At 44.1% G+C, this 144179-nt stretch overlaps 1 protein-coding gene across 1 annotated transcript; it reads left to right on the top strand.

Annotated features, from left to right (window-relative positions):
• The first annotated feature begins 44127 nt into the window (after nt 1-44127).
• On the top strand, nt 44128-109917 carry LOC144769530 (olfactory receptor 6N2-like). Its single transcript, XM_078653673.1, has 4 exons — nt 44128-45036; nt 47932-47953; nt 58249-58663; nt 109809-109917. Exons 1-4 carry the CDS (start codon nt 44128-44130, stop codon nt 109915-109917), a joined length of 1455 nt encoding a protein of 484 aa, XP_078509799.1.
• The last annotated feature ends 34262 nt before the right edge of the window (nt 109918-144179 follow it).

Below are 144179 nucleotides of genomic sequence, written 5' to 3'. Positions count from 1 at the left end.
ACGATAAAAGTTTCCCAGCTGAGTTGAAGTCAAATAGAGAGGGGCATTGCTTACCCGAGAACTACCGCCGCTAATGCTATTACTAAGTCAAGGTTGACTGTCTACTCCCTGATTGGCAAACATTTATTTCTAAATTAGTAACTGTTCTTAACAGTACAGTGTACTTGTAGTAGTGTACTGTCTACTGTACAGTACATCATACACTCCTTTGCGAGCCTACTCTAAAATGTCACTAAGTAAGGAGTATAATAACTTACCACCGTCTGCCATCCCCCTCAGCTCCTCCTGGTGGCACTTGTGGCGCCGCCACATCCGCCCCTGGAGAGGACCCCTCCGCGCTGCTGGCCCCGGCACTGGTGGTGGGTAGTGCCGCATCCGATGTTGTGACGCCTAGAAAAAACATGTCATATTTTTAGATGCCATACATCACCCCCCTATTTCGTCTCGTAATGGAAGAGACAATGTTAATAGTACATATACAATTTTTAATTATTGGGACTGAAGAAAAGTCACGGTTTTGGAGAAGGTGGTAACTTATATGCTTAGCCATAAAATGCAACACTTTTTGGCACAACTGAAGAATGCTTGCTTTTTAACATGCAACATTTTTCTAATTACAGACAGAACTAACTACTCCTCATCACCACCAGGAGGACTTGATGTTCCAACAAGGTGAGGGCTCCTCGCAGTTACTTCTGACTGAGGTATGTGGAAAGTCGAACTGCACCTATCATCAACAATGTCCTATTTCTCTTGTCCATACTTCTGTATGTGCAGAATAGTCCCTGAAACACTAGCGGTATGGTATGTGCTACTATCAAATCTAAAAGCCAACTAGTAGCTTATTCTTGGTTGACATTGACATTTTGTTGTTGGAAATTGTCAAAGCACTAACATTAAGAAGACTGGAATACACAACAAGGGCAACCCAGAGGACTGCACTCTACTTGGAAAGTTATGTAAATCACTAACTAAACCAACAACAAAAAGATTCTACTATTGACTGCCAGCACTCAGCAGCACGCGACGTGACAGACACAGTCCGTCATCATAATTGCAGACCACTAAAAATGTCCTACTACTAATAACAAGTCATAATATACTCAACCTATCAATCCAACACTATCTCTTCTTCTTAGTGGCAGCAGGCCCGGAAACGGAAATACGCAACGCGGACAAGATGGCAGTGCCCATGTACGACCGCATGGGTAACTTCACAGTCGATATGCTGCAAGCGGCCCGCGAACACGCAAAAAGCCCCGCAAACACGCAAAAAAAATCCCTAAATTCGCACGAATTCGCAGAGTATGCGGAACGCGAATTCGCAAATTTCGCCCGAATTCGCAAATTTCGCCCATACTTAAAGATTTGTCAATGGGTATGGATCCATTGTCACACCCCTGAATGACTTAACTTCTAAGAAAATGCTAAAGAAAGTTCAGTGGACAGTCAGCTGTCAAAAGGCATTTGATTATCTGAAGCAGGCCATGTGCACTGCACCAATTCTGCAAAGTCCTAACTACTCCAAAGAATTAATTGTCCAAACAGATGCATCTGAGTTGGGGGTAGGGTCTGTACTATCACAATTGAATGATGAATGTCAGGACCAGCCAGTAGCTTTTATTAGCAGAAGGCTGACCCCTAGAGAGAAACGATGGGCAGCTATTGAGAGGGAGGCCTTAGCTGTGGTTTGGGTAAGAGTGGTCTGCTTAATTCAGACACTCTGTTCATCACCCCCCCCCCCTTTTCTGAATCGTTAGCTGTGGTTTGGGCTCTGAAGAAGCTGAGGCCATATTTGTTTGGCACTCAATTCACTGTTCAGACTGACCATAAGCCCCTTTTATGGCTAAAACAGATGAAAGGAGAAAACCACAAACTTGTGAGGTGGTCCATTTCCCTACAGGGGATGGAGTATACAGTGGAACATAGACCTGGGAGTAACCATGCAAATGCAGATGAACTCTCCAGATATTTCCACTTAGAACATGAAGACTACACTGCTCAAGGTTAGTTTAATGTCCCTGCGTCGGGGGTGGGGGGTTGTGCAGGAGAGTAGGATCTGCTTACTATGGTTGCCCCCACTTTTTGCTGGTGTTTCACTGTTTCTCGACTTTAGTTTGGCTGGGGCCCTGCTATTCAGAACCCCAGCCTAGCTGCTTCCTCTCTAAAAGGATTGCATGTACTTTAGGTTACTGGGTTACCCTTGTGAGTCCCTAGTATATGGTACCTTAAGTACTAAGGGCATAGGTACCCCAGAGCCCTACCAGGAGCTGCAGCATGTATTATGCCACACATGGGAAGCCTTCCAAAATGGCACCACAGGTCTGCTACTGCAGCCTGGGTAAGGTGATGCATGCACCCCTTACTAAGATATAGGTTACCTATATCTACCTTTAATCACTGACATATATAAACCGATCAGTCACTCCTATGGCAGGCCTTATCAATCCTGAAGGCAGAGTGCTTGGTTTTGTGTGAGAGGTTGTCCATGCATGAGCTGGGCCCTTCTGCAGCTTTCAGAGCCTATTCTCTAAGGCTATTCTGTGATGCAGCCAGACCATATATTCTTAAGTGCATTATAACGTTGCGGTAAATGCTAACTTTGGAATGGGTTCATGGAAACATGGTGATGGAGGCGGGGGTAGAATTCCACCCGTCTAGAGGGAAAGACATATACACACTGACCTAACCGGTAATAGTTTAAAAGAACCCTAGTATCCCAAAATGGATGCTGCAGCCACAGACATGAGTCTGACCTCCTACTGCTGGATGAAACTCTGGCAGGGGAGGCTTGGACAATAGGTTTCCTGTCACAGGGAGGTGTAACCACCTCCCAGACAGGCTTTAGTGTATTGGGGCTGGGTGGGGGCACTCAGAGTGTGCTTTTCAGATAGTGCTGGGGACACACCTGGTGTCCCTGTGCATACCCCAGTTCAAATTGGTTGCAGCGGCGCTCAGCCCCTGCTGTGACCGAAACTGGTTAAGTAGGGGATCCCTGGCAACAGGACTTTAGATTATACCTGGACGAAACTCTGAAGCTGAATCCTGGAACTTCGACACACTACTAAAGACTAGAGGACTGAAGAATCTCTCTTGGGGTCAAGGAGTGACTTCCCCGTTCAAACAGGCTCCAAAGAAGCATCTTGCTGGTCTGCATTTCTGAAGCTCCCTCCGGACTCCGAAGTATTTGCTACTCAGGACATGGACTTCCAGACTTCTTAGAGGCCGAAACGAGAACCCAGCAAAGTTGAGACCTGCAGCCCTCACGAGTGACATAGAACCGGAACTCCTGGACACCATGCACATTTGCTAGTACATCGAGTTCCCGAGCTTTCTCGAAGTTGTGCATTGGGCTACTTGTAGGCCAAGCCCCGAGCACCATCTGCACCGAAGATTGTGGGCCTACACTCCATGAGTGTTCGATGAGCCCGCTTCTAGCATTTCTACTTGATGCACCTTTGCGATCCCAGGTCCATCGAATGCTGGGTCCCCACAAAGGTTACTCTTCTTTTCCTTGGGCTTCCCTGGTTGCTCCAGAGGTGCCCTGACTCCCCACTATGTTGTGAGTCCCTCAGACCTTGCTGGTTTGCACCAAAGCCAATCTCTGCTTTCTACGTGGGTTGCTATTGCCAAGGCTTTTTTGGTCCAATCCAGAAACCGACACCGCATCACTTGACATCCTTTGTGGGACAGCTCGAATCCAGCACATGTTGGTCATCAACGCCTCCTGGTCCTTGTGGCTGAGTCAAGCTTCACCTTCTTCACCTGAAATCAACTGACATCGGTGGGCATCGGCCTATCGTCTTCCTGGTCACTGGCAAGTGACCCAGACTCTGTCCCCTCTGCTTTCAGGTTCTTCTCATCCTTGATCCCATCTTAGATCCCTCCGGACACTTTCCACTTGGACGCCAGCAGCACTTTGCAGCAGATCGCCATTGAAAACGGCGACAAAACCCGACACGAAGAGACAACTATACACCTGGCTTCCATGGATGAGGTAACTCGAGTACTCCGGTGCTTCCATGGGTATTGACTCTAGAACTGCCTAGTTCTAAAGCGGTTTGCTCCAAGTCCTCTTCTAAGTGTCCTTTATCTTTAAAATTCCAACCACGACTTTCCCCATAGAAGTTAAGGGTGATTCGCAGCTGTGTTTAGACACTTCACGCATCCCCTGTGGGTCCCCTTTGTCACTACTTTGGGTGGTTCCTGGTGGCCCTAGTGGTTCTAAAGGCTCTAGACCATGTCTCTATTTCAGTCGCGGTTCTTATACCACTTTCTTAATATATGGTTTGGTACGCCCCTAGGGCTCACCGTATATTGTGCTAATTTACGGTGTGCTCATTGAGTTTACTGAATGTACTTTTGCCTCTAGCCTCATAAAGAGACTAGAGGGATGTGTTTAGAATAATTACAAATATTTTATATATATATACCTTTTGTGGTACTCCTTTTATTTGTTCATTCACAAGATTATAGACTGGTGAAACAAGCTGCTTTACATTCCTTCAAGACTTACCCTGAAGGCTGCTCTCCACAGCTACCACTAGGATAGCTTTCTATTGCGGTTGTCTTTAACCTACCATCAATAAGGGTTGTTTGGACTGGTGCAAGGTACCCACTAGAATAATGTACAACATATGCCAGGCCAGCTTCTCACAGGACCTAGTCCACAGGGCTTTGAAAAACAAAGCGCAGAAACCCTGTCTTGTTTTTTATTTTATTTTCATGGCAGGAGTCGGGCACCCAGCACAACTTCGTATTAAAAATAAAAAAGAAAAGAAAAATTATGGGAGGCCCTGGGGGTCCTTGTGGGGCCCCCTGAGCGGGCCTAGGGGGTCACGGTGTTAATGGTTTTGTTAGAGTGAAATCTGAGCCTAACTATAACATCCCTGTAACCTTAGTTTTTTTAGTGAATGTATATGTATATAGGCTCAGATCTCACTGAACCAGTGAAATTCACCTGTTATAGTTAACTGAGCTAACTATAACATTTTCCCCCAATGTCACTGATAACATAACTAATGACATCTCAAATGACATCACTGATGAAATTGATGGAGCACAGTTTCACACGTACAGAAACTTGCTTGAATTCAGCACTCTCGAAATAACATGTAATATATTAATCAACATGTTTGCATTTCACAACATTTTTAGTATCTAGGGGAAGCTTAACTATGTGATTTTACTGACAGTAAATCGAGTGTCTCGATATGGCCGCCGAAAACGCGGGAACTTTACTGCGCATGCGTCCGCCACATCTACGTGGTGTGACGTACCTCTGCTTTTGGTGGGAAATCTTTGCTTCTGTGCACTAGTGCCAGAAATGGCTGCTGCAAACCTCACATGCTAATGCTTATGCTGCTGCTTGTACTAAACTTGTTCGTTCTGCTTAACTATTAATGCAAAAGTTAAAATAAGTAATGGGGTTAGAGTAGAGATAAGTGATATAAAGTGCATTCATTTATTTTTGTCTTCTAATATGTTTCTCTTTCACTTTGCTGCTAGCTCGTACTTAGGCCTGAATACAGATACAAACTCCGTTTTGAAAAAAGCTGCACGTGCGCACTCTAGCTCCGAGGTTGCTGGAGCATTGGCATTGAATCTCAGCCAAGAATCATCCTACCCACGATGTCTATGAGAAAATGCCCTTCTGACCTCAGGAGGAACTGAAGCCATATAAATTGAATCAAATTTGCTGAACTGTATTGCTGGTTGGAATAAAAGTGCATAGGAAAATAAATTATGGGCGGAACCGGAATCAATTGAAACCTATAATGAAATTACCTCATCTTAGTATGGTGTGATGACCTCTCCTCGTCTTTCCAACCAATCACATAAGTGGAACACATAGATTTGCAACATTTAGGGGTGGTACATTGCCCTCGAAATAGTATAACAAAGGTAGGTTTAAATAGAGAAATTGTCCAACTTGTCCGAGTAGCTGACCGGTCACTGACCCAACGCATGCTATAGGAGATCAAGAGCAGAGGTGCTGGCGGAGCACTCTGTCAGAAGAATCGAGGTGTTGTGAGAAATTACAGTCGGGGTATTAATTGGCTTATAGAGAGAGGGTGTGACGCTGGCGTTGCACTTAGCGAAGGTCACCTGTCCTGATCTGCACCTGTCGTGTCGCGTGGGCACCTGATTAGTCGGGAGCCTGGTCATTATTTGCCCAAGCCCTTGGCCAGGATTGGCCATTGCACCATTCTAGGTAAATATATTCAATGTGGTATGTCCTTGTGCTATTTCCCTTTCTCACCCTTCCCAAGGTACTGATGTTTAAAGGTGTTACTGTGATTTCTTACAAACTTTATGTCCTATTGATTATATTCTTGCTTGTAAATTTTATGGTCAAGGTATTGTGGCCTTTTTGACTCAGAAAACCTTGCATAAATAAAGCTTTTAAAACGTTCCCCAAGCCTGTGGTTATTACTGGAAAGGGTAAAATTGTTTAAATATTGCCTGTTTATTCTAACTCCTTTTTCGATCCCTAGGACTTATAGCAAAGGTGACAAGGACTGGTAAGTCCTGGTGTACAGGTATAAGTCCTAAAAGGACTCCAAGTACTGATAGGCGATTAATTAGTAATTAAAAGGCAGGACTGCTAGTTCAAGGTGTGAATGTTTTTTGGGCCCAGGTGAGTATGGTAAAATTGAGCTAGTGGTCTCGCGCGCTCTATCAACATTATTCACAAAACCACTCACACACCCACTCACACTCCTGTACAACCTCTCATACACAGGTTCATAATTTACATTCAGGCGCAAGTTATAGTTACCTTTAGGCATGAGTTATAGTTACTTGATTTAAATCTAATTGTAACAGCGAAATTTCTGTGGTTTTGTGTGTAAATACTGAATCTAACTATAACTTCCCTGCAACCTTTGTTTTTCTATTGAATGTCTAAGGTTTTTAAAATTCTTTTACAGAACTATAACGTCCCTGTAACGTTTGGTTTATCAGTACATTTCTATGTTTTCTTTAACTTGGTTGGGGTTTGGTGATCAGGCCCTTCAGCAAAGCCCCTCATTCAGGTAACTCACTGTGTACATGACCCACACCGGCACCCAACCAGACGCCACACACAGCCTTTGGCTGTGCTCGGTAGGGGCTTAGGAAGGCTGTGTACAACCCCCACACCCAGAACATCCTGCTTAAGAGAGTACCACCCTGCCCCACAGCTCTTTTGTTCCCATGTCTGGCAGGAATACACAAAACACTAGAGAACTATTCACAGTTCAGTCATGCGACCCTGGACACTGGCCAAAAGTCACATTTGGTTTGGTTTATGCAGAAAAATTACAACTTTCTAAAAGAGGCATTTTCAGAATAGTAGCTTCAAATTTGACTTTAACCATAAAAAGGATCTTGAAACAAAATTCATTTAAGTATGAACAGCATTTCTTTATCTGGGCCCGATCTGATATTATCACCAATTAAGGGGCCGATTACAATGTCATTTGGAAAGGCTCCGAACAGGATTCACTTTTGCAGAATGCGATTCGGAACTCTTGTTTCCAAACAAATCGGAAACATTTCCAGATTACGATGCCTGTAAACTGGTCAAGCAGTCCTAATCGGTTCTGAAAGGCATTTGGAAAGCCCAAGTCTTTCAGAGCCAATTCGTACAGCTCTTTGGACATGGTTTCCTGATAATCGATTATGATGACCGATTCGGGCAGCCGTTCTAATTCGGTCTGCCTGACACGAAACAGCTGTTGGAATCTGTCTTTGGGGGCTCATGGGGGTACCCAAGGGGTCCCTCTTCCCAACCACGCACAATGTGGCAGGCACCATGGGGTGCCCTCCATAGGGTGCAAGGTGTTCCCCAAACACCCCTCTTTCAATGGGAGCCTCAAGTCACAGGCTCCCATTGAAGTCAATGCGAGTCTGACCGAACGATGTTGGGAAGCATCATAATCAGTCATCTGGACTTGCAGGACCCAATTTATTCAGAAATGAGTCTCAGACCGATTCGTTCGGAACAGTTTCCCAACGCCATTCAAATCGGCCCCTAAGTGTAATAAGGTAATCCAGTATTAGTCTATGGGAGAGATAGACTTCTAGCCATGAAAAACAACTTTAGGAGTTTTTCTCTGCTAGAACATGTAAAACTTAATTTCACATATCCTATTTTTTAAATGCCATGCATCCTGTCCTATGAGCCTTTAGGTCCTACGGTAAGGGCGACTCGTCTCTAATAAAAATAAAGGTTTATTCCTGGCAAAAGGTTTCTTTGCCAGATATAAATGACAGTTTATAACTGCACTAAAGGCAGTAGTGGGAGGATACTTTAGTGGGTGGCACAGTAAGTGCTGCAGCCCACTGGTAGCATTTAATTTACAGTCCCTGGATACGTGTAGTAGCATATACTAGAGACTTACAAGTAAAGCAAATGTACCAAGAAGCAGTAGGGCAATTTCATCATGTTTTAGGGAGAGAGCCAAAGCACTTTACTACTGCATAGTAGGGAAAAATGCACAGAGGCCTAAAAGCCAATAACCCGATTCAGCACAAAAAGGGAAGAATCTGAGATGACCCTGCAAAGACGGCCAGGTCCAACAGAGGACATCCCTGGATGCTGGGTACCTTACTTCCTATCTCCCTTCTGCTATCTCAGGTATGGTATTCTGAGGCTGGTCTCTTAACACAGGGTCTGTACACTGAAGCTTAACAGGTGCCAGGCAAGTCAGAAGTTCCAGACAGGAAACACCCCTTCTCATGGATGACTCTGTGTCTTTCAGGGGTCTGCCTGGTGCATGTCTCCTGTTATCTGTCTCTATAACAGCACAGGTAGCACCTCTAGGTCAGATGCAGCGTCACCAAGGTCATTTTTGGGTTGCCCTTCTCTCAGGGCGGGTAACGCCTGATCCACTGGTCTTCCCACTTTTAAATTCCTCCTTCTTCTACCCCTTTCTCTCCATCTTGATCTCTGCACTCTCAATTTGCAACCGTGCCCCAAAAACCTGAGCATTTGGGTGTCTTGGGTAGCTGCCTCACTCAGCTCTTCTGTCACTGGTGGTAGTTAATTTTCCCGGATATTGTCAATTGGCATCTGGGGATTGACGGTGACCCCCCTATGGGCCACCCCCTTACTGCCTCCCCCATTCCAAGGAGATCAGAGCCATCAGGGCAGAAAAAGTCCTTCCCTTATGCCTGTTTAGACTGCATACCTTTTCTGATCGATAATGCCATGAAAAATCAGTCTTTTCACCACCATGGTGTGGTTGGCACAGGCAGTGGCATGGAGCCTATTCACTGTGATCCGATGTGAGTGACGACTTCCACCCTAAGGGATTAAAAGCTCAGTCACTGGGTGCACTTTCCAAATAAGGGATATTAATGCATGCTCTATCCTCTACTCCTAAGGATGTCTTCCACTCTAAGCCTGAGGAGTGCCACATGTAGGTGTCTTCCTGGAACAGACAGAGCCCCCATGCCCTTGTCCTAACTGGAGACAGTCAAAGCACTTGAGTTGGAGAAAGGGTGCCTTGGGCTCTCTTCCATCATTACCTTTCCCTTATTCTCAGAACTGTCATGCACTTCTTCCCCCACGCCCACATTGTTTTGGGACTCTTTTGGGGGTTTGCCTGTTATACCCTGTACCTCACCCTTACTTTGCTGTGGGGGACCTCAACCACACTTCTTGGGGTCCGTCCTGAGCACCTTTTGGGCTCTCTGGTACTGATTGAGTCAGCTTAATTTACAAGCTCTCTGTGCTCCGCGATCTTGAAGTCAATAAGGTGTTGGTGAAACTCAAACTCTGTAACGCTGTTTCTGAGAAAGTTCTCTCTCATAAATAGATTGCAGAGTCCCTCATAGTGAATCAATTTGCTGCCCTTCACCGAACCATATAATACCGGAGAGATCCACAAAGTCAACCTAGGACTGGGGAGGCAACATATGGCTATCCCTGAACTTCAAGGGGTATTACTTTGGGTTAAGACCAAACTTGACAACAAGGATGTCTTTAATGGGTGAGTGCACATCCTGTCTGCTATATCCATGGTCAAATGGGTGTCACTCCTGGTGTCTGGCATATGTTTTTAAGAGACTGCACCCCAAATCTTCCTCTGAGATCCTGTGCATGCATAAGGCCACCTCATAGGCCTCAAACTACATGTCAATGTCATAACCTAGCTCTAAGCTAGATCTTTAGGAAAGTGGATGTTTTATATCTCTTCTAGGTACATCTGTGTCACTGCCACCGCCTATGTCCCTTTTAACTTTTATGTCAGTTCCTTGTGACTCACTTCATGAGCCAATTACATTTTCTTCTCCTCTAGACCCAATATTGTTTCTGCTAGGGCTCTTGTTGCTGCAGCCTTAGCTTTCCTCCCCTCCATCACCAGCTTTTTCTCCTCTATGGCCAGCTTTTTTTCTCCACACCCAGTATGGCTAGTTACAGTTGCAGCTTCAGGGCCCTCTTGGCTTGTCTGTCCTCCCGCTGTGACTGGGAGCTAGTGGAGGCCAGGCTACCTGCTCTGGGAAAGACAGGTGATCTGGCAGCTGTAGGTTCATCCTTTATTTGCACTGGAGCCCATGCAGTGCCATCCATTTTCTGCCTCTATTCCGTCTTCCTCCATCCTTTATTCCTTCTCTGAGCCATCCTCCTCTTGCTCCAGAAAGCAAACAGACCAAATTCCAGGCTCTGAGTGCTATTTGGTATTCCACTTTCTTAGCTCTTATTTGGATAGTTTTAGTCCCCACTGCTTGCGGAGTTCCTTCAGTTCTGCTATGTTGAAACTCTCAATGTTGCTCATGTTCACCTCAGTTCCCAATAACCACAGGTGCAGAAAACAATTAGAGGGTAGTAATGCACCAAAAACTGGCCAATTTAAAAAATGGTAGGTCAATTTAAAAAAATCTATTTTGATGTCAGATTATACAAAGGTATTTTTGGTTTTACACTAATCACGGAATCCCACTGCTGCCACCATTTTAAAAAATTGGTGTATTAGTTGGGGGTGAGGAGTGAGAACCCAACTCAAAAAATAATCTAAATCATTGTCAGGGTGTACCACTACTGTAACTAAATAAACCTACGCTCAACCCTCTGATAGCTTCGAACAGAACAGTCAGACTTAACTTGACAGCAATGTGTATGATATTAATGTAGCACTCAAGCAGTAATAAAGTGAAAAAATAAGAAAAATTCCAAACCAGTTTAAAAAATAGAGACTATTTTAATAAATATAATGATATCAAAACAACAAAAGTCCAATAAGTAGAACCGAAGCTATACATTTTTAGAATTTGAATTAAAAATAGCTCCAAAAAGCACAACACACCTAACCCAGGTATCTAGTCATGCTAGACTGAATCAAAGTCAAAAGTTACACCCAGCTGCAATGGATCGCTGGCCAGATATAGGGACCAGGTCCGTCCCAGTAGAAAGTTTTCCTTTTGACTTACAAAGTTTTATGGAGAAAAAGTGGTCCCTGATGAGTTCCTGGTGGAGCAAGCTACAAGCTGGATCCAAAGCAGGTCTCGACAACAGTGAGCTGCTGCAGAGTAAGGTCATTGTGTGGTTATTGACAAAAATAGAAAAGTTCTGAGCGGATGAAGTCTGTGTCCAGGAAAACCTAGACATTTTTTGACTGCTGCTCAGCATTGCTCCTGGTGAAACCCTCTACCTTTGGAAGTTAGATCTTCTTCAGCAGAGCAAATCGTCAAGGTGAGGTAGACTGGCAATTCGACATTTGACATTCTAACACCAGCCAAGGGTCCAGGAGCTGGGTGGGCGGGGGCACCACTTGGAGGTTATGACTCATTCCAACAGAGGCCAGCAGCAGGGTCCAGCACAGGCCCTGTTGGAACTGGTGAGTTGGACAGTTGCAGGGAGAGTCTAATCTTGTTTTTCTCTCTCTCTCAAACAGGAGGTCAACCAACTAACCACTGGAGTCACTTCTAGGGTCCTCTGTTTAAGACAGGCATGTCCAGTCTTTCCTCTGGTTCTTCAGGCAGCAGGGCAGCCCGTCTCTGATTCGTCACAGGTTCAGGACTGCTCTGGTGAGGTGTCTGTTGGGTACACTTTTTTGGGCTGTGCAAGCCTGTGGGTAGAGGTCAATCCTTTGTCCATCCCCATAAGTAGTTCTGACCATGTTCTCCCCTTCGACTGGGATTTGTGCCAGTCTGACTAGAGAGACATAAGGGCGGGGAGGGCAGGCCTAGGTATAAGCTTTATCTGCCAGTTACAAGTTTGGCCTTTGTGAAACTCAGGAAGTATCTAGACACAGCCCAAGGCCATCCTTTCAAGGGAGGAGACCCTCTACCCACCTCCAGTGCCCTTTGCTCACTGTATGGGAGCAATACATATTTCATCTCTGCGGAGCTAATAAGGGTTATGTGACAGCAGGTCACTGGCAGGAAAGCCTTTTGGTTTTAGGCAGGAAAATGTCACCTCTTTAAAAGTGTTATTCCCCAAATAGTAATATAAAATCTGACTGGACCACTTAATTGGATTTTTAAAAATTACCATTGAGACGAGTCCTTAAAATATTTTTGAGCTATTTCCAATCTGTTTTACCACTTAACTGTACAATTTCAAAACAACCCTACCTTTCATACACAATTCCACAGCCCAACTCCTCAATTTCAAACAGACTTATTAGCACCCACACAATCAGACCCAAAAACATATATTCCATGCCTTTTGAGGGAGGACAACGATTAACAAAAAACACACTTTCTCTGTCATCCAGCAGTCAATACCACCAACAATAGCACAGAAATCACATCTTCAAAGGACAATACTCACTCTCCTGCAGTACAAACTAACACCACCTCCAAAAATGGTTCTTTAGACTGCCCACCTGAAAAATGGTTTTCCATTAACAAAATAAGTACCAGATTTTGGACCTAGTGTTAGACACAGAACCTGACTTACTTTTCATAACTGATTCATGGCCAGGGTAAGATATGGCACTGTACTGCATGAAGCTGTTCCACCAGGATATCAAACTGTAACACAAAATCATACGGGCAAATAAGGAGTCAGCATAGCTGTCATATTTAAAAGAAACAACGAATCTCACCAAAGCTGAAGATGTTTCTTTACAGGGTTGTGAGGCCCTGCATGTCAGATTCAACCCTACTCCAACCTTTTCATGTTACTTCCCCTTCTCTACAGACCAAAACCTAGCAATGTAACCTTCCCAGACACAATTTCTAACCTTTTTTCACATATACTCAAAACTATGCCTCCTTGGTGACCTTAACATATTGTTCGACAAACCTAATATGCCACATCCCGAAACCATTGTCACCTCTCCTAGACACACACAGACTACAACAGCTCATTTCCAATTCCACACACATTGCTGGAAACACATTAGATATCATCTTCGCCAACACAGACTTAGTTATATTCCAAAGGATTACTCCAGTCAGCTGTTCAGACCACAACCATGCTGCTGTTATGAACCCCAATGTACCCCAATATTGGCCTAGGTAGTTACACAAACTTTTACCTACATCTGTCCTACATAACGGGTCTGACGCTGACCTTTTACCTAGTTAGGTGCTGCATGACTGTTGTGTGGGTTTCTACAAAAACTAGCCTCATGTATTATGTATTATGCATGAGGATTCACAGTATAGCAGCAGGATTACCATCTTCTGCATAATAACTCTATATAATGGTCACCTCTAGCATCATCTTTGCCAGACATGCCTAATAATACACTTCTAGGTAGAACCCCTGAGGTACTGTTCAAGTATATAAGTACTGCATCTTTGCTGGGCAAGCGAGAGGAGAAAACATTTTTCATGCTGACACACTGATGCGAGACGCTGAGATTCCTGCATGCGGAACTCCAGCATGCAGTGGTCTGACATCCATCGCGGGGTGTCCTTCTTGTGACAAACATGGAATTCTTCGCTCTACCACATCAGGTAATGGGGTTGGCTCTATCCTAAGGGAATTCTTGGCTATACACCTACATTCATGCTAGGTACACTTAGGTACATCTAGCTAGCGTTTGCATCGTGGGAGTCCACATTGTTACTGTCATGTTTCTATATGCTTGCATATATCCATAGTTTTAGCACTACTGTAGAATTCAACTTTTTCTTTACTCAACTGGTGCTCATAATAGTATATATCTGTTTCTGTCTAATGGATGTTGCAGCACACTTATTTTACACTAGAATGACACTGGTTTAATGAATGCTTATTGAAAATGTCACAATCGTTTAATCTGTGTATATCTCTGAGACAAAGTGAGCAAAAGTGACTGAGCGAAAAGTACTATACTGTTTTCACGATCACTGAGGGGTCAGTGTTGTCATGTTTCATAGTTGTTAGAAACTATTCGCTCCTTGGTAAGAGGGACTCAGTGGCACTGTGAGCTAGCTGGTCTACAGACTAAAATTTCCTTTGGGGGTGTCTGGAATCAGTCTGGACACCAAACCCTTAGTTTATGTTGTCTAAATGTGCATATCCTATATAGATTTATAGGAGCTATATGACATGGTGCTGCTCCAGTTGGTTTGGTTCTTATTTAACAGTAAAATCCGAGTAGTTCAGTCATGCTTTCTCTAAATGAAAAATTCACCACAGCTGAGTATGTATATCCTATGTATTGGCTGTAAGTTTGTTCAAGCTTGTGGGATTATAGTTCTACATTATGCATAAAACCTTATCCTATTGTCCTTGAAACTATTTCCAACAATGTCTGTCAAATATAATGCAGTGACAGTATTACATGCAAATGTAGAGGCAGAGCAGGAAGGTGCAATAAACTTTCAGAAAATGTCCGAAATGCACTTGCTGCAAAATTAGACAATTTTGGTCTCTCAGCACTAGGAGGGACCGTAACATTAATGATTGAGGCACAATAGTAATTCAGGACAGAGGTATTCTATTCATGGGTTGAATTCCCACCTGCAAATGCACGCAAAAATAAATGTCATTCTTATACTCCGGATGAAATACCAGAAGAATACTGTCCATACGAGGACATAGAAGTTCAGCTCATGTACCAAGAGCATATAAATTGGTTTAAAGGCGCCCTCCCATACACCACAGAAAAAGTGAGACTTGGTCCGCTCAGCAGAGAGGGAGAGACATGGCTGGTTCTGCCTGCTTACACACCACATCCAGAAGTTGACACATTGCCTATAGCAGACTTATATCCACTACACAAAGAAATAATAAAACTTTACAGAAATCTGAAACACTTCAGCCCACAAGGCTGACCCTCAGTCAACTACAAGGGACCGCAACTAAAATTACCCCATAAACACTGAAAGCAGTCATGAGAAGAATGCCCACTAAATGTGATAAAATGCCATTCTGGATAGAACAGAAAATAGCACTATTAGACACAGTGTTTCCACACATAGGCCCACAAGAAAAACACAGATTATTGACAATCGTCTCGCCAATGGGGATAGCTCCCCCAATAGAGGTTTGTAGCCATTGAGGTACAGACTTCTCTGCCATCTATACCAGGACTCATGGCACCCCTTCAATAGCAGTGATACCAGAAATTTTAAGGCAAATACAGAATGAGTATGGAGCAGTTCCTGCTCTAAACTTAGGGATGGAATTAATAGGCAATCTTCCCAGGTATGTACAATTATGTTAGCTAACATAAAAGGGGAGGTAGTAGCAGTGGCTATACTCCAATGCCTGAGGGAATGCACTCTTACATACGCTGAATTAGCTAGATCTATTAAACCGCAAGTAATGGGAAATCCTTAAAAGGATAACACTAAGCAAACACCAGATCCTTCTAAAAAGAAATGGGATAATAAACAACAGAAAAATAGGCAAAATGCATCACAATCACAGGGTGGATCTCCTCAACAGGAGCCCTCCGAAAGGAGGTATAACCTTAGAAACCATGATAACATTTAAAAAACTTGACAGATATCAGGATACTGATGCACGATCCTCTCGTTCCTTTCAGGGTTCACCAAGAAACTCCCAGAGGGAAGGGCAGTCAAAACACAGATCAGAAGAGTACACCAAGAAGAGAGACACACATTGCACTTCAGATTATAATATAAAAAAAAAGATAAACCAAAATCAAAATCTCAATTTAAAAAGAAGAAAGCAGCAGGCCTTAAAATAAGAAATGCCCAGGCTGCTTAGGACTCAACTTCTAAATGGGGAATGGGGTCTGACGCTGCTAGACAGCGCAGCAGAAGTAACAACAGCTCGGCAGAACCTGATGGAATTTCTGGTGACAGCAGTGTTGAATGAATCCATCACGACGGAGACACCTGATACTAGGTCAAGTGTCCCACATCGGTTATAAGAAATAACACTCCAAATAGAGGGGGATATACCCAGGAAAGGTAAAGATCTCTTTTGGGAGAACTTATCCTTTGGATACAACATTCTTTTAGCAGAAAAAATTGTCCGCCTGAGTTTGTTATAGACTGCTCAAAGGGAGAAACAGTAATTTTACCACCCTTGTCCGACCTCGTTCCAGAATCACTAAAACATTCATAAGCGCAGGAGTGGGCAGTAGCATTAGCTCCTCCGTTATACTGCAATAATGTAGGGTGGGATGTTGAGTCACCTCACCATGAAATCCCAGTAAAAACTACTCCTACTCCACAGAGACAGTACCCAATAAAACATGAAGTGAAAAAAACAAGTCAGGAAGATCTTAAATCAACTTGAATACCAAGGTGTAATAGAAAATTGCACTTCTCCATGACCAATCCTTTGTTTTCTCGTAGCGAAATCCAACAATTCATACCGTCTAGTTTAGATTACAGACATTTGAACATATGCACAAAAACATTTCCAGTACAAAATGCACAACATTATACAAAAAAATATGAAAACACAAGATATCTCAAATGGATTCTTTTGCCAAAATATAGCACCTGAGAGCAGATATGTGACAGCATTCTCAGCCCTAGGCACTTAGTTCAATTTTGTAGACTTCCCCAAGGGTATATGAATAGCCCAGGGTTGTTTTCAGCAAGAGTATCAGAGTTACTTCAAAATTTGGATGAGGAAGCATTGTCCTATGTAGATGATATTTATCCGACTGACGATTAACTACTGGATCATTTGGCGAGGTTGTAAAACAAAATTTGGGGGTTCGCCTCTGAGGGCTATAAATGTAACTTTAAAAAATCTAAATTTGCCCATCTCAATGTCCTATATTTGGGATATGAGCTTTCAAGTGAAGGAAAAAGCCTTACAGCAAACCATTTAGAAAAGTGTGCGCTGCTCCAACCTCCAAAGAGTCTGAAACACTTACAATCCATTTTAGGATTCCTAAATTTTGGCAGAACATACATTTTGGATTAAACAAAAAGAGTGAAGCCTTTCTATGACTTAATTAGACCTGATTATTTAGTTCAACATTGGACACAGGAACACACAGAGATACTTATTTCCCTACAAGCTGACATGACAAAAAAACTGTACTTCCTGATTGGTTTAAATGTGTATTAGGGCTACTGTTTGGCATAATACTTAATTGTTTTACCGTCGCCAGATCCTTTCTAGCACGTAGGCTTTTCTGACTTCCGCCCCCGGCTGTCGTTTTGCTGGTGAGTTGTCATTTGTTTGATCAGCTGCTGCACAGCAGCGCTGCTGGGAGGGCGGAGGGGGAGCATTTAAACAGGCTGGAGAGGACGTACAGCCAGTGAAGGAACGGTAACCATACCTGGGTTACGAGTGCCCGTGTATACTGATGCTTTTTTAAAAGAAAATGTACTGCCTGATTGGTTTTAATGTGTATTGGGGCTACTGTTCGGCATAATACATAATTGATTTACCACCACCAGTTCCTTTCTGGCACTGAGGCTTTTTATGACTTCCGCCCCCGGCTGTGGTTTTGCCAGTGAGCGGTCTAGTTTGTTTGATCAGCTGCTGCACAGCAGGGCTGCTTGGAGGGCGGAGGGGCAGCATTTGAACAGACTAGAGAGGACGTGCAGCCAGTGAAGGAATGGTAACCATACCTGGGTTACGAGTGCCTGTGTATTCTGATGCTTTTTTACATAAAACTGTACAGCCTGATTGGTTTTAATGTGTATTGGGCTACTGTTCGGCATAATACCAAATTGTTTTACCGCTGCCAGATCCTTTCTGGCACTTAGGCTTTTTCTGATTTCCGCCCCCGGCTGTGGCTTTGTTGGTGAGCAGTCTAGTTTGTTTGATCAGCTGGCAAGCCCGTCTGCGCCTGCGCCCGTCCTCGTCCGACCGGGGCCAGGGACCAGGACCCCTGACCAAAGACTGATCTACTCCATGGAGGAACTCCGAGATTTTAATGGTCCACTCAGCACACCTGCCCTTCCTGTAAGACTACAAGAGAAGCTTCTTACAGATAAGTTGCTAGTCGAGAGGGGTTGTACTCAATTTCAAAGAGCGAAAGGTACGGGGTCGGATGATCCCTCTAGGCTAAGGGCCGAACTGTTGAACACTCGGTCCCTCCAGAAGCACAATCTGGAGATTTTTACGCTGCTCCAGGAGAAAGAGCTAGATATCCTTGCACTAACGTAAATGTGGTTAGAGGATGCCTCAGGTCCCGCTATAGCGGCCTCCCTTCCTCCAGACTATGATGTACTGACATACAATCGACAGTGCAGGAAAAGAGGGGCGAGTAGCGATATTTTGCCGCAGGTCCCTGCCCACAGAGAGGAAAGTAGCTGAGAGCTTAGATGGAGCGGACGTCCTAAGGATAAAAATAGGGCTAAAACCTTCTTGCCTGATAGTAGTGGGAGTGTACCGTCCACCTCATTCAACCCCTCTGATCAATGTTCTGTTCACCGAAGTGGTCAGCGATCTATGCTCTAGATATCAACAGATTCTAGTGATGGGAGACTTTAACTATCACTGGGACCAGTCACCCAGAGAGCCCGTGACCAGCAGGTTCCGAGAGGTAATGACCATGCTGGGGCTGAAACAAATTGTGGAGATCCCCACCCATGAGAAGTGCCATACCCTAGACCTTATCTGGACTACACTGCCCGCTGCACAACTAACAGAGTGTAGACCATGCGGCTGGTCATATCACCATCTGGTCAGTTTTGTGATCCGTGTGCCCAGCCCACCAAAGTCCCAACCCCCATGATGGCAGACGGTAAGGAGCTGGCATAAAATAGAGGAAGCCAGTCTGAAGGAGGCGCTGTTTGCGGCAACACACCCTGGGAGACTGATGGGGGACCTGGATCTGGATTATGAGAGGCTTACAAGCCGGCTGAGGAAAGCCATTGACAAGGTGGCCCCTGCACAGAGGGAAAAGGTAATGAACAGAGTGAAGGGCAGCCCATGGTATACGGAGCAATTAAGAGGGAAAAAACAGGCCCTACGACAGTGTGAAAGGTAATGGCGGAAAGCATACAATCCTCTATAAAACATCTATCATAGCAGAAAAATCTGAATACTATGAGGTGAAGATTAAGGAGGCCAAGGACACTCAGAAGGAGACCTTTAACATGCTGAGGGAGTTGAGTAAAAAAAATTAACAGAGGACTGTTGCCAATCTGGCCGACTACAATAAGATTCAGGACTTCTTCCTAGCAAAAGTCAAGGATATTGTAACAGAAATAGGCAATACCGGCATAAGCTCCTGCCCTCTCTCAGTGGTGGATCCACCAGACTTCCAGGATGGAAATCTTCAGTCTTTCCAACACTAGATCTAGACTGCCTAGCACACATCATGGCCAAAGTGAAATCAGGGTCACCAGAGGACCCCTGTCCTCCCAGGGTGTTCAAAATGATCCTCCCCCTCAGGGGGCCAGAGATGTTGTCCTTGTTAAACCTGTCCCTGGTAACTGGAAGGTTCCTCACAACTTTAAGGAAGCTATGGTGACTCTGCTGCTGAAGAAAGCGGGGACGGATGTAAATAATCTGAAGAATTACTGACCCATATCCAGACTTCCCTTTCTGGCTAAGGTAGTAGAGCAGCATGTGCTAAGAACACTTTAGTTTTTTTGGGAGGCACACCAGCGGCTCGATAACAATACAGAGCTGGTGATGCTCTCAGTGCTGGACGAGCTGAGGCTCGCAGCAGACAAGAATAAATTGTTGGCACTGATCCTTTTTTATCTCTTAGCTGCGTTTGACACGGTGAACCATGCTCAGCTGCTGTCCCATTTTCGGGGGGCTGGAAATCACTGGCGCTATATACCAATGGCTTGCCTCCTTTTTGAAGGATCAGTCACAAAAAGTCCAACTACGGGAATGTGTGTTCAGGAAAGGCGCTTTGTCGTGTGGGGTCCCGCAGGGTTTGGTGTTGTCGCCCCTGCGTTTTAACATCGATTTGCAGCCACTCATGGACGCACTGGCAAAACTAGACTGTCTGCTGTTCAGTTATGCTGACGATAGACAACTAATCTTGCAGATCGATAATTCAACACAGGCACCGTCTAACGTACAGAATATTCTTTGGTTCATGGTGAACTGGATGACCACCAACTCACTGAAAGTAAATCCCAACTAGACGAAGGTACTAGCTATTACCACGGGTGGCAACCCCTGATCCAATTCCTTCTGGCCACAAGAGCTACGCACTACTCCAACACTGATGCCAGTTATGAAGAGCCTGGGTCGTAGGTTAGACAACAAGCTAATGCTGAATAACCAGGTTACTACTGTGGTGGGGAACTGTGTGGGCCTTATGAGGCAACTCCAGAACCGTGTACCCCTCCTGTCATTCTCCACCATGCATACTGTAGTGTCAGCACTAATTGTGTCACAACTGGACTATGGTAACGTGTTATACATCGGTCTACCTGCTAAATTATGAGGGAAGCTCCAGGTGGCTATGAATGATGCAGCAAGACTTATTTTCAAACTTCCTAGAAGAGTACATGCCACGCCATTGCTGCAACAACTGCACTGCTCCCAATAAAGATGAGAGATAGGTTTAAGGGTTTGTGTATTGCACACAAAGCCTACACGGAGCGGCACCTGATTACATCAAGGAACGTTTGAAGCATTATGTTCCAGGACGATACCTCCAATCATCTGATGCAAGCTTGTTGGCCTGTCCACGGTTTGACAAATCCATTAAGGGGGGCCGAGCTTTTTCAGGTGTGATTCCTCAGCTCTGGAACAAGATACCGGAGAGCTTGCGTATTGAAGGCACCCTACTCCCCTTTAGGAAGAAACTAAAGACACTCTTGTTTATACAGGCCTTTGGACAAGCTACACCAAGATTGACCGAGCTTCGGGATGTGTAGCCCTGGTATACATTTATGGTCCTCACAAGTGCTTAGAGCCCATTGGTGATTTTGGCGCTATAGAAATGGCAATTAACACAACATAACATAACATAACATGATAGCTTCCATGCACTCACACACACGTGTAAACACTACGAATTTGATGATCCGTGTAATCACCTCACCTTCAATGAAGGCAAAACTGTATCCATTGCATTTAAATCACATTTGTACACAGACGCTGAATTGTGTTTTCCATCAACTGAAAAAATACTGACATCAGTACGGAGTAGCCGTCGCTCTCTTCACGCTACCATACGGGAAGTTCAGACAGAAAGACTAATACGGTTTGAAGATTCTACTCTATGAATTAACAAAGTTGCCAATAAGGGAATGGAACTTGTGCCTATTGAAATCGAACAACAAAGCACAAATGAAAGACAGATTTCAATTTGGCCTAATACCGACATCTATGTGAATATGTCTCACAATGAGTCATCTGCCAGTTCAACATAACCTGCTGAGCTACCAAAGATAGACCCAACAGCATCTCGCTACTTCATCAATTTTGATACCTTCTGTCTGGTTTCGAGTGAACCTGAGTCACCGCCAGCTTCTGTTTCCCATAAAGAAAAAGTATATAACCTCTACCTTTGGCTGAAAAAGACTTATATATTTACTCCCTGGCTACAGCTCTGGATTGCAATTGGTCTACTCTTCCTAGTTCTTTGCCAGTGTTTTTTAACTGCTCCTGAATAGACATTATCTCCCAGATCGCTCTGCAGTACAACATGTGAACTTGGTCTTGAAACCTCATACATCATCTCATCGTGAAACAACAGAGACCTGTCCTTTGTGAACATTATAGCAGTTCCGATTACTTAAGAAATACTTTGGGACAGTGTTTTCTATGAGGTATTTGGGCCCACTGAACTTTTGAAAATACCACATGTATTGAACATTTCTTTGAATGATATCATCGCCTCCAGTACATTCTCTGATGATTGAGGCTATGAAACGGTGAATGGCATGCTATCTGATTTAGAACAATGTGCTGCTTTTTCAAAAAATGAATTGTATGATAAAACATCATAATATATTGATATCAACACTATGGTATCATTTCCTGCACAAGACAAGTACCCACGTAATGTTTTTATGATGGGAACATTGCCCAACACCACCAAAAAGTAGCGTATTTTTCAATCAATAAATCAAGCTCAACTACTCACCCGTAAGGGTCTCAAGGTGTCCATCAAGGAGGGGGTCTGTCGAAAAGCCAGGTTTTGAGGTTTCTTGCAAAGATGTGGAGCAATGTTATCTGTCTTAGCTGGAGCTGAAGGTTGTTCCAGGCTCTGGCCGCGTGGAAGGAGAACGAGAAGCCTCTCAATCTGGTCTTTCTGATGCGGGGGAACACGGCATAGGAGAGCTGGGCTGATCGTAGGGTACTTGGTGCATGGAATTTGAGTCAGCTGTTCAGGTATGCTGGTCTGGTGTTGTGGGGGGCCTTGTGAGCGTGGGTTAGCATCTGGAAGGTGACTCTAGCTTTGATGGGGAGCTAGTGGAGCGTGCCCAGGTGCTGGGAGATGTGGGAGTGTGTTAGCAGGTTAAGGGCCCGTTTGTGGCGGCGTTTTGGAGGTTCTGTAGCTTGCGGGTGAGGTTTTTGTTTATTTCGGTATAGAGGGTGTTGCTGAGTTTAACACTTCAGACCCGACCTGATATTATACGGTTGCACCTACACCTGCAAAGAAAAATATGCTCACCAACATTAAAAAGATATACTCTTCTTTCTTTATTTCCCAGCTGTCTTGACACGTTTTCGACTTTTGGAGGGACACTATAGACACAAATCTGTTTAGAGGACTAAAGATTGGCAGGTTCATGGAACTGAGGCGTTATTTAGAGCATTCCTCGTGCCACAGCAAATTATCTTCCTGAGCAATACACTGCAACAAACTTTCTGTCTTGGACTACCCAAAATTAAGGACTTGAACACACCTCGGATAACCTTGCATTCACACTTTGAGGTATATCAAAATTATACATCACATAGTGAGAATACACTTGATGATTTTATACATGGGGGATCATACAGTTCTTCAGACCCCAATTGGAAGGGATGGTTACTTTGGCCTATCAACACAAATGGTTGTAAATCAAGATTCAAGGTACTGCCAAAGGGTTTAGTATCCCTAGGCCTGACCAATGCTATGTACAACGGAAACATCCGGGGGTGGTGACATCCCATAGTGTGGAGAAGTTATGCCTAGATTGGCTGAAAACCTCAACACTGTCCCAGGTGAAACAACACTTGTGCTTACTTTCAGATGACATGGATCTGAGGGATTTTTTTCTATGTCCCCAGAAACCACGCCGTAAACACTTCTTACAAGCCATTGATGACGAAGGTTGGAAAATCTCTCAACAGAAAGCTGCGAAGAGGTTGTATGAAATTGATTGAGGGTTAACCTAGAAAAGTCTTTGGCAGTGGTCGACAATGGCATGGCCACACTAACATCCAGGATTTATTCACTGGCCAACACTGTGTCTTCTGCTGTAGATATAATGGAACATGATCTGTTCTTCCTACAACGTGGGCAATCACAGTTATGATCCATTCTAATATTAAGCTGGACGCTACAATCATTGTACTCTGGTTACATGCACTGGCAATATATTAACAGACTGTCTCTATTTTCTGCTTATAATTTAACAACAAGGCAGACAACAATGGCACAGAGAGATGCAAAGTATACAAAGCTGCACTTTAAAACATTGGACCAGTTACCTTTCACCGTGGCTGAGTCATCGTCCACAGAATGGTTAATCCATGGCCATATAACATTACCTGTAACAACACTCCAATTTCAATCCTGCCTAGAGTACCATCAAGTAGGCAGGTATGAAGCACTAAGGAAGGAATACATCTATGAATCCTGGGAGTTGCCTTACAAATTTAGATACAATAATGGGGACGCTGAAGTTTTTGTCAGCAGTTCAGACTGTGAGAATTCTTTAAGCGGGTCTCTATTTTGTGAGGAGATTATGCGTCATGGACTTTGCAATGCTTCGGTTGCAGACCTATCTTGCCACTTAACAGGTTCTCCGGCTGCTGTTGTTTGTCCACTGTTTAAACTGCTCTCGAATGGGAGTTACTTAATGCTGAATGATTAAGGTTGTTGTGAGATGCTGCGGAGCATCGCATATCTGGTCACAGTAAGTTTCAGGGTTACTTCCAATGCAAGACACCACAATTCGCCCCAACTGAAATCATCTTACCTTTATCTGCATATAAACCTTGGAACAAGCTGAATTTGGAGTAACTAGAAAACGTGGTTACCTCCAACACAGATCTGGTCACTATCAATTCTGTACAAACACCTTATGGATGACTTAGAAAGCTTTTGATGTCCCGGAGGATGCGGGAAAACCGCTGGGGAGGCACAAAAGACCCACCGCCAAATTTGGATGGCGGTGGTCCCCAAAATCGGTCCGCAACTTTTCCGCCGCGGTCGCCTTCCGACCGCGGCTGAAAAGCTCTGACATAGCTGGCGGTGTCTATTAGACACCGCCAGCCATATTAGGATGGCAGAAAACAGATGCCTTTCCGCGGCAGATTCTCCGCCATGGAAAGGCATACGGTGAATTCTTTGCGGGCCCCCAGGGTGAGTGGGGGTGTGGGGGGTGCACATGGGGGGTACCTATGGTACCCCCTGCATTTGCATGCACGAAGCGGCAGGCACCGCGCGGTGCCTGCCGCTTTGTGCATGCAAATACTAAGCATGCATATTTAACCTTGCGGCGGGTGCTGCTTTAAGCAGCACCCGCCGCAATGTTAAATATTGAGGATGTGACCGCCAGGCTGGCGGTCACATCCTAATTGCACTGGAGGGACCGCCGCTGCCCCTGCGGACGGTCCCTCCTCCTCTAGGGTGGCGGACGGACGCAGGTCCGTCCGCCATCCTATTGAGCCCCTTAGTTTCCACAAAACTGGCTCAAAACAAGATAGGCCTACACAGAAACAGCAGAATCTACAAATTAACATCAAGAAGGGAAAATAAATATATCATTCAAGCCAAATCCAAAATGCAAAGTGTGCTAAAAAAGAATTTGATAACATACTCACAGAATTCAGAAGCCAAGCTGCACAGAAGTTATCAACCCTATTTTTCAAGACTCTGTTAGGCATCCAGGTTGTGGGGCATAGTGAGTACTAGTAATTTTTACTAATTTTGTTGTGTTCTATCTTATAATGCTAATTTATTTTTTAAAATAGCATGCTTCTCACACTCAAAGGTATGTGAAGTTAACATAACTTAACATTATGAAAATGATGTGATCCAATTTGAGCGAACCAGCGGTTCAGTGCTACCTAGTTCTGCTTGTTGCTGTAGGCGCTGTCTTGGACTGATTATTCAAGAAATTATTCTGACTCCTCTGTTGTCCTGTCAGTAATATAGTGGTACTGTGGTAGTAGTAGTAATATATTTTCAGTGAGTTAGAGTTTTCTGTGTCTTTCTTTTTATGCAGCTTGTACAGCCCAAAACAATCTTCAGGTGATGTAGTATGCAAAATATGCATCTATGCATTGAAAAGGGAAACTGACTGAGTTGGACCATTAAAAGAGGTACGATTTATGAAGCAAAGATCATTCGTTGCAATACTTTAATCTTTCCAAAATATAGTTTAGGCATTTCGGAGTAGGGCTTAGGTAAGGTTTTGGAAATTAGGAATAGGTCAGCCTGATAATATAGGAAATCTGATTCAGAAAAGTATCAATATGTTACTGCATTTGCCATTTGTTATCTTAGTTATTTCTTATATCAATCAATCAATCAATCAATCATGCCATTTGTATAGCGCACTACTCACCCGGGAGGGTCTCAAGGCGCTTGGGGGGAGGGGTATGCTACTGCTCGAACAGCCAGGTCTTGAGTTGTTTCCTGAAGGCGAGATGGTCCTGGGTCAGCCGAAGGTGGATGGGGAGGGAGTTCCAAGTCTTGGCAGCCAGGTAAGAGAAGGATCTTCCTCCGGCGGTGGCTCTTCAGATGCGTGGTACGGCTGCGAGGGCGAGGCTGGTGGACCGTAGCTGGCGGGTGGGCGTGTAGAAGGTCAGGCGGTCGTTGAGGTACTTGGGGCCCAGGTCGTGGAGAGACTTGTGTGCGTGGGTGAGGTTCCGGAACGTGATCCTCTTGTCAACGGGGAGCCAGTGCAGGTTCCTCAGGTGGCTGGAGATGTGGCTGCGTCGGGGGACATCCAGGATGCGTCGGGCGGAGGCGTTCTGGATGCGCTGGAGTCTTTTCTGTAGCTTGGCTGTGGTTCCGGCGTAGAGGGCGTTTCCGTAGTCCAGTCGGCTGGTGACGAGTGCCTGGGTGACAGTCTTCCTGGTCTCGGTCGGGATCCAGCGGAAGATCTTGCGAAGCATACGCAGGGTGTTGAAGCACGATGAGGAGACGGCGTTGACTTGTCTGGTCATCGAGAGAGAGGGATCCAGGATGAAGCCCAGGTTGCGTGCGTGGTCGGTTGGCTTGGGTGCGGTGCCCAGGGCTGGGGGCCACCTGGAGTCGTCCCAGGCAGAGGGCGAAGATCCCAGGATGAGGACTTCCGTCTTGTCCGAGTTCAGTTTCAGGCGGCTGTCCTTCATCCACTAGGCGACGTCTTTCATCCCTTTGTGTAGGCAGGTTCTGGCGGTGTCGGGGTCTCTGGTGAGGGAGAGGATCAGCTGGGTGTCGTCGGTGTAAGAGATGATGTTGAGGTTGTGCTGGCGTGCGATGGCTGCGAGAGGTTTCATGTAGATGTTGAAGAGGGTGGGGCTGAGTGAAGATCCTTGCGGGACGCCGCAGATGACTTCGGTGGCCTCGGAGCGAAACGGGGGGAGGTGGACTCTTTGTGTTCTTCCGGCGAGGAACGAGATGATCCACTCCAGTGCCTTCTCTTGGATACCGATGTTGCTGAGGCGCTGGACTAGGGTGCGGTGGCAGACCGTGTCGAACGCAGCGGAGAGGTCCAGGAGGATGAGGGCCACTGTTTCCCCCTTGTCGAGCAGGGTCCGGATGTCGTCGGTGGCTGTGATGAGGGCGGTCTCGGTGCTGTGGTTGGCTCTGAAGCCGGACTGCGAGGGGTCGAGGGAACCGTTCGTCTCGAGGAAGGCGGTCAGCTGTCTGTTGACGATCTTCCCAATGACTTTAGCAGGAAAAGGGAGGAGCGAGATGTGGCGGAAGTTTTTGAGATCGGTGGGGTCCGCTGTATGTTTCTTGAGGAGGGCGCTGATCTCGGCGTGCTTCCAGCTCTCCGGGAAAGTGGCGGTGTTGAAGGAGGCGTTGATGATGTTCCGGAGTTGGGGTGCGATGGTGGAGTCAGCCTTGTTGAAGACGTGGTGTGGGCAGGGGTCGGTCGGTGATCCGGAGTGGATGGTGTTCATCGTGCAGGCTGTGTCTTCGGTGGTCACCGTGGTCCAGGTGCGAAGGGTGGCGGTGGGGGTCATTGGTTCGACGGTTGGGTGCGTGGGTGGGGCGCCAAAGCTGTTGTGGATGTCGGCGATCTTGCGGTGGAAGAACGAGGCGAGGGAGTCGCAGAGGTCTTGTGACGGAGTGATGTCGTTGGTGCCGGTGCTGGGGTTGGAGAACTCCTTGACGATAGTGAAGAGCTCTTTGCTGTCGTGGGCGTTGTTGTCCAGTCGTTCCTTCAGGGATTTCTTCTTGGTGGTGCGGATGAGCTGGTGGTGCTTGCGGGTAGCGTGTTTGAGGGCGGTCATGTTGTCGGTGGTCCGGTCGTGGAGCCAGGCTTCCTCGAGGGTGCGGCAGGTCTTCTTTGAGTCCTTGAGGTCGTCGGTGAACCAGGATGCCTTCTTGCTTCTGGGTCTGCTGGGAGGGTTCTTTAGTGGCGCGAGGTCATCGGCGCAGGCGGTCAGCCACTGTGTGAAGTTGCGGGCTGCTTCGTTGGGGTCCGTTGTGTTGGCGGGTGGGCTCTGGCTGAGGGAGGTGGTGAGCTGGTCTGCGGTGATCTTGCTCCAATTCCTGTGAGGTACCTGTTGCGGGTGGTGGTGGGTCGTGGATCTTTTGAAGCTGAAGTGGACGCAGCTGTGGTCGGTCCAGTGGAGTCCGGTGGCGTGGCTGAAGGTGATGTACTTGCTGGAAGAGAAGACGGGATCAAGCGTGTGGCCGGCGTAGTGGGTGGGGGTGTTGACCAGTTGCTTGAGTACGAGGTTGGCGAGGTTTTCCAGCAGGGCGGTGGTGTTGCGGTCCTTGTTGTTCTCCAGGTGGAAGTTGAGGTCCCCGAGGAGGATGTAGTCAGTGGAGGGGAGGGTGTGCAGGCTGATGAAGTCTGTGATGTCTTCGCTGAATTGTGTGCGTGGTCCCGGGGGTCTGTAGATGAGGGTGCCCCTGAGGGTCGTCTTAGGGTCGGTGTGAATCTGGAAGTGGAGATGTTCGGCTGCGGCGAAGGATTCGTTGGCATCAGTCGTGATGCGGATGGTGTTCCTGTGGATGATGGCGATGCCACCTCCGGTCTGGTTGATGCGGTCCCTCCTGATGATCTTGTACCCGTCCGGGATGGCGATGGCGATGTCGGGTGCAGAGGAGGCATTTATCTAGGTTTCCGTGAGGAAGGCGACGTCCGGTGATGTAGCGTCGAGGAGGTTCCAGAGTTCCACGGAGTGTCTGTGGACGGAGCGGGTGTTGATCAGGATGCACTTGAGGTGGTTGCTGCTGGTGTTTGTCTTGGCGGGTGTGGGGCAGGTTCGGAGGCAGGTGAACTTGCAGGTGCAGCAGGTGAAGGGTCCGTGGGTGCGTCTCGGGTTGGCTCGGCAGCAGGCGTGGGTCCGGCCGGCATTGAGTGCGTTGAGAGTGGCGGCGTCGTAGGTCAATCGGGTCGTCTTGCCTCGGCGGGGAGGGCCAGGGGTCCTGGCGCTGGGCGCGGGCCAGGCGCGGACGGGCGCAGACGGGCTTACCTTTGGCGCACCTTCGGCGCTCAATCGGCGCTCCCGCTGCACGCGTCCGCTGCGCAGTCGCTCTGGGGGTGTCATAAGTAAGGAGCCGGGAGGGAGGAGCAGCTGGGTGGCGGGAGCGGGGTGGCGAATGGAATCACAGGGGGGCGGGGCCGCAGGGAGGCAGCGGCGGGAAATTCCAAGAAGCAGCGGGCAGCGGGAAATTCCCAGGAGCAGCGGGAAATTCCCAGGAGCAGCGGGCAGCGAGCGAAGGAATCTGCAGGCAGGAGGCGGCAAAGGCAGGCAGGAGCGGCAGCAGTGAGTGGGGCGACCAAGCCCTGTGGAGGGCTGAGCGGTCACACTCTGTGGTCCCCTACTGTCCCCTTAAGTAAGGAGCCGGGAGGGAGGAGCAGCTGGGTGGCGGGAGCGGGGCGACAAATGGGGAGCGGGGCGATGAAATATATCAGCATCCAGGGGCAAAATTAGGGTATTAGAGAGTCGGGCAGAGGAGGGTTCCACCTCTCCTGGCCCCAGTAAATTCTTGTTAATATTATTACACTTTGCCAATAATTCTGCAGGCACACCACCTTCCTGACCCCTAAGGATCACAGGGGACTCCCATACCCAAATGTCATAGTACCAGGAGACGCAGTGGCTGACACTTGCCCGAGAGGGTGGGCCTTCCATCCACCACTCTAAAGGCACTCTGAATTCCCAAAGCGCTGGACATCTTGCCTGCAATTTGTCTGTATGCCATCTTCCTGACACCTGAGGATCACAGGGGACTCACTCCGCCAAAGGTCACCCTGCCAGGAGTTGCAGGTACTGACACTTACCTGAGTGGGTGGGTCCTCCATTGACAATGCAAAAGGCGCTCTGTATTCCTGCAGCGCCCGGGCCAAGGGTGGAACCTTCCAAACCCATCAGATCCCAGCAGATACTGGACTGGGCTGAGCCATCCCTCGCAATAGGGTTCTGTAGTGTGCCAATTTGTCTTCTTGCTGAATGCTAAATAAGTTTTCAGGTTGGCTGACAGAAATAGTGCATTCTTGATTCCCCATATACAAGCAGATTAATTTCTGCATCCATCAAAATGAGGCTACACTGTTACTCAGGGCACACATTCTCTTGACTATGGGGAAAAGAAAGGCTGTGGAGGGAGGGAGAGGGGCAGCAAAAACAAAGAAATCTAAGAAAATTAAAAAATCTGCTGGGGACTACTGTGCATTAGATAGAATAGATAATCTTCTCTCAGAGTGTGAAAACATTTTTGAATTTACAGACCATATTAGCCCCCCAGCCCCTTCGTACGAATATTGTACAGAACCAGAGGACGGTCTCCTTAATGTTTACAAAATCCAGATTTTTACTGATGTGCAAACAAGTTATTAAGAAATAAAACCCTAAGCACATCCAGAGATGAGATTCATTTGGACCACTGAAGAATTACTTGCTGGTCTTCCGGCCTCCAGGAGCCGTATGGCCCTAATGCTGAAAGCCCACCAGCAATTTCCTATTGGTGGTGTTTAGGTTGCTCACCTGTCTGTCCTGATGAAGGCACCGTCTTAAGGAAAGATTGGTCTGCCCACCATTTTGAGGTCACAACGTCGACATCTATAACCATATCCACCTGTACTGGAGATACTATCCATGTTTTAACTAATTAAAAAAATATAGGGTGTATCACAATTTTGTGAATGTTAGTCTTACGAAAAAGTTCCAGCCAGGCATTCTCTTATTCATTTGTATCTATTTTCTGTGTATATTGTATTTTGGCACTCAACTCTTGCCCCTTCTTGATCGTTTCACAAGCACTCTCCTAATCACCTTCCTTTTTCTCAATCATCATTTTGGAACATTTCTCATGGTATTGCATTGAAATTATGTGTATATGGGATACAGATATACATCCAACATTATGTTCACGTTCCTTCTCATAGTATTAACAAGGCAGATTAATGAGTACTAATATCATTTTGTGTGCTTCTCTTTCCCAAAAATCATACATTCGCTAAGGAACCCTTGACCCATTCTTTTCATATGCTAGTATCTGACTCAGATTCCTCCACCTGGGGGGGTTCACATATATTCCCCTATAACCGTTCCTGCCTCCCCAAACCTTCGCCCACTTTTTTGGACATCCTCGATAAATATTCACTGATTTTTCCGCCACCATTGCCGTGTCCATATCTTTACACCATAGGCTGAGAGTAGGGACAGCCCTAGAGCCCCAGCGTTGCGCGATGTTATGTTTTGCTATCGTCATGCCTAGTGTTACCCAATCTTGGGCAATCGAAGTGAGATCTGTAGGCTCCCAGATGTTGAGTAAGCAGCATCTCAGGTCTGGCAATATTGTAACATGTGTGACCTGTGAAAGTGTTCACATCACCGCCGCCCAGTAAGAAACAACCCTGGGGCACTGTCAAATAGTATGGAAGAATGTACCTGCTTCTCCGCATTGTCTGAGGCAGAGTGGTGTGTCTGTAGAGTGTATCTTGTGGAGTTGTGTCCCAGTGTAATACGTGCGGTGTAAAATTTTAAGCTGTACTAGTCTTAGCCGCGATGGGATTGCAGACTCTCTCTGGGACGCAAGCGCTTCCCGACAATCAGCATCCTCAATGTCCCTAGATCGCTTTCCCATGTAGCCTTCAGTGTTGCTGTGGGATCTGAGTAATTGTTAATTATCTTACGGTAGGTCAGTGAGATCTCTTTTGTGTGTAGATGATCCGTTAAGAGTATATTGCATAGTGCCCCCATGAACCCTGATGGGGCTAGTAGGTGTCTGTCTAACCTAAACGCTGGATCCTCTTGGAGGATGTGAAGCCAATGATTAATAGCCACTAGCTGGGATGCCCAATAGTATACTTTGATGTCTGGAAGAGCTATTCCTCCATCATACCAACTTCTGGTTAGTTTGTGCAGGGGTATGCGGGGCGCTTTCCCATCCCATAGTAAGGTCATCACTTCCGCATTAATCGTGGTGAAGTAGGCAGCGGGGACAGGGAACGTGTATTCAGTAGCGCATACAAGAACTGTGGGAGTGCCATCATCTTAAAAAGTTCGGCTCTCCCCAGTAGCGTCGGAGGTAGTGTGCGCCAATGCTTGACATCGTTTTTGAATCGCGATAAGGCTTGTGTCAAGTTCCGTTCCATAAACTGTGTGCGGTCATGTGTGATAAATATCCCAAGGTACTTAAACCCATCCGTGACTATCTGGAGCGTACATCCACGCAGGAGTCGTGGAGGAGTGCCATGCAAGATTTAGAGAAGCGACTTCTCCCAGTTGATGGTATATCCCGATACACATAGGCCGCACAGATGTCTAAGAGGCAGTTGATGGATCGTGCCGGGGACATTTAGTATAGTAGTATATCATCCACGTAAAGCAAGATGCGGTCCTCCCATCCATCAGTCCATTTCAGCCCTCGTATAGTCAGGTCTTGCCTGATCCATGCCTCCAGTGGTTCAGTACTATCGCAAATAAAAGTGGGGATAAAGGACAGCCTTGCCGTGTCCCGCTACCTAGTTGGAATTCCGTTGATAAATGGCTGTTCACCACTACCTGTGCCACTGGCTTCATGTACAGTAGTTGGACCCATGCACAGAATGTAGGTCCAAATCCCATACGCCTAAGCACCGCGAAAAGGAAAGGCCATTCCACTAAGTCAAATGCCATCCACGTTTCCACGGTGAGTATAGCTGCATCTTCCGCAATGGTTGATTTACATTCCATCCCGCCATGAAGCCTTCTGAGATTTAGTGCTGTGTTGCGGTGGGGTATAAAGCCGGACTGGTCCAGATGAATCACTGCTGATAAGTGTGGTTGAAGCCTGGTTGCAAGCGTCTTGGCTAGTATTTTGGCCTCCGCATTCAGGAGGGAGATCGGTCTACAGGATGTAGACTCATGTGGCAGCTTACCGGGCTTATATATCGCGACTATGGTGGCGAGTCTTTAGGCAAAATCCCTTTGTCTAGACTCTCCCTGTACATGCCTAGTAGGTGTGGTACAAGCTGTGGGACAGCCCGCTTATAAAACTCAATTGGCATCCCGCTGGGCCCCAACGCCTTCCCAGTGTGTAACGCCCTAATGGATTGTGTAAGTTCCTCCGGAGTAATATTTTCATCTAGGGCAGCGATGGCCTCTGCGCCTAGTGCAGGCATGCGTATATCCTGTATAAATGCCATGGTCGCGTCGTCCGTTGCAGTGGCAAGGGGTGTATAGATTTTCTTGTAGTGTCATGCGAGCACTTCAGTGATTTGGTGTGGTGTAGTTACTAGGTCCCCATCAGTGGATCTTATCTGAGCTATCCAATTGTGTCCCCTTTCTTTCCCAACCAGGCCAGTAACCGGCCTGCTTTATCCCCCTGCTCATAAATTGTGTGTTGTGTCTTAGTCAGTCTAGTGGCTGCCTCTTCATGTACAAATGTCTGATATTCCTGCTGTGTCAAGTGTAGTCTATGTGCGGTCTCCTGAGTAGTGCTTGCTGCCAGGGACGCTTCTGCCTGTGCAACCTCTAATTCCAGCCCGTCAATGTGTTTCTGGCTCTCTCGCTTATGACCCGTAATTAGGGAGATAGCATGCCCTCTGAGCACTGTCTTGTATGCCTCCCATAGGGTAGTAGGAGAGGAGACCGAGTGCTGATTTTCTTCAAAATTACATTTAGTCGCCTTAATGAGGTCTTTACTTATCTTACGATCCTTGAGATACCCTGGGCAGATCGGGAACAACCTCTGGTTTTGTGGGGCATATGGTGCATATGTTATTAGGATTGGGGAGTGATCCGATATGCCTCTGGGCAAGTGTCTGACCTCCGCTAAACCGAGTACCCCTGTGGCCAGAGTAAAGATGTAGTCGAGTCTGGATAGGCTATTTTGCACTCTTGAATGGAATGTGAACTGCCTGTCTTCTGGGTGTCTAGTTCTTCATAGATCCAGCAGCCCAAGCGCGTGTACAAACTCCCGCAGTCTGTGAGTGGAGCTACTTGTGGTTCTTGGGGGCTGTCGGTCAATGTCTGCATTCATGGTGGCATCGAAATCTCCCCCCATAATCAGTTCACCTGGGGAAGTTTAAGCAGGAACCTCCCGAGATCTGGGAAGACGATCTGCTGTAACATAGGCGGTATATATACTGACACAACAATGTACAGCCTACCATCCCACTGGCAGAGGTGAAGTCTGAGTGCACTACCGTCCGAAAAGCCCCAGCGATCTAGAGCTTTGACTGTCCTTTCTTGTAGGTGGGTCTCTTGGAGGAACACCACTGCTGGAGTCTTCCATTTAGGATATTGTAACACCAACCCACGCTTAATTTTGTCCCCCAACCCATTTACGTTCCATGAAATCACAGTCAGTGGGAGGCCCTGTCGCTGGGCGGTTTGCGTTCGTAGTGCTCTGTCCCTGTCACCTTGGTGTGTGTCTGCCGTAGTCATCGATTATAGTGAAGTTATCCAGAGCTATTTCAGATCTGCTGCCATGTAATACTTTAGAGCAATTGTTCTGATAATCTTACAACAAAAAACTTATAACATATCGAGTAACTTTGCCATTAACTGATCCCGTCCCTTCACCCCCCTCCCTGCCTAGCGGGTTTAGAACTACCCGCCTCCCCAACTTAGCAGAGTGCTTCAATCCCATAACTGGGTACTTGCATGAGGGGGGAGAGTCACTCCCTGACCCCCGCAACCTCCCGATACAGTTGTTTGATCTAGGACATGCATTCCGCACTGTGTGTCCTCTCCTTCTGGGGTGAAATGTTTGTCTATCATCTCATAATTGAGTCCAGTGTTCTTTGTATTTAGTCTGCAGGGTCAGTCAATGATTTTGTCTCTGCTTTACAGCCTGTCGGCATGTTGGTGGGTGTGCTCCGGCCCTTTGTAGAGGTGCATTGTGGTGTATCAGCAGCTCCGAGGACGTCTCTCATGTTGTAAAGGTACTACCTTCAGGGCTTCATTCAGCTCCACTCCCATGTCCTGCGTCAGTGCGCATTACTGGTGATCCTTCCGCCTCCTCGTGTTGAGCAGCTTCCGAGGGTTGTTGTCTTCTTCTGCCCACCCGTCTATTGTGTCCCTTGGCAGGGCGCCAGCCCTCCAGCCAGTCTTGCGCCTCTTCCGTCGATGTAAAAATCCAGCTCCTACCTTCTGCTTTGACTTTTAACTTTGCCGGAAAGAGCATTGTATATTTCAGTTCTCTACTGTGAAGCTCTCTCTTGACTTCAGTAAAATTTCGCCGTTGATTAGTGACTGCAGCTGTGTAGTCCGGATATAAGGTCTTTTTTTTTTTTAACACCTTCAGTGCTGATGACAAAGCCAGCTCGTCATGGGCGTTACCTGCGCTACGCAGATGACGAGCTGGCTTTGTCATAAACAAGCCATTTTTTTTTTTCAGCGCACAGCGGGAAAACGCGGTAGCGCGGTAGGGGTTAATAATGCTTTATTCGGTACTTAGAAAATACCATAAAAGTGCATTTAAAACAGTTAAAATCAAAGACATACAGTTTGTGACACATGATTGGAGACAATTAAGCAAACAATTCATTCAGCACCGCCCTCTTGAGTTCCTTAACCTTACGGCAACCTTGATAAAATTCATAATACAACACAATGTATAAGGATCATTAGCCCTTTGCAAAAATAACAGGGCAACCTTGGCATGTTTAAACGTAGCCTGTTTTAAAATTCCTACTTAAAAGCTATGCCTAGGTAAAACATAAAATGGACATAATAATACAAAATGAAGGGTATCGTGCGGAGACCTATTGTCGCAGCCGCAGGCACCCTTCTGCTCAACAGTTGAGGTAAAACCTGGTGGATCAGCCAGTAGGTGGTGTAAAAGGTTGAGCCTAAAACGAGTGAATAAAAATCTGTCCTGGGCGAGATATGGTTCCATTCCTTTCACTGTTTTCACCATTCTGTGGCCGCAGACTGAGGTTTTACTTTCTTCCGCGGCCGCTCTACGTGAGGCAGCAGAGTCCCCAATTTTTTTTTTTTGACTCTCAGAATATCTTGGGAGATAATTTCCGTAGGGTTGATAAAAAGATCCTTACAACCAATTCCCTCAAGTGTGGACTTGACATATTTTAGCCAGGGAATGCTCATTCCATTGTCCCTGTCCATACAGTCTCTGATAATCTGTCTGCTCAGGTCCGCCTCGGTGTTTGACCAAATCTTTAACCAGGCCATTAGAGGTCTGACCTTCATCAGGTCCTCAATGTATACCCTTTCTAATTCTTCGTGGATAATGTTGGCGGGGATACTTTGAGGAGTTTTGAGGACCTTTCTCAGGTATTTGTTCTCCTCTGTCTGTAATTTCTGAGTGTTGACAAATCCCCAGACCTCGGACCTATATGTTGCTTTTGAGCAACAGATTCAGCTGTACAGGTTCATAACTTGTTCTGGCGACCACCGACCCAGCCTGTGTCCATAATTCATAATTGCCCCGGTAGAGGCCACTAGTTTGGACAACCGCACTTCAATTAAAAATAAAAAATTTAAAAACTCATCAAATAACAACCCAAGGTAAGGGAAGGTCTGTACTTGCCCTAGTTTATGTGTGCCTATTTTATATGAGAATTTTTTGCAGGGTTTAGTTCCCACCAGCATAACATATGACTTAGTCGGGTTTGCCGACAAGTCTAAAGTGTCCATAAAACTAACAAACCCGTCTATCAGGCACTGCAGTCCCTTAGGGGTGCGGGCTAGGAGGACCGCATCATCTGCATACAACAGCACCGGATCGGGCGGGAGCCTACACGGGGGGAATCTGCTTTTAATTTGCCTAGTGCCCGGTCTAAATTATTATTATAAAGGGAAAATAAAAACGGTGACAAGATGCATCCCTGTCTGACCCCACTGTTACAGGCAAAAGGTGCTGTGGTGCCCCCTTCCAAATTAAAGCGCACTTTAGCAGTAGTATTCCAATGCAGGGTTTTCAGTATATTAACCAGGCCCTGGTCAACCCCTAGTCTGGACCTAAGCCTAAGTTATATAGCCTCGTTACTAGCTAGAGTATATTTTGCCACCAATATATAGAGGTTCAGGCACTGGTCCATTGTAGATCTCCCTGCCCTGAAACCGTACTGCAAATCTGTGATAATTTGGTATTCGTTGGCCCAGTCCATAAAACGGTTAAGTACTACTCGTCCCAACACCTTGGCTATTACATCGATCAAAGATATGGGGCGGTTGCACTGGGGGTTGTCCCTATTTACTTTTTTAAGTACGGGAACTATTGTTGCTGACGATCATGAACGTGGGAGGCCGGTTGCGACCGCCGCGTTTATCACCCTTGTGAGTATGGGGGCCACAGGTCCACCTTACTCAGAAAAAGATCCGGTGGGATGCCATCTGGGCCTGGTGCTTTATTTTTCGTTAGGCCCTGAATGCCCGCTACTACCTCCTTAAGAGAGAATTCAGTCGTGGTAGCCTGCCAGGGTCCCTCCCCATCGTCCTCGTTAAGCTCAACAGTATGGTTATATAAACTTTTAACGTGATCATTCCATTGTGCTGGCAAGATGGTGGTAACAACTTATGGGGCATTGGAGTCCTGGAAACATGAGTTGTTTATTATTTTCCAGAGCTCAGTTAGGTCCCTTCTGTCCGCAGTGTCCCTTAGATCTTCCCAGGCTTGTGATTGGAGGGAATGTTTCCTACACTTTATCGCCTTATTGTATGCACTACACTGTGCTATACGCAACTTGTCCCGGGGCACAGTTTTCAGGCTTGGTTTTAGCTCTTTCTAAGCCCGGGAACAGTCGTGGTCAAACCATCTTGGAGTGGCATTTGCTCTCCCTTGCTTCATGGTCGTTAATAGCCCATCTATTAGGTGCGCCACTTCCTCAAATGCTTTGACAATGGCGGTCCCTCCACTGATAGATCGAGACACACCTCGAGCATTTCTTTCCCTGTCTCCATTAGGGATTTGTAGAAAGCGTCCCCGTCCACTTTAGACCATCTGAGTCGACTCCCCTGATCTGTCACTCTCTCAATGCTGGCTGCCCCTACACTTCTCCTGCCAATTCTGGGGGATAGATTTGCTATCTCCAGCACTAGGGGGTTGTGATCACTGAAAATGCTCCATTCAATTGCTGCCCCTCTTATCCAGTAGGCTGGAGACCACTACGTCATCTATGAAGGAGCGACACCCTCTGCCCTTGAATGTTGGGTTAACCTCCCCTCCACTTCCTGTAGCTACTAGATCTACAGTGTGTACTAGGGTATGATTTTTCAGTACCCTGTCCAGTTCCATCTCCTCGCCAGAGTGCTGGAAGTGAGGACCTTCCTCCAGCAAGCAACGATACCAGTCCTCGTTGACAGGGGTCAGGTTTGGACACAAATGGCAATTAAAATCACCCGCTAAAACCACTAGCGGGGCCACCGCTCCCTTCCTCAAAGATGTTTCTGCGCTTAATCGGTTATCTAATTCACTTATTGTGGATCCCCTCCCATTGGCTGCCACTGCATTATACAGATTTATCAGAATAACATTTAGCCCATTAGTGTGGAACCCAAGAGCCTGCACATTATTTGTGGGCCAGTTTAAGTTGGTCCATACTTCCTCCAACTGCAAATCTACTAATATAAAAAGTCCTCCCATATCTCTTCCCGATGTTGACTTTAATGCATGCACGGAAAAACACTTGTACCCTGCTAGGTGAAAGGGGCTGCAATCTATCACCCAAGTTTCATGCAAACATATTACCTGAAACCTGGTTATATACTTTCCCCACTCCTGGTTATCACATTTTTATGATAGTCCAGCTATATTCCACGAAACCAGTTTTATCCCCTCCTGTATTTGTATCTCTCTGGGGTATAATGTAGCTGCATTATTGTGCTCTATCCCTTCACTTTTTGAATCCTCGTTAGGCTTGGGTGGGTAATATAGATTCTCTGATTGCTGATGGTACGGGGAGAAGTGATCCAGCCCTGGAGCTTCCTCACTCTCTGGTGATCTGACCAATGGTCCAATCAAATGTCCGGAAATACGAGGGACCATATCACGGTCCGTGGGGGTCCCATCTGGGACCTCCACGCCATGATTGGTGGGCATGTGCAATGCAGTATAGTTAGGTGAAATTACAACCTGGGAAATGTTAGAGGAACAACCCTTCTCCCACAGTCGATTCATAGGAGAGGTTCCGCTGCTCTTCAGTCAGTACTGCTCATCCAAGGACATGAGGGGGTCAAATCTGTTCCTAAGGCAGGGGAAACCCTGATATCTGTAGGGGGCATATGGCGTTGTATGGCAGAGGCTCAACTCACCCAGAGAGCTATCACTTCTGCCTCACCATCCAGGGCCTGGTCCGAGACATGGGGTTCCCCTTGGATAGAAAAAGCTCAGGGGCAAGGGTCTGATGGTACTTAATTGGCTAGTCGGTCCCCAGATGAATATTTTGTTGACTATGCAGTGGTTCCTAAAATTGACCACCACACACTCGCCAACATCCTTTGGCCTATTCCCCAACCAACTCACCCTCCGAGCAAACAGAATTTCCCCTTGTTCGTTCCCTTTCAGTGGCCTGTTCTTATTCAGCCAGTACATGTTTTTTTTTTTAAGTCGTCATAGGCCTCTGTACAGTCTGGCTTCAGCTCCGGGACCCCCATGAGTATAATTACATAGGGGGCCGCTTCTGGGGGTAAATTTATACATTGTAGACGGTTAATGGTTGCTTTGGGGGGTCGCCCTTCGGGTTGACACGGGAGTGAAGATTCTCGTGGCGCTTGCTTATGAACTACGGCTTGCGTGGTGTATGTTGGTATGACACGGATAGCATCACCCAAACTCACAGTATGGCCATTGGGAGCACAGCTGGAATGAGGCTATTGGGGGTTTAGGGGTAATAAAGGACACATGACAGTGGAGGTTTGCACTTCTGGGGGATTACTTAGTGGTGCAACTAGCATGGGCATGGTCGCAGTCTCAATGACTTTGGAAGTTGCTAGTGAGGGTGAAATGTTGCCCACCCCCACCCCCTTTGTTTTAACCAAAGTTACCACTTTATCTAGACGAGTCAGAATTAGTTTAATTTGTGTGTTGATAAGCAACTCAAAATAATTCTGCAGGTCACTAATGATTTGAGATACCCAGTTCGGTGGTAATTGTGATAATGGTACGTGTCCCTTGGGTTCCTCTAAAGCCACATTACTGTTTTCAGATGGGGCAGTAATGGTTTTTCCCCTCTTCTGCCTAAGTTTCTTAGTGCTTATCTTCCTTTTCCTAACTGTTTGTCCCTTCCCCACCGCTATGGGTGTCTCTGGATTATCGGTGATCACCGGCTGGGCACAAGGGATATCAATGGGTGGAGAAGCTACTGAGGTATTTGGGGGGATTGCTGCCATGTCAGTCTCAATTTCTTGGGACAAGGACGTAAGGTCGATTTGCGGGGTTAGTGAGAGGCGCCTCTCAGTTTGCTCAATTTCATCAGCAACCGCACCAATTGCTATTCGCAACATTCTGTCAATTGCGGTGTGTTGAGCAGGTTTAGTTGCAGAGCGGGGGTTGGGTGAAATATTCCGGGTCAATTTAGATGACCTTGTTTGTACCGTGCTGGCCATTATTTATAAATTCAACAAGTATAATAGCTAAGATGTAAGCACTTCAAAAGGTTAAAAAAACACCAAGAAAAACCAAGGCCAACTATAGTGCCCAACAGAACCCCCCCTACGAAACAAAAAAGAGATAGTCCTGCTCCAACCCTGCTTAAATCTCAGACAGTGTTATTTGGATAATCTCCCAGTCCAGCCATACATGTGCTGCGACACTACCTCTTAACTTAGTCCACAGCTGGGATCTTGTTCACCGTCAGGGTCCCAAGTGATCTTCACAGATGGGGGGCCCAGCCCAGCCTCTGCCTGCCTCTGCCGGCCACATACGGCTCGCCCTTTGCCCGGGCTTCGCCCGCGCGCGTCCCGTGGTGCGGGGGTCTGGCGCTGCTTAAATCGCGCCTCCAGGTGACGGAGCAGAGTACTCTGGGGGATGTAGTTCCCAGTCCTTCGTGAGCCCCGAGAGCCGTTCCGCTCATGGCTGATGTGGAGGCTCCTGCTACGATGGCCGTTGCCCTCACGGCGATGGTAAGTGTCCCGAACTCTGGCCTGTCTCTCCAGGCGCGTCCCGCGGTGCGGGGGTCTGGCGCTGCTTAAATCTTCACAGATGGGGGGACCAGCCCAGCCTCTGCCTGCCTCTGCCGGCCACATACGGCTCGCACTTTGCCCGGGCTTCGCCCGCGCGCGTCCCGTGGTGCGGGGGTCTGGCGCTGCTTAAATCGCGCCTCCAGGTGACGGAGCAGAGTACTCTGGGGGATGTAGTTCCCAGTCCTTCGTGAGCCCCGAGAGCCGTTCCGCTCATGGCTGATGTGGAGGCTCCTGCTACGATGGCCGTTGCCCTCACGGCGATGGTAAGTGTCCCGAACTGTGGCCTGTCTCTCCAGGCGCGTCCCGCGGTGCGGGGGTCTGGCACTGCTTAAATCGTGCCTCTAGGCGCGCTCTGCCGCATCAGCCACGCGACGGAGCAGAGGACTCTGGGGGATGTAGTTTCCAGTCCTTCGTGAGCCCCGTGAGCCGTTCCCCTCATGGCTGATGTGGAGGCTCCTGCAACAATGGCCGTTGGTGAGCAAAATAACGATGGATTAAACCCAGATCTGTGACTGGGGGTGAATGTTTTGCCATTGTGCAACATTCCGTCCATCAATTGTTGTTTTTGTTTTTGCATATACAATACTATTGTCACCAAGATGGAAGAGTCAACATATAAAACAATTTACAATTCGTATTATACCATGGATAAACTGTTAAATTGGGGTAGAATACTTGATTCTAGTTCTCCTCGCTGTGGGCTTGGCGATGCTGACATTGCACACGTTTTCCACCTGTAGTAGAATATCTACCTTTTGAAGGAAAATTTCAGATTTGTTGGGCACCATATTAAGAACTCAGATCCTACTCACTCCACATTTAATATTATTTGGAGTAGATACTCAATACATAACAGATACAGCTAAACTGTACACATTTTTTATGGCCATTGCAGTTGAACATATCAGTATTGCAGCAAATTGGTTAAAACTGGAGCAACCTGCTTATGGCCCCTGGTTATCTAGATTCTTACTTAAATATTTGGTTGAAGAGAATGTGTATCAATGTAAGAGTGAATAAGAAAGGGCTGGGGGAGCCAGGATACGGACACCATTTTTTAATTGGCAGTACCTGGTTAATGTCTGATTGTTTTTTCAAATAATGCTGCAGGCAAACATAATAGCTGATATCTGCTTTGTATTTCATGATCATTCTCTTTTAAATGGCAGGTATACTGTAATATTTTCTTGGACTGGTAATGAACTAATGGTTTTGATTTTGAAAGGACAATGTTATGTAGCTATCGTCCAGCAGCGATTGTCAGGAAATTAATGATGCACTTTAAATCAGGAATATCTATGAGTATGGATTCGTATTGTATGTTAAGAGCTAGAATTTGTTGGATATATAATAGAAACATTTTTAAGAGTGGAGAATGCACACCCATATGTTTTACACGTTTTCTTCACTTTTTAATCATACTTTCAACAATTGCTTAAAGGCTAAAGGTTGTAGCGTGCAGACCTTGGTGCGTGCTCTGCCCAAGCTCTTGGAATCATTGCAATGCAACTGTGACTCGCTAGGTTCCACAGTCCGAAGTTCACAGCCTGTGAAAAGCGGGCCCATTGGCTCATATAACAAGGATCAATATTTATATTATACTAGCTTACCCTTCGTGCGATGCTGCGATCTCAGAAGAAAGGAAATTTACGGAAACTTGTTATGATAACATTCAATTTACATTGTGTCATTTTTATTGAAACTTATTCATTTTATTACGGAGAACATTTCAAAGTGTTGTTTTAATTCTGTTTTTTTATTCGAGTGCTTGCAGATACACAATATTTTTTGTTTTTCCGCCTGGTACGTAGACTAATAAATCAGAAGGTTTTCCGATGCGTGAGCTGGCCACATACAGTTGTCCATGTGAGAAGCACAGATTCTCCAAATCTAGTCCACCCACTTGCAGCGATTGTCCTTGTGCTTTGTTGATCGTCATTGCAAAAGCGAGTCGCACCGGAAAGTGTAAACGTTCAGTATTGGAAAGATTATGAGTGCCCTGGGTGGCCGGGGGCGGATATTTAACAATTTTTTGTTGTTGTGTACTCAACAACTTTTAACAATTTTTTATTTAATTTATTTATTTTTATTTATTTTTTTAGCCAGAAACCTTCGCGGGAGTGTACTCAACAACTTCCCAAAGTTTCATGCCGATCGGATGAATGGTGTAGTAATGCATTAAGGACAAACGGACATAGTTTAGTTTTTATATATATATAGATGAGCCAATGGGCCAGCTTTTCACATGCTGTGCACTTTGGGCTGTGGAACCTAGTGGGTCACAGTTGCATTGCAAGCCTAGAGATATACCTTACAGGGCTACTGCAGTGGGTGGCACAATGAGTGCTGCAGCCCAGTAGTAACATTTAATTTAACAACCCTAGGTACAGGTATTACCATATACTAGGGACATTACTAGGGACATGGAAGTAAATTAAATGTGTCAATTAGATGTGTATCAATATTACCTTGTCTACAAAGGAGAGTATAAACACTATACCACTGGTTACCATGGGTTAAGTGCCAAGAGTTTTACAGCCAGCAAAAATAGGGTTCAGATAAAAGATAAAAAATCTCAGGTGACCCGGCAGGAGTACTAAATTTTCAACCATTTCCTTCAATTATTCATTTGACATTTGCTTCTTTCTACATCTCTTTCCTTATGTTGAGTCTTTCGTTTTTGGTTTCTTTCACACCCTATTCCTTCTTCTTACTTCACCTTCAACCGTGCTTTAATCTCTGATGTGACTAATATATTTAAATTAACATTCCATCACCTAAGTCTGTTTAGAAAAGATCAGTATTATTTGAAATGCCGTTTGAAGGTGAGACATATGTAAGTTCATAGATTTTTTCTTGTGGCAAATCATTCATCATGCATGATGCTGACAATTAACACTATTTATTTTGCAGAGGCATAATTCTACAAAATGGAAAATAAAAACAAGACAAACATCAAAGAGTTTATTATCATGGGTTACCCCAACCTGGACCACATTGAAAATTTACTTTTCATACTTCTGCTTCTCACTTACCTGCTTATTATCACAGGAAACACAATTGTGTTCTCTGTCATCAGGCTCAGTCCTGCTCTGCAGTCACCCATGTATTTTTTCATCTGTGTTTTATCTTTCCTCGAGATCTGGTACACAGCTGTGACAATACCAAAAATGTTGGCCAACCTCATAGCAGAAAAGAAGAGCATCTCTTTTATTGGATGCCTCTTGCAGATATATTTTTTCCAGTCCCTGGGAGTCACAGAAGCATCACTCCTTACTGTAATGGCGTATGACCGCTACCTGGCCATTTGCAATCCTTTGCTCTACTCAACCATCATGACATCCACATTTTCAATCAAGTTGGCTGTCAGCTGTTGGCTTTGCAGTTTTCTTTACCCGGTGACTGAAATTATTTTAATTTCAAAGCTGCCTTTCTGTGGCCCAAATCAAATTGAGCACATTTTTTGTGACTTGCACCCATTGATGAGCTTGGCTTGCACTGATACCTCACTTAGTATCTCGGTGGAGTTTGCGCTTAACTCTTGCGTGGTCATTGGTACCATGTTCTTCATTCTTTTTTCCTATGTAAAGATCATCAAAGTTATTTTACAAATCCGTAGTTCAGAGGGAAGGCAGAAGGCATTTTCTACTTGTGCGGCACATCTCACAGTAGTCTTCATATTTTTTGGGAGTGTAGGTTTCATGTATATTCGACTCACAAAGAGCTATGGTGTTCACTATGATAAGACAGTGGCTGTGGTGTATTCTGTATTGAAACCACTTGTCAATCCAATTATCTACAGCCTAAGGAACAAAGAAATTAGACACGCAATACAAAAGATCCTTCATCAAAATCTATCCTTCATCTAAAATGCTACAGTGTTGTAAATTTCCTTATTATTGGGGATGTCAGGTATGGAACTACAAAACAGGATTTTGTATCGCAGTTCTTTCTGCTCTCAGCAGAATCGGCCGCTCCACTCACTGCTCCCTGCCTCCTGGAAGTGGTATCGTACACGCAGAGACCCGGTCTCACTCCCTACCAGAGCCTGCATTACTGAATTGAAGCGCCTACTCTGTGATTAGCGCTAGACCGCTGAGCATTTCTGAGACAACCAGCATTATTAGCGCTAGACCGCCGAGCATTCATTTTAATAAGTAGCATTATTTTAGAGAAGCGCCGAGTCTGTGCTGCCTGACAATACATTACTGCCTGCAATTGTGCTGTGTTTGTTTTTTCATCGCGCTCGCCTCCATTGTGCCCCTGTGTTGTTTTGCTATTGCCTGCTTACTGCTGCCATTTTGTTTGTTGTTGACTCCACCCCGCCTCCCTGCAGACCCTCCCTCCCACTGATACTGACCTCGCTGCCCCAGCTCGATCGCGCTGTGACCGTCCTGCTCTCAGCAGAAGCGGCCGCTCCACTCACTGCTCCCTGCCTCCTGGAAGTGGTATCGTACACGCAGAGACCCCGTCTCACTCCCTACCAGAGCCTGCATTACTGAATTGAAGCGCCTACTCTGTGATTAGCGCTAGACCGCTGAGCATTTCTGAGACAACCAGCATTATTAGCGCTAGACCGCCGAGCATTCATTTTAATAAGTAGCATTATTTTAGAGAAGCGCCGAGTCTGTGCTGCCTGACAATACATTACTGCCTGCAATTGTGCTGTGTTTGTTTTTGCATCGCGCTCGCCTCCATTGTGCCCCTGTGTTGTTTTGCTATTGCCTGCTTACTGCTGCCATTTTGTTTGTTGTTGACTCCACCCCGCCTCCCTGCAGACCCTCCCTCCCACTGATACTGACCTCGCTGCCCCAGCTCGATCGCGCTGTGACCGTCCTGCTCTCAGCAGAAGCGGCCGCTCCACTCACTGCTCCCTGCCTCCTGGAAGTGGTATCGTACACGCAGAGACCCGGTCTCACTCCCTACCAGAGCCTGCTTTACTGAATTGAAGCGCCTACTCTGTGATTAGCGCTAGACCGCTGAGCATTTCTGAGACAACCAGCATTATTAGCGCTAGACCGCCGAGCATTCATTTTAATAAGTAGCATTATTTTAGAGAAGCGCCGAGTCTGTGCTGCCTGACAATACATTACTGCCTGCAATTGTGCTGTGTTTGTTTTTGCATCGCGCTCGCCTCCATTGTGCCCCTGTGTTGTTTTGCTATTGCCTGCTTACTGCTGCCATTTTGTTTGTTGTTGACTCCACCCCGCCTCCCTGCAGACCCTCCCTCGCCCCTCCCCTTCCACTATCCACATATGTCAGTTGCATTTGCGCGCAGCGTTTACGCGCAGCGACCGCGCCCAATCCGCGCCGAAGGTGCGCCAAAGGTAAGCCCGTCTACGCCCGTCCGCGCCTGGACCGCGCCCAGCGCCAGAGCCCCTGGTCCTCGCAATGCCCAGCCCTCCCGCATTACTTACGACGCCTCCTCCCTCCTAGCCCTCAACCCCGGCCGCTCCCTCAACTGCGTCCAAGCTGCTCCTGGACACACCCATGGACCCTTTTCCTGCTACTCCTGCAAATTCGACAGCACCAAGAACAACTCCTCATCTACGAACTCACAACAGACATCCGATCCCAACCACCTACAATGCATCCTGCTCAACACCCGCTCGGTCCACAGACACGCCATTGACCTCTGGAATCTACTCGACACCATCTCCCCGGACGTCGCCTTCCTAACAGAAACATGGATGAATGCCTCTTCAGCCCCAGACATCACCATTGCCATCCCGGAAGGCTATAAGATAATTCGCAAGGACCGTACCGGCCACACAGGAGGAGGCATCGCTATCGCCCATAAGAAATCCATCCGCATCTCAACCAGCTCAGACGTCAATCTCGCCAACTCTGAACACCTTCACTTCCAGATCCACATCGACCCCAAGACCACACTCAGAGGCACCCTCCTTTACAGGCCACCAGGATCCCGCGCACAATTTAGTGAAGACATCACGGACTTCATCACTCCACAAGCGCTCCCCTCCGAGGACTACATCCTTTTGGGAGACCTCAACTTTCACCTTGAAAAGAACAACGACCGCAACACCACCACCCTTTTGGACAACCTCGCAAACCTCGGACTTAAACAACTTGTCACTACCCCCACCCACATCGCAGGTCACACACTCGACCCTATCTTCACCTCCAGCAAGCATGTTTCCTTCAGCCACACCACAGCTCTCCTTTGGACTGACCACAGCTGCGTTCACTTCACCTACAACAAGCCCACATCCAACAACCACCCCCAACCCACTCTGCTAAGAAACTGGAACAAAATCACCATCGACCAGATCTCCTCATCGCTTCTTCAAAAGCCCCCCGCCCACTCCTCGAACCCAGACCAAGCAGCCACCAACCTCACCCAATGGTTATCCAACAGCGCCGACATCCTAGCACCACTGAAAAAACGACAAATCAAACTAGGCAGCAAGAAGGCCTCCTGGTTCAACGATGACCTTAAGAAATCCAAAAAACTCTGTCGCTCCCTCGAGAAGGCCTGGAAAAAAGACCCAACCACCAGTACCAAGGACGCCTTCAAAAACGCCACCCGCATACACCACCAACTAATCCGTAATGCCAAGAAAGCAGCCTTCAAGGACCGGCTAGATAACAACGCCCACAATAGCAAGGAATTATTCAACATAGTCAAGGAATTCACCAACCCCTCAGCCAACTCCAACGACATCACCCCCTCTCAAGCCCTCTGCGACTCCCTAGCCTCATTCTTCCACAACAAAATTGCAGACATCCACAACAGCTTCGACAACCAACCCGGAGACCAACCCACCCAATCCCCTACAGGACCCCCACCCCCCCTGAACATCCTCAATGACTGGAAGCCGATCTCCACTGAGGACACCATCCGTCTGATGAACTCTATCCACTCAGGATCCCCCACTGACCCTTGCCCTCACCACATCTTCAACAAAGCAGACTCCATTATTGCACCACAACTCCGAGACGTCATCAACTGCTCCCTCAACTCCGCAACCTTCCCGGAAAGCTGGAAACATGCCGAACTCAGCGCCCTCCTGAAGAAACCCACAGCTGACCCCACCGAACTCAAAAACTATCGCCCTATCTCACTCCTTCCATTCCCGGCCAAAGTCATCGAGAAAGCTGTCAACAACCAGCTCGCCGCATTCCTCGAAACCAACAAATCCCTCGACTCCTCACAGTCCGGCTTCCGAGCCAAGCACAGCACCGAAACCGCCCTCATCGCGGCAACAGACGACATTCGAACTCTACTGGACAATGGAGACACAGTCGCCCTCATCCTCCTCGACCTCTCCGCAGCCTTCGACACGGTCTGCCATAGCACCCTTCTACAGCGCCTCAAAAACATCGGAATCCAAGGAAAGGCACTGGAATGGATCACCTCGTTCCTTTCCGGAAGAACCCAGAGAGTCCGCCTTCCACCATTCAGGTCAGAGGCTACTGAAGTCATCTGCGGCGTACCTCAAGGGTCCTCACTCAGTCCCACCCTCTTCAACGTTTACATGAGCCCCCTCGCGGCCATCGCACGCCAACATAACCTCAACATCATCTCCTATGCCGACGACACTCAACTGATCCTATCACTCACCAGAGACCCTAACATGGCCAAAACCAACCTACACGAAGGAATGAAAGAAGTAGCCGAATGGATGAAGCACAGCCGTCTGAAACTGAATTCAGACAAAACAGAAGTCCTCATCTTAGGTACCTCCCCCTCCGCCTGGGACGACTCTTGGTGGCCAGAGGCCCTTGGAAAAGCACCCATCCCGACGGACCACGCACGGAACCTGGGCGTCATCCTGGATTCCTCACTCTCGATGTACAGACAAGTCAACGCCGTTTCTTCATCTTGCTTCAACATTCTCCGCATGCTCAAAAAAACATTTCGCTGGATCCCTACCGAAACTAGAAAAACAGTCACCCACGCTCTGGTCACGAGCCGACTGGACTACGGAAACACCCTCTACGCCGGCACCACCGCAAAACTCCAGAAAAAACTACAACGCATCCAGAACGCCTCAGCCAGGCTCATACTAGACATCCCGCGTAAAGAACACATCTCTGATCACCTGAAAAACCTCCACTGGCTCCCCGTCAATAAGAGGATCACTTTCCGGCTCCTAACCCACGCACACAAAGCACTCTACGAAATCGGACCCGATTGCCTCAACACACGATTATCCTTCTACGCCCCCTCCCGCCAACTACGATCCTCCAACCAAGCCTTTGCCACTGTACCTCGCATCAACAAAACCACCATGGGAGGTAGATCCTTCTCCTACCTAGCAGCTAAAACTTGGAACTCACTTCCCACTCACCTTCGCCTTACTCAGAACCACCTAGCATTCAGAAAGCAACTCAAAACGTGGATATTCGACAAGTAACTCCCCACCCTTCTTCAAGCGCCTTGAGACCCTCTGGGTATGTAGCGCGCTATACAAATCTTTTGACTTGACTTGACTTGACTATTTTTGAAACAATTGTGATAATGATTTGAAAAAACGCTGATTTGAATTTAATGGCAGTGGCATCCACAAACCACCATGGCATATTTTACAATAGCCTTCCAAATACCAACTAGAGATGCAGAATAAAATATAGACCTCAGCTTTTAAACTGCTCATGTGACAAGTGATTGTGCTGGCATCACTTGGTTTGCAATCAGGGCACGATTCAAATTCAAGATCATGTTCGTTATCTTCATCTGCTTTGCAGGCTTGAAATCCGTCTGCTTCTGCAGCATGATTACCCAACATACATCATGCTCCCATCAACTACCTGCTGCTGAAGGCCATCCCACCCTTTTCTAACTCAATCAACCAGGGTGATTGATGCTTTACAGTATCAGCATCAAAACTCTAGCAGACTCATCCCATTCAACTTAGGACTAATGCCATTCGCTTATAAATCAGCAAGAGAGTAAAACATGTTTATGTTTTTTGAAAACAGAATGCCTCATTTACAGGTTGGCGGGCCCAGACACAGCCCACTGAGTTTAGAGTTTTCCACGCAGATGGTGGAGACGTTTCCCCTCTGAAACAGTTCCTGGTTCCACAGCGGTACCAGCTGTGGGGAAACAAAAATGTACTGACACATATGCCATGTCATTGATATTTTTCTTAGACCTAAGTAAAGGGTCGTCTTCCAACTAACACATAACTAATGTCTCATATGTTTTTGGAGTGTTGTCTAAGCTTGTAGAACACTTTTCTGGACTTTGGGAACCAGACATCAAGAGGCAAAATCAATAATGATGCCTGGGTCGCTCTAAGGCCCTGATTATGAGGTGGTTGGTATATCCTGATCCATGGGTAAACACCTGATTATGCAAGGGTAAGAATTATGAATTGCTAGGTGTTTAACTGTCATTACATTTTGGCAGGTCAAGCCCGCCAAAATGTAACCGGCCAATATCATATAGTTTTTTCCATACCATGTGGATTTTGGGAGGTTTAACACCCAAATCTGCAGGATATTCCCTACCAACTCATGATAGATGTTATTTATCACACCCGATAAATAACATGGTATCGTTATTTATCACATGCGATAAACAACACCTAAACTCATATTCAGGGCCAAACTAGTGATTTCCCTTCATTGCCTTTCCTATTACCCCATTGCACTTTTCCTGCCACAAAACCAATTTTGACGGTGGCTCCACAGTTGGGAATAGCATGTTCCCAAAAACATTAAATAAGTTGGGGAAAACAAGAGGAGGATGGATGGGACATCTGTCAATGTTTGGCAGATATCTTGTTACCGCTAGTTCTATAGGTAGTTTTTTCTTACCTGAACATAATTTTGTGGATTTCCTGATCATTGGCCTCCCTGTACCTCTTGGAGTTTCCTGCATTTTGTAAGGGTATGCAGTTGCCTACCTGTGTCTTATGAGTGTTCGTTGGCACCATGACTTGAGAGCATTTAGCACTGAAGTACTTTTCTTAGTGAGTCTTTTCGCCAGAGGTCTCGTAAACTGTTGTGCTGGGACTCACATGCATTTTGTGAGTGTCTGCCTTTCTGACACTTTTCTCAAATGTGATATTGAATAGAATATGAATGGAAGTATCCTGGTGTTAATACGGGTACTGATGTGTTGTTTAGTATGTTGTGTGAGCATTTCACAAGGAAAAATGTAATCTCATAAACTACTATAGGACTCTTGCCAAAAACGTATTGAAACTCTTTCTTACCTCCTCTACTCTATAAGGCTGCAGTTTGACTCAGCCTCCAAAAGCACACTTTCAGCAGATGTGGCGACAATAGAAATGGCGTCAGAGAAACAGGCCAATTTAGAGTGGACCATTCTAGCTGACATCTCTTCTATCAGGATGATTATGGTGGTCCCAAAAAGAAAACTTTAAAATATCACTGCATGCTGGAGGAGAGCTTGCAGAGCATTGGGAATTTATCTAAAGTGGGTCAGAGATATGGACCCCCATCTACCTCTAGAACTCAAAATAATAACTATTATTCCACTATGCCACTCTAGGATACAGATCTGACATCAACTTTTTTTTCTTGTGGGATTCCTTGTAGCGTAATCACATTACCTAATAATTCTGTGAGATTACACAGAATTAAGCAAGAAGACTAGTTCTGGATTTAGTGCTATTTTCGTAGTGCAAAAATGCCCAATGTTGTCCAAAATAGATGTGTGGATGCATTCTGTGCTACGAAATAGTATTAAATGCAATAGTACATGAATAGCAGATAGAGCATCCACTCACGCTTGTTAAATGTGCACTTGGGATAGGATTTTACCCCAACTTACTCCCGGATTTTAGTAATAGTTTCTTAGAGCAAGATTCACTCTCATGTCCAAAATGGACAATAGACACAAGGATGTATTCAATGCTAAGAAAAAAGTGCTACATGCAACAGGAACATAAATATCAGCCGGAACAGTGCACACACTCCCTAAATGTGCTTTTGCATTATGATTTTGCCCCTTCCCTCATCCACACATCCTACTTTTCCCTGCTCCCTGGCCCCTCCCCTTTCTCTACTTCCGGCTCCCCAGTTGTTAGACCCTCGCACGGGGAATGCTGTGCCATGGGATGGGTAGTTGCTCATCCACTCACTTGCCCACCATCCTCCCTCATACTCTGATGTTGTATTATTACACTCCCTAACCCTGGCTTGTGCATTTGCACAGTGTAGCTCCTGGGGAGCACCAATCTTGTCCTGCACTGTATCACATTGCATTGTATTGTACTGTCTCGTTTGTGGTTTTGCATTCCTTGAATGATAAATAAAGACTACAAAAATGATTTTCCCCCCAAATTAAGCGTAATTATGTTAGCGGGCATAATCACATTTATATTCAGTAATATTCAGTAAATAATATTCAGACCACCAATATTCAAGTGAACTGCTGAGGAGGGCCATTCACTCACCTGTGTCACTCATCACCTCATGCGCACAGTGGCATTATCTGATGTGCCACATGGTGAAAGCTATTTTGTGGAACTGCCGCTGACTGAAATGTAGTAGTAGGGGAATTAAAGTCTGTGTGATGTCATTTTTGTCAGTCTCTTCCCTCTCAGTATCATTGAAATCTTGCTGGTCATAGAGAGAAAAAACTTTAAGACACCTCCCACAAGCTCAGAGAAACCTACAGTGTTTCAGTGACATCTCTTATGTGGATACTAGAAACGGATCCCTAATTTTTTGATCTATCTCCTGGAATGCAAGTGATGACACTCTGCTATGACTCCCTGGCATGCCTCATCTGCCTCCATATTTTCTTCTATCCAGCAACTGCTCCTTCCATTCAAGCTGTGGCCATTTCAAGGGGAAAATGTCAGCTACAATAGCAGCTTTCTCCAGAAAGGCAGTGTGACAGCTGGGTTGCCAATGATAACATGATCTCCAAAAATCTGAGAAACCACCATATGCTTATATAACCCAGCTTACAACCCCTCACTACATAACTTTTTCTATTCAACTGTAAATTTAATTTAGGAACAGAGATGGCAATGACCAATGCCCTGCATGTAATGGCAGTTCAAGTTAAAATGGTCTAAACATGCTGTTTCTTTTAACTGAGTTTGGATACTATTAAAATAAAGAATGTGTGGAATAGTTGTTCACAACTCACTTTTAATTAGGAGATTTATTCCCTTTTTTTCACATTACGGGGCTTAGACGTTTGATAGATGACACCATAATTTACACTTTATTATTTTCTCACCACTTCACACAAACCTAAGAGTTAGGTCACACGTCTTTCTTTTCTGTCACGAACGTTGCAGAGGATGACATAAAGAGCAAACTGGTGAGTTCCAACCAGTAGCTCCTTGGATGGTGCTTACGTGAGGCACTTTCTGACTTCTCTCACGTTTTTCCTTTAGTGGGTATGAGATTAGCTGTGGTGGTTGATCATTTGTAAATGACAAAATACTTAGGGCCATATTATCAAGAAAGGGCGATACAATATTGCCACTTTTATCAGCAGGAAACTGCTGCTAAAGCGGCAATAATGGGCTTGATAATATGCCCTTGTCAATTCCCATAGAAGCCCAGGTTCTGGTGTTAACATGGGCTTCTATGGGAATTCACAAGGGCATATTATCAAGCCCACTATCGCCGCTTTAGCGGCAGTTTCCTGCAGATAAAAGTGGCGATAATGTATCGCCCTTTCTTGATAATATGGCCCTTAGAGGTGGGCAAGACAAGATAATTCAGCATAGCCATACCTAGGAGTACATAGTACCCGCTTAATATATGTTATAATGACAACAAAGTGCTCTGTTTAACTAAGTTATTTTTGTCCACCTGGCTATATTCCCTCTCTTGCGCCTTATTTTTTTGCTGTCATACAGAACTTCTGTACCTGTCCTGGATGTCGAAGGAACAAGAACAGTACTTCATCCGCATATTGCGGCAAAAAAGAAAAGAGATTTGTCTCCATTGATCTGATCAAACCACACTATGTAGCCTGTACTCAATATTAGGCCATGTGGGCTCCTGGGTAGCCGCCGATTCTACTCTATGAAGTAACAGAGTTGCCAATAATGGAATGGAACTCATGCCTATTGAAATTCAACAACAAAGCACAAACAAAACACAGATTTCCATTCGGCCTAATACAGACATCTATGTGAATATGTCTCACAACTTGTCATCTGCCAGTTCAACATAATCTGCTGTGCTACCAAAGATAGACCGAACAGTCTCTGGCTACTTCATCGATTTTGATACCTTCTCTCTGGTTCCGAGTGAACCTGAGTCACCACCAGCTTCTGTTTCCCACAAAGAAAAAGTATATAACCTCTACTTTTGGCTGAAAATGACTTCTTTTGTTTCTCCCTGGCTACAGCTCTGGATTGCAATTGGTCTACCCTTCCTAGTCCTTTGGATAGGTGCAGTGACTGTCTTTTACCTGCTCCTGAATGAACATTATCTCCCAGAACGCTACAAAGTACAACATGTGAACTTGGGCCTGAAACCTCATACGTCATCTCATCATGAAAAAAAGACTTGTCCTTTGTGAAAATGACAGCAGTTCCGTTTCCTGAAGGAATAGTCTGGGGCAGGGTTTCCTATGATGTATTGGGTCCCACTGAACTCTTGAAAGTACCATATGTATTTAAAATGTCTTTGAATTATATCATCACCTCCACTACATTCTCTAATGATTGGGACTTTGAAACTATGAATAGCATGTTGTGTGATTTAGAACAATGTGCTGCTTTTAGAAAAAATGAAATGTATGATGAAACTTCAGATTTTTACACCATGTATTGTTATCATCACTATGGTCATCATTTCTTGCACAATACAAGTATTCCATGTAATGGTTTTACTTACCATCAATGAGAACAATTCCCCACACTCCAGAAAGGTAGTTCACAAAGGTTTGCTCAAAGTTTGCTTATTTTTCTGGGTTTAACACTTCAGATCCGACCTCGTATTATTATAAAGTTGCGCCTACACCTGCAAAGAAAAATATACTCACAAACACGAAACAGATATACTCTTCTTCCATTATTTCCTAGCCTTCATACCACATGAAGGGTCGGTCAGACATTAGAGAATACAAACCAACAACAGTTTATTGAGAGTACACCCAGAGTGGAGCCCTATCTGCCCAGTCGCAAGGAGTGCTGCAGAGGGGACTGGGATCAGTAAACATAACAATACATTAGGTTCACTTTGAAACCAATGAAAGCACGCCCACGAGGAATTTTCCAGGGAGATGCAGCTGGACATTAAATTACAAAGGATTAAGTTTCGATTCTAAGGGCCGGGCATACCTTTTCTACTATTCACTCTGCCTGTACCCACCAGTAGACAAGTGGGAGAAGGCCTATATCTAACAGGAAAGGTATGTGCTAATAAAAACAGTGCATTTATTAGTGTAGCAAAACTCAACTCCGAAGAAACATGACCTAGAGAAGGCCGTTTCTTGGAAATGGCAAAGGATTAGTTTTGATTATGATACAAAATGGCGCCCCTTACACAAAATGGCTCTACAAATGCTAACTTACGTAAAACAATGCAAAAGCATAATTTCCCATTCTAACAGACCCTCCTTTTAGCATGAGCTATACATTTTGTAAATTGGCAAAAGCAATAAATCATTAGTGAACTGTATTACGAGCACTCTGTGTCTTCAGCATCAGTAAGGGAGGCAGTAAGGAGGGATGAAGTCTCAAAGATACCTTCATCTATTTGCATGAGGTCTTCTACATCCTTTTGAATCATAATTGTTGCGTTAGTATCATGAAACAATATTCTCTTAGGAGCAAGAAAGGTGGTGCAATAAGAGCAACATAAGGGAAAACACTGGACCAGGACACAGCAATGGATCAAAATCACAATGAAGTAAATCACTTTTTCAAGGATCCAAATCCAACTACCAAAAAGTGAGCAACTCCAATTCCCACTCTCCATTCCTTTAACATTCTGTAAGATGTCTAAAATGTGTTGGGTAATGTTCTCTTCCATATTAGTGATCCGACTACACACTGGTCTCCTACTACTGCGCACACACCACCACTCTTAGCTAGAATAAAATCAACAGCATATCTAGTCTGCTCAGAATATATTTGCATGCTTTCCAATTGGGTGGTGATGTCACGTAAAGCTGTTAGTGTAGAGTTCGATCATATTTGTAGCTTACATCCAAAATATTCTCTAGTTTTCTCACCCCTGGCCATAGCAGTGCCACCAAAGGTAATGACGCAGGAGAGAATATACCCAAAAGTGATCCCTTTACTGTAATTGTTGATTTACAAGTCTATTACTCCATCACAAAACTTGTCAGTTAAAGTCCCTTTTACCCACCTTACATTTGGCTTACTGTACTTGCAAGGCATGGCCAGAGAGAGCTCCATTCCTAAAGCAACATCATCTGTACCATTATAAACATTTGAATAAGTACCATTAGACAGAAAATAAAATCCTGGGTGTGCGTAGAATGGACTTTGATAATCTACAGGAGCATATCTGGTGTTAATTTCAAAAGTACTCGGATCCTTCTTTTTCACTAGGGACATTGTATTTTTGAACAATACTATTCCAGAACAATTAACATACAGAAATGCATCAGTACTATTTACTATCGGACAACATGCAGGATAGTAGCCAGCTTTTCGAGTAACTGTTAGATCCTGATAATGACAGCCCACCAAGGTAATGTTCTGCTCTCTCATGTACAAATTATCCCAATACGTGCTATTATCACACCCCGAAAACCCCTTTCCTCGTAGCTTTCTATAATATAAACATGGGCTCACCCCCCCCCCCCCAGTTTGGACCTCATGACCTGTACAGACAATGTATTGCAATGGTGCAGACAATGGGACTGAACCAGATGAGATGATGGATAATGGAGAATAAGGGAATGTATCAATCTGTTGAGACTTGGTTGTAATACTGTCTTTTGTGAAATCCAAATGCCAACAAAGTTACTTAACAGAAAAATAAAAAGGATAAGGAGGCTGTCCTGTTTGACTGTGTCAAAGGCATTTTCAGCGCATCATGGCCGATTCAGCGCATGATGGCCGATTCAGTGCTGTGGCCTTGGCTGAAGCCCGATTGGAATTGGTATAACAATTCGAATTGTTCTATGTGATTGGCTAGTTTCTCCAGTAGCTTAGCCAGGGTCCGAATGTTAGTGATTGGGCAGAAGTTATTTAGGTCCATATGACCTACCATGGGTTTCTTAGTAGGAAGAGTTACTTGACTGGACTTTGTGTTGTCTGGGATAGTGCCTTGAGGTAAAGAGGCATTAACAATCTTGGTCCAGAGTGGTAGTTTGAAGTCATAAGAAATTCAATGGCAGTGGGTCATTGAAGTAGCTTCAGGGTTTCAGCTCTGTGAAAATTTTGCGAATGTAATTTTCTTTATAAAATTTGAAAAGCCCCACACTGTGTTGTTTTTTGGGGGAAAGCCTCGAGAGGTGCCCCACGATCAAGGGTGGGGAGAAGCTGGGATGTCGAGTATTTGGAAGGAGCTCCCGAGCTGTCCTTAGCTCAATTGCAATTATTTTTTTTCTTTCCTGAAAGCTGAGGCAGAATCCTTGCAGTTTGGTTTCAGATTTGATTCAGTGGGGGTCGAATTGGGATAACTATTCAAATGAAGTTTGACCAGCTCGAATAGTTTTTTTAGGTCGGTTTCTAGCTTTGCCAAGCTGATCTCTGAAGAAGTTTGCTTTTGACCTTCAGATTTGTTTGTTATAGGTGTGCCTCATCTCAGGGATCTCAGTTGCTTCAGGTGATCGAGGTACGTGGAGAATCTCCATTAAAGTTAAGTTCTAAGTATAGACTCACAGCAAGAGCAGGAACAGGGGCAAGAGAGAGTCGGGAGCAAGGGCAATAGAGGAGGATCCCCAGAGTTCTTTTCTGTTAACGAAGGGACTGACTCCACCGATATCAGTGAGCATGAACATGAGGGGGGAAGTTCTACTGACGTTACTACTGGTTCAGCCTCAAGTAGGAGCTCTGGGGACATAAGTACGCAAAAGAGAAAGAAAGTAAGAGAAAGAAAAAATGGAGGAGTGTCTATTAGCAGTATGAACAAAAAACTGTCATGGGATTATTCAGCCACTTCAGGAACTTATCAAGAAAGCGGTCAAGGTGAAGGGGCTACCGGCGGACCGCCACCTAGTTCCACTCCCCAGAATGTAACAATGGAGATGATGTTTGGCACGCTTAAACAGATGCAATCCGAGGCTAGGGGGGAAAGCCGGAGAGCAAGACGTGACACGAAAAAGATTCAGGCATCACTCAGAAAACTAAATAGAAAATATGAAGAGGTGGAGGAGAGGGTTACACAGGTGGAAGAGCGGACGGGGAGGATGGAAGATGAGGTAACGGACTGGCAGGCCTTCAAGAATGAACAAGGGAAGATAGTGGGAGATCTTCAATGGAAGATCGAAGATTTTGAAAACCGCCAAAGGCGGAACAATGTGAGACTCCTGGGACTTGAAGAAGTGTTGGAGGGGCAGGATCCGAGAGGGTATGTCATTAAACCTTTGAAAGGGGCCTTCCCGGAGTCCCAGTGGCAGTGGGAGACGGAAGTCCAAAGAGCACATAGATATCCTCTAACTATAAAGAAAAATCGAGGGGGCCAACAGAATACATTACCTAGGGCAATGCTTGTGTTCCTAGGAAACTTCCTTGTAAGACAAGAGATCATGGATAGGACAAGGCCAGAGTCTAGGAAAACTTACGATGGTGTTACATTTTTTGCTAGGCCTGACTTCTGTCACGTCACAGTTGAGAGAAGGTGGAAGCTAAGGCAACTGATCGCACCTTTTCAAAAACAAGGCGCGGAAGCATATCTGCTATACCCAGCAAGATTAAAGGTCATCAACAAGGGGCATACCAGGATGTTTTTTTCGGAAATTAAAGCAGGTGAATTTCTTGCAGAGCTTACTGAGCAGCATAGGGGGAGGGACAACAGAGGAAAAAGCCCACCTAAAACACCATAGGTTAAGAGATATATATAGATAGACTACCAGTCTAAGTCGAATGGTTAAGATAGTAGGTAAGGGTAGGAGAGAGAGGCGACACTACAGGCTATAGAGGCTACACATAGGTCATAATTGACCTATTTGCCTGTAATGAGGGGGGGTGGGATCTCATAGGGGGGAGAAGGGAGGGGGGGACAGGGGGGTAGGGGGGTGGGGGGGAGGAAACTTGGTTGGTAAATACAGCACATGGAAAGGAAGGATACGAATATAGGGTTTTTGGGGAGGGAGCACTGTTTGCAGGTGGCAAGGTAAGGATTGGGTGGAATAGCAGGAAGGAAAGGTACAATAAACTAGGATGGCATTAAGGATAGCCTCTATAAATATTTGTGGATTAAACGATGGAGGGAAAAGACAGAAAGTGTCTGCTATGCTAAGAATGTTGAAATTAGACATAGTATGCCTCCAAGAGACGCACATAGAGGGATATAACAAATTTATGTTAGATCAGATGGGTTTTGAGGTACTAGCCTTTACTAGACAAGAAACTAAGACGAGGGGGGTGGCCATATTAGCAAAAAAAGGGGTTTTTATAACAGAGGAAAAAAGAGGATCAGTGGGGGAGATGGGTGATGATCGAGGTAGAATCAAAGGCACGATGTTACACTATTGTTTCGGTATATGGATCCAATGATGATGACACGGAGGTTTTTGAATTTTTAGTTCAGGAACTACCCCTCTGGCCTGAACCCATTATTTGCTGTGGAGATTTTAATGTTAATGGTTTAATGGGATTGGGTATGACGGGTGGAGGGATGTATGGGGTGAGGAAAAAGAAAGTTTGTAAAGCGGTTTGTAATCTTGCTCGCCACAATGCATTAGTTGACGTTTGGTCCCAAACACATCCACACGGGATGGGGAGCACATATTATTCGGCACCACACAGATCGGTGGCTTGACTAGATTATTTCTGGATTTCTAATTCTTTGATAGGCGATAGCCAATTGGAGAGGCTTCCGAGGATATTATCGGATCACAATCCTCTTGTTCTAACTCTTCCGTTGGTTACCGGGGGGGAAAGAAAGTCTTACAATTGGACCTTCGAAAGAGGGCTACTAAAAGATGAAAACTATGTGAAAAGAATGAGAACCTGGATTAATCAATTTTGGGAGATAAACAGAGGCTCAACCACGGCTGGCATGGTCTGGGATGCCTTTAAGGCTGGCGTCAGGGGGGAAACCCTCTGCTACACCCTACAAAGGACTAGAAACGAGAAAGAGGAAATGGCTAGAAAATTAAGGGACTTAAAGGACTTGGAAGAACAGCTAGTATTAGTCATTTCTAAGCAGGATCCTCGGGAGGATCTACTCCTAAACATAGAGTTGAATAAAGTAGATGCATGCTATATATATAGTTAGGAGAACTGCAGCTAACTATTTAGCTAAAAGGGAGAAAAGCTATGAGTATAATGAGAGAATTGGACACCTTCTTGCAATCCGAACTAGGCAGAACTTGGCTGCAGGACAAATAAAGGAAATAAAGAACGAGGCAGGTGTGGTAGTAAATAAAGTTGCAGATATACAGGAGGTCTTTAAGAACTTTTACACTAAACTATACGAACAGACATTAAACAATACAGAAGAAGAGATCAGGGAATACTTGAAAGATATAAATCATGTAGAGTTACAAAATGTAGTCCAAATTTACACTACAGGAGGTACAGGGAGCGGTGAACAATCTTCCCGCTGGGAAAGCTACAGGCCCAGATCAAATACCAGCAGAGTTTTATAAAATCTTTTGGGATGTATTAGGAAAGGATATGCATGAAACTCTTAGTCAGGCACAGTCAGGGAAATCAACTCCACCTTCATGGGGAGGGGCTGATATTATTGTAATATTGAAGAAAAACAAACCACCCCTAGAACCATGTTCCTATCGCCCGATAACCCTAATGAACGCAGATGCCAAAATGTATTCTAAAACACTCGCACAAAGATTAAGTAAGATTATAGAGCACTTGGTGAGTTCAATACAGCACGGGTTTATCCCAGGGAAGGGGAACACGCAGCATACGAGGCAGATGATCACTATCATAGACGCCATGGGAGTTGCAGGAGACCCTGTATCGGCCGTATTTCTGGATGCAGAGAAGGCCTTCGACTGGGTCTCCTGGAAATACTTATGGGAAGTAATGAATTGGTTCGGGCTGGGTAGAGGATATATTAAGGCAATCCAGGCACTGTATACAGAACCTAATGCTAGAATAAGAATCAATAAAGGATATACTGACCCAGTACATATTAAATGTGGCACAAGGCAGGGATGCCCTGCATCTCCGCTGCTCTTTGCACTTTATATTGATCCTATTCTGCGCAGATTAGAAAATAACTGTATGATCTCCCCAGTTAGGCTACAGGATATTAGTTATAAAGTATTCGCCTACGCGGATGATGTGGCCATAATTACAAACAATCCAGATATAGCTCTTCCTGAGATAGAGAGGGAAGCAGCAGGCTTAGGAGTAATCTCTGGGTATAAAATTAATAGAGAGAAAACTCAAATAGTACAGAATAGCTATATGAACTATCAAGATAATAGAGTTGTTGATGTAGCTACATACCTAGGAATAAAAGTTACTGCAGATCTAGACAATCTGGTAGAGATAAATATGAGACCATTAGTAAATAAAGTCAAGGAAAATACAGAAAGGATCCACAAACTACATCTGACATTGATGGGTCGTATAAATATGATCAAAATGACTACCTTTCCAAAATTCTTGTACTTATTTAGAGCGATCCCACTCTTCTTTGACCATCTTTGGTTTAATAAAATAGAAGCAATCCTAAACAAATTTATTTGGGCACATGGTAAAACCAGGAGAGCATACTGACACCTAACACTACCAAGAGAAAAGGGGAGGTGGGGCGCACCTGATTTTCGGTTCTATTACTGGGCCACAGCTATGCAATATTTCCAGGGACTAATTGGGGGTAGGGGTATAGAGCTAGAAGAAAGCTCACAGAGATTCACCAACGTTTATACTGCATTACTAGGAGGAGAGGCTGTAAATGGATTTTTGAATACAATTGATTTTAGTTATTTCAAACATACCAGGTTTAAAACTTTAAAAGCTGCTTATAGCATCTGGAAGGTGATACAAAAGAAAATAGGATTAGGAAGACATAATAATTATACACGGATGTACTCGAATAAATCTTTACCTGGAGATATTTTTAGGGATATGGTGATGAGGGATTGGGACAACAAAGGGATCAGAAAAATAGGGAACCAACAGGGCGAAATCCTACAGTTTGGCGAGATCCAAAGTAAATTTAAGGTAACAAACAATAGTTTCTTTAAATATTTACAGATTAGAAGCTATCTGTCAAATAAACAGGGAGGAACGTTGGGTTTTGGGTCTTGTCGTATAATGGACTATATAGAGGGCAATCCTCACTGCACAATTCGATATTTATATGCAGAACTATGTACATATAAATCAGATGACAGGGAGAAATATGCCAGGAAGTGGGTGGAAAAAGTGGGCTCACAACCAGAAGATTTTCAGCTGTCTCTTGATTTGGGCCGAATTGTTTTATGTTCTGCCTCCTTACAGTCACAGCACTACAAAACCGTTTATTCGCTCTATCATACCCCAGCCAGAATTGCACAATGGGGGGGTAATACAGGAATAACATGCCCACGCTGTGATTCGGATAGTGCAGACATCATCCACATGTTCTTCAAATGTCCACAATTGTATACTCTTAAAAAAGAAATGGAGAAATTTACCGATGTTTCGCTGGGGTTTAAAATTAAGCTTACAGATGAATTATTACTGCTAGGGGTCGTGGCAGTAATTGAGGATGCTCCTTTGGAGTTTATGTTTATGATGGCCGCAGTTTTTCGTATCTGCATAGCAATATTATGGCTTGACAGAGTTCCACCTACCTTTCAGATGTGGACTGCTCGGTTATTATCGACCTACAACTTAGAAAAGGCAATATACGATAGAAAGGGAAAAAGAGGTAGATCTTTGGGAAGGAATATTTGGCATCCAGTGGCAAACTGGAAATACGGTTTGATAAATCGGGAAGAGATGCCTGCTGATGGGGTTTATACAGCTGAGGATACGGGTTGAAAAGTTTGTAAACCGCTGTCTTTATTATATATATTTTATTTTATTTTTCTTATTTTTCCCCCTGTGAACATCAAAATGTAGACATAATCACCTGCAAATAACGGTACAAGAATTGTAAAAACTTTGATTTTGAAATGTATAAGTGTGCTGTAACTTGTATTGGTTTATTATTTGGAAATTAAAAAAAAAAATTAAATAAATAAAAATAAAATAAAGTTAAGTTCTTCTCAATTTGTGTATTTCTGCATTAAGTTTACTACTATACCAAAGTTGAGAATTTTTGGTGGACACTCTTTTTAGCTGAAGATGCGCAATGGAGTTCAGTATGTTCATTATGGAATTGTTATAATGGTTTTTGAGTTTGTGGACATCTGGTAATTCTGCTGGAGGAGGTAAGACAAGGGGTACCACAGGGCTCAGCATTGAGTCCTACACAATTCAATCTGTACATACAACCATTAGCAGCTGTGGCCAGGAGTAGAGGGCTGACAGTCGTATCATATGCTGATGATACACAGTTGGAAGTGGCACTCTCTGACAATTCTGTGTGGCATGCCTCCAAGTTCCAGAGCGAACTTGCAGCTATCGCTGAGTGGATATCTGCCACTGTCTGCAGCTCAATGCTTGCAAGTCTGAGATTCTCTTGGTTGGGAGGGATCCAGAGCTGTGGAGCGAGCGCTGGTGGATCTCAACCTTGGGCTGTGCACCCTCCCCCAAACAGGTTGTACAGAACCTGGGTGATTGTGTGAACTTGGCCCTCAGCTTCCAGGTCCAAACTAAGAACATGGCAGGGAGTTGATTCGGAATATTACCACACTCAAATCACTGCTAGGGGTTTTGGATCCATCCATCCGGCAGGTCATCATCCAGGCATCCATACTGTCTAGATTGGACTACGCTAGTTCGCTGTACTTGGGGACAAATAAGACGGAGATTCTGAGACTACAGATAGTCCAGAATGCGGCGGCCAGAACTCTTCTGGGCCTCCCTAGAACTTTGTCTACCTCTAGCACTATCCGACGACTACATTGGTTGCCAGTGGCTAGACGTGTGGAGTTTGTCGGTATTGCTTTTAAAATTCTGCAATTCTCCTCCCCTGGCATTTTGGCCAACTTGCTCTTACCATACACACCTATTCGCCATCTCAGTTCCCTGGGGCAGTGATGTCCAAAGCGTTTTTGACACCTGATCTACAACTGAGTACCATGCATTTTTTGGATGAGAAATAATTTCAACTATGTTAGACTGAGTGATAGAGATTTGCGTGAGATTTGAATTGTTAACAGATCTTGTGTTGGTCCTTGGTTTTCTTAGTGGGTTCAAAGTGATTTTGGGGAATTGTACAGAGTGGCCCACAGATGTAGTAGTTCTCTGTCTGAGATAGAATCTGAGGTCCTAAAAAGTCTAGTGGTGTCATTCGGTTAAGGCATGGTTTTTCATCGTGGGCGAGGAGAAATAGGGATTGTGGTGATCGATTTGATAGGGAGATATGAAGGTCCCCTAGTGAGGGAGGAGGTAGATTGGGCATGTATGTTACGGAACTTGCTAAGAATCCTGTTGGGCCAATACTTATTCATGAGCTCTAAAGTGATGTTGATAAGGATGTGTAAATCATCCTTAGTTGATGTAAACCTTGTAAGATATCATTGAGTTTGGATTCAGGTGAAGGGAGGGAGAGCGCTGTCATGGATTGTGATATTGGGCCTGGGGAAACGGTGCCCAAGAATGTGGTGTTGGTCCAACTGAGAAGTGGGTGGGTTGGCAACAGGGAAGAGCTTATGGGAGGGAGGAGGTGAACTTAGTAGCTGGCTGTGTAAGATCGCTAAGGTTGAATTTGAATCGTCCATGGGAAGTGTCACAGGGAAGCTATTAAAATTAGAGGAGTATTTGGGAGGTGATGGGCTAGTGGTGGTTGAGGTGCTACAAGTCTGGTTGAGTATTTCTTCATTTTTCGCTATGGGGGAGATGTGTGGACGGATCTCAGTCTGGTGATTCACTGGTGGAGCATATACTTCAATGTAGGAGGTGAGGGGTTAGTGTTATGTACGTTGGTTGCCTTGGTAGGGAGACGAGGTGAGAGGTGTGTAGCACTGAAAGTATTGCCTATGAGCGGTGACACTATTTCAGAATTGTGCGTGTAAACTGATGGACTATGATGGGGATGGGAGGGGACATAATGATTGTTGATAACCGCATTTTTGATGTTAGAGAAACTTTCATTGAATAGAACAAGGCTGGGGTCTTAGGACTGCATGAGGATACGTACATTGTAATAAAGGGAGATGGTAGCATCTACTCTGTAAGTGGGAGAGGGAGCTACAACAAGTCTTAGGCTGTGGGGGGTTTTCCTTGACAATATGATCAGGAGCAGTGAGTTCAAGGCTTTCCTCCATTGTGTTCATCTTTTCGTTTAAAGGATAAGATGGTTTGTTGTTGTTCCTTTTGTAAAGCAGAAGTAAGGATCAGAGATTAGAGTCTCTGGACGTGCCTTAAGGAGTTTGTACTTTAGAATTTGTTATGAATTTTTTGTTAGATTGGGAGAGTAGATGATTTTATAGGCGTTATGGTCGGCCAACTCCAGATTTGTGTCCAGTATTCTTAAGTGGTTAGGATCCATATCAGAGTGAAAAGCTAAGAACTGTATAGGAGGATGGATGGTGTGAGAAGATAAGAAAACAAGTTGTCATCTGGCGTAAGACGCCAGATGGAGAATAACCAGTAGCTGGATCATATTAAAAGCGGCTGTGAATTGTTTATGATGCAGACTTTCAAAATTAATAGTGGTCAGTAATGAGATGCTGGAGGGAGGTCAGGGGAGAGAGTGAGGAGAAGTCAGATATCTAATTATATGGTCATCCTCCTCTCTGAAGGAATTTGAAGAATTATAGGCTACAAAGGATTTGATGTCCTTAAAACAGCAGATATGAAAGATTGAAATCAGTAGGTTTGTCAATTTGCCTCATGTAATATTGCAGCCTCACACACCAGTATATAAGTTGGTAGGAAAAGAGCCTAGAAGGTGGGGACAAATAAGAGAACACCACTCCAAGAAGACCGCCACTTTTTCCTTTCAGACCACTTTCAAACATCACTAATTATGTCTTCAGCCATTTTGGAACTCAGGGGTAATGGTGGTGTACTCAGCAAAAGAAAGAAAGCAGCAAAAATCGCCCCTTAATCTCTTACCTCAACATCTTTTGCTTTGGACAGTTCGAATTTATTTCGTGAGATCAGGTTCCGGAGGCCACTGCAGCTAATTATGTTGGCCTCAGGGCTTCATCCACTGAGGCCCAGAACCATTTGCAATGGGAGTGGGGCATGCATCCACCCACCATGGCCTGATTTGGACCACGGTGACCCCATTCCCTGGGAGCCTCACATATAAACATGGGTACCCACCAAACGCTTGTTGAGGCTTTGAGAGGAGTTCCAAGGCCCCTGTGTCTCCATCTGCTGGCATTACTCCCACCCACAGCTCCTAATACTGCTCCCTGTGAGCAGCAGCAGTATTTTGATCTTTTTCCCTATCTGCACCACTGTAGGCAGGAAAACAGATCAAAGTCTGCTCCCAATGTGCAGGAGCATTTTCAAAGCTCTTGCATATTGGGAGTAGACTTGGTTTTTGCATCTGCTTGGCATGAGTTTTCAAGCTGATCCCACCAAGTAAGAGCAAACACAGGTTTCCCTGCCTGCGCAGTTGCGGACAGTAAAACTGCAATGCCCCGGTGGTGTGCTCTGTGGACAAACATCTGTGCTGGCCCCAGAAGGAGCGCGGCCTACTATTTCATTTTGTACAATTTAGTCACCGGGTTTCTAATTATTGAATAATTGAATATGCCTGGCCGCCATTTTTTTTCTGATCCTGCCTTAGCTTTGCAGGTGCACAGCTCTTTTGCTGGGTTTCTTCGACCCCAGTCCATTCCCTCTGGGTTCCTCCAATGGCCCTAGGGGGTGTGAGTATCCATACCCTGCCCCCTTATACTATTTTTATTTTCAGTGCAGGAGACTAAGTGCAGGAGTCCTGTAATGGCAACCAGCAAACGTTTTTCTGATGTTGCTGGTAGCCAATCAGAGCACTCACTCCAAAATCAATGAGATGGCACAAGGGAAAAAATTCTCCGTGGGTCAATCGGAACACTTTATTTCTAAATTCCAGTTCCTGAGAGAGTCTTGTGAAACTCTCCTGGATCCAACAATCCAAATACACGGTTGTTTTTCAACCTTAGCTTCTCAGAAACTGCTGAATGGATTACACCAAATTACAAAAAGCATAGTCTGTAGACCGCGATCTAGCTTCCTGCCGAATTAGACATAATACCACTCAGCAGTTTTTCTGTCTAAAGAAGTGTATGGAAAATACATGAGTATTTTGGGTTTTCGGACCGCCATTTTTTTGCTCAGCCGCACAATTTTCTCAATCTAATATAGACTTATTTTGACTTGTACTTAAGTGGTTGCCTATTTACTTACTTCTACACTTTTGTGCAACTTCTTCCGATGTGTTTGTAAAACTTACCTTTTGTCCTGAAGATTTGCCCTGAATTTTGACCTTCTGTCCTAAATCTTTTCCTGAATTTTTACACTTACCGTCCCGAATTTGCACCAGTGCCAGTTGGTCACCCTAATAGCGAATGACCGTCTAAAAATTCCATACCGTACCCCCCTAATGCACCCCGAAAGGGCAAGCCCAACCTTGCAACTTTCAAACTTCACCAGCCACCACTGCCTCTCAGTGAGGCAGTGGGGTTCCTGCTCACTGTCTGCTAAATTGCTTTGGTGGGCACACAATGAATAATGTACCTGGGTCCTCTGGGGTCCCTGCAATGCATCAGGGTCCCTCATTTGGCCAGCAAGGTAGGAGGATGGGGCCTCTCAGTTGGCTCTAAGTTGCAATCCATCTGCAACTCAACAATCAGCCGCTATTTTGTGAGGGTAGTTGGGGTGCTTTATACATGAACATTCCTCAAACTGATCACCTAACATGACAATCGATTAATCCTGGGCGGAGCTGGTGGAGTGCAACTACAAGGAGTTCCACGGAGTTGGGGGATAACTCAGTGGAACTCTGCTCCACTCCACGCCTCCACCCCCTAATAAAATAATAGCGATAACTTAATTAAAAAGTCACTTTCCTGTATTGCGGTGTGCCTGGGTTGTCCTCCTCCTCGCCGGACATCTTGCATGAACTGCAAATGTGTGCACACGCATGAGCAGTTCGTGCAAGATGTCTGGCAAGAAGAAGGAGGGCACCGCAATACAGGTAAGTGACTTTATTTTATTTTAATTAAGTTGTCACTATTATTTTATTATGGGGGTGGAGGCGGGGTGCCAATTTAGCGGGGCAGGCTGGCTAACTCTGCTCCACTGCAGAGTCGGAGATTTCTTTCCTACTCCGCGTTCTCAGCGAAGCGCGGAGTAGGGAAATTTCTGCCCGTGCCTACAATTGATAGGCTCCAGTATGGGAGCAACATTTGCCCCAAACATAGCTAATCTTTATGTAGGATCATTTGAGGAAAAACACATTAACAAGAAAGCAAAATTTTATTACTGGTCTCTTATGTGGACAATATCTTCTTTATATGGAAAGGGTCAGATGAGGATGTAAATGGATTCCTTATGTGGAATAACTTAGGTGATCCTAATTTGAGGTTAACATGTTGTTTCCTTGATGTGGTAAGCATTATTTATTCCACTCTACATATATATTTTGATTTTGAGTTGTTTTGAAGGGGAAAGGTCTGGCTCTTTTGTCTTTTCAACTTAGAAGAATAAAAAATATGCTAAATAAACCCCATATATACGTTCAGAATAAGAAGATGAAATATAATGCTTGTATCTCTTCAAAGAAAATGTAAGCTGTCATGGAGATATCAGTTCAATAGCATGGATTATTTTTGCAGTGTCCAGTTTATATGTTAGATGTTTAACAGTTGTTTATGACAGTTTTTCTCAAACTGTGGGTCGTGTCGCGAGTCAATATTTGGTGGTTCACAAAAGTTCGAGCAACATATAAAGAAGCTTTTAAATTCCGCACTTCAAAGACAGGGGTCCAATGTCAGGGTATGTCTCCTGAAAAATTACTGATTATTTTTTTTAACATGGGATTGGGGTTTACAAGCTCCTCCTCTCACTTTGCAGTCAGAGAGGTAAAGTGAAATATGTGACAATCTTGCTGAGATACAGGGAGAGCAAAAGGCAAGGCTGAAGGATGTCACTTTTTGTCACACACAACACTATGTAAATACTTGTAAATTAACTGCACACATTCTGCAGTTAGCAAAGCAAAAATAAAGCAAATTGTTTTAGTAATTCTGAGGAGTGATTGCAAAAAAGAAAACACATTGAGACACATTATGGTGATGCACAAATCATAAATATCCACTGAAGGCCCAATTTTACACATTATCATTTGTGTGGAATATGGTTTTATCAGTAAATCAGTATGTTTGTGAAAATGTAGTGCTCATTTAAATAAAAATGTGTTGCCTCTAAATGACAATGTGCTACTACATGACGCTTTAGTTACCTTAATAAATCACTTTCCTTATGTCCATTAAAGCTAGGTGGGTTGTGAATGTTTTCCATTCTAAGAATTGGGATGTGGTTCTAAAAAGTGTGAGATTCCCTGTTTTAAGTTATATGTATGATATGTTTGGTACACAATATTGCCCAAACCGCGTTGTGCGAACTTTAGATATTAAATATCTATTTTCCTATTTATCCATTATACCTCAACAGTATGCTCTTATGTAAGCTCTGGACATAATACGTTTTTAGTCTAGGCAAGTAGAAAATGACACTCATATAAAATAAAGACCAGTGCAGCACTCATCATGTATGAATACCTACTACTATTACTGTTATAGGTTATAGGGTTCATTGTAGTATATACAGCATTCATAACACTTAGATAAATAATAAGTGATAAGTCCTTAGTTCACTCGTGGTAACCAATGGCATGCCGCGTCGCCTGTTCCGTATCCGAAATGTGTGTAAGCAAGCAAGTGAAATAAGGACTTATCATGGTCCTTACCAACAATAGGGGTCTACATCCTCAGTTCATATACCAAGGAGGAGGCAGCCGTTACTAGTTATCTATTCATATGATTTTGGATGGCATAGTCAAGAACTTTCCAGTCACATTATTGTGTTTGTAATGGGAATCTATTGACAAGGTCCTGTGGCTGGGATATGTCTTCTCTACGCTTTGAACAAAGTGTGAGTAACCATTACTTACTGGCTGGAGACAATTCTATTGGGAAATAGCCTTGAAAATGTCCTATAAAGGACCTGTAGGCTGTGATCGTTCATGAGGAAATATATCTACATATCCTGGGCAAATAATTAATAAATTAAGTAAATAACTGAGTTTGGATTGAAGATATGATGTGTAATCCTTTTGAGATACTGATTTGAAGTTAAAAGAAATATCACTTATCTGAAAGTTTGAAGTTGATTTATGAGGCATCGTCTCAATACGAGCTAAAAATGTGAATGATGTATATACATACTAAGATGAATCAATGAACACATAAATTACAGTAGTAGGTATTCATACACGATGAGTGTTCCACTGTTCTGCATTTTCTGAGAATAACTGACTTGGGAAGTTTCTTGGATTCAGTTTTACACCTGGTGGCAACAGGTGTGCTATAGTGTCAGAGCACCACTTTTGGGTTATTCTACAGCGCTCAAACTAAGAGGGATGTGCAACTAAGGAATCACTCTCTTAGGTCAGAAAATAATGTTCCTCTTGCTCTATAAGAAAAACGGCTGATTCTGAGGGATGACATGTACTGAAGTATCCAATATTTTGCAAACATACTCTTTGTTTTAAATTTCATTGAATGCGGTGTAATATTGATGTTGTCCATTGTATATGTTTTTGTACTAGACCCCTGTGTGGTTTGATGAGATTCAGGAGTCTGTTTAATTACACTGAACACATTTGTGATATGGCCCTGAAAAAGAAGGAACAGTTTGTTGGGAATTTTCACAGAAACGTGCGTTGACGTTTTTAGATGTCCACTGTTGGTAGCCTGTGAAAGAAAAAAAAATCATGAATTGCCACTTTCCATGTGTTTAGGACTTCCTCTGCATACCAGAGATTTTGTTTTTAATACCTAATGAACTTTTTGGAGTACATATAATGATCTTCATTTTTGGGCCTAACTTCCATGAATGAATAGATTTATGAAGAATATAAGCATGATAAATGTAATAGATTTATTAAAATGATTTTTGTAAAATTGTTATTGCCATTTCTTCAGGTGTGGATACTTTGGTGGATGGATTCCACAGTTGTCTTGAGCACATCATGGAATGGATACATAAGAACTATCTCAAACTAAATACGGATAAAACGGAGGTCAGGGAATTTGGAAATGGACCTCTTGTCTGGAATCCATCATGGTGGCCGGCAGTGGCAGGGGCCTGGACCCTGTGGCAAAGGTGAGGAATTTGGGATTTCTGTGTGATGTCCAGTTAAACTTTCCAGGGCAGATTAACTAGGCAACATCATCCTGCTACTTCTAAATCTTTTGCGTAAAATCTTGCCTTATATTCCCTCAGACCTTAGAAAAACAGTTGTAGTCGCCCTAATTCTATCTCGAATTGACTACTGCAACGCACTGTACTTAGGCGTTGACAAGCATCAACTGTTAAAACTTGAATCACTGCAAAATACTGCAGCACGAACTCTACTCAATATTCCTAACTACCACCATATCTCTAGCTGCATCAGGAATCTCCACTGGGTTCCAGTCAGGCAGCGCATAGATTTTAAGGAGCTATGCCTGGTGCAAAAAGCACTCTATGGTGGAGGGACATTGGACCTTCAGAAACTATTTCAGTGGTACACCACCTGTCTGAATCTTAGATTGGCCAATAAAGCACTGGTTTGGGTTCCTAAAATCAATAAGGTAAGATGGGGAGGCAAATGTCTTGCATATCGAGCATCGAAGCTCTGGAATGAGCTACCGACTTGTATTAGGCTTCAATCCTCCAGTCTCCTGTTTAGGAAATTGGTCAACACCTGGCTATTCCCTTCACAGGAATGACCTGGCGTCTCTTGGTTCTTCATGTTTCTCTGCAAACCCCAGCACCAAGATGCCTAGGCATTACTTACTTACTACTTACTTACTTACTAATACAACTTGTGAGTCAACATTATCAATGATTTTTAATAGACTATTTAACAGAGTTTAGGAGAAAGATGTTGCAAATTAGCCAACGAGCATATAGGGTTTGAAGAGTCTGCTGTTGTGTTGTGAAAGGTCAGCCCTGCCCCCTCAGTTGTTTTTTTAAGGAGGACCTAGTTGGAGCCATCAGGTAATCCCTTGAATTATGTGCATTTTTCACTTTGGGTGATAATGAGCTTGTGAAGCTGTGAAAGCCTTCAGGGTCTGCCAGGATGTTCCCTTGATTGTTGGAAATGTTCTCTTGCAAGTGATATCATTGTGTAGAACATTTGTGTGTGGTAGGGCAATCCAAGGTGTGTGCATAACTAGAGCAGGTATCCAAGTCCAATCTCAGATTCATGATTAGGTGTTAGTGTGAGACTTTCATCCTTTTTGTCTAGAACAACCCCATTTTTTGACTGATCTTGGTGGGAACCGACTCCGACAGTGCCCTGGGCTCTGCTAACTGATTACAAATGCATATGGTAATTAGGTGTATTTACAATTGGCACTGACAACCTACTTGTACGTCCCTAGTATATGAAAGGGCATGTAGGTTTAGAGGTCCAGCAGATTTGAAGCACTTAAGTGCGCACTGCTGTGTTGCCTGATGTCATTTTAAAAGTCAACACTGCATTGCAAGCTGCTTTTAGATTGAAATTACATGCACATTGGACTTTAGATTTAAAGGCATTTCAAAAGTACTAAGCAATCTTATTTTTACATATAAAAAAAGCTTGGGGAAGACCCTTTGATCACACTTAACTATCACCCCATATCTCTGCTTCCCTTCTGGCCAAGGGTATACACTCAAAATATCGAGTTTTAAATATCAACTTGCATTAATATCGAATTAAAAATATAGAATGGACACAATATCGAATGGACAGAATATAGACTACAAAAATATCGAATAGAATAGCAGTAATATTGAATTAAAAATATAGAATGGACAAAATATCGAATGGACAGAATATAGACAACAAAAATAGAGAATGGACAGAATATAGACAACAAAAATATTGATTGGACAGAATATAGACAGCAAAAATATCGAATTTGAGGTAAGTAAGTTAATATCAATTTTTTAACAATATCCAATTTTTTAAAGTGTTTTTTATGTTAGTATATGTGTGAAAAGTGTATACTTATTTTATAATTTATTTTAATTAATTAATTTTATGGTATTTAATTATTGCGTAATATAATTCTGTAGCAGGTTGTGGGTTTATAGGGGAATAGGGTGGGAAGTAATTTAATTATAATTAATTAAATATGTTAATTTATTTATTGGTATTTATTTTGAATTATTTTTTTATTAATTTGTGATTGGTAATTAATTAAAATATAATTGGTAATTTTTAATTAATTGAATAATTGATAATTATGTTAATTTTATTAATTTATTTTCTGCAGCGGGTTGTGGGTTTATAGGGGAATAGGGTGGGAAGTAATTTAATTATAATTCATTCAATTTTTTAATTTATTTATTGGTATTTATTTTGAATTAATTGTTAATTAATTGTTAATTGGTAATTAATTAAAATATAATTGGTAATTAATTTTAATTAATTGATTAATTGATAATTATGTTAATGTTATTAATTTATTTTATGTAGTGGGTTGTGGGTTTATAGGGGAATAGGGTGGGAAGTAATTTAATTATAAATAATTACATTTTTAAATTTATTTATTGGTATTTATTTTGAATTAATTGTTATTTAAATTTTTATTTGGTAATTAATTAAAATATAATTGGTAATTAATTTAAATTAATTGATTAATTGATAATTATCTTAATTTTATTAATTTATTTTCTGTTGCGGGTTGTGGGTTTAATGGGGAATAGGGTGGGAAGTAATTTAATTGTAATTAATTAAATATTTCAATTTATTTATTGTTTTTTGTTGTAATTTGTAATTATTTTTTAATTGTTAATTGGTAAATAATTTGTATTATTAGGTAATAATTTTTAATAATAAATTTTTATTTGATTAATTATATAATATTATATAACACTGTTAATTACATTTAACTAATTTGTAATTGGTATTAATATTTAATTTATTATTATTCATATATGAAGTATTTACTTTCCCTACTGTTGCACTCTCTGGAGTGGGAATAGTAATTTTTACCCCTACGCTATCCAACACTTTCCCTACCGTTGCAATCACTGGAGTGGGAATAGTAATTTTTACCCCTACGCTATCCAACGCTTTCCCTACTGTTGCACTCACTGGAGTGGGAATAGTCATTTTTACCTCTACGCTATCCAACGCTTTCCCTACTGTTGCACTTTCTGGAGTGGGAATAGTAATTTTTACCCCTACGCTATCCAACACTTTCCCTAATGTTGCACTCACTGGAGTGGGAATAGTAATTTTTACTGCTACGCTATCCAATGTTTTCTATACTGTTGCACTCACTGGAGAGGTAATAGTAAATTTAACCCTCCCGCTATCTTACGGTAAAAATATTGTATATTTTTTATTAATATAATGTTTATATATATTACCTACTGGCGGTCGCCAGTAGGTATATATAGTTAGGATTTTTTCTCTATGGGATTTTTGAAAATTCTATGTCTAATAACAGCCCCTGAAAATTTGGGGGGGGTTCGTCAAGGGGGGGCCGAGAAAAAAGGGGGGTCCCAAAACGTGTTTTTAACATTGAGTTTTCCATAGGGCGGTTGGCCTCACTTTTAGCCCGAACGGCTGAATGGATTTCCACAAAACTTGGCAAAATTGTAGGGACTGGTAGCCCGATGTGCCTTTGCTAGGTCTCAATATATATGCTCCAGTGGATTTTGAGAAATTAACGTTCAAAAAAAGATATATATCTGTAACAGCGGACCGGGCAGCGCTCCGGTTCGCGGACTTTTCGCGGTACGGAGCTTTGTGAAGCGAAGCTGATTGGTTCTCCGGCGTCTGTGAACATTCCAAACAGTCCGTAGCGGCCGCCATCTTGTCTCTCGGTAGGATCGAGAGACAAGAGGAGGCCAAAGCGAAGGGGCAAATGACCATAAGGGGGCATAGTAGATCCTCGCTGACCCCCTAGGTTTGATGTGGAGGTTTTAAAAGGGCCCCGCGGGGCAAAAAAAAAAAATAATAATAATAATCGAACGGCTGAATGGATTTGCACGAAACTTGGCAAAATATTAGGGACTGGTAGCCCGATGTGCCTTTGCTAGGTCTCAATATATGTGCTCCAGTGGATTTTGAGAAATTAACGTTCAAAAAAAGATATATCTCTGTAACAGCGCTCCGCTTCGCGTACTTTTCGCGTTACGGAGCTTTGCGAAGCTGATTGGTTCTCCGGCGTCTGTAAACATTCCAAACAGTCCGTAGCGGCCGCCATCTTGTCTGTCGGTAGGATCGAGAGACAAGAGGAGGCCTAAGCGAAGGGGCAAATGACCATAAGGGGGCATAGTAGATCCTCCCTGACCCCCTAGGTTTGATGTGGAGGTTTTAAAAGGGCCCCGCGGGGCAAAAAAAAATATAATAATAATAATAATCGAACGGCTGAATGGATTTGCACGAAACTTGGCAAAATTGTAGGGACTGGTAGCTCGATGTGCCTTTGCTAGGTCTCAATATATGTGCTTCAGTGGATTTTGAGAAATTAACGTTCAAAAAAAGATATATATCTGTAACAGCGCTCCGCGGAGATAAAATTATCTCTGTATTACCTAGCTGTTGCTAACACCAGTTAGCGACCGCTAGTAGGAGATAGCGACCATCTTGGGCCCCACTTTGCATGTCAGTGATATTTATCACTAATGACATGCAAAGTGGGCATGCCAAGATGTTAGCGACTGGAAACAGTCGCTAACATCGCTATCTCCTATTACCAACTTTTGGAGATATTCGCGCTAAGCGCGAATATCTCCAAAAGCTACCACCTGCCCTGAGCAGTTCTTAGCCATGTTATCCAATGGGAGGTGGATAACATGGCTAAGAGCATTAGCTCGGTAATGCATGAATATCGCTGAGTTTTCAGCGATATTAATGCATTGCGGTCGTTTTTTATGGCATTTGCGATAAACCTTGATAATAGCAAGGTTTATCTGCGATAATTTCTGACGATGCTTAGCGGTAAAAAATTCGTTGCTAAGCATCGTTAGGGATAAATATCGCTTAACTTTGGTAATATGCCCCAACGTCTGTTAACGTTCGATTCGAAGGAAATCAGGAAGTGTTGAAAAACATTGTCTGCGCCATCTTGCCTTTTTTCAAATGCCACACTTTTGTCGTGCACGGCAGCCATTTTAGATGACTTGACCAGACCCACTCTCTGCACGCTGTTGATCCTTAGCATGGCTCCCCACCCTCGCAAGCATCTCCCCCAGGCACTGGTCACCCCCGCTCTCTGTCTTATGCATGGGTAATAAACCTCCCCCCATCTGCGCTGTTCTTCCCTGAGAATCACACCCTGTGCCCGCCCGACACCTCCCTTTTGCCCTATTCACTACCGCACCCTCTGACACTCCTTTTCCTCTGTGTCCGATTGTCCAGGCCGGTCCTAGGCTATCAGCTAGCCCTGCAGATGTAGTTTATGGCCCCAGCTGTAAAGAATCACCCCTCTTCAAAGGAGTTATAGTAGATCAAGGCCCACACTCGATGAGATCTGTCACAGCACACGCGTTCCTACTATCTGAAAACCATCCTGTATTGTGATTGGGGAGGGGACCGAGCCTGAAGCGGAAGATTCCAGGGATGACTCTTTGTGCATCAAAGTTTTTACAATTATGTGTCACATTAAAAATATATAGCACTCCAACAAAGTAGTAAGATTATAAAACTTTAATAACTTATAAATATATACAACAAAACAAAAACAGTAAAAACATATAAACATTTTTAGGGAAAAACAACGAAGTAGCGGTCGGCTGTGCGAATAGTCCCAACGCAGCACAACGTCCAGATTTCTGGACGGCACCCAGGTGATGTTGCCTGGGTGCCGCACTGATTTCGGCATCCGGCGTGGGGCGTCGCGGGGGGTGGGTCATGAGTAGCAAACTGTTGTGCGAATAGTTCCAAGGCAGCAGAACGATGGCACCAAGGTGATGTCCAGTAAGTTGCCGCACTGGTTTTGGTATCCTACAATGCTGCTCCGAATAACGGCGTGGGGCGCCCCGGGGGGGGGGGGAGGCGGCGTGAACGGGCCTCTCCAGGTGGAGTCTCGTCTGTTGTAGTGGGGCGCCCCTTTACCGTTTCAGTTGCCATTCCGTCCGCTTTTGGTCCACTGTGTCAAAAGCCGCAATTCAGCTGAGTTGCGCCCACTCTTGCGGTGCAGCGATAGGCGGCTGCCACAGGACTCTCAAAATGGCGGCAGGCTCTTTCCTTTTTGGGCCTGGTCCACTGAAATGGCCCTGGGACACCTTGGAAATCGGACGACTGTCTGCTAGGTCTTGGACCCCATTCTCGAAAGCGTCCCCTCCGCCTTGAGGATTCAACAAAAGTTTTGGGGGCCCCCGACTCCTGCAGGCTTCTGGTGGGGAGCGGCTGCCATGATTGCTCGCGGAATGACCACGACAGAGCCACGAGATGGTGGTGCTTTCATGCTGACGCCAGCTTCAGTCTGAAACATCCAGAAACAAGGTGGGGCTTTCATCGTTTGGGAAAAAAAAAAAGTTTTCATCCAATGAAAAGTGTTATTTTTAGGTCATATGATCAAGCCTTCCATCATTAGGAAACCAAAAGTAAAATGAACCAATGAAAAGTTTTATAAACAAGTCACATGACCTGTTATGCGGCATAGGGTATAAAATGCGGAGAAAATACGTTGGCACGTGAGGCGGCGTCAGTAGCGGACCGATGTGCGAATAGGCCGAAGGCAACACAACGCGCCAAGATCCGGATGGCACCGAGGTGGTGTCCAGCAAGTTGCAGCACTGGTGTGGCCATCCTACAATGCTGAAAGTCGGCGTGGGGCGCCCCGTTGGCCTGTGAGTTCGCGTCAGTAGCGGACCGATGTGCGAATAGGCCGAAGGCAGCACAACGCGCCAAGATCCGGATGGCACCGAGGTGGTGTCTAGTAAGTTGCCGCACTGGTGTGACCATCCTACAATGTTGAAAGTCGGCGTGGGGCGCCCCGTTTTGGCACGTGAGGCGGCATCAGTAGCGGACCGATGTGCGAATAGGCCGAAGGCAACACAACGCGCCAAGATCCGGATGGCACCGAGGTGGTGTCCAGCAAGTTGCAGCACTGGTGTGGCCATCCTACAATGCTGAAAGTCAGCGTGGGGCGCCCCGTTGGCCTGTGAGTTCGCATCAGTAGCGGACCGATGTGCGAATAGGCCGAAGGCAGCACAACGCGCCAAGATCCGGATGGCACCGAGGTGGTGTCTAGTAAGTTGCCGCACTGGTGTGGCCACCCTACAATGTTGAAAGTCGGCGTGGGGCGCCCCGTTGGCCTGTGAGATATCGTCAGTAGCGGACCGATGTGCGAATGGGGCCAAAGGCAGCGCAACAATATTTTCGGAATAGAAGACACCACAAGGCGCTGAGATGCCAACATCCGGATGGCACCGAGGTGGTGTCTAGCAAGTTGTGGCACTGGTGTGGCCATCCTACAATGGTAAAAGTCGGCGTGGGGCGCCCTGTTGGCCTGTGAGATGGTGTCAGTAGCGGACCGATGTGCGAATGGGGCCAAAGGCAGCGCAACAATATTTTCTGACTAGAAGACACCACAAGGCGCTGAGATGCCAAGATCCGGATGGCACCGAGGTGATGTCTAGCAAGTTGCTGTACTGGTGTGGCCATCCTACAATGCTGAAACTCGGCGTGGGGCGCCCCATTAGCCTGTGAGATGGCGTCAGTAGCGGACCGATGTGCGAATGGGGCCAAAGGCAGCGCAACAATATTTTCTGAATAGAAGACACCACAAGGGGCTGAGATGCCAAGATCCGGATGGCACCGAGGTGGTGTCTAGTAAGGTGCACTGGTGTGGCCATCCTACAATGCTGAAAGTCGGCGTGGGGCGCCCCGTTGGCCTGTGAGATGGCGGCAGTAGCGGACCGATGTGCGAACGGGGCCAAAGGCAGCGCAACAATATTTTTGGAATAGAAGACACCAGAAGGCGCTGAGATTCGGTTAGCACCGAGGTGGTGTCTAGCAAGCTATGCAGCTGAGTTGCGTGTGCACTTGCGGCGAATAGGTCGAAGGCAGCACAACAATGTTTTCTGAATAGAAGACACCACAAGGCGCTGAGATTCGGTTACCACCGAGGTGGTGTCTAGCAAGTTGCTGCACTGGTGTGGCCATCCTACAATACTGCTCCGAATAACGGCGTGGGGTGCCCGAAGGGGGGGGGGGGGAGGCGGCGTGAACGGGCCTTCCTAGGTGGAGGCTCGTCTGCTGTAGTGGGGCGCCCCTTTACCGATTCAGTTGCCATTCAGCTGAGTTTTGGCCGCTCTTGATGCTACAGCGACAGGCGGCTGCAACAGGACTCTCAAAATGGCGGCCTGTTCTTTGGATTTGGGCCTGGTCCACTAAAATGGCCCTGGGACACCTTAGAACTCGGACGCTCGATTTTTTTTTCCTTTCCTCTACATGCAAAAAAAGGTAAATGCCCGGTACGTTATACGCTTCATCGGCCACGATGTACTCTCCAGAGGAACCGAAAAAAAATATAGTTATGGTAACTATACCATGCATCGTCATATGGAGAGGTGGCACCAATTAATTATAGTGCTGCATAAAAGAGAGATTTGGAGGAGAATCCCCGACCTGCCAGTACATTCATCAAAGAAGTGGCACTGACAGCATCAGAGGCAAGGGAAACGGTCCCAAATATTTAGAAGAACTTTGCAAAGATTAAAATGACATGTTTAGATTGTGGCAAATTAATTTCATGTGGACAGATGAGTGTTACTCTATAAATACAGCATATGAACATCATCATAGTCGATGGTTGGTAGAGACATTTTGACTATATCCTGGACCTGCCCGTCCTCGCCCAAAATGGCGCCGGAATAAATGGGACTCGTAACTCCTTGTTGTGTACTGGTTGCAGAACCTTGAAATCACGAGATACGTATGCAATTTTGAAGCACATGGCGGGCGGGGACGAGAATTGATTGAGTATTTCGACATCCCTATTGATATTAAGTTCTGATGTGTTATTGATTACTGTACTATTGAAAGTTCGAATTAACGTCACGCATGGTACTTGCCCGCAAATGTATATCTAGATAATTTTATTGTAACTGGCCCTGTCGTATTTTAATTATAAAATGTACGTCCACCGATTCCGCAACTGTTAGACACCTTAGTTCTTGCAACCTAATGGCCCGCCAGTTACGTTCCCCTACAGTGTAAATGTCTACTCATCATATACGATTACAGTTTGCTCCGTGGCCGGCCCACGTGGTTATAGGCTCGTATTTGTATAATGAAATTTTCACAATAAAGGTTTTTAAAAGAAAACATGGTAGTAGTATATACATTGGTAAAGTTTTTAATAATAGTCACTGTTTTAGAATCATTAAAAGGCAAGTGAAATAAAGCAGACCAATCACATGAAGGGTAAAAGGTATAATACGCAGGAACGCAGTAAAGATAAATGGTCAAGGGCTGTTGTGTTTTCTACTCCTGCAACATAAAGTGATCGATAAGAATCTCATATTCAGGCGTATCGGCGACTAAGACAGCAGGTCGACCCTCTTTTGCTCAACGGCTCCGTCATGGGACGAAGAAACGCCCTTTTTCTCGAAAAAAGAATATATTTTACTTGCAGGACAGTTGTAAATTTTCCGGGAAAGTACATTAGCCTGGAACATTATAACATATATTTAAGAAAAAATAATGTTCGGAAGTAATAAAAAGCGTAATTTTTAGGTCATATGACCAAGCCTTTCATCATTAGAATAAGAAAAGTAAAATGAACCAATGAAAAGTTTTATTAACAAGTCACATGACCTGTTATGCTTACGTTACGCGCTGCGCGTCGCGCCCCGGATGACTTCCGGATGCGCTAACGCGGCACCTGTTATGCTTACGTTACGCGCTGCGCGTCGCGCCCCGGATGACTTCCGGATGCGCTAACGCGGCGCGTCATATGACGCATTACGCGACAACGCAGGTCCAGAATATAGTCAAAATGTCTCCACCAACCAGCGGTCGGAACACAACCCCTTTCAGCAGGCTAAATAGTTCTGTTAAATGACAACAGAAGGGACAGGCAACAAGAACCATCAGTCAAAGAGGGGAGGGCTAGTTCTTCTCTACCGGGTTACATTGGGGCGCTACCGGAACTGATCGAATTGGTAGTCTACAGTGTTTCTGGATGTTTCAGACTGAAGCTGGCGTTAGCATGAGAGCACCACCATTTCGTAGCTCCGTCGTGGCTATTCCGCGAGCAATCATGGCAGCCGCTCTTTATCGTTATTTTGGGCGGGGTGGGTGGCGGAGCCGAGCTGTATTGCAGCCATCATGGTGTGGAGTTCAGTTCATCTCACTAGTTTCGTATTTGTCATGAGGGGTTGTTCTTAATGTTTCTATTTTAGCGAGGTCAAAAAGAGATCCCATTAGTGGCCTACTGATTTTGCTCGATTCCTTTTGTTTTTTCTAACGATTTTTCGCTATCTGCAAAGACTAAACAGAGTATTGCGACTCTGTGTTTGTTTGTAAATAGAGAATGAACCAAAGAGAACCAATTCTAAAACAGTAAATGCTTGGATAACAATCAATCAAATGGAGAGAGAAGCAGGCACGACGTATTACAACGGGGGCAAAGGCCTGCGTTAACTACCTTTCACTATCTGCAAAGAGAGAGTACTCCTAATAGAAATGAGGGGGGGGGCAGCATTCAAAGCAGATCAGTGTGCATAAAGATGAAAATGTTTTTACTTACCACGTACTTGACATTCGACAGCTTATGATATTTGCTATTAAAAAACCATTGAAATTCACAGAAAAAACCATAGGTTATAGACCATATATAGTTAGGAATTAGCATTTACAAAACCTTGAAAATTCACTGAAAAAACCATAGGTTATAGACCATATATAGTTAGGAATTAGCATTTACAAAACCTTGAAAATTCACTGAAAAAACCATAGGTTATAGACCATATATCGTTAGGAATTAGCATTTAAAAAACCTTATTTTACCCACACAAAACCATTGAAATTCCATATATAGTTAGTTGCACTAACTATATATCGCGCACCCACAATCCAATGCTGATGATGTCACATATTACATCATTCATGACATGGTCAGTGACATCACTGATGACATCACTGATGACATCTCATTTGACATCAATGACCACATCACTGATGATATCATTCATGTGACAATACAATGCATCTCCTCACATTTTATTATAACCTCTGTTTCACCCAGTGTTAAATACAGAGTATAATTTTTGAAACCATTGACACACCAATACTAGTTACTACATACGCACTCACTGATTCCTACGTCTACACACACCTTCACTCATTCACCCATACAATCATTCATACATACAATCACTCATCTTTACAACACTATCATATGCACTCATACAACTATACAGACACTCACAGTCTGCCACTCATCCATGGAGTTACTCACTCACCTAGTCAGTCATGTAAAGAATCAATGACACTTCCATTTTCTTGTCTATACAGTTAAACATAGAGCACCTTACATTTTCAAACATATACTAACACATACTTACCTTCTTATACAATCATTGATACAAGTACACATTGATCTGCACAGAGTCACACACCTCCCAGCCAGCCACACACACACTCAGTCTCCCATACAAATACTTGGGCAATCAATCAATAACCCATATAGTTACTCATACAGCTACTGATCAACACATGCAGCAGTTTACAGAACAACAGACATAGTGATGCACAAATTAAGACAGTTTAGTCAGTAACCCATGCACTCAGTGAGACACATTTAATCACTCACTCATACAGTTAGTCATGCACCTACTAAATCCTTCGTCCATACACTTATACATCCACTCATTCTTCAATATGTAAGACATATTTAAACTTTACAGAAACAAAAAATCACTGGATGTTGTTATCAGTCATGTCATCAGTGATGTCATTTGAGATGTCATCAGTGATGTCATCAGTGATGTCACTGACCATGTCATGAATGATGTAATATGTGACATCATCAGCAGTGGATTGCGGGTGCGCGATATATAGTTAGTGCAACTAACTATATATGGAATTTCAATGGTTTTGTGTGGGTAAAATAAGGTTTTTTAAATGCTAATTCCTAACGATATATGGTCTATAACCTATGGTTTTTTCAGTGAATTTTCAAGGTTTTGTAAATGCTAATTCCTAACTATATATGGTCTATAACCTATGGTTTTTTCAGTGAATATATATATATATATATATATATATATATATATATATATATGTCATAACACGGAGTCCCGGTAGAAAGCCAGTACCTGCTCACGAGTGGGTCGTTTTCAGGGTCCCGGAAGCCCAATATAATTCACCAACCATTCTCCCGTCAGGAAAATACGTAAACGACACACCAGGAGTTGCTGTGCTCAAAAATTTATTTGGCAGCAAAACAAACAACGCGTTTCACCTCATGGCTTGCTCACGTTTGTTGTGAACTCAAAACCATAGTCCTTTTATAGTCTCAATTAATAAACATAAACATAGGACTTAGTAGTGCACACCCATTAGTGAAAATATAACGGACATATTGGAACTAGAATCACCATCGTTCTTCTAATTATGATATTCCTACTTGTGACCCAAAGTTCTTTTATAGCAGTATTGAAACCAAGATTCATATAGTATATTCTACTCGAATCAAAATTTATATTTCATAACCAACAATATTTCTCAGTTCATGTTTTTTACGATAGAAAGTAGTTCTTTCAATTCATCAAATGGTCAAAACGGAAATGCGAGCCCATAATATCGCCCCAGTGGGCGTGAAAAACTCTGTGTTTTAAATGGGCATTTCCCATTATCAACAGTGACACTAAATAAAATGTCATAATTATTGTCTTAATCAACAATCTCATTCAGTTCATATCTATTGGTATAAGATGGTTATTTCTATACTCCAAATAGAGGTAAACAGAAACAGTTAAATATATAAGTCTGCAGTCTCTCCCCAGTGGGTAATATCTTAAAGAGACACACCATGTTTAAAGACAAAAACATTGGACATATCAAGCCCAAGTGGGCGTTAAACATGTGTCACATTCTGGTTCAATTGGATGACCACTTGGTTTGTCAAGTCCTTTCATATTAATGACATATAGATTGTTCTTTACTGCTTGTTTCATACGTATGATTCCTTATCATATTGGATTTTGTTAAAGTCACAAAAAGTTTCTCCTATATCATACATAATTTTTGAACCGTCGTTCCAGTTGTAATTGTCCCAAACGTCCATAATTGTAGAAATAAATTCTGTAAAATTAAAAACATATATACAAGGGTTTTAAAAAAAAGACGAATAAGCTATCCAGCTACTTCTGTTTACAGTTTTTTGACAAAGTCCAATATATAAATGCATTACATTGTCAACATTTTTATTTTTCTAAATGAACAGAAAGCTCCTCATGATTATTCAAACCATGAGGAAATGTGGTTTCGAAGTCAATGATATATTTTGATTCCATTTTTCGAAGGCATGTAGTTCTGTCACCACCACGTATTCCCAAGTCAACTTTATCCAATACCACCATTCTCAACAGACTTTCATCTTGAAAATGATATTTAAAGAAGTGTCTGGCCACTGGATATTGTATGTTATGATTCCTAATGGCTCTAAGGTGCTGCAGCACCCTTTCTTTTGCTTTTAGAGTAGTACTTCCTATATACCATTTGTCACACGGACAGATGAGTAAATAGACACAGTACATAGTGTTGCATGTTACTGTTTTCTGTATAGAGAACACTCTCCCTGTTCCAGGTAACGTCACCTCTCTACAATTAATGCTGTTTCTGCAGGCCTTACATGATTTACAACACCTAAAGCCTGGTGTATCTTTGGGGCTGATATTACTAGTCACGGAGTTGGGACTGAGTTCATCTCTTAAGGATTAAATCCTTCTAAACGTAACTTGGGGGTTATCATTTAGGTGTGATTTTAGGTGTTGATCAGTTAGCAACACATGCCAATGTTTATTTAGAATTTTCTTCACTGCCATGGCTTGACCTGAGAATGTGGTAATAAATCTGATATTAGATGTGGTGTCATTGACTTTGTTGGTATTCAACAGTTCATTCCTCTCTTTTGTTTCTACTCTTTTTACGGCCCCCTGTATGGTTTTGTTGTTATACCCACGTTCTTTGAAGCGTTTGATCATTATCACTTGTTCAGCTATAGGAAAACAACAGCTGGCAACAGTTTACTGAATGCAAGGAGTGCACATCCCAGAAATCTCATCAACAGCATCCCATATGGGGAACTGCTCCGTGCCAAACGGAATTGCAGTACCAAGGAAGCGTTTGAGGATGAACAAGTGATAATGATCAAATATGTCAAATAGAATTAGTCGACCTGCATGAAATCACATCGTTTTCCCCGGCAGCGGTAGTTGCTAGGTTCCAATGCCTTTTCTAGTTCTGTAAGTCAATCACAAATCCACATATTCTGGTTAATATAGAGCGGCCCCCAGGGGCGGCAAAGTCCCCAATAATATCAGTATGCTACTCTGCGGACTTACCCGAAAGCATCCTTGGTTCCAAACCGAAGGACGCCGCTGTGTATGGCACCTCGTGAGTGCCGGTACTGTTAGTATTTATGAAACGCTTATGCAGAATCAGCGTCCAGGCATTCGATCATAGAGATGGACAAAGGACTAATGTATATGTCCCAGCAGTCGGTTGGTGGGTAATCCAGCAATCGCCATCTTAAGTGTGGTAGTTCCTAACTGTCAACTGTGCAAAAAGTGCCCTATAAGATATTATAGTCATAGTAAAGCGTCTATTCTTATACAATTTAGTGTGATAATTGCCCGAATGATAATTCTATAATTCTAGTAAAGAATCCAATTATAATATTTCAAATGTAGTGATGTATTGTGCGGAGGAGTTGTGAGTGAGTATATGTTCCAAATGCACTATAGAAGATGTCCATACATGTACAATTTAAAGAATTTAAAAATTTCATGAGGTAGACGATACAAAGGGTTGTATATGTTTCTGTAGTTCATGGCACAGTGTAGCAATCGATCTCAGAGCATATCCATATATGTGTATCCGGTATCTGCTAATCTCTCACACATTCAAGTCCAGTGATATGAGCAGACAATATTTCATCCACAAGATCTGTGTGTAGTCACATGGGGAAAAAGAGGCATGTATACATTGATATATAGAGTCCTACATGTGTCTAATGCCGACAGAGGTGGTCATTATGTGAACCTGGCTAATCCCCCAAAAAGTAATGCAGCTCGTGGTCATAATTAAGACCCTTGTCCACTGCCTGTAATTTCATGATCCAGAGTGCTTCTCTACGTCTGAGAGGTAGTTCAAGGTTGCCACCCCTCTGGTTGGCTACCACTTTCTTAATTCCACAAAACATAATGCTTTTGTCACGCCCTTGTGCAGCACATTCATGTACATGTAAAGCGGTTGGGTATCTGGGGTAACAATATTTGATGGCCCTCAGGTGTTCCCCAATTCTGTCCTTCAGTGGTCTTATTGTGTTTCCAATAAAAGCGATTACATTTACATTTCAACATGTACACCACATATTTACTGTTGCAGTTGATCATCTGGCGTATCTCAAACCTTTTGCCTGATTCGTTCTCAAAGTGGCTCGTGCTGGCCATGGCTATTGGACAAATTCTACAGTTACCACATTTATGGAAACCCAGGCTTCTCTGTTGCAACCAGTTGTATTTATTCATCTGTTTGGGAAAGCTGGGACTGAAAATGGATCGAATGTTTATGCCCTTTCTGTTTGTTATCAATGGGCTGTCTGATATGAATTTGTTAATTGTTTTGTCTGCTCTGAGAATGGCCTAATGTCTTTTGATGCTGCTTCTCAAAGTGCCTGATGTGCATTATAGTTAGTGATCATTCTAACTAGTTTAGTATTCTTATCCTGTACGTTTTTGTCCTTCAGGGTTTCAGTTCTAGTAAGTTTATATATCCTTTCTTCAGCTTTTTGGATTGTTTTGGGGTTGTAATCCCTCTCCTTGAATCTTTGCTTCATCCCATTTATACAACCCTTGAAATCTGTGTCAGTGCTACAATTTCTTCTGGCTCTAACCATTTCCCCATATGGTATAGATTCAATTTGGTGTCTGGAGTATGCACTATCAGCATGAAGCAGTGCATTACATGATAGAGGTGAGAGAGTGCAAATTAAGAAAATTGTAGAAGTGCACCATATTTACAAGCACGTTGTATTAGTTTAGTAAACATTATATAAGAGTGTCGAAATTATAGAGTGAAAGTACATAATAGTGTTTAATTAGAATAGAATACTTATATAGAGTGTGAAAAGCTAATGTAGATGTTTTAGAGATGTTAGAGATGTTGAAATCCTATGTTGTGTGACTATAAGAGAAAATGTAATTCGGCTAAACGTGGAAATGTGTAGGCCACATGGCAGTTCACAAAGAGTACAAGAAACTGATGTATTTCCACGTAATTTGGATTTTAATGTTATTATGATTCAAGTATTACTGAACCTAGGACTGATATATATGTTTTATAGACGTTTATATAATCATTGTGTGTAATAAGTTAGAATATTGTTTAAACTAAAGAAATTAAATGTTTTTGCAGAAGTGCATAGGCCGTTTCATGGAATCCTAACAGGCCTGAATAGATAAAGTCATTTCGTTTGATCTGCATGTGCTCGTTAGAGAAAGGTCATGTTAAGCACAAGATCAGAGCCTGTTACATGGTTTACGACTTAAAGATATGGTGGAGGCCGGAATTTGGGGCCCACAGAGAAAGTGTCTTTTGCAGGTGCGAGGGGGTTTTATCAGGAAAGTGATGAATAGACTTTTGTTCAAGAGAGCCTGGTACAGGCCTGGAGGAGTCTTCAGGAATTTCCTGGGGGTACCGTCTTGCCGGAGAGGAGCCTGGGAAGCAAGGTCAACGCTAACGATGGGCCTAGAAGGAGTACCAGCATGGAGACCAACACCACGTGAGGGGCGTCTCTAAAGGGCGTTTCTAATGTAAATGTGATTTTGTATTAGGGACAGCACCCCTTGGTGGAGGCAAGGCAGATGATCTGAGGAACCTAAGAGAGCGGATGGGTAGGCAGATAGGGAACTGCAAAACATCGTTTGGAACAAAGACTAAGGGAAGTGCGTGATCTTCTTTGGAAGTCACCACTGCTGACACCTTTTTAGGTTAAGATCTTGCTAAGTAGGGATGTCACCTAGTCTAGTGTAGGGACAGTCTAAACTGATTTCTTTCCTTTCTGTAAATGACTCATAAGCTACAGCTTGTGTCTATTCTTGCAACTTTGGTAATTCTAGAATTTGTTTTAGTGATATTCTTCTGCCGACTAAGAGCATTTAGAAAATTCATGTTTGTATTGATACCCGTATATCTTTTGAATCTTATTTTGAGATGTTTGTATCTCCAGTTAAGTTTGGCTTTGTAATAAACTTTTAAAACTTTTAAGCTTCAGTGGTCCTTTAGAGTGGAGTAAGTTTTTAACTGATTAACTTAGTAGTGGATTGCCTTTTACTCAATGACAGGTACCAACGGTTCAGTCGACCTGAGTTGGGATCTAGATCTATAACCATAGACCAGAAATCCCGCGTTAACAGTTGGTAGCAGAGTGAGGATGGTTACCTTCTTGAGGGAGGTGATCTAGACTAGGTTAAGTTTACCCCAAGGTCCCTAGATCGAGAGGTGGCCTGCCGAAGAAGGTGCTGACGGCACGAGAGAAAAGCAGCAGAATCGGACGAGAGTGAGTATAACAAGGGTCATGCGTGGACAGATTGCGGTGTTTTGTGTTGTATTTGTATTGTAATGTCATGCGGAGTTGAATGCCTGTAGTGTGATTGTGAGAAGGTTGTGAGAGCGCGCAACCTGGTAAAATCTTAAGTTCGGGGTAGAGCTTAAGTGGTTCGGGTGTATCGAACATCCAGAGTAGTTGTCGACCAGAGTAAGGAGGTCATGAGGTACCATTGACCGCCGCAGGACCGAGATAGGGGGAATGCAAGAGTGAGTGTGTGGGTAACGGACGCAGGTCGAAAGTTACCGTGTGCAAGTAACCTATCATTGATTTGATTTACGAACTTGATAGCTCCCACTCCAAGTTACTAGTTCTTGGAGATTTTAATCTGTGGGCAGGCAGCCCGCTGGATAATGCTTTCTTCTCCCTCAGCCAAGCTTGTACAGATATCAACTTAGAACAACTGGTGAACGCTTCCACGCATCGGAAAGGCCATACTCTGGACTTGGTATTTGCGGACCCTCAGTGGGTGTCATTAGTTGACATCAAGTGCCAGTATTGGACGGACCACTCTCTGATTAGGTTTTCCCTCTGTTCAGAGGACCTTACCTCGCGAAAGGCGGGACTACCCCTAGCTAAGCTAGAGAGACCGTGGTCCCGAATCCTCAAAACCTCTCCTTTGCCGAACATTCTAGGTAAGGACTTCAAGCTGGCCAACACAGCCGAAGAAAGTTATACTCTCTTCTGCCAGTCTATATCGAGCTCGCTGGATAAGTTGGCACCCCTTCGGAAGTCACGAGGGAGGGTGAACCGAGCCAGCCCTTGGTATACGAGCGAACTACGCCAGCTTAAACTTGACTGTAAACGTGCAGAAAGGGTCTGGAGGAAACAGTACCTAGACTCGGAGAAAATTGCATTTAAGTCTGCTATGCAAAAATACAAAGCTCAAATTAAGACGGCGAAAGCGACCTATCTTGAGTTCACCTTGAATCAGGCCCCAAACAAGGCACAGGCCCTCTTTAAAATCGTTAGGGACCTTGCCCACCCCACGTGTGTGGCCAGTGCAGTCCCTTCATCGCAAGTTCTTTGTGACTCACTTGCGGATGCCTTTGAGGAAAAAATCCGTAAAATTTTAACAGGTCTGCAGGACCTAGGGAATCCTATCAGGGAGGGAGCTCCGGAGGAGGTGGCCAGTCGACCCCTGCAGAGGGTTACTTACCTCTGTCAGGAAGCTCCGGCCATGCCCTCTAGACGACCCCGACCAGACGAGCAACCCCCCAGTTTGGGATCTCCGGCGACGGAAGCCAGTCGACCCCAGCTGAGTAGCTCCCCTTCCCCTCTCTTGGGTCAGGCCCTTAGCTTGGGAGCTCCGGCGATTGTTGCCAGTCGACCCCAGCCGAGTAGCTCCTCCCCGCCCTCTCTGGATTTGGCTCTTTGCCTGGGAGCTCCGGCGAGTGTCGCCAGTCGACCCCAGTCGAGTAGTCTCTCTCCTTCTTCTCTGGATCCGGCTCTCGGCTTGGGAGCTCCGGCGACGGTGGCCAGTCGACCCCAGCTGAGTAGCTCTTCCTCCCCCTTTCTGGATCTGGCGCTCTGCTTGGGAGCTCCGGCGACGGTGGCCAGTCGACCCCAGCTGAGCAGCTCTTCTCCCCCCTCTCTGGATCAGGCTCTCTGCTTGTGAGCTCCGGCGATTGTGGCCAGTCGACCCCAGTCGAGCAGTCCTTCCCCTTCTTTTCTGGATCCGGCTCTCAGCTTGGGAGCTCCGGCGATTGAGGCCAGTCGACCCCAGCTGAGTAACTTTCCCCTTCCCTCTCTGAAGGAGTTTGGCGATTTAGCCCTTACGATTTCATCTGGTTCGCCTCTGGATCCTCTTCCTCCAAAACTTTGGAAGGTGTTTCATGAGGATCTCTTCCAGCCTTTGCACGCCATCTGCTGCCAGTCGTTTGAGACGGGTGTTGTACCGAGTTGCTGGAAGAAGGCTGTGGTATCTCCGCTGCTAAAAAAACCTACGCTCGACCCTGCGTGCCTCTCTAACTACCGGCCAATTTCCCTGCTTCCTTTCCCGGTTAAAATAATGGAAAAATTGGTCACCCGCACTCTGTCCGGCTTTTTAGAAGGGAACATCTGGTTGGATGAGATGCAATTCGGCTTTCGCCCAGCGCACGGGACGGAATCCGCGTTGGTGACCGTGTTAGACAATCTGCGGGCGCGAGTCGACAGTGGTCGGGCAGCATTTTTGGTGCTGCTCGACATGTCGGCCGCGTTCGACACGGTCAGTCATCCCACCTTGATCTCTAGGCTGGAAGAATGCGGGGTCAAAGACAGGGCCAGGGACTGGTTAATCTCCTACTTGGACTGCCGTCAGCAACGGGTTTCGTTACCCCCCTTCAGTTCAGAGGAGCGGAGAGTGGGACAAGGAGTACCTCAGGGCTCAGCCATCAGCCCTATACTCTTTAATGTCTACCTCCGCCCTCTAGTCCAGCTCATTAAATCATTTGGTATCTCCGTATTTAATTATGCGGATGATACCCAGCTGGTTTTTTCCCTGGAGGGACAGGATGCAGTCACATTGGAGACCTTTCATCGGTGCATGCAGGCTACAGCGGAATGGCTCCGTCTGAACTCGCTACAGTTCAACGGAACCAAGACTGAGGTCCTGTATTGCTCCACTGACCGAGTTCCCCGAGATCTCCCAGCTGACTTTTGGCCTCCATCCTTTTCAGAGACAGTGTCAGCCGCACAGTCGGCACGCAATCTGGGCGTTATTTTTGGGCCTAACCTGCAGCTAGATCTACATGTAAACAAGACCACCTCCACATGTATGATGCTGATCCGTATGCTGCGTAAGGTTCTACCCCTTCTCCCTGAGCAAGCCAGACCAGAAGTAGTGCGTTGTACCATCCTAAGTCGACTTGACTATTGTAACGCACTGCTTCTGGAGGCCCCGGTAACACTTCTGGGCAAGCTGCAAAGGGTGCAAAACATTGCTGCCAAACTCGCCCTCTCTCGCCCCTACCATAGCTCTTCTACGGCAGCGCTGCGAGAACTTCACTGGCTGCCGGTCCATTTGCGGGTGCGCTACAAGGCAGTGTGTATAGTGTTCAGGGCTATCCATGGCCTGGGCCCAATTCCTTTGCGGCGAATGTTTGCCTGGTATTGTCCTTCTCGAGCTTTGCGCTCCTCGTCCTCCAGGCTATTGGTAGTTCCGCGCTTCCAGAGAGTGAGGATGGGCGGCCGTTCGTTCAGAGTAGCGGCGGCCAAACTCTGGAACTCTCTGCCAATATCCTTGAGAAGCCTTGAAGATCTCTTAGCTTTTAGAAAGGCTTTGAAAACCTACCTTTTTCCCAGGACAGGTTGAGCTACTGCTTTCACTGGATTATGGGTCAAAAGCGCCAGGATGCCCTTGGTGGTGACAGGTTGCGCTATATAAGTATACCACAATACCAATACCAAGAAGGCGATTGTCTGGACGTACACGGAAAGACATTTCGTCAGTTAAGGTGACAATTACAGTTAGACTGTGGACGTACAGTCAGAGAAAGGTGATCGCTTGGTCGGAAGTAATCATTTTTTTCAGAGTATGAATGGGACACATGCATGACCGGGAGACGAGCGGAGAAAGGAGGGGAACTGCTGCAAAGGGGGACGAGTGACGTCAGTGAGAGCCGCGCTGTGATAGGGCGGTCAGTGTGAAGCCGCGCTGGGACGAGAGACATCAGCAAGAGCCGCGCTGTGATAGGGCGGTTGGGGTGACGTCGGCTAGAGCCGCGCTGTGATAGGACGGTTGGTGGGACGTCAGCGAAGAGCCGCGCAGTGATAGGGCAGTTATCGAGAACCGCGCTGAGATTGGTGGATTGTCATCAGGAAGTAAACGAACGCGGAGAAAATAGAAATTCGTAGAGATTGAACATGAAGTGTTTTAAATGTTTGAGAGGGATTTTCAAGAGAAAAAGAAGAGAATCTTATTCAGGGGAAGAGGCGCCGCCGGAGGGTACACCAGCTCACTATATGGCAACGAATGTTGGGTTGCATCCTATACTGTGGCTTGGGACTTGGAGTAAGATTACAGAAGGGAATGAGGAATTGACCTTTCCGAAATACGGAACGTTTAGACTAGAGGTGTTGCATCAGTTGAAAGCAGTCATGTCCTCACTGAGACCTTTGCCTAGACCAACACAGTTTGAGGCCCTTAATGCGTGGATTAGAGCGGCGCACGATAGGAGTCAGAACAGACGCCAAGAAAGGGTAAGGCGATCAGTAAGGGCAGTGCAAGATGCTAAATGGGATGAAGAAGCCAAGAAGTGGAGGGTACAGGTGATTGAGGTAGATAAGTTGTACCCCTTGAGAGAGGTTACAGGTGGAAAGAAACCCATGGAAGAGGATGATGAGAGCGAGTCGGAGGACGGCCTCATAAATAGGTTGTTGATAGATAGACCACCTCCGGACAATATGGAGATAGAAGGTACGGGGCTCCCAAAAGAAGACAGGGTTGGCATAGAAGGGTATAGGCCACTCCCTTTAGCGGATTGGGTACCTACCAAAGATGAAGGGACACTTCAACATAGTCCTGTACAGAGAGTAGTCGGAAGGTTTGTGGTGCAGAAGACGCCAGCAATAGAGAGGGCTGAGTCTCATGGATTGCCAGAGGCTCTTCAAGTACCCGTTACCATAGGCCCTATACGGTCGATTTATAGCCCAGAGAAAGTGAGAGAGGAAAACCAGGTACAGCTGGACAGGGAAAGAGTTGAGATAGAAGGAAGGAATAACACGACCAATGCCTGGAGGCAATTGCCAGGACCAATAACGTGGAGCACCCCATTGGATTCAGCAGTGGGCCCCGTAACAGAGCAAGGGGGTCAGAGAGGACCGATGGATCTGAGGGGACCACGGCTGAAATCCTACAAAGAGCTGAGGGCTGACTTGAGAGAATGGGATGCGTCGACAGAAGCACAGAGCAACAGGTCAAGAGCAGAAGCAGAATGGGGAAGTCGAGGCAATGGAACATTATCTCATTGCGGGGCTAGCGAAGGCAGTCAGGAGTGGGATGGTAAAAGTCAGGAGAGTAGAGGAGTTATACGTCATACAGACAGAGGAAATGAGCAGGAGCAAAGAGGCAGAAGTACGGAGTGTGGGGAGACATCTCGTTTCACTCAAAATGAGGGAGGACAAAGGACCCAAGAGTACAGGGATAGGTTTAGGTGCACTCACCATGCACCCAGTGATAATGTACAGCACTGGAGTCGTGGGAGCATAGGGAACAGTGAAGGATCTTGTCAGGTGCCGACTGATCAGAGACCACCGGCAAATGGTGAAGAGATGGGGAATAACGGAATGTCTTACCATGCACCTAGAGAAACCAGGCAAAATGGGAAATGTGGAACTATGGGGAATAGGGGAGTGTTTCACTACCTACCTAGAGAGGATGGAACTGCATGGGACCTGGAGAGATGGGAGCATGGGAGGACTCCCCATAACACGCCTGAGCCCAGACGTAGGACTCAGAGCTGTGATGGGAGAGATACAATTGGACTCTCTAGAGATGGCATACTGAAAGCTGTGATAAAAGCCAAAAGACTCGATGTGACCAGCTTAAGATCTGATCTGAACGATATAATAGACGGTACATTGTCTTTAGAAAGGATCGACATGTACGAACAAGATGAGCTACTGTTTATAGCAAAGGACATCACTCGAAAAGCCAGAGCAACTCATGAGAAACTGTCTGAATTGGCAGACAAGTATATGGTAGATTTGTCCAGAACCAAGGCATTACAGGGTAATCACAGGTTGCAGTATTCAGATCAGGACTTAGATGAGAGGAGGACAACTGGATTAAAAACACACATAAGGGAACTGATCACAGGAATAAGGGCATGGAGAGATCTGGACAAATGGGAAGAGAGGTGGTCCAAGAAGGGAACTGTCAGGCGGAGTGCGAATGTGATGTCTCCAGAGGGAAGGCTAATGCAGATGGAGGCATTCCCTTTGCGGGAAATATCGAATGGGAATTACGTACATGTGCCCTGGAGTAGGGGAGATTTGGCTGCATTTACCAACTCATTTCCGAAGTTAAGGGAAAGTCCTGTAGAGTGGTACAAGCAGGTAGAGAGGTTTGTCAAGATTTCAAAGGTGTTGTGGATTGATTTGAACACCTTGTTTGATATTGTGGTTCCCGGAGACTTGTGGATAGCATGCAAGGTTAGTGTCGATTGGCCAACTGTAGAACCAGAAAGGGATCCTCGTACTAATGGACCGTCAGAAAGTGTAATGTTAAAATATGAAAGGGTGATTACATGGTTGAAGGATAAAGTGCCACCACAAGACATAGACTGGGTAAAAATAGACCGAACAAGACAGGAACCAAAGGAGACAGTCCATGAGTATTATGAACGATTGCTGAAAGCATTCAAACAATACAGTGGACTAGATGTAATGGACCCCAAAGATATAGGACAGTTTGTATTAAAGTTTGTTTTGGGGTTGAGACCCGATATTTGTCTGATGATTCAGCAGCATTTAATTTGTTGGCAAAACAAACCATTGGATGAGATTTTGAGATATGCAAGATACTGTAGTGATGAGATAGAGTCCAAAGCAAAGAAATTAAAGGAAAAATTGATGGTGGTGCAGGTGCAGTCAGCTGCAAAGGGAGGACAGCAGCAACAGGGAACAGGGACCATGGGACGGAAATCAAACAATCAGAATAGGGATAACGAGGAAAACCCTAGACCTAGGATAGATCTTGCTACATTGAAAAAAATGACAAAGTGCCACCAGTGTCACCAGGTGGGACATTGGAGACGCGAGTGTCCCTATAACCCTGAAAATGGAGAAATAGAAGTGGAGGAGGAAGTTCAGGAAGTTCCAGTTCAAAAGGTGACAGTGTCAAGAAGTAATGCGGCCAAAGGGGGGACTTCGGCTCCACGAGCTCAGTTCCCTCAGCCACCAAAGATTACGACAGGAGGAAAAGTCTATAGACAAATGCCTTTGTTCACAGGTAAAGAAGAGTGTTACTACGTTGATCCATTGACGGGACGACGTGTAAGTAGAGAGGAGGACTGTACCCTCGGGGCAGTTCTAGAAGTGGATCAAAGAGGACCGTTCGTTGAGGCTGAAGTGGCAGGGTGTCCTACAACATTCTTGGTGGATACTGGAGCTACTCGATCAACTCTGAGATCGGCAGTGGTTCCAGATCTACCAATGTCGGGGGAAACGATTCAGGTGGTAGGAGTTGCAAATAAAAAAGATGACTAGCCCTTTGACGGAACCAGTGTCAGTGAAAATAGGAAACTACTCGGATGAACATCAGTTTGTAGTGTGTGATTCTAGTCCTGTGTGTTTGTTAGGAAGGGACTTATTGTGCAAACTGAACTGCACCATATACTGCACACCTCAGGGAGTAGAGGTACAGACTACAGACGATGATGCTACCTTCAAGGTTGTTAATTCGAGAACATGCATAGAACTGTATCCTACCCTGACACTGGAGGAGCTCCCATGGGAGTTACGAGGTGCAGTGTCATCCGAGGTATGGGATTTTACTGGGGAAGAGATAGGACTGATCAAAGGAGTAGAACCAGTGAAGATTATGGTTAAACCAAATGCTGAATATCCAAGAACGCCCCAATACAAACTGACCCCGGAGACGATTGCAGGAATAAAACCCGTAATCGACTCTATGATTCAACAGGGAATACTGAAGGAAATCGTGGGAAGTCCATGCAACTCCCCGATTATGGGTTTGCAGAAACCTAGTGGGAAATTTAGAATAGTGCAGGATCTTCGAAAGATTAACAACATAGTTGTTTCATGTTGTCCAGTGGTACCGAATCCATCAGTGATATTGTTTCAGATACCATTCCAAGCTGAGTGGTTCACAGTAATAGATCTTTGTCAGGCTTTCTTTTCAATCCCACTGGATGAAGAGAGCCAGTACCTTTTCGCTTTTAAAATGGAAAATCGCGTTTTAACATGGTGTCGTATCCCCCAAGGGTTTACAGATAGCCCATCAATATTCAACCAGCTGTTGAAGAAAAATCTTGAGTCTGGTACTGCCCCAGAACTCGGTTCTGATCCAGTACATAGATGACCTACTTGTTGCGTCAGAAACAGAAGAGGCTTGTAAGACAGATACCATTGCCTTGTTGAACCATTTAGCTGAAAATGGACACAAGGTATCTCCGAGCAAATTGCAGTACTGTCTGACAGAAGTGCAGTACTTAGGTCACCGGATAGAAAAAGGAAAGCGCAAAGTGTCACCAGGTAGGATAGAGGCGATAATGAAAATGAACGCGCCTACGACACAGAGAGAAGTCAGGATGTTCCTAGGAATGGTTGGTTATTGCCGACAGTGGATAGCTAACTTTTCACTGAAAGCAAAACCCTTACAAAAACTGACGCACAAGGAGGTGAGTGATCCGGTACCATGGGACAATGATTGTTTGATGGCGTTCCTTCAGCTGAGAGAAGACTTGTGTCGTGCTCCGGCTTTGGGAATGCCGGACTATGAGAACCCATTTGCACTTTTCTGCTGTGAGAGAGAAGGCTGTGCTTTGTCAGTTTTAGTGCAAATTCATGGAAATGCCCGTAGACCAGTTGCATACTTTTCGGCTACCTTAGATCCAGTAGCCGCAGCGTTGCCCGGATGTCTCAAATCCGTTGCTGCAACAGGTGTCAGCATTGAACAGTGTGAAAATATTGTAATGGGACACCAGTTAGTGGTGTATGTACCGCATTCTGTAGAATTGTTGATGACCAGGACCAAGACACAGCACATGACCAACAGTAGGCTCACGTGCTATGAGCAAGTTATACTTGCTGCGGAGAACGTGACCCTTAAGAGGTGCTCTGTTTTGAATCCTGCTACATTGATGCCACTTCCTAATGATATTGAAGGCGAAGAATGTGAAGATCACGATTGCCTTGATGTGACTGAACTATGCACGAAACCAAGACCAGATATCGTGGATGAGCCGTTGATCGACCCTGATGAAATTTTCTTTGTAGATGGCTCAGGTTTAAGAGACGATACTGGTCGGTTGAGAGCAGCTTATGCTGTTTGCACCATTACTGGAGTTGTGGAAGCCGCTTGCTTGGAAGGAGTACACTCCGCTCAGGTAGCAGAAATCATTGCATTGACACATGCCTGTATAGCAGGAAACAAAATTAGAGTCACCATATATACAGATAGCCAATATGGTTTCGGTGTAGTTCATGATTTCGGGCAGTTGTGGTCTCAGAGAGGTTACATGACCTCCTCTGGTTCGCCTATTCGAAATGGAGAATTTGTGCGACTACTGTTAGAAGCATTACAAGGTCCAGCTGAAATTGCAATAGTCAAATGCACAGCCCACACCAAAAATACAGATTTTGTGTCGCAAGGTAATAGATATGCAGATGAAGTTGCCCGCTATTGTGCGGAGCAAGGATATTCTTTCACGGAGGTGGAAGTAGGTGGGGCTCAGGAAAAGACCGAATTAAACATGATGTTAGAAACAGTAGATACTTGGGAGGATTTGAAAAACATGCAAGAAAATGCACCTGATTCTGAGAAAAAGGCATGGGAAACAGCAGGTTGTGTGAAAAGTGAAATGGATTTCTGGGTTTCAGCAGATGGAAGAGCAGTGTTACCTGAGGAATTAGTGAGTCCAATGGCACGACAGATACATGGTCCAGTACACCTAGGAAGAGATGCCATGCTGAGGGTATTCAGGCAGACTTGGTATTGCCCTAAGTTTCGGATTGCAGCAGAAGCAGTGTGTAGGAGATGTGTCACATGTCAGCAACTAAACGTAGGGAAAAGAACACCAGTTACCATGAGTCACATTGGGAGGTCTGGGGGGCCTTTCAACAGAATGCAATTAGATTTTATTGAAATGCCAAAAAGCAACCACCTCAGGTATGTTCTGGTGGTTGTATGCATATTTTCCAGATGGGTCGAAGCATACCCTACACGCAGGTGCGATACACTCACAGTAGCAAAGTTGTTGCTTAGAGAGTTGATCCCGTGCTACGGGGTGCCAAACTCCCTGGAATCAGATCGAGGAACTCATTTTAACAGTGAAGTTGTGAAAATGCTTTGCTCTGCATTGAACATTGATCAGAAGTTGCACTGTAGCTATCGACCAGAGGCTTCAGGTATCGTGGAGCAGATCAATGGCACGTTGAAGTCCCGAATAGCCAAAGTATGTTCATCGACTTCCTTAAGTTGGCCTGATGCTCTGCCTTTGGTGCTCATGAGTATGCGTAGCACACCAGACAGGAGGACAGGTCTCTCTCCGCATGAGATCCTGATGGGGAGGGCAATGAGACTTCCAACTTTCCCAACCACTGCTTTGTTGAACATTACAGATGACCTAATCCTGGATTACTGCAAGGGACTGTCTGACGCCATTCATTCTGTGTCCTTCCAGGTGCAGGCTGCTGAGGTTCCATCTTCCAGAGACTTGTGTCATGATCTGTGCCCAGGGGATTGGGTTTTACTGAAAAAACATGTCCGGAAGAACTGTCTAGACGTGCGCTGGAAGGGGCCCTACCAGGTCATTCTTACCACGAATACCGCTGTGAAGTGCAGAGGGTTGCCGAATTGGATCCATGCTTCCCATACTCGAAGAGTTCCAGCACCCCTAGAAGAAACAGCTCCTCTCGCAGATGAAGATTCAGTTGTGGACGGTGAGCCACTAGAGGGGGTCAGTCAAGCTGTGGGGGTGTCTGAAGAAGTTGGGAGTGCTACAGATCCAGAAGAAGAAAGACAGAACGGCAGTGAAACTGAAGTTGCCACTGAAAGAGAAAGCTGCTGTGAAAACAACTCAGACACAGATCGAGTCCAGAGTGATCCAGAACAGAGTGAAAGGACAAGAAATAGGAGGACAAGGCGTGGAGCAGCTACTTGGCCTGAAAGAAAAAAGAGGCCAAGCTTGAAGCCAGCTCGAGAGGAAACTCTTGCTCCTATATCCGAAGACTCGGATCTGGACGAAGGTGTACAAGAGCAGGAACAGGAAGGTCCAAGGAGATCAAGGAGGGTGCGAGTGCCTTGCAGAAGATACTCTACTCCTGAGTGGACCTACCTCGCTGCAGATGTCAGAAGCACGCAGAACTGGGAGGGTGAGGCAAGTGACCCTGACCAGAATTGACCCCATCATAACAGTGGAAATAGAGTTGCTGATACCAGGAGTGGAGGTCGAAGGATTGCTGACTCTCAATATTGTCTATCCTCCTCTCCTGAGTGGAATAAGAGACTTGGTCTTAAACACAGTAGAATTTCCGGTTTGTTGTTCAAGGAGTCCAATACTCGAGGAGCTCCTTCTTCGTTTAGAAATACTAGAAGGTGTGATGAGTCGTTGGAACACAGATAATTCCAGATTGCTAAAGACTTTGTAAATAAATTAATGAAGAGATAACCTAGCGCCGAGTGGAAGAAGAAACTAGGGGCTTCCATTTAGTGGACGGAGAAGGGCTAGGGTTGTCTGTTGCTATAGAACACAAAGACTGATCTTGCGGAGAAGATTATCAGCTTCCAGGTGTGGTTCGACAAGAGACATTGTGCGGTGAAAGAAATTTGGAACTACACTGTTTGAGATCATGGAGGCTGGCAACCCGAACCGCAGGGCCAAATGTATAATAGGCACACTTTTAGTGTGAGTGATTTTTCTTATAGCTTTAGTGGTTACAATATCATATGTAGTGGGACATGAAAACGAAGAGAAAGCAACAACAAAACCAAAGATTACATCGACACAGAAACCTACTATTGCTAGTAAAAAGGGGGACAATACAGAGAAAGACAAAGCTTTACTAGCAGCTGAGACTCGTAGGTTACATGTAGATGAATCACAGGGGAACTTTAAATCGAATGCATATGCTAAATTGCTATACGAATATGTTGATGCTATGGAGGCTAAAAATTGTTATGTCTGTATGAAACTGCCAGCCTCTGTAGACGAAGGTATCAGATACCATCATCTTCCATTGACTTATGGAATCACATGTAGTTTGTTGCTGAGCATATTTTATGAACGGGATGGGTTCGAATACTATTTTTCGAACTTTGATTCAGTGTTACCAGAAGTGCCGAACTACAAACATTTAAATAAATGGGATTATTATAAGAGTGAGGACAGATTACAGAAATGTTTCCTTCCTTGGAAAACATTAGATACTTCACATGCCCGAAGAAATAATTTGACTTGTAAAGTGTCAGAAATTGAGAAAAAGTTTGTAGGGCAGGTGGATGATCGATACAGGAAACAAAAGATTTTAAAATCTTCAGGTCAATGGAAAACAGATTGGACCGAGGAAGAAAGGGCACACCAAAGAAAGGGTAGCAATGGTCCAATAGCTCTAGATAGAGAGAAAAGGGGGAAACTGTGCATACACAGAGGTGAAACTTATTACGAGAATGTGTTTGTGGGAAAAGTAAGTTGTGAACATGCTTTCCAATTAGAGTACTATTCTAAAGATTTCTTGAAGGAAATGCAGGTGATCCCAAATGTATATGTTGTCTGTGGGAGAAATGCATACGTGAAATTACCAGATAATTGGTATGGATCATGCTATTTGGCAATTGTCTTTCCCAAAATATACCATGCTGAGGATTTGCAAATTATAGAGGGAGAAACACCAGCTAGAGGAAGAAGGGATGTAAGCACTGCGGAGGTAGTTGGAGACGTATTTGGTGCTATGTTTCCTATCTTAGGGATAGCACTAAATGATGTTAAAATAAGAAGACTGGCAACAGTTGTAGATAGGTTGTCCGCCAGTACTGCTAGATCACTAATGCTGGTGGAAGGAGAAATGCAATCGATAAGGGCAATGGTTCTTCAGAACCGACTTGCTCTAGATGTTCTGTTAGCCAAAGAGGGAGGAGTCCGTAAGGCTTTGAAGGTCCAGGAATGTTGCACTTACATTCCAGACAATTCAAAACCTTTAGAAAAGTACATTCGAAACATTACTGAAATACACAATGAAATTGAGGATTTGACAAAGGTAACAGTGTGGGAAAAGGTAGGTCAAGGAATGGGTAAAGTTGGAGGTTGGTTTGCCAACCTAGGAAAGAATATCATTTGGTACATACTGAAACCTATTATCATAGTAGTTATTTGTATAATCACTTTGTGGGGATTGGTGCGCCTGTATCAATGGTATAGATCAAACAAGTTGCAAAGAACCATGAGAAGGCAAGAGAGGAGATTGACTGCGATGCAGGATATTCAGTACAGGAGCCTGAAGGCTCTAGAGACGATGAAACGAGGGAGTGCTGAAACGACTTCAGTTTGACTCAGTCAATACCTCAGGGATGGTGTTTTGAGGGTGATGACTACTGAAAGTCATCAAAGGGGGGATTGAGAGAGTGCAAATTAAGAAAATTGTAGAAGTGCACCATATTTACAAGCACGTTGTATTCGTTTAGTAAACATTATATAAGAGTGTCAAATTATAGAGTGAAAGTACATAATAGTGTTTAATTAGAATAAAATACTTATATAGAGTGTGAAAAGCTAATGTAGATGTTTTAGAGATGTTAGAGATGTTGAAATCCTATGTTGTGTGACTATAAGAGAAAATGTAATTCGGCTAAACGTGGAAATGTGTAGGCCACATGGCAGTTCACAAAGAGTACAAGAAACTGATGTATTTCCACGTAATTTGGATTTTAATGTTATTATGATTCAAGTATTACTGAACCTAGGACTGATATATATGTTTTATAGACGTTTATATAATCATTGTGTGTAATAAGTTAGAATATTGTTTAAACTAAAGAAATTAAATGTTTTTGCAGAAGTGCATAGGCCGTTTCATGGAATCCTAACAGGCCTGAATAGATAAAGTCATTTCGTTTGATCTGCATGTGCTCGTTAGAGAAAGGTCATGTTAAGCACAAGATCAGAGCCTGTTACATGGTTTACGACTTAAAGATATGGTGGAGGCCGGAATTTGGGTCCCACAGAGAAAGTGTCTTTTGCAGGTGCGAGGGGGTTTTATCAGGAAAGTGATGAATAGACTTTTGTTCAAGAGAGCCTGGTACAGGCCTGGAGGAGTCTTCAGGAATTTCCTGGGGGTACCGTCTTGCCGGAGAGGAGCCTGGGAAGCAAGGTCAACGCTAACGATGGGCCTAGAAGGAGTACCAGCATGGAGACCAACACCACGTGAGGGGCGTCTCTAAAGGGCGTTTCTAATGTAAATGTGATTTTGTATTAGGGACAGCACCCCTGGGTGGAGGCAAGGCAGATGATCTGAGGAACCTAAGAGAGCGGATGGGTAGGCAGATAGGGAACTGCAAAACATCGTTTGGAACAAAGACTAAGGGAAGTGCGTGATCTTCTTTGGAAGTCACCACTGCTGACACCTTTTTAGGTTAAGATCTTGCTAAGTAGGGATGTCACCTAGTCTAGTGTAGGGACAGTCTAATCTGATTTCTTTCCTTTCTGTAAATGACTCATAAGCTACAGCTTGTGTCTATTCTTGCAACTTTGGTAATTCTAGAATTTGTTTTAGTGATATTCTTCTGCCGACTAAGAGCATTTAGAAAATTCATGTTTGTATTGATACCCGTATATCTTTTGAATCTTATTTTGAGATGTTTGTATCTCCAGTTAAGTTTGGCTTTGTAATAAACTTTTAAAACTTTTAAGCTTCAGTGGTCCTTTAGAGTGGAGTAAGTTTTTAACTGATTAACTTAGTAGTGGATTGCCTTTTACTCAATGACAGGTACCAACGGTTCAGTCGACCTGAGTTGGGATCTAGATCTATAACCATAGACCAGAAATCCCGCGTTAACAGAGGCTTTCGAAAGAGCCTGCTTTGGATTCAATTGTTTTCAATATAAAGATTAACATCCAAGAATTCAATATGTGTGTAGCTAACGTTGTAGGTAAAACCAATGCCCATGTCATTGGTGTTGAGGAATTCACAGAATTGGGTTAAGCTCTCCATTGGTCCTGCCCAGATCATGATGCAATCATCTATGTACCTTCCTCAATAGATTATTGATTCGCTCCAATTTTTACCTTTAAGGTCCCAGATCCACTCCTCCTCAAACCAAACCATGAACAGGTTGGCATACGAAGGAGAGAACCTGGAGCCCAAAGCAACACCCTGCACCTGTCTGTACCACTTGTTGTCGAAAACAAACACATTATTTTCCAAAATGATTTCTATCATCGACATGATCATCTCGACATGTTGCCATTGGTTAGCTGGTTTCCTGTTAAGGAATTTCCTGGTCGCTTGCATACCTAAGTTAGTTCTCATGTTAGTGTAGAGCCCAATCACATCTAAGGTGGCCAAGATCATGCCCTCCTCCCAGGTTACATCTGTCAGGGTGCTCAAGATGTGTTTCGTGTCCCTTATATATGATGGTAGGTTCCTTACTATAGGTTGCAAGAATGTATCCATAAACTGGGATAGTTTTTCCGTTGGTCCACCAATACTGGATATGATTGGTCGTCCAGGTGGGAAATCTTTTTGTTTGTGTACCTTAGGTAATGTGTAGAGACATGGGTGTCTTGGTTTGTCCACTTTTAGAAAGAAAAATTTCTCTCAGTCTATAAGTCCTTGGTGTAACCATACTCTTAGTTGTGTATTAATGAGTTGTGTCAAGGGTGCAATGGGGTTCTCGCTAAGTCTCTCATAGTATGTGGGGTTTCCCAATTGTGAAAATATTTCCTTATTGTAGTCCGATGTGTTCATGATGACTATGTTTCCCTCTTTGTCTGCCTCTTTTATAGTAATGTCTGGAAGCTGCAGAAGTTCTACTAGTGCTTTACGTTCATTTGGTGGTAGATTCCCCCTACATTTTTTCTGGAGTGTCAGTTTGGAATTTAGAATTTTGTACAGGTCATCTATGGCCAGTTTGTGAAATAGGTCTATGCTGTTTCCACTAGGTAAGGTCGGAGTCCATCTTGACTTATTCTTCAGTCAACTCGATACCGTCAGATCTGTATCTATCTCATAGTCTAGTAGCAGTTCCTCTATAGACATATGGTCCCTATCGTCATCTGTGATGGACAGTAGGATTTCTGTATCTCTGAAATCTTGAATACTCAGTGATTCAGACACTCTGTCAGCCATGTATGTTTTAGATGCTTTATTATCTTGTACATGAGTCTCAAAGAATTTTTTTAATTTCAAATTTCTAGTGAACTTGAATAAGTCAATTATAGAGTAACATACATCACCCGGATTTTTAGGGCAAAATCCCATACCCTTTTCCAATAGGCTGATCATATCCTTAGTTCTATGTTTGTCACTTAGATTGATCACCTCACCTCCTGTGTTATACTAATTCTCTAATTCTGCTGCTTCCAGGATCTCAATCTCATTCCCTTTCTCTCTCCCTCTTGTTCCTCCTCATCTCCCCCTCCTTGTTTTCTTGAGATATTTGCCTGTCAATTGGGTAGTTCCCTGTTGCCCTGTTTGATTCTTTTTACTTTGTGTAAAAAAACAATGTCTCCGTTTAAGCTATTAGCCATTAATTCCGTCTCACTCTCACTTGTGAGTATGGTGCTGATAGAGGTAGAACTGGAACTCATATTCTCAGTGGTGGGCATACCCTTTGCTTGGTCTCTGTTGTCATTATCTACTAAGTGGTCATTTTTTCGCAAAGGTAAAAATCCTCCCCTGTTTGCAGTCTATTTCGTCTCTTTTTAATTTCCTTGCTTTACGTTGTGTAATATCTTCCTGGTGTTTATTTCTGAAATCTTTAAGTATCTCATAAGTCTTATCAGTGGGTTCTTTCAGATTCAATTCATTTATTTCCAATTCTATTTGAGATATCTCAGCCTGTAGGCTTTGTACCTTCCGCTCAGAGTTTTCAATGAAAATCTCCATGAGTCTTTTTCCCATATAAGGAGTAGGTCTTCATCTAGGTCGTCGTAGGTGGGCAGTATTTGGCATCTAAGCCCTCTGAGGATTCTGCCGTCAACATTGACGATCGGGCAAAGCATAACAGTCATTACCCGAAGGTGACACGGCCAGCAGGGGTTCCATCAGGACAGAAGAACATAGCCAACAACGGGAAAAGCACAGAGCACATGACCAACAAACCTGTTAGCAACCCAGAGACACCCAAAGCTTAAATCTCAGGGCCAGCGACGCCACTGGAACAGACCCGCAGGAACACACTTCACTCGCGATGGAGACACACAAACCCACCTTATCAAGGAGAGCAAAAAAGAAGCTGAAGAAGCAACAGAAAAAAACAAAGCTAAAAGTGAGGCAATTGCAGTCTTAGAAGATCAATCAACTGCCCTTCCAAGGGAGTACAAAAGTCACCCAGTTCTACCCAATTTTCACCAATAAAAACTGGGGCAAAGAGGTCCCCATGGTCTCCCTGCCTTTGGAAATGCAGCATAAGCCAACGACATTACCAAGAACCTCCAGTGAGAAGGGCCTAAAGTCATTAGCAAGGCCAAATCACCTTACAGACAATTATCCAATGTTCGGACTAAGTCCATCTCCTGCAGAATTGCTCCCCCAGATAACTTTGGCAAAATCAACACAACAGTTGGTAACCCCAAATCCATTACAATAGAATCCGGGGCCTCAGCCTGTCACCAGGAACAACATGGGCATCAGAATCTCATGCCAAAATAATCATCAGGTTATACGTACCACCTCCTTAACCTCTGATCAAAAGCGACACGCAAGAAGGAGGCCACAGCATTCCTAACTGCGATAAACGCCAGCCTGCCAGAGGAGATGCTGGCCCAGGACTAACCCACAAGCAGCAACTAACAATAATTCCCTGGAACATAGCAGGGATCAATAAAATCTGCAAAAATGAAAATCTGAAGCAGTTCCTGGAAATCTGTTTAAAAAAAATGTGGGCCCTGTCCAGCACCCCTTTGGCAGGGTATTACAAACATCAGGTCCCAGCCATAAAAAGGAATCTTTTTGGCCGTCCAGCTGGCGGCTTATCCGTTTTTATAAAACATGAATGTGCCCTTGCAGCCACAGCCATCAATCAAAACTCCCCAGGTCTGCAAGCCCTACAGATCAGAAGTTAGAGTGTCAATAAACATCCAATGCGCCTGAAGGTAATAAACTGTTACATCAATCCCGCACAGGCCCTCATGAAAGATCAGCTGGAGGCACTGGCACAGAACCTAGACAAACACAAATCATACCAGGTTATTCGAGCTAGGGATTTGAATCCGAAAAATCTTGACAAAACAGAATCCAAAATCACCCCCCCCCCCAGGGACCAGCCAGTGCAGCTCCCTTGCAGGAACTTCTTAACAATTATAAGCTTACATCAACCTACGTGCTGGAAAAAGCTTGCCCTGCCTCCTGGCATCCTCAGTTCACCTTTCGGGACGCTTTAAGAATTGATTATATCATGGCCTGCGAAGAGATGGCGGCCAGAATGGAAGACTTTGAAGTCGAAGATCGGAAGGAAAGCGATCACAGGCCATTAGGAGCAGTGTTTCAGCTGGATGTTCTGCCAGCCACCATCTACCAACCCATCGTGGAGACAAGCGGGAGGAAAAACACAGCGTCCTGAGGAGCATCAAGTGGTCAGACAAGACTGGGACCACACTTCAAACATGGCTGGGCCAGGTACAGGAAGGGGGACCTCCCGCAAAGCTCTCGCCCATAAACGGATGTGAAAATATTATTGAGGACCTACAAACCAAGCTCGGGAACCCCAAGACCCAAAACCCGAGACTGAAAGGGTAACTGAGACCAGGAAGCACCTGTCCAAACAACGATATACGAGAATGCAAAAGGCTTCTGCGTAAGGCTCGCGCAGAAAAGAAAAAAGGGGGCAGTCAAACAAAGGGACCATCAATTGCATTCTAGAGGGCATCCCTAAGGAAAAAACTATGGGAACACAAAAAAGCCAACATGGAAAGCGAATGGCTCAAAGTCTTTTTCTTGCTCAAACAAAAGAACCCAGCACGACTATGGAGATACATAAACCAGCTGAGCAATCGAGGACCCACGAGAGAAAATGGAGTTAATTGGAAGTGAAAACGAAGTGTGGTTAACGGAGTGAAGAATGGAGGGGCATTGGGTAGTGACTGGTGAAAGGTCCAGTCACGATTGAAATAGCCTGCTAAAAGTGTAAGTGCGGCGAAGGTTTAAATTAAACTATCAGCATTCGCTTGATGCCTGCGTCTTGAGGCATGGACCAACAAGGGGAGGTAGTGTCTGAGCTGACGAAAATTTGTTCAGGTTGACTTAAAAAAGTGCCCGTGATTTTTTAAGTGGGAGCGAAGGTCAAGGAGAAAGATCGGCGATCCACAATCTTATACTGAGCATCACTACCCAATGCGCCTCCATTCTTCACTCCGTTAACCACACTTCGTTTTCACTTCCAATTATCATTCACTGCAATTACCAATATGATAGCATCACCACCACTATGACATGTGGGTCCCTCTCTCCGTCGCTACCACGACTAGAGTGCTAGTAGCACCACTTCACCACAAATAGTCACGTGTTATTCATTGTACTTTCTCACAATGAAGTAATGTGTGTCTTATATATTTTTCCCCCCTTCTTTCTTTCTTCCCAGGTATTAGAGGCTTTTATTGTTTAGGCACTATTAATGTCCTGATGATGATCCCCATGATTTTATAGTGGGATCGAAACGCCGTCGACCTTTCTGAGCACCATATACATTGAAACGTATACCGTGTGTTATATGTCTGTAATGGTGTTGTTTGAATTTCTGTCATATTGATAACCGCAGAAGTCCTAAGCTTTGCCTCAAAGCCCTGCTTTGTTTTTATGTGCTTTTTCTTCACTATGCCAATTTGTATGTGACAGGGTACAGGCTTGTGCCCCACTACAAAGAATTGTTGAAGGAATCCTGTCTTTGAATTTTCCAAATAGTAAAATATTGTGACCTCTGTCCGGCTGAACATGTCAGAACTAATATAGTATCCATTGTGTCTATATTCATTACTTTCAGACTATTGTATTGCATTGGACCACTGTTGCTTCAAAAATATGTTCCCCGAGGTCCTGTGCTGACTCGTTTGGGGGCCCTTGTTGACTTTGAAACGGAATTACTACTGTGGCACATAATTTTCGTGGCCGTGTGGATGACCATCAATTCTTGATTGGTGTGTACGATTTTTCACAAACTGTTAAACGCTCAAGTAAACTGTGAGTCCTGAAGATGACCGTGTAGTAACATAACGGTCGAAACGCCGTTGACGCTTCTTGTGGCCTAAATTGTAGGAGGACACATTATATTTATGTGTATGTTGTTCCTTCATTGTAACATGTTAGGTTTTGTTTGCCACTTGTCTGCTTTGTGGTATGTTTTTTGTATACCAGCACTTTGTATTGAGCGTAATTGTCTCCTTTTTAAAAACATTTTTTTTACTATATATAATAAATAACAATATTTTTCTACAGTACTTTTGGATTGAAAGGATTCTTTTGTCTTCTCTTTTTCTTCTGATTTATTTCAGGTGTATTTCTCTCTATTATGTTTTTTTTAATTTGATGTTCTGCTGAACCTATTGTTAGGTGTACCGGCTTCGTGGACTACAGCACAGCCTTTGACAAGGTAGTCAGAAAAAGATTATGGCGGAAGCTAGAAAACTGGGGTATTCCATCAAATTTCCTGAAGCCATAAGATCATTATACAAGGACGCCTGGGTGCGGGTCAAAACACGTGCCTGCATAGTTTCCCCCAAATTAACCATGGAGAATGGGTTAAAGCAAGAATGCGTGCTGGCCCCCTTCCTCTTCAACATATACAAGGCGGATCTGGGGGAGGCCCTAAAAGGAACTTGTTTAGTAGCCCCAAGATTAAGCATGAGCGGATTTTGCGTATTGGCAATCCGCGGATTTGCGGATTTCGAAAATACGCAAAATCCGCGGATCCTAGCGTATTTTTTTTTGTGTTCGCACGGGTTTCTGCCAGTTCGCGAGGGTTTTATTGTACAAAACGCTCGCGAACGTGCAGAAAACCCGTGCGAACACAATGTGCCTACTCATGGGTATTGCGCTCGTGAAAGTCAAGGATGCAAAGTCTATCCAGCATCACAGCTGATTTTCCACGGTAGATTTGGGAAGAAGGCACACCTGTCCAGCCTCGACGACGCTCACGATTGTTTTTGGGCTAATGAATGAGTCACTGAATTTGAGCATCAACTAGTTCAAGCGACCATGTGTGTGTTACGGGCGCAGGGGTCCCTTGAGTGAGCTGCTGTAGTATTTTACAATGGTGCCAGCAAGCTGCCAGCGCCGTTGTAAAATTGTTACAAAGTTAGCTTGCACAGGAAGCACTTAGATAAAATAAAGCAGCACCTGCTTCGTTTTATCTAGTGGTTCCTGTGCAAGCTAACTTTGTAACTATTTTACAACGGCGCTGGCAGCTTGCTGGCACCATTGTAAAATAGTTACATGAGTGGGGGTTCAACTTTTGAACCCGTTACGTCCGCGGATTTTTTTTTCCGGATTTTGTGGGAAATCCGTAAAATACGCGGATTGCGGATTCCCCAAAAATCCGAAAAATCCGTGGGCGTAACGGATTTACCGCTCATGCTTACCCAAGATTAGGAAGTGTGGGGCTGCCAGTTCTACAGTATGCTGACGACACAGTTATAATGGACCATACGAAGGTGGGCCTACAAAGAGCCCTAAATGCCCTAAACAGTTTTAACATCATTAAGAACTTGATAGTTAATCAAGGACAAACCAAGGTCATCATTTTTGGGTCCTACCACCTGAAAAGGAATGCACTGTGGCAACTGGGAAACGCGCAAATCAATACGGTGGCCTTAAACAACTATCTACGGGTCTGGTTGACAGAACGGGGCAAGGCGAATGTACACCTAAAACAGCAGAGCTCCAAGGCCAGCAAGGTTACATATCAATTAAAACAACTAAGCAAGCACTTGATCAGTCCGTCTGCCAGCCCAATTCTGACAGTTCTAAGAGCAAAGCTCCTTCCAGCAATTAGCTACGCCTATCTTGCCTTCCCCAGGAAAATGGATGCCCTCCTCAATTCAACCCAAGACAAGTCATACAAGTCAGTGCTACACATACAGAGGACAGCAAAAAAAGCAAGGCTAAGACTGGAGCTAGGCCTGGCGAGGCCAGACCTGATCTGCCAGGGGTAGATCATAAAGCTATATCTAAGGATATTAGGGGCACCCGCTAACTCCCTAAAAAATCCTCTGAGACCTATCTTTGAGGGGCCATGCTTGTCATGGCACACTAGGCGAGAAAACGCAATCAAATTAATGAAGATTGAAGAAGTAAGCATACTGCGCCTGGAGGTCCCCCTGAATGCCTTGAAGAGAGCTGTTAACAAACAAGTGCACGAAATCTCCTTGGACCTCGATCTTAAAATGCTCCGTCAAAGCTCTCATCTAGAACTGTTGAACAATTCCTACACAGCAGGAAAAGTACAACCCTTCCTAAGAGAGGCTCTCACCACACAGGCCCGAAGTAAAATCTTATTCATGAGGCCGACCACACTTGGGATCGCAGATTTCAATCCTGCATGGGCCTCAATACACAACTTGTAGACTGTGCCCCAACAGGAGGGAATCCTGGCTGCATCTCTTATGCTGCTGTCCCAACCTCAATAGCGAACTCCAGCGACTTTTGCACTCGCTTTGCATCAACAAGGTATAAAGTCGTGCAGCGAAGCATCAGCCTTGTGTTTTTCAACCAGTAACATAATGGCGCTAGCGAGACTGGCGAAATGTATCCATCAAATCAGGATAGCTTTAAAAGCTGCCTACGAAAGCAGCACAACCTAGGGGAAATGCATCGTAAACTTTGCGGTTGAATGCTCCCCAAGAGAGCATTTCTACAAGAGAGACACTTAGAGCGCCACAGAGGGCAGTTCAAGAGCTCTGTAATGTAGATCAACTTCGGGGCACAAAACGGGGGCTTCAAGATCATGTCCACAAATGCTGGGGAAAGGCTGAAAATGCTGGACTTGGGGAGGGGGGTTACATTTTACCCAGAACAGTAGTTTGAAATCACTATTTTTAGCTTTTATATACTGATTGTTTTTACTGTTAAGATTTTAATTAATTATACAGTCAATAAAGGTTACAAGTTTTGCAACTGGTGCAGAATCAGGCCGCCAGACTGATTTTCCATCAGCCAAGATGGCAACACGCTTCCTCTCTTATGAGGAAGCTACATTGGCTTCCCATAACACACCGCTCTCAAAATCGGAAGTCTTATTTTTAATCTTTGCACAGCATCTGCTCGAAATTCGTCTCCAATCTTATTCTGAGACATAAACCTACGCGCAATCCCGCAATTTGTGTTCTGCCCATATGAACCTCGTGGTCACACCGTCCTTCAAACTGAAGAGACTAGGCAGCAGCAGCTTTGCGGTGCTGCCCCACCCCCCGCCCCCTTTACAACAGATACTGTACAGACCTTTTGACATTCAGGAAACTTCTTTATACAAGGCTGGTTATCCAAGCATATGAATAACTCACCAGGACCGAGGCTACTCCCTTTGCTCCAAGAAACCGACTGGTGTACATGCGCTCTACAAATAATTTTAACATAACATTTAACGTAACATATAAGTAACATATCTTACAATTTCATACATAGAAAAAACACAGAAAATGTCAATAAATCTACATAAAACATCATACAGAAGGTTAAACAAAAAATAAATGGATACATAGAACTAGAAACATTAGTGCATAAGTAATTAATAACAGAGAACAATTCAATCCATGGGGAATAATACCAACTCAATGATAGTAGTTCAACGCTATCTAGGTAAGTGAATCTTAATTATTTTTGTCATAGAATTGTTATTCCACCAAAAAAGCTGCCGACGCGTTTCAAGACCAGGACAATCGTGCCTGGTCTCTCATCAGGGCTCAAGGTTCTTTGTATCTGTAAGATGCAAAGAAAAAGGATTGTTTTGCTTATTGCGCATTAGTCTCAAATTTAGGCACATGTGCTGTGATCATTAGAAAACATTATTTACATACCGGGCTTCTCTTGAGGAGGAGGAGGGATGATGTGGAAGGCAGCGAGGGACTTTAAGGGTTTTATCCAAATTTCTAGACAAGGGGACGAACATTTATGTAAATTACTAATGTGCGTCGCCTATTACATGCAAACTTTTTCGTTATTGTAAAAGGCGAGGGCACTGACCTTTGTTTGCCGTCTGGCGGTGTAAGCGCACTAAAGCGTTACCATTATTATTTTCCTGAAACAAACACAATAAGCTCTGTCGTTACAAAGTCGTGCTGGGGGCCAAAATGTTTTGTATCAGCCACGGAGCAGACCGGGACATACCTGTCATGCCGTTTGTTCGTAAATAACTCTGGGATTCCTTCCACACGAGTTGCCTGGTAAATGAAAGAAATCTTGTCAGACCAGTTGTCTATTGCAAGGCGCTGCAAATCTGTTAGCTGTCTACAATTAGGGAGCTCTCACCTTTCAGTTACGGACGTTAACTCCTACACCCACAACTCAGGATCTCTGTCAAGATGGCTGCTCGGCGTCTGCCTTTCTTTTATGCTATTCTTATCCAAATGCAACCTGGGCTTTGTGGTTCTTCAATGCAAATTGAGGCCATGAAGCGTAATGTTTAAAACGCTGGTTATAAATTATGCCAGGAAGAGCCCTAGCTCACAATCTGTGTCCATCATCATGGAATTTAAATTTAGAGTGCAAAAGTGCTTGGCAGAGCGCCTAGCTGTATATAAGTCTATTTATTCACAGTCTCTTAGCCTGGCAAACGCATAGTGCGTAAGCTCAGTGAATATTGTCTAATGGCCCTAAATGTGTGTCCCGTGGATTAAAATTAGTCTAGTAATGAGTTGTCCCAAATTGCCCACCCACTGATGTCGTGATTGTGGCATTATGGAAATTCTTTGAATCTCTTTTAAGGGAACAGTAGTTACACAGAGGCAGTCACTGCGACGCAGAAATCACCTAAGGAGAAAACATGTTCAAAGACGCGCTATTTCTGATAGGTTATTCAAACCAGTCTGAGCACTGTTGAATTTTAAAATTAGATAGGCTTCTTTCTGAAGCAGCATTCGATCAATGTCTTGGCGCCCATTCCTGGAGTGTATTGTATATAAAATAGACCATTTGAAATCGTTTTCAGTGTGGCCTTTTTCCAAAAAATGTTCGACCATCGGGGCTGCCATCACCTTTTTCTTAATGCGAGACCGGTGTTGGCTAATTCGGTGATTAATCTGCTGGTTAGTCTTGCCAACATAAATCTTCGAGCAGGGGCACAGTATCACATAGACGACATTCCTCGTCTTACAATTAGAGAAATCCTTGTGTGTCCATTTGATACCTCGATGGATGAATTCTTTGCCTTCAATAGTGTTTGGACACGCGACACAATTGCCACACTTGTGGTGGCCTTCAATAGGTTTGAGATTCCATTGTGACAGCAAATCATTCTTGGGTCTGGGTCTGGCAATGTCCGCTCTGACAAGTTGCTGGCCGATGCTGCGGTTTTTTCTGTATGCGAAGATCGGCTTGGGGAACGGACAGTCTAACCCCTCCAAGAGGTGCCAATTCTTCAAAACAGTCTGCCGGAGTTTGTGAGTGTCAGGGCAGAATGTAGATACGCACACCAATTTTTCCATAATTGGACGTTTTTTAACTTAACTGAAGAGACTAGGTAGCAGCAGATTTGCGGTGCTGCCCCTCCCCCCCGCCCCCCCGCCCCCTTTACAACAGATACTGTACAGACCTTTTGACATTCAGGAAACTTCTTTATACAAGGCTGGTTATCCAAGCATATGAATAACTCACCAGGACCGAGGCTACTCCCTTTGCTCCAAGAAACCGACTGGTGTACATGCGCTCTACAAATAATTTTAACATAACATTTAACGTAACATATAAGTCACCACTAATATCTATCCTAGGTGCCCCCAGCTAGGAGTCTCATGTAGAAACTGACTAACTGAGGGCATTTTTACCATGCTTTTTCTTTAATCATTTTCTGTCTGATCTCCTTGATCTGCTTCATAGCTTCTGTTCTGGACCACCTAAATAATGGCATTAGCATTGCTCCTAATCACTCTTTCCTGTAACCTATTTTATCACCATAGGATGAGTGGATGTGTAGCAAACTAATAATGCTCTAGAAATGAGCGAGAAAGCAGCTTTTAACTGCAAAGACAGTCCTGACTGTCCTCGATAATGATTTTAAGAGTAAACACCCTAGGTCACCAGTCTCACCCACACCGATTGAACCATGGCAGCCCAAATATCTGCTTGATTCCTGTAGCTACACGATTAGTATGAACTCTGAAACAATACCAGTTCCTGTCAAGAAACAGTCCGCATTTACCAGCACAGGTTTCCGGCTACATTTCGAGTAAGATTCCAACTTCTTTGAAATTCACAAAGGTTTCACATCCTGGGAACCTGTCTTGTCCCAGTTCTCATATTCGAGCTCCTGCAATTAATTGCTAATCATCTTTTCACATACTGAAATATAGATCTATAAATGTGCTCATGCGAAAAACTCAGGATAAGCAAAGATGCACTTTCTAATTGTTTTGTCCAGGAGGTGTACGTTTTTTACAGGGAAGCATCCCCTCCTAATCCATCCCCAACAATTTTTGAGGGTGTTTAATTCCTATTCCCTCGTTCGACACGTCTAAACCTTCGACAATTGCCATGGTGTTAATGGCCTTAGTAAAACTCATATCTCTATGTTTGTGCGCCAGCTTTTGAAGCCAACGTCTCTCAGGAATATTCACTCTCTGCCCACGGGAAAAGTATTCTATGTAATATTACACTGACATCGTGTAATTGTACATGTGAGTAATTTGCATGTGTAAATTAAAAAATTGGGCGAAACAAACGGTGAGTGTGCACTCTTAAACCAACCCATTTTGGCATGTAAACTGAGCCTAAACAGACGAATAGCTTTGTGAATAAAACACCCGGCCTTGAACATATCTTACTTGAAATTTGAAACTCACAATTCATTTGGGTCGGAAGGGATCTAACTATGTCCTGTGCTCTGTTGGGAATAGGGACACACCCAAAGGCCTTTGAGGAAACCAGACTCTCAAAGGCCTTGCTTGATCACAAGGCTGATTCCCAAAGCTTGTTAGAGACTGCTTAAATATCTTATGTCGAGCAGAGAAGTAGAATTTGATTTAAACGTGGAGAAGAGGCGCAGCCCAGGTGCCTATCGAACCTGAAATCGTCACCAAGACCGTGCACCGAGTTATCAGAATCTGGAGTTCACAACGAAAACATATGTTGGAGCAATAGTGGGAAGTCGGGGATTTTGCTATATGTAAAGATGCATAGCCTTTGAATTGGATATTTGTGAAAATATACCTGACACCAATACAATCATTCTGGAGAGAAGACTCTTGTTGAATGGGTGTAAGTGAAACACTACAGTGGCCAGAGAAAGGTGTATGAATTTTTGAAAAAATTGGCCACTTTCCACACAAACACTTTGAATCCATTTTCTTAGAACTTAGTATGACACTGGTGATAAAGATGTAAATACAGAGTAGTATAAGACGTGATCAATGTTCAATGGAATGTGGTACCAGAATATTGCATGCAGAGATATCCTCTGGTATCAATATTATATCATAAATATCGTCTAGAAAAGTCCCCCATTTTGATTTAATAGAAAATCTGCCCCCAATGGTTAGACAAGCTATTTTGAATGTGCTCCTGACTCACTGGCTCCTCACCTACATCACATGATTTCATTTTTGAAGGGCAACGATTATTTTACTGAATTAATTTGAGCATTTGCAGGCTATTAGGATGAGTACTACATAAAGTTGGAGCATTATCAAGGTAAAAATCAAGCAATAAATCCGCTGATATGGACTTATGGTTTAAAGAAGGTACAGGATCATCTTTTTTCAGGTTTGGTAGTTGTACATAGCCATTATGTACCACCATGCTGACATGACTCTACAGGATTATTCTGACTTATGTCTCTTTAACCTCAGATGTTTTTGCCTTAAAAAAACAGCATTGGAAAGAAGCAATATCTTTCTCTGCACTGCTAACCCGGATATAAAGATGGTGTTCATCACCTTACTAATGGCATCCAATGGGGTATAGATTGATGTTACTAAATTACGGGGCTCTATGTACCTTTAAAAATGCTGGAGATATCCGAGATCCCTGGGGAACTTTACTGATGATCAGAGAGGAGTCAGAGATAAAAATGTATCGGACTAATTTACAAAGTCATTGCACAATCGGTGCTTCACTCTTTTTGACGCACTGCTTGTGCAGTGTGCCTGCCCATATTTACAAGGCTACGTGAAGTCGCTCCATGTGGTTTTTTATGGCCCCTTTCACGCATTACTCTGTGGGAAAGGGGCATTTCATGGGTGTGGCTGTGGGTGCTCCCACGCAGCATCCATGGAACCTGACACAATCCCAGATTTACAAAGTTTTGTAAAGCTGGGAATGCGTCAGAATCTTACACCTCCCCATGGGAGGCGTGGGAGAGCAGCAACGAGGAGAAATATTTGTATTTCTCCTCATTGCATAGAAAGAACAAAATGACATCAATTATAGTTTTTGTGCAGGAATTTGTCTCTTCCTGCACAAAAAAATATCATACACACATGCAGGCAGCCTTGCAATGTGATGCAAGGGGGCCTTCTCTGGTGCATGCCAGACAATTGTATGTCAGAGCAGGGGAAAGCACAAGAATGCATAGTATTGTTGTTAATACAACGCATCTCTGTGCTTTTAAAATGATGCAGCTCGGGCAGCAAAATGGCTTGAGGTGCCGCACTGCGTCATTTGTTTTGTAAATGAGGCCCTCTGTCTTGATCTTCTGAGACCCATAAGCTAAAAACCATGTACATCACTCCAGAGCAGAAGAGGCAGCATTGACAAACGCGGTCAGTTGAAAAAGGAGGCTGTTATGTTCCTCGGCATCAAAGACCACAAACTGGTCCAGCAGGACAAATAATATTGCCTGGCCTTCGCCAACCAATTTCAGGCCAATGGTGTAGATTTGGTTTCTTCAATAAAGGTACGACCACCTTTTCTACACAAAAAATGGGAACTGAACCCAGGGGGAAAGGACAGAATTGATGAGATTAGCCCTGGGGGATCAACGTGGAGAGATACATTTTTCTGACCCAAAAAGCTACAGAGCATCTTGTCATCAAGCACAGCGCCCAGAAAAGAGATCAGCGACTCACCATGGAATGCTAGCCAGATATTAATGTACAAACTGATGGTAAAGGTTGAATAGGGAATGCAGGAGGGTCCACCATGTCAGGAAAATATTGAATGGTGTGGCCTGATGTACGACAGGTTAGTAGCCAAACCATTCTAGAGGTGATGACATCTGTTAAAGCAAGGGATGGTATTCCCACTCTATTTCTGATGAATTTGCATGTCCAATAGCTGCTGAAGTTGCTATTTAAGGTGTTCTTATCATTCACTCACTCCAAGCTGCCTATCCTTCCTTTTATTTCATAGTGTTGGCTTGGTCTGCAGTGCAGGTATGTGATATAAAGAATACACTTGAAAGTCATTCAATAAAACATATCCAGCCAGGCACACTAATGAAAAAAAGTCACAAGGGCACGTTTTTGATAGTAATACATACGGCTCTATATGAATGTCTGATGGAGGTTAGTTCCACAGTCTAAAGGCATTTGCTTAGTTATGTTTTAGAGAGTATTTTAATTAATGTAATTTCGGGCAGAACAGCAGGATTACACAAAGTCGAGTGCATTAGTTGGGTCTCCCGCAGATTAACATATTGCTTAGTACTGAGCCAATACCTGGTAACATTTCATGTCATTTCTTTCTAGGTCCTGGCTGCCGTCCCGTGTGCCCGCTATCAGGGCCGCTTGCTGCCGACCAAGTGCTGCCGACCTTGTGCTTTAACATTGACACATCACTAAATTCAAAGGGCACACAGCCCATGCTTTTTTGGTAGGAAAAAGGTATTCACCTAAATTATTCTCTTGTTTGTGGTTAGTAATGCTGGGGCATTTTTATCACACTTATCTGCCGCAAAATGCAGCAAGCCACCTTGCTGTGCTGCCTGCGTGAAAGGGAAGGAATGCACTGTATTTAACATAATACGGTGCATTCCTATCCTTTTCCATGCTCTAGTCCACTTTTGGCTGCCTAGCTCCAACGCAGGCACTGTTTCACCATGGTGCAGGGTTGCCTGTGTTGGAAGCAGGATTGGTTTTATGTAGTAAGGGAAACCTTGATGCACAAAAACAATCATTAGAGGTATTTTCCTCTTTCTATTTGTTCTGCTTTCTGCAGCACAAATAGAAGGAGGGAAAAAAACGAGGAGAAATAAAGATATTACTCCTCATTAGGTCTCCTCTGAGAAGGCAAAGCATTTTCAACCATGTCCACCACTAATGATATCTCTGGGAATGCACCGAAATCCATGGGCGAATGCATAAAACACCCGTGCTCCACCCATGGAACGCCTCCCTAGGGCACAGAAACAGTTTGAGCTGCCTTGCGTTACTCAACATTTATCAAGTCATGCCGGGGCCGCCAAGGTGGCCTTGAGTGGCTGGATAAATCTGCCATTAGTGTTGCAACACTATGATAAATTTGGCCCACAGTATTGCCATAATATTTAAAAAGAGTGCTGTAAATAATGACCTTACAAACTGTATGTTCACAATCTATTACATCTCTTTTATAATTCACACGTATTTATGTGTTGTCTGCATTTTTCCAAGTACTCTTTTCGCATTACTAAACTATGGTATAACAATATTCATATTTTACTGATGCGGAAGGGTGCCAGATCTCCCTATCGATAGATCGTGGACATTTATTAGAAGTTATTGTTTGCTGCAGTGAGTTGGGGACTTCACAATGGGCATCTGTCTGTACTCTCCAATTACTTCTCTGAGGTTTTATTCTACGGATGGTATCTCTACTGGGTAATGGAGCTTAGACAAACGCTACAATGTGATGAGCCAAGGCTACCCTCCCTTAGGCAGGAGCTAAGTTTCTTTGGCCCTCTGCACTCTCAGCCAGTGAACGCAAATTCTCGGTCTCATGCACCACTTGCTCAATTATTTCAGAGGCACGAGAATCGTGAGGTCTTCCGCTCATGCACTGGTTACAATAGCTGAGCATTTCATTTCAAAATAATATTTAAACTGAAGAACTGGAACACTATGACAATTGTTCGATATCTGCTTAGATTAAGCCACAACCCCACCAAAGGGTTTTGATTGCTCTTTACTACTGCAGTTGTGAGGCACCATTACTGTTTGGCAATAAATATCTGTTGAATGCATTTAGATTTATAAAGCATAGATCTGGCCGCAGAGCAGCGAAGCGATGATCAGACCTACGAATGGTGGATGGGGGCTCATGTCAGGGAGTAGGTCTCTTCAGAGGGGGTCCAGGATTCGGCCAGGGCTACTCTTGAGATCTTCTGGTTAGAGTTCACATGAGTTGTTGTTTTGAGCAGGAAGCAGCAAGAATATTGGCTCAGCAGATAGAAAGGTAACATCTGAATAAAAATGATAAAAGTTGGAGCAGGAAGGCAAGAGCAAAAGAGTTTCAAGTGCAAAGCCTTTGATAAACTGGACACAATGTATTGATTAAAATACAGTTAAAAATATCTGAATCAGGGTGAGCAGAATTGCTAGTGATTCACATTTGTTGCAAAAGTATTCCAAATGTCATTACTTATAAAAGCCACATTGAGTGAATTGCATTTCTTTTTAGTGGAGATCAGGGAACCTGCCTAATACTTGTGGAAGCTAACTATCCTCTTGGAAAGGACAAATTGTTTCTTGAACAGTGCAATGAACAGTCAACTCACAACTAACACTCGGATCAAACAAGATGTTTACGGGTGATTTTTATCTCTACTGATGTAACTCGATAAAAACACAATACTTAAAATATTGGTCCAAATGTGCTCAGATGGCAGGCTTCAGCCCTTCTTCACAATCACTCTCTTGTAGAAAGCACTAATCTCATAACTGACCACAATTCAGTAATGGAATCCTAGAGCTCCTTGCCCCAACAAACAAAATACATGGATAGCAAAGCAATCAGACATTGATACTCTCTAGCATTAAATGAACAGGAAAAAAAAAACTTGAGACTTAGAAAGGCCGTGGTGAGGTATTCTAGTTTCCCCCTTGTCACCAAGCTCAACTCAAGTTGAAAATAATACAAAAATAGCGTTTTTGAAATCAAAGTTACTTGTATTAAATGCGAATGACTTTGCTGACAATAGGGCAAGCCAAGAATATAATCTGAGGTAGTCCATCAAGTCTTGAACCCATATGATGACGCAACCATAAAATGTTCCAACATCTGCAAACAAAATGTTAGGGCTTGAAAGAGAGTTTTGCGGGTAGGTATTCTGTCACAAACACGACGGAAATCATGTTTACCTTACTACAAGTGCAATTAAAGATGCAATGCACTTGTAATAATGCAGATGGGCTATATGTCACATTTATGACGTTGTGCCCACCTCCAAATTTCTAAATCAGGCTATTAATTCTCTCATATCTACCCCTTCTGTCATATTCACATCTGTTTCCACTATCAGTCACCTGGGCCCTCATTATGTCTAGTCTGTTGGAATAGTGTGGTGTTTTTACCTCATTTGATACATGCCATTTCCCCATGTTGAGGTATTTACAACGTGTTAATACCTCCAAAAGGAAAGTGGTGCAAACCATGTGGAAAGCAGCACAACCTAGGGGAAATGCATGGTAAACTCTGCGGTCGAATGCTGATGGTACGACTCAACGATGCACCGAGGGCTGTGCCCCTCTCTCATGCCCCCCTAGAGAGCATTTCTACAAGAGAGACAAGAGCGCTAGAGAGGGCAGTTCAAGAGCTCTGTAATGTAGATCAACTTCCGGGCACAAAACGCGGGCTTCAAGAGCATGTCCACAAATGCTGGGGAAAGGCTGACTATGCTGGACTCGGGGAGGGGGGTTTCATTTTACCCAGAACAGTAGTTTGAAATCACTGTTTTTAGCTTTTATATACTGATTGTTTTTACTGTTAAGATTTTAATGAATTATACAGTCAATAAAGTTTACAAGTTTTACAACTGGTGCAGAATCAGGCCTCCAGACTGATTTTCCATCAGCCAAGATGGCAACACGCTTACTCTCTTAGGAGGAAGCTACATTGGCTTCCTATAACACAACGCTGCGCTTTCAAAATCGGATGTCTTATTTTTAATCTTTGCACAGCACCTGCTCGAAATTAGTCTCCAATCTTATTCTGAATGAAAACCTACCCGCAATTTGTGTTCTGCCCATATGAACCTCGTGGTTGCACCATCCTTCAAACTGAATAGACTGGGCAGCAGCAGATTTGCGGTGCTGCCCCCCCCCTCTTGACAACAGATACTGTACAGACATTTTGATATTCAGGAAACTCCTTAATACATGACTGGTTATCCAAGCATATGAATAACTCACCAGGACCGAGGCTGCTCCCATTCTTCGCTCCAAGAAACCGACTGGTATACATTCGCTCTACAAATAATTTTAACATAACATTTAAAATAACATATAAGTCACCACTAATATCTACCCTATGTGCTCCTAGCTTAGACTGTCATGTAGAAACTGACTAACTGAGGGCATGTTTACCATGCTTTTTCTTTAATCAATTTCTGTCTGATCTCCATGATCTGCTTGATAGCCTCTATTCTGGACCACCTAAATATTAGCATTAGCATTGCTCCTAATCACTCTTTCCCGTAACAGTATTTTATCACCATAGGATGAGGTGATGTGTAGCAAACTAATAATGCTCTAGAAATGAGCGAGAAAGCAGTTTTAACTGCAAAGACAGTACTGACTGTCCTCAATAATGATTTGAAGAGTAAACACCCTAGAGGGGCGTGGCTTGGCGCCCGAGGGTAATGGCGATGCCGGAGTGAGGCTCCGCGGCGGCTCCGGGGACTCTCCGGTCTTCTCACCTTTATTTCCTGGATGGAGGCTGATTTCTGACGTCGGAACACTTCCGCTTTGTTCCGCGATGATAACAATCTCTGTCACTTGCCTGAGGACGCCGTATTTGATCGTAGCCTGTCGGAAGGCTTTTGAGGTGATTGCGGCCGCCATCTTCTGCCGGATGTCGCACCGAGTTGCTTCGCTGAGGTACGAGCGTTCAACTCCGCGTTTCCTTTCCAGCGGCTATCACGCTTCTCACCTCTTCTCTGATGGCTACACGGCATCTGGAGCTACCAAAGACACAGTGCTTCCCGCAGTGAGTGTAAGGAGTTTATTATTTATGCGCGGCCGCCATTTTGTGCAAGCTGGCATGCCGCGTTCCCTCTATCAAAACAGGACTGTGATACCTGCTTTCACCCTCACCTCAGTGATGCCCCCCTTATGTTTCTCCTTCACTGCAGCATTATAACGCTGCGTAGTTCACCTCCTCTACAATGTGGCAGACTGTTTACCGCTCCATAATCAATGTAACCATTAATTTGACCACATCCACTACTTCTGTGCGCCCTCTGTAAGAACCTGGCGAATTCTCCACCAAACCGAGCCTACAATTGCAGGTACTTCTGTTGGTCATACACTTTTTCACCGATTGAGGACCCTGGATCTTGTCATATTTGGGCTTTACTGCAGCTCCTCAAGTGACGCTCTCTTGTCCAATCATTGTTTCTCTGGAGTATTGCCGCCTATTTGCCCTGCTGTATTTTTTCAAGTAACTCTGCTTTGTCTCTAAGTGATACTGTGGCTGTCCTATGCAGTTCCTCTCAAATATTCTTCGCAACCTGCATGTCCTCTTCTTGCTAGCTCCGCTGTGTTTAATTTTTGCTGCTTTTACCTATATGACTACCGGAGTAACCAGAATCTTTGACTTTTTGCTTGGTGATACATCTTTGATTGGCAGCCTTGCCTGTTGGTGCCTTTGTTACTTTTTCCTCACGCCTTTTTGAATCTACCTGCTTTTCTTGAACCTCACACCTCATTGCCTGTGTTTCTGCATAAGGGTTACTCTCCTTCCGCATTTCACGGCTTTTTGACTTCATTGCGCAGGTCTCCTTCTGGCTATACACCCACTGACGGACTCCTTCATTTATTACAGTGGTTCTGTCAGAAACCTGTTTGGAAGGCTTCTCACCCCACAGAGAGTCATCACATCCATTTGCTTGGATAGTATATGTTACGCAGTTTTTTCTTTTCTCATCTGCTTATTTTATGGGACGACTCAAATCTATGTTGCGCTCACCTTCCACATCAACCACCAAAGTGGCCTACGTGGAAAAACTCCAAAGTATTTTCTGCTTTCTCCAAGCTAGAAGATTCTCTCATTTCCTCTGGTTCTGACACTGTTATGGATCCTCTTCCGCCATCATCAGGAAAATCCACCACCAAGAGGCTAAAAAAAGATCCCCCTTCACCACCAAAGCAGTCAACACCTGTTTCCATGGAACTCTTATTGGAGGAAATACGCTCTTTCCGCCCCTTTTTGGAAGAGATTGGGACTTTACGTCCTTTCATGGAGGAGACTACTCTCAAGCTTCAAGCTCTTAATGACAGTTGGTCGCGAATTGAAACCAGGGTCTCTATGGTTGAACAGTCCGTTGCCTCCTTCCAAGAAACCAACAGCAAAGTTCTTCATCTAACCTCACAGGTGGATACCCTACAGAAACAGGTGGAGGAGTTGGAAAATAGAAATAGACGCAACAACCTTCGCATTTACGGCCTAGCAGAAGGTCTTGAGGGCGCAGACTCTATTACCTTTTTCAAATCTTTTATCCCTAAGTTGCTCCGTTTGCCTGATGGTACAAATCTTAATATCCAAAGCGCTCATCGTTTGGGCCACCCACCTGCTTCCACCTCCTCATCTCAACGTCCACGAGGTGTTATCCTTTACTTCTTAGAGTACACCGATCTCTTAAAGGTTCTTACAGCTGCCAAGGCTTCTCCCAACCTGACATGGTCGGGCTCCTCTGTGTTCTTCGCTCAGGACTATGCAAGGGCGACTGCGAACCGCAGGAAGGCCTTCCTTGGCATGAGAGACGACCTTCATTCCATGGGTGCTCGATATGGCCTGTATCATCCTTGTTTGTTCAAAGTCACCTACAACAACAAGACGACCACATATGAATATCCGGAGAGACTACAGAGCTTCATCAATGCGCACAAGAACACCGCCATGGACTCCTCTGGTTCTTCCTCATCTCGCCCTGGCTGAATTGTCATTCTGAGTTGCCATCTTGCTTGTCCTTACACTGCTCATGTTTGCTTATATTTCTGTTTTCTCTTCCGCAGGTTAAATTCTTGAATGTTGCTCATGTTTGGTTGCACAGTTGTTGATTGTTAGCTCTCTTTTGCTGTAGATTTGTAACTTTTTTCTTTCATCTCCCCTCTTTGCCTTCACAGGATCCCCTCCCCGTTTGATGATGTCTCCCCGGCTTTCCGCCCAGCCATCCTTGGATGTGTTGCCTTACCTCTGTGGTTCCTCCCCCTCCCGACTCCTTCTCGTCCCTTCCTCTTGTAGGTATGTTTATCCTTTGTTTCTTCCTTCTCCCTCATTTTCTTCTGTTTCTTTACCTTCTTTGTGTGCTTCAATTCCCTTGGTCGTGTAGTAATCAGACCATTTTCCTTTCAGGCTGTACTTTTCTCTATTTTCCTTCTCTTTTCCTTCTGTCTTTTCTGCATGCTTTTCTGCTTCCCATTTTACTCTTTCTTTATGCACACGATTTTCTTCTCGTTCATTTCTCATTTCTCTCCCTATTCTTAATTCTCATTGTATCTTTCTTTTCTCTTTATCTGTTCTTATTCATGGGGTTTTACCTTGATTTCATTTTCTATGAATTCATTACATTTTTGTACATGTTATGTCCTTGAATATAACTTCCTGGAATGTTAAGGGTATCAACTCCCCAATTAAGCGTCAGCGCATCCTATCTCACCTCGCCAAATTGAATGTTGATATTGAGTTTCTTCAGGAAACTCACCTTTCTGACACAGAATCTGCTAAGCTTAAGAGAGGTTGGGTGGGTGATGTTTTTTACTCACAGGGTGATGGTAAACGCAATGGTGTTGCAATTCTCTGTCGCAGGTCCCTCCCTTTTACAGTCGTTTCCCAAGAATCTGACACTAATGGCAGATGGACGTGTCCAATCTCTCTCCTTAATGTTTATGGTCCCACTAATGGTGAACCCCTTTTATGGGCTGAATTTTCTCCACGCATTACCCAATTCATGGATGACAATTTCATCCTTGCAGGAGATTGTAATCAACCTCTTGATCCGTTTATAGATAGGAAATCCGATGCCACCTTTGTCCGTACTAAACCGCACAAACTTTTTACCCAAGCTATTTCCCAACATAAGCTTGTTGACTCTTGGCGACTTTGTAATCCGACTGCGCAGGAGTTTACCTTTTATTCTCCGTCTCACCGTTCTCAATCACGGATTGACTACATTTTTGTTTCCCATGATCTTGCTCAAACGCTTACTGCAGCGGACATTGGTCCAATCTTGCTCTCGGATCATGCCCCTGTTGTAGTCAGCCTTGATGTGCTCCCTAAAATTGATGGACCCAGGCGATGGCGTTTTAATAATGCCCTCCTCTTGGATCCTAAGTTTTCCACCTCCTTTACTGCCTTTTGTGATGAATTTTTTTTATTCAACGATGTTTCGCCCACCTCGAAACATACTATTTGGGACGCTTTCAAGGCAGCCGCACGCGACTTTATTATTACTTTTGTCGCCCAAAAACTCAGGACTGCACGCCAATTCACCAAAGCCCTCCTTACTGACATTAAGCGATTGGAACACGCCTATTTTACCTCACATTCCAAAGATAGTCTGACAGCTCTCGTCGCTGCTAAACTTAAATATAATGAAAAATCCAATGAAGATGCTTCCTTATATTTACTTAAGTCCAGTGCTAAGTTTTATGGTGGTAGGAACAAGGCTGGGAAAATCCTTGCTAATTACCTGAAGGTTAAGCACAATAAGATGAATATTGAGTCTGTCTATGATGCCAATGCACACTTACACCACAAAGATTCTGACATCCTCGCTACATTCTCCCGCTTTTATGAGACTTTATACACATCTGACACCCAATCCTCTCCTCATTCTCTCACAAATTTCTTCTCAACCATTCAACCCCCTGCACATTTCCCTCTTGATCTCTCCTCTTTGGAGACTGACATCTCACAGACAGAATTGTTCACTGCACTCCAGAATCTAAAACTTAATAAAGCTCCTGGTCCAGACGGTTTTACCGTCGAGTTTTACCTCCATTTCTCCAAGGTATTGATTCCGAAGTTGCACTCCCTCCGCCATTCCTTTGCTGACTTCGGTGCCTCCTCAGGGTCCTTTTCAGATGCACACATTTGTTTAATTCCCAAACTTGGAAAAGATGTGCAACATTGCAAAAACTACAGACCCATCTCCCTTGCTAATATTGATTACAAAATTTTCACCAAGTCATTGGCAATCAGGCTAGATCATCTGCTTCCTTACCTTTTAGGAAAAGAACAGTCTGGCTTTGTTAAAGGTCGTTACATCACGGATAACACCAGGCTTTTATTTAACATACTGTCCAAATCATCTCACCTCCAACATTCCCTCGCGGCTATAGCTCTGGACGCTGAGAAGGCGTTTGACAGGGTCGAATGGCCTTATCTCTTCCATACTCTCGGATGGTTTGGTTTTGGCCCTAAATTTACTTCCCTAGTCTCATTATTATATTCTCACCCACGTGCTGCGGTTTATGCCAATGGTCAAATCTCCTCCTACTTTGACCTTGGCAGAAGAGTTCATCAAGGATGCCCCCTCTCCCCTTTTCTTTTCAATCTTGCTTTAGAACCTTTTTTGTCTAGATTACGCCAGAACCCTAATATCCATGGCTTTCAAACCGCCGACTCCTTCATTAAACTTGCTGCCTACGCAGATGATATTTTACTTTTCATTTCGAATCCCACGTTTTCCATCCCTGCCTTCTTAGAAGAAGTACGCCATTATTCCTCAATCTCCGGTTATAGGCTCAATAACGATAAATGTGAGATCCTTCCCCTGACTAAATTCACCTTTAAACCTGACTTCAGCGCCTCCAATTTTACCTGGAGCCACTCCCACATCAAGTACTTAGGATTGTACATTACTCCTTCCATCCCTGATACTGTCTCCCTATGTCTCACTAAATGCACTCAGCAACTCTCTGACCTCACAGCCCGCTGGCACCCTCTTTACTTGTCTTGGTGGGGTTGTTTAGATACCGTCAAAATGATGTTATCCCCCATTATTCTATACACAATTTCCAATATCCCCGTCTCTATCCCGGCCAAATTTTTAAAGAAAATTAACTCAATCTTGTCCTCTTTTGTATGGCATAAATCTAAACCCAGAATGTCTCTTGCTAGGCTCATTCGCCCCACTTCTGAAGGGGGAGTTAACTTTCCTGACTTTCCAACTTACCATAAAGCTTTTTTGTTACGCCAAGCTTCCTTCTGGCTACAGGACCCTGATTCCCCCTGTCCTCTATGGACCAAGGTTGAACGCCTTTTTCTTTCCCCTTTCTCCTTTGCTGAATACATCTCATTCTCACGCAAACCCATTTCAATTCCCACTCCTATTCATAAATTTACTGTCAAACTCCTTTTATCCTCTAAACCTCCTCACCCTACAACTGTTGCAGATTTCCTCTCATCTACTATTTGGCATAATAAATACCTTTTAATCAGAGGTAAACCCTTTTACTGGAAATCTTGGAGATCTAAGGGATTGATTTGGATATCGCAGCTATTCTCACAATCCACCTTCATGCCTTTCCATGCCTTGTGTTCCTCCTTTAAGTTACCCTCCTCCTTTTCTCCCAAATATCTTCTCCTTAAAGCAACGGTCATGGAGGTTTATGCAAGACTCTTACTAATGTCCCCTTCTTCTATTTCACCTAGCCCTTCCCTTCAACTTCATTCTATTCTACAACCCCTTCCTAAAGCTTCTGTTATATGCAAACACCTTCATGCACACACACTCCCCAGGCCCAAGTCCACGGTAGAGGAGCATTGGGAAACCGATTTTTCTATATCATGGCCGGTTTCTCTATGGGACAAGATCTGGGTAAAGGTTCGTAAAACCTCTAGGTCAGCATCCCTGACCCAATCTCTATTTTTCATATATAACCGATTGCTTCAAACTCCTTCTATCCTCCACAAGCGATTCCCCACCACCCCGGATATATGTTGGTCTTGCTCCCTGCCCAATGCCACTCTGTTTCATATGTTGTTCCTCTGCAAGAATGTACATGCCTTCTGGTTGCAGGTTTGGGCACAAATCAATGTCATTTTTCACACCTATATTCCCTTCTCTCCCTCCCATATCTTTTTGGCCAGTCTTTCTCCTTGCTGGGACGAGACTGACCTCTATGTTCATATTGTTGACTTATTATTGGCTGTTGCATTTCAACAAATCACTATTAACTGGAAGTCTTCTTCTACTATTACTTTCAAAGCATGGTGGTATAATGTTTGTCATAACCATAGACTTGATACCGCTTTTGTATTTCCTGCTCAGATGGCAGCTAAACGTGCAGATTTATGGCTTCCTGTTACGATGTATTTGGATAATTGTACTACTCGCTCCTTTTGTCCACGACCTGCTCAGCAGGAGGTTTCCAAACCCCCTTGATGCCCCTTTTCATTCCCCTTTCTTTGTTAACATAATTGTCTGCATAACCCCCTTTGCATTTTTCTCTTATTGTATAATTATTGTACCTTTTCTTCCTACTTTTAATGCTCATGATAAGTTTACTGTTGTTCCTTAAGATTTACCATGTGTTTCGATTTTACTTTCTTTATTCTCCTTCCCCTCCCCCTTCCCGTTTTCCCATATACTCTCTTTGCTGTATTGTATATTCATACCTTATATTATAACCAATAAACTTTATTGAACTGAAAAAAAAGAGTAAACACCCTAGGTCACCAGTCTCACCCACACTGATTGAACCTTGACAGCCCAAATATCTGCTTGATTACTGTAGCTACACGATTAGTATGAACTTTGAAACAATACAAGTTCCAGGACGCCATTGTCAAGAAACAGTCCGCATTTACCAGCACAGGTTTCCTTCTGCATTTCGAGTAAGATTCCAACTTCTTTGGTATTCACAAAGGTTTCAATTCCTGGGAACCTGTCCTGTCCAAGTTCTCATATTAGAGCTCCTGCAATTAATTACTAATTCACTTTTCACATACTGAAATATAGACCAATAAATTTGCTCATGCGAAAAACTCATGATAAGCAAAGATGCACTTTCTAATTGTTTTGTCCAGGAGGTGATCACTTTTTACAGGGAAGCATCCCCTCCTTATACATCCCCAACAATTTTTGAGGGTGTTTAATTTCTATTCCCTCGTTCGACCCGTGTAAACCTCCTACAATTGCCATGGTGTTAATGGCCTTAGTAAAACTCATATCTCTATGTTTGTGCGCCAGCTTTTGAAGCCAATGTCTCTCAGGAATATTCACTCTCTACCCACGGGAAAAGTATTCTATGTAATTTTACACTGAAATCTTGTGATTGTACATGTGGGTAATTTGCATGTGTACATACAAAAATTGGGCAAAACAAAAGGTCAGTTTGCACTCTTAAACCAACCCATTTTTGCATGTAAACTGAGCCTAAACAGCCGAATAGCTTTGTGAATAAAACACCCTGCCTTGAACATATCTTACTTGTAGTATGAAACTCACAATTCATTTGGGTCGGAAGGGATCTAACTATGTCCTGTGCTCTATTGGGAATAGGGACACACCCAAAGGCCTTTGAGGAAACCAAACTCTCAAAGGACTTGCTTGATCACAAGGCTGGGTCCCAAAGCTTGTTAGAGACTGCTTAAATATCTCATGTCGAGCAGGGAAGCAGAATTTGATCTAAACGTGGAGAAGAGGCGCAGCCCAGGTGCCTATCTAACCTGAAATCGTCACCAAGACCGTGCACCGAGTTATCAGAATCTGGAGTTCACAACGAAAACATATGTTGGAGCAATAGTGGGAAGTCAGGGATTTTGCTATATGTAAAGATGCATAGTCTTTGAATTGGATATTTGTGAAAATATACCTGACACCTATACAATCATTCTGGAGAGAAGACTCTTGGTGGATGGGTTTAAGTGAAACACTACAGTAATGTATATCTTATATTATATTGTGGCCAGAGAAAGGCCACTTTCCACATTAACACTTTGAATCCATTTTCTGACTCACTAATAACACTTGTTTGCCATCCTGTGTTATTTTGGGTTTCTAAGTCCTGATGATGTAAACTGTTTTCGGAACAAGTACCTTGAGAGGACGCTTAAATACGAGAAATGTATTGGATGTATACATACTTCCGAAGGCGAAGCAGCGTTCTCATTTAGAACTTACTATGACACTGACGATAAATATGTAAATACAGAGAAGGAGTATAAGATGTGATCAATGTTCAATGGAATGTGGTAGCAGAATATTGCATGAATAGATATCCTCTGATATCAATATTATATCATAAATATCGTCTAGAAAAGTCCCCCATTTTGAGTTAATAGAAAATCTGCCCCAATGGTTAGATAAGCTATTTTGAAGGCGCTCCTGACTCACTGGCTCCTCACCTACATCACATGATTTCATTTTTGAAGGGCAACGATTATTTTACTGAATTATTTTGAGCATTTGCAGGCTATTCAGATGAGTACTACATAAAGTTGGAGCATTATCAAGGTAAAAATCAAGCAATAAATCCGCTGATATGGACTATGGTTGAAAGAAGGTACAGGATCATCTTTTTTCAGGTTTGGTAGTTGTACATAGCCATTATGTACCACCATGCTGAGATTACTCAACAGGATTATTCTGATTTATGTCTCTTTAACCTCAGATATTTTTGTCTTAAAAAAACAGCATTGGAAAGAAGCAATATCTTTCTCTGCACTGCTAACCCGGGTATAAAGACGGTGTTCATCACCTTACTAATGGTATCCAATGGGGTATAGATTGATGTTACTAAATTACGGGGCTCTATGTACCTTTAAAAATGCTGGAGATATCCGAGATCCCTGGGGAACTTTACTGATGATCAGAGAGGAGTCAGAGATAAAAAAGTATCAGACTAATTTACAAAGTCATTGCACCATCAGTGCTTCACTCTTTTTGACGCACTGCTTGTGCAGTGTGCCTGCCCATATTTACAAGGCTACGTAAAGTCGCTCCATGTGGTTTTTTATGGTCTTGTAAATATGGCCCCTTTCACGCATTACTTTGTGGGAAAGGGGCATTTCATGGGTGTGGCTGTGGGTGCTCCCACGCAACATCCATGGAACCTGACACAATCCCAGATTTACAAAGTTTTGTAAAGCTGGGAATGCGTCAGAATCTTACACCTCCCCATGGGAGGCGTAGGAGAGCAGCAACGAGGAGTAATATTTTTATTTCTCCTCATTGTATAGAAAGAAGAAAATGCCATCACTTATTGTTTTTGTGCAGGAATTTGTCTCTTCCTGCACAGAAATTATCATACACACATGCAGGCAGCCTTGCAATGTGATGCAAGGGGGCCTTCTCTGGTGCATGCCAGCCAATTGTATGTCAGTGCAGGGGAAAGCACAAGAATACGTACTATTGTTGTTAATACAACGCATCTCTGTGCTTTTAAAATGATGCAGCTCGGGCAGCAAAATGGCTTGAGGTGCCGCACTGCGTCATTTGTTTTGTAAATGAGGCCCTCTGTCTTGATCTTCTGAGACCCATAAGCTAAAAACCATGTACATCACTCCAGAGCAGAAGAGGCAGCATTGACAAACGCGGTCAGTTGAAAAAGGAGGCTGTTATGTTCCTCGGCATCAAAGACCACAAACTGGTCCAGCAGGACAAATAATATTGCCTGGCCTTCGCCAACCAATTTCAGGCCAATGGTGTAGATTTGGTTTCTTCAATAAAGGTACGACCACCTTTTCTACACAAAAAATGGGAACTGAACCCAGGGGGAAAGGACAGAATTGATGAGATTAGCCCTGGGGGATCAACGTGGAGAGATACATTTTTCTGACCCAAAAAGCTACAGAGCATCTTGTCATCAAGCACAGCGCCCAGAAAAGAGATCAGCGACTCACCATGGAATGCTAGCCAGATATTAATGTACAAACTGATGGTAAAGGTTGAATAGGGAATGCAGGAGGGTCCACCATGTCAGGAAAATATTGAATGGTGTGGCCTGATGTACGACAGGTTAGTAGCCAAACCATTCTAGAGGTGATGACATCTGTTAAAGCAAGGGATGGTATTCCCACTCTATTTCTGATGAATTTGCATGTCCAATAGCTGCTGAAGTTGCTATTTAAGGTGTTCTTATCATTCACTCACTCCAAGCTGCCTATCCTTCCTTTTATTTCATAGTGTTGGCTTGGTCTGCAGTGCAGGTATGTGATATAAAGAATACACTTGAAAGTCATTCAATAAAACATATCCAGCCAGGCACACTAATGAAAAAAAGTCACAAGGGCACGTTTTTGATAGTAATACATACGGCTCTATATGAATGTCTGATGGAGGTTAGTTCCACAGTCTAAAGGCATTTGCTTAGTTATGTTTTAGAGAGTATTTTAATTAATGTAATTTCGGGCAGAACAGCAGGATTACACAAAGTCGAGTGCATTAGTTGGGTCTCCCGCAGATTAACATATTGCTTAGTACTGAGCCAATACCTGGTAACATTTCATGTCATTTCTTTCTAGGTCCTGGCTGCCGTCCCGTGTGCCCGCTATCAGGGCCGCTTGCTGCCGACCAAGTGCTGCCGACCTTGTGCTTTAACATTGACACATCACTAAATTCAAAGGGCACACAGCCCATGCTTTTTTGGTAGGAAAAAGGTATTCACCTAAATTATTCTCTTGTTTGTGGTTAGTAATGCTGGGGCATTTTTATCACACTTATCTGCCGCAAAATGCAGCAAGCCACCTTGCTGTGCTGCCTGCGTGAAAGGGAAGGAATGCACTGTATTTAACATAATACGGTGCATTCCTATCCTTTTCCATGCTCTAGTCCACTTTTGGCTGCCTAGCTCCAACGCAGGCACTGTTTCACCATGGTGCAGGGTTGCCTGTGTTGGAAGCAGGATTGGTTTTATGTAGTAAGGGAAACCTTGATGCACAAAAACAATCATTAGAGGTATTTTCCTCTTTCTATTTGTTCTGCTTTCTGCAGCACAAATAGAAGGAGGGAAAAAAACGAGGAGAAATAAAGATATTTCTCCTCGTTAGGTCTCCTCTGAGAAAGCAAAGCATTTTCAACCATGTCCACCACTAATGATATCTCTGGGAATGCACCGAAATCCATGGGCGAATGCATAAAACACCCGTGCTCCACCCATGGAACGCCTCCCTAGGGCACAGAAACAGTTTGAGCTGCCTTGCGTTACTCAACATTTATCAAGTCATGCCGGGGCCGCCAAGGTGGCCTTGAGTGGCTGGATAAATCTGCCATTAGTGTTGCAACACTATGATAAATTTGGCCCACAGTATTGCCATAATATTTAAAAAGAGTGCTGTAAATAATGACCTTACAAACTGTATGTTCACAATCTATTACATCTCTTTTATAATTCACACGTATTTATGTGTTGTCTGCATTTTTCCAAGTACTCTTTTCGCATTACTAAACTATGGTATAACAATATTCATATTTTACTGATGCGGAAGGGTGCCAGATCTCCCTATCGATAGATCGTGGACATTTATTAGAAGTTATTGTTTGCTGCAGTGAGTTGGGGACTTCACAATGGGCATCTGTCTGTACTCTCCAATTACTTCTCTGAGGTTTTATTCTACGGATGGTATCTCTACTGGGTAATGGAGCTTAGACAAACGCTACAATGTGATGAGCCAAGGCTACCCTCCCTTAGGCAGGAGCTAAGTTTCTTTGGCCCTCTGCACTCTCAGCCAGTGAACGCAAATTCTCGGTCTCATGCACCACTTGCTCAATTATTTCAGAGGCACGAGAATCGTGAGGTCTTCTGCTCATGATCTGGTTACAATAGCTGAGCATTTCATTTCAAAATAATATTTAAACTGAAGAACTGGAACACTATGACAATTGTTCGATATCTGCTTAGATTAAGCCACAACCCCACCAAAGGGTTTTGATTGCTCTTCACTACTGCAGTTGTGAGGCACCATTACTGTTTGGCAATAAATATCTGTTGAATGCATTTAGATTTATAAAGCATAGATCTGGCCGCAGAGCAGCGAAGCGATGATCAGACCTACGAATGGTGGATGGGGGCTCATGTCAGGGAGTAGGTCTCTTCAGAGGGGGTCCAGGATTCGGCCAGGGCTACTCTTGAGATCTTCTGGTTAGAGTTCACATGAGTTGTTGTTTTGAGCAGGAAGCAGCAAGAATATTGGCTCAGCAGATAGAAAGGTAACATCTGAATAAAAATGATAAAAGTTGGAGCAGGAAGGCAAGAGCAAAAGAGTTTCAAGTGCAAAGCCTTTGATAAACTGGACACAATGTATTGATTAAAATACAGTTAAAAATATCTGAATCAGGGTGAGCAGAATTGCTAGTGATTCACATTTGTTGCAAAAGTATTCCAAATGTCATTACTTATAAAAGCCACATTGAGTGAATTGCATTTCTTTTTAGTGGAGATCAGGGAACCTGCCTAATACTTGTGGAAGCTAACTATCCTCTTGGAAAGGACAAATTGTTTCTTGAACAGTGCAATGAACAGTCAACTCACAACTAACACTCGGATCAAACAAGATGTTTACGGGTGATTTTTATCTCTACTGATGTAACTCGATAAAAACACAATACTTAAAATATTGGTCCAAATGTGCTCAGATGGCAGGCTTCAGCCCTTCTTCACAATCACTCTCTTGTAGAAAGCACTAATCTCATAACTGACCACAATTCAGTAATGGAATCCTAGAGCTCCTTGCCCCAACAAACAAAATACATGGATAGCAAAGCAATCAGACATTGATACTCTCTAGCATTAAATGAACAGGAAAAAAAAAACTTGAGACTTAGAAAGGCCGTGGTGAGGTATTCTAGTTTCCCCCTTGTCACCAAGCTCAACTCAAGTTGAAAATAATACAAAAATAGCGTTTTTGAAATCAAAGTTACTTGTATTAAATGCGAATGACTTTGCTGACAATAGGGCAAGCCAAGAATATAATCTGAGGTAGTCCATCAAGTCTTGAACCCATATGATGACGCAACCATAAAATGTTCCAACATCTGCAAACAAAATGTTAGGGCTTGAAAGAGAGTTTTGCGGGTAGGTATTCTGTCACAAACACGACGGAAATCATGTTTACCTTACTACAAGTGCAATTAAAGATGCAATGCACTTGTAATAATGCAGATGGGCTATATGTCACATTTATGACGTTGTGCCCACCTCCAAATTTCTAAATCAGGCTATTAATTCTCTCATATCTACCCCTTCTGTCATATTCACATCTGTTTCCACTATCAGTCACCTGGGCCCTCATTATGTCTAGTCTGTTGGAATAGTGTGGTGTTTTTACCTCATTTGATACATGCCATTTCCCCATGTTGAGGTATTTACAACGTGTTAATACCTCCAAAAGGAAAGTGGTGCAAACCATGTGGAAAGCAGCACAACCTAGGGGAAATGCATGGTAAACTCTGCGGTCGAATGCTGATGGTACGACTCAACGATGCACCGAGGGCTGTGCCCCTCTCTCATGCCCCCCTAGAGAGCATTTCTACAAGAGAGACAAGAGCGCTAGAGAGGGCAGTTCAAGAGCTCTGTAATGTAGATCAACTTCCGGGCACAAAACGCGGGCTTCAAGAGCATGTCCACAAATGCTGGGGAAAGGCTGACTATGCTGGACTCGGGGAGGGGGGTTTCATTTTACCCAGAACAGTAGTTTGAAATCACTGTTTTTAGCTTTTATATACTGATTGTATTTACTGTTAAGATTTTAATGAATTATACAGTCAATAAAGTTTACAAGTTTTACAACTGGTGCAGAATCAGGCCTCCAGACTGATTTTCCATCAGCCAAGATGGCAACACGCTTACTCTCTTAGGAGGAAGCTACATTGGCTTCCTATAACACAACGCTGCGCTTTCAAAATCGGATGTCTTATTTTTAATCTTTGCACAGCACCTGCTCGAAATTCGTCTCCAATCTTATTCTGAATGAAAACCTACCCGCAATTTGTGTTCTGCCCATATGAACCTCGTGGTTGCACCATCCTTCAAACTGAATAGACTGGGCAGCAGCAGATTTGCGGTGCTGCCCCCCCCCCTCTTGACAACAGATACTGTACAGACATTTTGATATTCAGGAAACTCCTTAATACATGACTGGTTATCCAAGCATATGAATAACTCACCAGGACCGAGGCTGCTCCCATTCTTCGCTCCAAGAAACCGACTGGTATACATTCGCTCTACAAATAATTTTAACATAACATTTAAAATAACATATAAGTCACCACTAATATCTACCCTATGTGCTCCTAGCTTAGACTGTCATGTAGAAACTGACTAACTGAGGGCATGTTTACCATGCTTTTTCTTTAATCAATTTCTGTCTGATCTCCATGATCTGCTTGATAGCCTCTATTCTGGACCACCTAAATATTAGCATTAGCATTGCTCCTAATCACTCTTTCCCGTAACAGTATTTTATCACCATAGGATGAGGTGATGTGTAGCAAACTAATAATGCTCTAGAAATGAGCGAGAAAGCAGTTTTAACTGCAAAGACAGTACTGACTGTCCTCAATAATGATTTGAAGAGTAAACACCCTAGAGGGGCGTGGCTTGGCGCCCGAGGGTAATGGCGATGCCGGAGTGAGGCTCCGCGGCGGCTCCGGGGACTCTCCGGTCTTCTCACCTTTATTTCCTGGATGGAGGCTGATTTCTGACGTCGGAACACTTCCGCTTTGTTCCGCGATGATAACAATCTCTGTCACTTGCCTGAGGACGCCGTATTTGATCGTAGCCTGTCGGAAGGCTTTTGAGGTGATTGCGGCCGCCATCTTCTGCCGGATGTCGCACCGAGTTGCTTCGCTGAGGTACGAGCGTTCAACTCCGCGTTTCCTTTCCAGCGGCTATCACGCTTCTCACCTCTTCTCTGATGGCTACACGGCATCTGGAGCTACCAAAGACACAGTGCTTCCCGCAGTGAGTGTAAGGAGTTTATTATTTATGCGCGGCCGCCATTTTGTGCAAGCTGGCATGCCGCGTTCCCTCTATCAAAACAGGACTGTGATACCTGCTTTCACCCTCACCTCAGTGATGCCCCCCTTATGTTTCTCCTTCACTGCAGCATTATAACGCTGCGTAGTTCACCTCCTCTACAATGTGGCAGACTGTTTACCGCTCCATAATCAATGTAACCATTAATTTGACCACATCCACTACTTCTGTGCGCCCTCTGTAAGAACCTGGCGAATTCTCCACCAAACCGAGCCTACAATTGCAGGTACTTCTGTTGGTCATACACTTTTTCACCGATTGAGGACCCTGGATCTTGTCATATTTGGGCTTTACTGCAGCTCCTCAAGTGACGCTCTCTTGTCCAATCATTGTTTCTCTGGAGTATTGCCGCCTATTTGCCCTGCTGTATTTTTTCAAGTAACTCTGCTTTGTCTCTAAGTGATACTGTGGCTGTCCTATGCAGTTCCTCTCAAATATTCTTCGCAACCTGCATGTCCTCTTCTTGCTAGCTCCGCTGTGTTTAATTTTTGCTGCTTTTACCTATATGACTACCGGAGTAACCAGAATCTTTGACTTTTTGCTTGGTGATACATCTTTGATTGGCAGCCTTGCCTGTTGGTGCCTTTGTTACTTTTTCCTCACGCCTTTTTGAATCTACCTGCTTTTCTTGAACCTCACACCTCATTGCCTGTGTTTCTGCATAAGGGTTACTCTCCTTCCGCATTTCACGGCTTTTTGACTTCATTGCGCAGGTCTCCTTCTGGCTATACACCCACTGACGGACTCCTTCATTTATTACAGTGGTTCTGTCAGAAACCTGTTTGGAAGGCTTCTCACCCCACAGAGAGTCATCACATCCATTTGCTTGGATAGTATATGTTACGCAGTTTTTTCTTTTCTCATCTGCTTATTTTATGGGACGACTCAAATCTATGTTGCGCTCACCTTCCACATCAACCACCAAAGTGGCCTACGTGGAAAAACTCCAAAGTATTTTCTGCTTTCTCCAAGCTAGAAGATTCTCTCATTTCCTCTGGTTCTGACACTGTTATGGATCCTCTTCCGCCATCATCAGGAAAATCCACCACCAAGAGGCTAAAAAAAGATCCCCCTTCACCACCAAAGCAGTCAACACCTGTTTCCATGGAACTCTTATTGGAGGAAATACGCTCTTTCCGCCCCTTTTTGGAAGAGATTGGGACTTTACGTCCTTTCATGGAGGAGACTACTCTCAAGCTTCAAGCTCTTAATGACAGTTGGTCGCGAATTGAAACCAGGGTCTCTATGGTTGAACAGTCCGTTGCCTCCTTCCAAGAAACCAACAGCAAAGTTCTTCATCTAACCTCACAGGTGGATACCCTACAGAAACAGGTGGAGGAGTTGGAAAATAGAAATAGACGCAACAACCTTCGCATTTACGGCCTAGCAGAAGGTCTTGAGGGCGCAGACTCTATTACCTTTTTCAAATCTTTTATCCCTAAGTTGCTCCGTTTGCCTGATGGTACAAATCTTAATATCCAAAGCGCTCATCGTTTGGGCCACCCACCTGCTTCCACCTCCTCATCTCAACGTCCACGAGGTGTTATCCTTTACTTCTTAGAGTACACCGATCTCTTAAAGGTTCTTACAGCTGCCAAGGCTTCTCCCAACCTGACATGGTCGGGCTCCTCTGTGTTCTTCGCTCAGGACTATGCAAGGGCGACTGCGAACCGCAGGAAGGCCTTCCTTGGCATGAGAGACGACCTTCATTCCATGGGTGCTCGATATGGCCTGTATCATCCTTGTTTGTTCAAAGTCACCTACAACAACAAGACGACCACATATGAATATCCGGAGAGACTACAGAGCTTCATCAATGCGCACAAGAACACCGCCATGGACTCCTCTGGTTCTTCCTCATCTCGCCCTGGCTGAATTGTCATTCTGAGTTGCCATCTTGCTTGTCCTTACACTGCTCATGTTTGCTTATATTTCTGTTTTCTCTTCCGCAGGTTAAATTCTTGAATGTTGCTCATGTTTGGTTGCACAGTTGTTGATTGTTAGCTCTCTTTTGCTGTAGATTTGTAACTTTTTTCTTTCATCTCCCCTCTTTGCCTTCACAGGATCCCCTCCCCGTTTGATGATGTCTCCCCGGCTTTCCGCCCAGCCATCCTTGGATGTGTTGCCTTACCTCTGTGGTTCCTCCCCCTCCCGACTCCTTCTCGTCCCTTCCTCTTGTAGGTATGTTTATCCTTTGTTTCTTCCTTCTCCCTCATTTTCTTCTGTTTCTTTACCTTCTTTGTGTGCTTCAATTCCCTTGGTCGTGTAGTAATCAGACCATTTTCCTTTCAGGCTGTACTTTTCTCTATTTTCCTTCTCTTTTCCTTCTGTCTTTTCTGCATGCTTTTCTGCTTCCCATTTTACTCTTTCTTTATGCACACGATTTTCTTCTCGTTCATTTCTCATTTCTCTCCCTATTCTTAATTCTCATTGTATCTTTCTTTTCTCTTTATCTGTTCTTATTCATGGGGTTTTACCTTGATTTCATTTTCTATGAATTCATTACATTTTTGTACATGTTATGTCCTTGAATATAACTTCCTGGAATGTTAAGGGTATCAACTCCCCAATTAAGCGTCAGCGCATCCTATCTCACCTCGCCAAATTGAATGTTGATATTGCGTTTCTTCAGGAAACTCACCTTTCTGACACAGAATCTGCTAAGCTTAAGAGAGGTTGGGTGGGTGATGTTTTTTACTCACAGGGTGATGGTAAACGCAATGGTGTTGCAATTCTCTGTCGCAGGTCCCTCCCTTTTACAGTCGTTTCCCAAGAATCTGACACTAATGGCAGATGGACGTGTCCAATCTCTCTCCTTAATGTTTATGGTCCCACTAATGGTGAACCCCTTTTATGGGCTGAATTTTCTCCACGCATTACCCAATTCATGGATGACAATTTCATCCTTGCAGGAGATTGTAATCAACCTCTTGATCCGTTTATAGATAGGAAATCCGATGCCACCTTTGTCCCTACTAAACCGCACAAACTTTTTACCCAAGCTATTTCCCAACATAAGCTTGTTGACTCTTGGCGACTTTGTAATCCGACTGCGCAGGAGTTTACCTTTTATTCTCCGTCTCACCGTTCTCAATCACGGATTGACTACATTTTTGTTTCCCATGATCTTGCTCAAACGCTTACTGCAGCGGACATTGGTCCAATCTTGCTCTCGGATCATGCCCCTGTTGTAGTCAGCCTTGATGTGCTCCCTAAAATTGATGGACCCAGGCGATGGCGTTTTAATAATGCCCTCCTCTTGGATCCTAAGTTTTCCACCTCCTTTACTGCCTTTTGTGATGAATTTTTTTTATTCAACGATGTTTCGCCCACCTCGAAACATACTATTTGGGACGCTTTCAAGGCAGCCGCACGCGACTTTATTATTACTTTTGTCGCCCAAAAACTCAGGACTGCACGCCAATTCACCAAAGCCCTCCTTACTGACATTAAGCGATTGGAACACGCCTATTTTACCTCACATTCCAAAGATAGTCTGACAGCTCTCGTCGCTGCTAAACTTAAATATAATGAAAAATCCAATGAAGATGCTTCCTTATATTTACTTAAGTCCAGTGCTAAGTTTTATGGTGGTAGGAACAAGGCTGGGAAAATCCTTGCTAATTACCTGAAGGTTAAGCACAATAAGATGAATATTGAGTCTGTCTATGATGCCAATGCACACTTACACCACAAAGATTCTGACATCCTCGCTACATTCTCCCGCTTTTATGAGACTTTATACACATCTGACACCCAATCCTCTCCTCATTCTCTCACAAATTTCTTCTCAACCATTCAACCCCCTGCACATTTCCCTCTTGATCTCTCCTCTTTGGAGACTGACATCTCACAGACAGAATTGTTCACTGCACTCCAGAATCTTAAACTTAATAAAGCTCCTGGTCCAGACGGTTTTACCGTCGAGTTTTACCTCCATTTCTCCAAGGTATTGATTCCGAAGTTGCACTCCCTCCGCCATTCCTTTGCTGACTTCGGTGCCTCCTCAGGGTCCTTTTCAGATGCACACATTTGTTTAATTCCCAAACTTGGAAAAGATGTGCAACATTGCAAAAACTACAGACCCATCTCCCTTGCTAATATTGATTACAAAATTTTCACCAAGTCATTGGCAATCAGGCTAGATCATCTGCTTCCTTACCTTTTAGGAAAAGAACAGTCTGGCTTTGTTAAAGGTCGTTACATCACGGATAACACCAGGCTTTTATTTAACATACTGTCCAAATCATCTCACCTCCAACATTCCCTCGCGGCTATAGCTCTGGACGCTGAGAAGGCGTTTGACAGGGTCGAATGGCCTTATCTCTTCCATACTCTCGGATGGTTTGGTTTTGGCCCTAAATTTACTTCCCTAGTCTCATTATTATATTCTCACCCACGTGCTGCGGTTTATGCCAATGGTCAAATCTCCTCCTACTTTGACCTTGGCAGAAGAGTTCATCAAGGATGCCCCCTCTCCCCTTTTCTTTTCAATCTTGCTTTAGAACCTTTTTTGTCTAGATTACGCCAGAACCCTAATATCCATGGCTTTCAAACCGCCGACTCCTTCATTAAACTTGCTGCCTACGCAGATGATATTTTACTTTTCATTTCGAATCCCACGTTTTCCATCCCTGCCTTCTTAGAAGAAGTACGCCATTATTCCTCAATCTCCGGTTATAGGCTCAATAACGATAAATGTGAGATCCTTCCCCTGACTAAATTCACCTTTAAACCTGACTTCAGCGCCTCCAATTTTACCTGGAGCCACTCCCACATCAAGTACTTAGGATTGTACATTACTCCTTCCATCCCTGATACTGTCTCCCTATGTCTCACTAAATGCACTCAGCAACTCTCTGACCTCACAGCCCGCTGGCACCCTCTTTACTTGTCTTGGTGGGGTTGTTTAGATACCGTCAAAATGATGTTATCCCCCATTATTCTATACACAATTTCCAATATCCCCGTCTCTATCCCGGCCAAATTTTTAAAGAAAATTAACTCAATCTTGTCCTCTTTTGTATGGCATAAATCTAAACCCAGAATGTCTCTTGCTAGGCTCATTCGCCCCACTTCTGAAGGGGGAGTTAACTTTCCTGACTTTCCAACTTACCATAAAGCTTTTTTGTTACGCCAAGCTTCCTTCTGGCTACAGGACCCTGATTCCCCCTGTCCTCTATGGACCAAGGTTGAACGCCTTTTTCTTTCCCCTTTCTCCTTTGCTGAATACATCTCATTCTCACGCAAACCCATTTCAATTCCCACTCCTATTCATAAATTTACTGTCAAACTCCTTTTATCCTCTAAACCTCCTCACCCTACAACTGTTGCAGATTTCCTCTCATCTACTATTTGGCATAATAAATACCTTTTAATCAGAGGTAAACCCTTTTACTGGAAATCTTGGAGATCTAAGGGATTGATTTGGATATCGCAGCTATTCTCACAATCCACCTTCATGCCTTTCCATGCCTTGTGTTCCTCCTTTAAGTTACCCTCCTCCTTTTCTCCCAAATATCTTCTCCTTAAAGCAACGGTCATGGAGGTTTATGCAAGACTCTTACTAATGTCCCCTTCTTCTATTTCACCTAGCCCTTCCCTTCAACTTCATTCTATTCTACAACCCCTTCCTAAAGCTTCTGTTATATGCAAA

Source organism: Lissotriton helveticus, chromosome 7 (genome assembly GCF_964261635.1).
Source record: "Lissotriton helveticus chromosome 7, aLisHel1.1, whole genome shotgun sequence".
Lineage (NCBI taxonomy): Eukaryota > Metazoa > Chordata > Amphibia > Caudata > Salamandridae > Lissotriton > Lissotriton helveticus.
This window is presented reverse-complemented; position numbering and strand designations above follow the sequence as displayed.

Excerpts from the sequence above, each read along its gene's own strand:
- LOC144769530 (XM_078653673.1), top strand. The coding sequence starts at position 44,128 with ATGGAAAATAAAAACAAGACAAACATCAAAGAGTTTATTATCATGGGT. Across the intron at positions 47,954-58,248 it reads AATTGCAGACATCCACAACA|CCACTTCAGGAACTTATCAA; the intron begins GCTTCGACAACC and ends GGGATTATTCAG. Across the intron at positions 58,664-109,808 it reads GAGGGGCAGGATCCGAGAGG|GTGTACCGGCTTCGTGGACT; the intron begins GTATGTCATTAA and ends ACCTATTGTTAG.